At 40.1% G+C, this 121,896-nt stretch overlaps 2 protein-coding genes across 4 annotated transcripts; one reads left to right on the top strand and one right to left on the bottom strand.

The window, feature by feature from the left end:
* Positions 1-480: 480 nt before the first annotated feature.
* COLEC12 (collectin subfamily member 12) lies at positions 481-79,525 on the bottom strand. 3 transcript variants are annotated; one of them, XM_033154999.1, is made up of 10 exons: positions 79,326-79,525; positions 66,504-66,554; positions 12,168-12,290; positions 11,039-11,137; positions 9,310-10,356; positions 6,608-7,078; positions 5,921-6,057; positions 4,652-4,761; positions 1,720-1,865; positions 481-825 (listed from the first exon to the last, which is right to left on the bottom strand). In XM_033154999.1, exons 1-10 carry the CDS (start codon positions 79,330-79,332, stop codon positions 806-808), a joined length of 2,211 nt encoding a protein of 736 aa, XP_033010890.1. In that variant the 5' UTR covers positions 79,333-79,525; the 3' UTR covers positions 481-805. The 3 variants fall into 3 exon arrangements, 2 of the variants coding, with proteins under 2 accessions (XP_033010890.1, XP_033010892.1); XR_004427028.1 differs by lacking the exons at positions 4,652-4,761; positions 5,921-6,057; XM_033155001.1 differs by lacking the exons at positions 66,504-66,554; positions 79,326-79,525 and having other exon boundaries at positions 12,168-12,345.
* A 32,346-nt stretch (positions 79,526-111,871) lies between these two features.
* On the top strand, positions 111,872-121,056 carry CLUL1 (clusterin like 1). The gene is made up of 8 exons (XM_033154998.1): positions 111,872-111,974; positions 113,010-113,158; positions 114,848-115,015; positions 115,763-116,207; positions 116,889-117,026; positions 117,767-117,981; positions 119,334-119,518; positions 120,591-121,056. Exons 1-7 carry the CDS (start codon positions 111,872-111,874, stop codon positions 119,511-119,513), a joined length of 1,398 nt encoding a protein of 465 aa, XP_033010889.1. The 3' UTR covers positions 119,514-119,518; positions 120,591-121,056.
* Positions 121,057-121,896: the final 840 nt, after the last annotated feature.

Raw genomic sequence — 121,896 nt, 5'->3', positions numbered from 1 at the left:
CACTAGAATTCCCATCAGTCCCAGCCAGCACTGCTATGCCCCCAAACATGTGAAGGGCACCAGATTGGTGATGACTGCTAAAATACTGCAAATGACACCTACAGTCAACTTCAAAAGTTATTAAACTAGGGTAATTTATCCGGCATATATATTTATCGATAAAACTGTGTTTTAAACTGATGAGACTTATACCTGACAATCATTTCTAGTGAATTATAAGTAGTATCACTGCTATTTTCTTTGGCTTCTGTGTACTATATTTATATAAAAAGGCAGTTAAAAAGACCATTGTAGTAAGCAAATATTTTGTACAAAAATACAAAAATTTTAAAAGTATATTCTATATTACTGATCAGAATTGGCCTATATATATTTATATATAAAATTTATATATATTTATAAATGTATATTTATATAATTTGCCAGTATTTGGGATTTTAGCAAGTGGCTATTGTGTTTACACAGTAGGTTTGTATTCTCTTTTTCTTCCTGTGGAAAAGTCATGATTTGTAGTCAGCTTGGCATAGTCCATTGTTTTATAAATCTTCAGCATTTGCATGTTTTGTGGTTGAAGAGGATCTATAGCTGGTTTAGTCCAATTGTATTTCCAATTGATGCGTTTGTGCAACAAGTTGTAAAGCCCCTGAAAAATTAGAAGATAAGGCGGACGAATTGTGCTGATGAATTTTTTTCATCAATGTTCTCAGTGCTCCCCCTTTTGGTTGGGTGATGGTTCTGTCCCAGAGGATACTTCATCATTCAGGAAATCTCACTCATTTGTGTCTCTTATAAGGTTCACAGCCTATTACAATCCCAGAGCTTCAGCTAAAGCAGGAAAGGAAAAGCAATGGATTAGAATGCTATAAACATAATATCTGTTTTTAAAAAAACAATAGGCAAAGAACAGAATTCATCACCTCAGAAGAGGCTAATGGCATGCAAATTTGATTCAATTCTGCAAAAAAGTTACCCAAAAAATTATGATTTGTTTCTTGTACAAAGCAAACGTGTAAAGATTCCCAACACAAAAACAAAACAAAAAAACCTGTAAAAAATACAATTCATTGGACTTTATCCATTCAGGAGAGGCTGTTATGCCTGAAAATTTCATCTAATTCTTTCCAAAGGATAAAAAGTTACAAGTATTTTTAAATTTTTCAATAATAGTGAATGGGAAAGACAATTCAGTTTACTGAACTGAACAGCCTTCAAAGCACTTTATACTGAATCTGTGCCTTCTGGTATTGAAACTGAATCTTGTGGACGGTATATACCCCACGTTGTTGTGGCTAAAGCTATGCTTGTATTTCTGAATCCTGAACATGCATCAAGGTGTCCTTATGTGGTAACTTGGAAAGAGAAATCTATTGTATAGATTTTGCTTCATAAAGAGGTGGGTATATTTTTGGACACAAACTGTGCAAAATACATGGAGCTCATATTTCCAAAGTGTGGGAGGGGGACTAGAGGGGCTGTACAGTCTCTGGATTCCTGCCAGCACCTTAAAATCTCAATGGCTTGAACAATAGAAACTGAACTAGAAATAAGCTTTGATCTGTACATGACTGGGCTGAACTGCAATCCTCTTCTAAGGGCTTCCAACCAACTAGTTATACGCACAGAGGACTGGGTCCCTTATTTTTCCAGCTGTTTAAACTTGGCTTGGGGTTTGGCCCTTGTAGCAAATGAGAATTGATCCTAGTCAGGGTTCTAGCATACCTTTGTCCATCTCCTGCTCACAAATAAAACTATTAACATCTTCACAGTGAAAGTCGTTCCAAAGCCCAGCATGGATTAACCCAGCACAATCTTCCCCAGGTCCATGGCCATGTTTCCAGTTATCGGGTTGTCCAGCGCTCCAGTTTCTTTCAACAAAACAGAAAATAGATCATTCCGCAAAGAAATAGCAAACCATCATGTGATACTGGGACAGATGAGAATAATAAAAACAAAAACAAAATAATGACTGTCTGTTCTGAGCAGAAAACATACTCCTTATAACAAACAATGCATGACTCTTCCTGGAAATGGAAAACATCTGGGCTGCAGAGAAGAGAATCAATTCAACAAGCTGCTGAAGCTCAGAGCCCTAAAATTAGTCCAATGAACTTTGTTCTGATTTGGGGATGGACAAGGATGCATAAGAAGGGGATGGAGTAGTCATGGGGCAGCATTCAGCTGCTTCCTCTGCAGCTGCAGATAAGCTATTGTGACATAAGGATGTCTTCCTGCTGGATTTGCATATGCATCCCCAAATCAAAGCAAACTGGTAGTTTTTTGTTATCCAATACATGGAAAGAAGCAGAAAATAAGAGTTTTAAAATACCATAAACCCAAGGCATATTTACAGTTAACCAGCCAACACTTTGGCAAAGGTGGCTTTTCTGCATATGTTTCTTCAACCCTCTGTTGCACCTTTGGAAGAAAAATATACTGTTTGCGTAGCAAATTACATTTCAGATTGGAAATGAACAGAAATCCTAACAATTTTAAAAGTCCTTTAGCCTTTACAGAGTAAGTTAGTATTCCGCTGAAAATTTTACATGATGTGCCCAAAATCACTTGATTTATTAAATGGAATGTGCTGCCAATCTCAGGATTTTAAAGGATCATCTGTGTTGAAGAAACAGCTTATTAAGCGCAGGGCTGTGGTTGCTGGCTGAAGTGGATGGCACAGCACCCAAAACTAAATAATATAAGGAGTCAAGATCATGTTTGTCCAGCTCATGGAGTCTGAGTGACATTTTGGGAAGGCACCAAGTTTTCTAGGAAAAAACAATTACATTTAGCTGAAGTGACTGTTGGTCTTTAGATCACAAAGGAACATGCAAAACAACATAAGATAAACACTGGGGGAAAGTTCAGAGGTGCTGCATAAAAATTCACATGTGTCTATGCCTTTTGTGTTTGAAAGAGAGAGAAATAAAATGGCAATTTGGATTCAGATAAAATCACACCCTCCCAGATTTCAGACGATAAACAGCAAGTGCATTTCCCTAAATTGCACTCTATACTAAAAATGAAGACAGTTTCAATCTGTGGCTTAATACAAATTAGGAGCAGCTCTACATGCCTGGTTTTCTGCCTGTAGAACTGCAAGTTAGGTACAGTTTCAAACCTCTCATATTTAAACTGCATTCATATTTTGTATTTATGTGGCTTGGGCTGTATTATCATGTCCACTTCCTTATCTCCCATCCAATATGCAAGCAAACTCCCACTATACAGTCCTATATACTTTATCCCCACATATTACGACAGATTCTCAGAAATGTGAGCCCTTTGTATTAGAATCAAGCACAGCATATTTATTATTTATAAACTAAAATATGCTTTCCTCTGCCTTTCTATCCAGATATGGCACCTCAACATAGCTCACTGTTTTATAGATGTTAATATACTATTGCAGGGTAATTTAACTGCTTCTAGCACTCATGGTGGATAAATGTCTAATGCTTCAATACTGGAAGCAGCAGTCTGTTCCACCTGCCCCCCCCCCCAACATACAGTGGACAGAGGACATGACTCAACTGGCAGCAGATGAGAAGGTGACTTTCCAAAAACACAATAAAGATGGGAAGTTCTCTGATATATAGACTCTTCATACAAATCTATTTGCTTGGATGTCTAACCACTGGTTTGGTCTGGACTTGATTTATTCTAATTTTGTTTGTATTATTTGACTGTTTTTTTGTTTTTGTTTCTTTTTTGGAAATTCAATAAAAAGCTGTTAATAACAACAGAAAACATAATAGCCTGCTAACTTGACAGGGTTAAAGAGAAGTGGAAGGATACTATGTTCTAATATTTATGTAGGATTCATAGAAAGATACGAAGGGCTCAGGATGTGTTGAGAGACACAGAATGTGAATTTAGAGGTATCACCTTTGTTTACTTCACATGACCATTTGCTCTCAAAGATTGAACACTAGATCTTTTCTGAGAATTCAAAGATTTTACTTCATGTTGGGTTATGCTTGTTTTAGGAAGGTGATTTCAGTTAAGTAACTGGGGATTTCATCAGGATAAGACAGAACTAGCCAATTTTGTGTTACATCCTTAACAAAGTGCCAAATGGAAGACAAATTGTGACTGAAGGAGACAGGCATTATTTCACTTGGTGGGAATAACAGATTTCAGTTTCTAAATGAAACATTGAACACCCTGATTACAGTTTAAAAGGAGCTTGGCTCAGTTTGATCTTCTTGTAAGTTTCAATGAAATTAAGAGAGAATATTTTCCTCTAACATTATGGCCTCTCTTTATGGGCAGTTGTAATACAAATTATTTTTTTTAAAATGAAGAATGAGTCCAAGAAAAAAATATATTTGTGATTACTCTATCCCCAGTTTGCAATAAAATTCCATAACAAACTTGGCTTATTATGGTTCTATGATTCTTTTACTCAGTGATCCATCTTCTTTTTTGGCAAGAAAATAAAAACTTGTGAATACAACAGAGAGAAAGCCTGAGTATAGAAAAGCAAAAGATAACAACATTTCATGGTAAAGCATTTCTTCAGAAGGTTGCAGCAATCTTTCCCATCTGCAGTATCTTGTCTGCATGGTGACAAATAAAAATTCCAACAGCAAGAACAGTAGCAAAAAAGAAAAAAGAAAAAAAGAACAATTCATATCCTTCCTACACGTACATATATTCTGGTAAGGTTCCATCCAGCCATCGCCATTCATCTTCTTTCACTGAGTCCGTGAGGCCAATCCAGAAGCTGCCTTTTGCAACAACTTGTTTTTTAAGCCATTGCTGTGTACAGAAGAAAGTACTGGTTGCGTTATTCCATATCTCAAAACATGTAAAGTCTTTGGGCATAAAAGTCCCTCGAGTCCCTTTTATTCTAAGTTGACTACTCGTGGTTTTGAGCTCCATTGCTTATAACTTATTAACTATCAAATTATAGTTATCATAAATATTAATTAAACAGTGACAACTTTTGCTTCAGACAATTGCCTATTAGCAGGCACCCTTATAGAGTCGAGCTGCATGCCTTGCAAGCTCCATGGGTGATTCCCACCTCTCCCCCCCCCCGCCATTTCTTTTTAGTGAAGTATAGCCATGAGGAAGAGGACTGCCAGTTGGTAAAAAGCAGTAGGAAGGAAAAGGTAGGGTATGTTCAACACATTCTCTTTGTGCTGTTTTTCCCATCAACATCAACCTCCACACCCTCAGTCAAGCTAGTAGAGGGGTCGCCAACCTTTTTGTGCCTATGGGGACATTTGCAAACTGGATAAACTATTGTGGGCACCATGCACACACTGCAACCATGCTCGCATGCAGGCACACACCACAGCCACACACATGAATACCCACTCTCCCCTTCACCAGCAATTAGGTTGGATAAAAAGCCTTCAATTAGATACAAAAGAATGATCTTTTCAAGCCTAATTTCAAAGGTGGGAGGTTTGGGGGGAGCAGCACTGTGTGGGCACCAGAGAGGATCTTTGGGCACATATCACACTGGTGTCACACTGACAATCAACTGTCTAGAAAGCAAAAGGTATAATTTTCCCCTGTGGGGCCAATAATGCCATGGATAGGGCAGAATTTTGACTGGGGAAAATAGTATGATGGGAAAGAGTGATACCTCCTCACTCACTGATGCTGCTTTGAACAAATGGCAACATCAAATCAATTCAGTAATAGAAAAATTCAGGAGATGAAGCACAGTACCACGTAGCTTGGCCCTAAAAATAAACACTGTCAACACTTTTTAAGGAAGTTACTAGTACTCTTTATCAGCAACAGCCATGAAATTCCCTGCAATAGGCCCTTACTGAGTTTGGAGTTGGAACTTTTGGAAAACTGAAACTATGTAATAACCCCTGCTGTCCCCCACCAATATTTTGATATCCATGTTGCTGAGGTTCCACCTCTAGTTGTCAAGAGTATCAGATGCGGTTTATACCTGCTCCTCTTTACTGTTTATAAAAACCAAATGTGATGATTTTTCTTCACAGAAAGCCTTTGAGTCTTCAAAAATGGCTCTTTCCGATGAAAAGTAGTAACAATTGCCCGAAAAATTCTTCCAGTAAACAGGACAACCTGAAACATGGAACACTTTTGTTCAGCCAGTGAGCGATAGAAAATTGGGCCCCCATAAATACCTGAATTGATGTGATCAGTTCCTAAATGTCTGGACACCACTGTATTGTAGTACAGTGACATTCCACCATTTAGGATCCAATCAATTTGACAAACAATACCGACTCCAGAATATCATTTGAATGGCATTTCCATTCACAGAGCTGCAGTCATATCTTTCTAACAATCCAGACTTTAAATCTATTTTCTGACAAGTATAAAGGGCAAATCAGGTACCTCGGGTTACAGACGCTTCAGGTTACAGACTCCACAAACCCAGAAATACTACCTCGGGTTAAGAACTTTGCTTCAGGATGAGAACAGAAATCGGGCAGTGGCGGTGCAGCGGCAGCAGGAGGCCCCATTAGCTAAAGTGGTGCTTCAGGTTAAGAACGATTTCAGGTTAAGAACGGATCTCCGGAACGAATTAAGTATGTAACCAGAGGTACCACTGCAAGTCACTTTGAGACACAGACAGACTGGTAAAGATGTATGTGAGCAAAGAGCTTACCATTAGCCTCGCTTTGTAGTGCCACCGGTATTCCTGGACCTGGTGGGCCAGGAGGTCCAGGTAGGCCCTGTAGTCCACGCATTCCAGGTGCGCCAGGCAGACCAGGCAACCCACGTGGACCAGGTATTCCTGGCTCCCCAACAATTCCTTGTAGACCTTGTGGTCCAGGGGGGCCCTGTGGGCCAGGGGGGCCATCTTTGCCAGGTGGTCCAGGTAGTCCTGGTTCTCCACTAGGTCCTGGCAGACCAGTCTTCCCTGTTGAACCTCTCTGGCCTTTGGATCCAGGTGAACCTCTGGAACCTTTCCCGCCTTTTTCACCTGGTGGTCCGGCTGGTCCAATTGGTCCCTTTTCACCTTGAGGTCCTGGTGGTCCTGGTTCACCTTTTTCTCCTTTTTGTCCCTTGGGCCCAGTAAGGCCAGTAGGCCCTTGGGGCCCTCTGTCCCCCTTGGGACCTCTTGGGCCTGGAGGTCCTGAAATAATTTGAACATGAGGGGAAAGTTAATATGGCAGTTCTATATATTAAAATTAAATTACAGTAAAAATACTGGATTAATGCATCACAGTACCAAGGACTGTGTGTATGTATGTGGACAAAGAGACTGAAACAGGTTTAGGAGCATAAGATAAGCCCTGCTGGTAAGACCAAAGGCCTAACTAGTCCAGGATCCTGTTCTGACAGCGGACAACCAGATGCCTGGGACATGATAGCATATAGCCATCATGACTAGTAGCCATTAAATAGCCTCATCCTCAATGGATTTGTCTAATCCTCCTTAGAAGCCAAGTTGGTTTCCTTCAAGTATATCATGTAGTAATGAATTCTCTAATTCTATGCCGTGTGAAGATGTACCTCCTTTTGTCAGTCCTGAATCTCCCACCTTTCCGCTGCATTGGACAATCCCCAGTTCCATTACTAAAGAAGGAGGATAAAACTTACCTCTGTTAGCTTTGGGGCATATTTTTTTGAAGGTCTGTCTATGGTATAATTGCACACATACTGCATGCCGGGAAGTATGCCCAAGTTAACAAATGGATACATAGTTCATAGTATCCAATATGTCTATTGATATGGTACCTATCAAATTCTTGATAATCAGAACAAATGAAAAACCAGCAAAAAACTTATTTTAGTGGCTATTTCAGAATGTTCTGAACATAGCATTAACTATCTGTTACTGTTTTTGCTAAAACTGAATTGTTTGGGGACACTGCAACTAATATTTTCCATTCATTTCCACCTAAGCAGGAATTGGTATTTCAGGGCTGAAACACTCCTTAATTTATGTATTAAAAATTAACTCCTATAGAGAAAAGCCAGTGATTTGACTGAGATGGTAATTAATTTCAGAAAATTTCAATTCCAGGCAAATGCAAGAGGATAGGTAATTTTTTTGGGAATATTGAGCTGCAAATTAGGTTGGGAAGGTCAAGATCAACTGGTCAACATTAATTTATGAAAATACTTAGTTCTTCTTACATTTACTTCTGTGAGTGGAAACTAATCCACAAGTTATATTAAATTTTGAAATACTTGAAACAGTGGGTTTCCACATAATTGTGCTGCAAAATCCACCACAATAGCATATATATACTATATCTCATCTAGTGCCACATATCAATAGGTGCCTTTAATTCCTGCATTTAACGTGAAACGTAGTTCTACATTATCAAAGTATTAACTTTTTTTCAATGTCCTTTATGCATGTTTGGGCAAGCAGTCAGTAATGCCCGACTTTCCCTTCTGCTGCTTTTCATCTACTTTTTATTTGACTTTGTTCAGAAAATGTGCATTTAGCATTAATCACCCCCTGCCCCCAAGTACAGACATCCCGTTTCATTTGGGATTTTGTGTGTGTTTCTTGGTATTTCTTGGCATTGCACATCTTCCAACTTTTTGAAATCCTACAGTAGAACTTGAAGAGTGTTTAATTGATTATTTACCTTTAACCAACCACTTGGAGGAGAGGGCATAGAAATATATTGAGTTAAAATCACCTCAAAAATAAATATGCTTTGAATCCCCACTGATTAAAGTTTTAAGGCCTATCTCACACATTTGACCTCTCTTTGACATTTCACTTATTTAACAGATTGGGCATAAAATATTCAGCCATTTTCATGCATATGCAGTATTATTTCCTTTTCAGCTACTCAGACCAACAACAAACTTACAGAGAACACAGGCAGACATGCAGAAAGCAGAAACTGTCATTTATAAGAAGACATTTATACACTCTATGAAACAAACACCATGTATTCATTCTGTAGCCAAGTTAATCAAGGGGGTGATGTACAAGGTTCATAGTCAAGTACAATTTAGAATATGGTAGGCTATCAAACAAGCACATGCAGCCACATTACAGAATATATTGCAGAACCATTGGCCAAGTTAGTGTTAAGAAAAAGTAAGGACACTTCAGTAGTTCAGTCCCAGAAATTCAGATAGCACCAGACTGGAAAGTTCAAGATGTAGTACCCCAAAGAACAAGTGCTTCCTAAGCAATCCACAGAGGGACACAGAAATATTGTGGTTTTTGGCACAACAGTAATTGTACAGCCTGGGCTGAGTGAGCCGTGCTACCCACTTGCACTAGCACCCATGGCCATGATTTATGATGATATTAACACTGCAGGGAGAAACAAACATTACTAGTCAGTATCTTGGCACCATGTACAGTGGGTTATCTGAGACATTTCTCACCTTGTAGTATTGTGAAATTCTTAATGAGCTGGCCATGTTTAGAATCTACCAACTTCATTTCTTCCATTACTACAGATAAATTGGATACTTCAATATCTAATCTTGTCCTCATCACGTCCTGTTGCATCCTGAGAGCAGTCGCATCCAGGTGAATATTTGCTAATGTGTTGTTCATAAAAGTCAGCTCGTCTGTATGTTTACTAAGAGTATCTGTGCATGTTGTCCGGACATCGTTGAGGTTGCTAGTTAGTGTCCGCAAGTGATGAGCCGTGTAGCTAATATTACTAATGATGTTGACAATATCTTTCTCAAAGTTTTGAAATCGGTCTTCTTGCTGGCTAAACTTGGCAGATGTTCCATTTTCATATTCTTTATGGTGTTCTTGGAGCTCCTTCAAACTTTGTTCATTGGCTTGGGCAATAGTGGTGATGTTCTCCATCTGTCCACTGAATGAGCTAAGCTGACTACTCATATCCTCAAGTGTATCATTATTAGCTTTGGCCAAAGCTGAGTTATTGGCTGCTAATGTCTGCAAATTCTGCACTTTCTCTTTGAGCCAGTCTGTGTCCTTCCGTGCTTGGAGGGCAACCTGCTGAAGGTTTTGAAAGTCGCTTTTGATCCTTTGGATAGCTTGACTTGTATCATCCACAGATCTCTGCAAAGCACTAATAAGATCTCTTTGCTGAACTTGGGTCTGATTGAGATTGTTCAGATTCATGATGACTATGTTATGTGAGTGCATTTGACTTTGCAAACTTGTCTGAATGTTACTCGTGTCTTTCTGAAGGTCGTTGATGTAGCCATTGTAAGCTTGTAGAGTTTTGTTGACACTTAAAATCATGAAAGAGTTGCTATCCAAAACACCTTTCATTTGGCTCTGCCGCTCATCTAACATGTTCCCAGACTCCTGCAACTTCTCCAGTGTATCTTTGTTCTTTGCTGTTTTCTCTGAAATCTCATGAAGCTGTTGGCGGAGGGCGAGAATGTCAGCCTTGAAGCTTGAAAGCTCTGTGTTGGTGCTCACAGCTTTCTCCGCAGCTTGGTAATCTAAAAAAAAAGAGAGCAAAAAAATAATAATTCAGGGGGGATTTTTGTATCTTATTATTTAGCAGAGGAACTTTGCTTTAATAGAGTTTGCTTCTTTTTCAGAATTAATTCAATGGATGAAACAAACCAAAAATATTTTGGCATATGGCTGATTTTTAACTCTAGAAGAACAGAATGATGGCTCCTTTTCCTTTAAGACAACATAACCTGATAGTTCCTTTTTCTTTAAAATAAAACGCAATGGTGCACTTATGTGCCACTGGTACCATAAGAGGTCCCAATTTTCTCTAGAGTACATATGAATGAATCACATGAAGAACGGCATCGCCTGCAGAACTGCATTGCAAAATTCTTAGAAGTGCAAACTTTGAAGGATGGCTACGTTTCAATTTGTGAATTCTTTTGGAAAGTGCAAACTGGGTAAGGTTAATCTTTAAATGTGAACTGAATTTGATTTCTCCTTCATCCCTATGTGTGGGACAAGCTGGGTTTCTGCAAGAGATTAGGCACAAAATATTTCCTCCCTTCTGGGAATAGTTCCAACAATATAGGTTTCTTCATTGAAAAACCAACACTATTGCTCTTGAATAGGGCTTAAGTACTAATTAACTGACAAGGAAATCTGATCAGTCAATAAACTAAACAATAATTAACATACTGCTTTTGTTTGCATATGAATTACCCAATTTTTTCAGGTCACCCTCCACTGTTGTGAGTTTCTCAGCGTATCTTTTATGTGAATTTTCCATTCCTCCAGTAACATTGTCCATTTTTTCTACAACTGGAACAATAAAAACAGTATTTTAGCAGTAATTCAAAAGAACTCCATCATTAAACAGAGTTGGCATAAACTAATTAGAGAGCTTGACTTTCCCCATTTCAATTCTAGAGTCATGGCACCACCATGGGAAGCCTTGTCTCTGTTGCCAAATCCCCTGAAATGGCACCAAGAACAAAACAAGTTTTTAAAAGTTTTTATCCACCCCAAACATTTGATATTGTGTGGGGTTAAAAAAAAACAACCACACTTAAATATTGTTGACAATTTCATTCTCTTAGTGACCCGGCCAATTGCTACCAGAAGTTTCATGATCACAAAATTCCTTAGGACAAAATATCTCCAGGAATTACATTACAATATATTTGTTTTGGAATGAAGGCTCCATCCTCATGAAGGTTGGCAAAGACGGATGTAATATTCCATGATAGATTTCAACAGGATTTACCTGGATGGAGTTCCCAGTGGAATATATGTTAACCTCTTCCATACAAAGAATTTTGTTGTCTCCCGAAGTCTACATTCCTTTTCCAAAGCACACTTACATGAAAGTCAGTTCCCTGGTAATCAACATAGTCTAAGGCTGGAAATTCTGTATTTGGTAGTATTTCAAGGACTGTTTGTGTGCAGTTCACCATACATATGAAATAACGTGGCCTGGGACATATACATATATTCCTAATTTCTGTGATCCTTATCCGTAAAAAATAAAGGTCTGGATAGGTTAAGGATTGCATAAATTAAGTTCATGTGTGCGCAGATGGTACACATTCCCTAATAGCCTGCCATCCAGAATTTCATAAATTGCATAAACAGGCTCTTATTTACAAGTAAATATGTCTAGATCGGGATGAATGTATATTAATAAGTCTTTGAAAATAACAGTTCTAATACTGAAATATATATCAGAATAGCCTTTTTTGAAATCATATCATACTGAATCTGAAAAATCCTTTTATTTATAAATATTTCCTTTTATCCCTTTTTCTTGGATTCCTACTCAAAAGGCAGCTGTTATAGATGTAATATATACCTTTGTATCCAAGAATGGCTACTGTTATTGTTAACAAGGCACATAATATATACAACAGTATGATGGAAAACTTCAGTGCCCAGTTGCTTTTACACTTGGTGCATTGTGTTCCTTCTTGAATGCCTGCAAAAGAAAATGAAGATTTTAGATCTAACTCTACCTGTATGTCATTTTTCATGTTTCGGCCTTTTCACTCTGAATGCTTTTCAGGTGCTTTTCATTCTTATTCTGTTAAGCTTTTAAATTTTCAAGTCTGCGTCCTTGACCATGACAGTAAGCATTCTCAGGATACTTTCAATAAGATCTGGTGCTCTCTGGAGGTTTCCGTTAGAAAAAACAGCGGAACTGTGGAGCCATTTTTGCTCCATGAAGGCCCCAGTGCAGTGGCTCCCAAACCTTCTTGCCTAGGGACTACTTGAAGTTATTGAGGGTCTTGGCAGATGAAATAATGATTTTGCTGCCTGTTGTAACAATTATAATGCCCTATATTAGATGCTGTATGATATTTAAAATTTGTATTTTATTGACTCTGTTATTTCTTCTAGTTTTCTTACCAATTCAAAGAAATAAAAGACAATTAAAAATAAAAATAAAAATAATCTGATAGGTGTGCTATCTTCAACTACTCTTCAGCTACAGAAATGCTGTGGAACACTTGAACAAAGCTAGTGGACTACCAGTTGTGCACAGAACACAGTTTAAGTACCCTCACACTAGTGGAAAACCAGTGGGGTTCAGGCATAATGCTACCCTATTCTTTAGAATGAGCCAAGTTTCCTTACTGGACTTGGGCGTTCGCCTTTTCCTTGTGGTAAGGATGGGTTTGGAAACTTTCACTTTGTTATTTGTTTTTTATATTAACCACAGCTTGTCTTATCATCCAAATCCAAACAAACTGGTTAATTTTAACTATGATTACTAGAAACCAGGTAACTTAAAATTGAACTTTATGAAGCTAGCTTGTTTTCACTAACCACTATACACTATAGGGCTCTGGTGGCAAATCTAAACTGCATTTAATCTGAAACATAACTTGAACCTTCTGATCTCTTCCTTGCAGCAGGGAGCATTGGATAAATATGGGGGTTGCGAGGGAAGGCTAGGCTCATTCTTGCAATGCTAAAACTTAGCTTTAAATGTCATCTGAATACTGTACAGCTAACACAACTGCAGCATTTCAAAAAGCAGATATATTCATTTTTATAATATGTGCGTACACAAGGGTGCTTTTTAAAAAAAACTGATATTAAAAGAAACTTTTCTGCATGAAAAAAGAAGCATGCAAGAATCATCTTTGACATCTCATTAGACTAGTACCATATACATTGTTCTGTTTAGAGGTCATACATTAAGTCAGGCAGAACTGAGCTTAGTCTGCATCAGATTTTCATTTGTTATTACCGTTCCATGGTTTGCACTCTCTGTTATGCAATCTGAGCACATGGCTTTAATGTTGAGCTGCTCCCAGACTTTTGTCACTGGTTGAGCATACCAGAGAGTCGGGGTCACTTCCGGATGTTGCACATTTCTCATTGCTGACTTAAACAACGTTTAATAAATATCAGATGGGAGACAATGGGCCTCCTTTCACTTGACACACTTTTCTGTTTCCTGACTTATTATAATAAGAGCTCTGTTTTTTTCGTCACTGTTGGGAAGACATCTGGCTAAACAGACTGAAATTCAGTACAAAGGGATCCAGCTGGTCCACATGTTTTGGGGACCCCCTTTCTCCGGGAGCCAAGATGGTCACACAAAAACAAGCTAGAAAGACATCCTCCTGTTACTAGCCTTTGTAGTATTTGTTTTTCTAGTATTGCATTCCAGTGGCCAGGGACTTTGTTCCCATGTGGGGGGTCTCCATCTGCAGATTCTTTTGGAGCTGCAGATAAACAGTTTTACTCCTCAAGAATGAAAAAAAGCTACATTTTGCCCCTTTTTAGGAAGGAGAGGGATGATTTTCAAGGAGGCAGATTCCTTAATATATTAAATTTCATCTCATATGTCATTCTTTTGAATGTTAGTCTCATTGAGTTATTTCTATGAGCCTTGCTTTACTATCTTAGGTGAAAACATAATATCCTATCTTCAACATGAAGCAAAGCAAAGCGAAGCAACAAAGCTCTAAAGAGTCTGTTGAAATGAATTATCTGGATTGTTTATCAAGACAAGGCCCAAATGTAAACTCCGGTTCTGATCATCAGATTATCATTTAGCAGGGTGTGTGGGGAAAGAGTTTGGGGGCAGTTATGATGGTCTTCATCAGCTTAAAATAGATTTTATTGGCTCTAGAAAGTACTGACTATTAGGGCCAAAAAGGGTGGTGGGGTGTTAATTGATATTTTATTGAAAGATTTTCATTTATAAAGGAATAATGTGATAAAATAAAAATATGTGCAAAGGGGAGGGAAACTGTTGCCAGTGGGAACCTCATGAAATAGGCTAACATTAAATGCACCCATGCCTCTGAATTTCAATAGGATTTTTATTTGTCTTTTCCATCAGTGCCTCTGAAAATCATTGACCCAGTTTCTTAAAGCTCTGTACACATGAAGGGGCAGGAAAGATCTCGTTTGCAAAACCACCGATTCAACTGCTGTATCCCTTCATTAATCCTTTCTTCCATATCTGACATAATAAAGTGTCCCAAAAGGATGCCATTATTTTCTCTGGAAGAGTTTCATAAAAGGAAATACTTCTGGTTGTATGTACTGTACTGTATACAAACCTTTTCACTGAATGGAAGAAACCCCATTATCCAGTTTGACCATAATCTCTCACTTTTTTTTTTTTAATAACCCAGTCATTTTACTTATGACTTTGCTCTTGCTCATTGTAGGCCAGAGACACAGAATGAATAGATAAAAAGCCTAATTACACACTTCAGCAGCCTTAGCCATTTAATTGGATTTGATAGAAGAAATGTTTGGATTTGATATCCCGCTTTATCACTACCCGAAGGAGTCTCAAAGCAGCTAACGGTCTCCTTTCCCTTCCTCCCCCACAACAAACACTCTGTGAGGTCAGTGGGGCTGAGAGACTTCAAAGAAGTGTGACTAGCTCAAGGTCACCCAGCAGCAGCGTGTGGAGGAGTGGAGACGCGAACCCGGTTCCCCAGATTACGAGTCTACTGCTCTTAACCACTACACCACATTGGCTCATTAAATACAACATATCTTAATTGAAAGGACAGAAGAAAGAGACTCAACCACAACATGGGGGAATTTTAAAAACACACGCACACAAAGTGTCTGAATTCCATGTTAACCAAACATCATGGACTTCAAGACTGCTATAGTTCATTTTGAGGAAAAGCACAGATTTGTTACAGCAGGATGTCAAACCACAAAAATGTGCCAAGACAATTAAACTCCTAGGGCAGATAGCCTTTAAACTGCCAGTTTAAACGGCGAGGCTTGCAAAAACGCAATCTCACCAAAGGCTTCTAAACTCCAAAGTGGATTTTTAAGCACAAATATGGATATGGGGCAGAGCAATCCCAAATGGGGACAGGCCAGACAAGCCCATCAGAAGGATAACTCCACCAACCTATTCCCAACAGGGCTGGTCAGGAGGTTAGGACTGCACTGCTAATGCAACATTTAAAACAGGAAAAGTCATTTTAATTTGAGTAATATTCTCTAGACATGGCTGTGAATGTGGAATGGTGAAGATCACCAGTTGCCATCACCATCATAAAGAATTTGTGTGCTGTAACTTCTGAACATGAATTCCATGAGCACTATTCAGCCAAAGTTAAACACTTTTAAGGTCCACTGATGCCAGTGGGAGAATTACTCACATGATTGGCCGTCTCCCACTAAAATCATGTGACTTAAAATGGGCTTAACATTGTTTGGATGTCAACCAGAGCATTTGTTATGAAAACAGCAAGCAATGTGAAGGCAATGCCAGTCCTCCAGAGAGGCATACATATATTATTCACATGTGCAACATTCCTCACTCCCCATCCCCCCTGGTTGGACTATACAGTGGTACCTCAGGTTACATATGCTTCAGGTTACATACGCTTCAGGTTACAGACTCTGCTAACCCAGAAATAATGCTTCAGGTTAAGAACTTTGCTTCAGGATAAGAACAGAAATCATGCTCTGGCGGCGCAGCGGCAGTGGGAGGCCCCATTAGCTAAAGTGGTGCTTCAGGTTAAGAACAGTTTCAGGTTAAGAACGGATCTCTGGAACAAATTAAGTACGTAACCAGAGGTACCACTGTATAGCTCAGTAACCCCAGAATATCCTGCTTTTCCTTTGGATGTTTCTATTTTCATCAGAGAACTTTTGGAGGGTATGGAGTTATGTGACCCCCTGAGCCAAGGAGATGAGTAACTAGAAAACCTTTAGAAGACATCTGAAGGCACCCTTGTATAGGGAAGTTTTTAATGTTTTCTGTTTTATTATGTTTTTATACACATTGGAAGCTGCCCAGTGTGACTGGGGTAACCCAATCAGGTGGGTGGGGTATAAATAATAATAAAATTATTGTTATTATGGAATAGGATGTCCCTATTTTCATCAGAGAAATGTTGGAAGGTATGCATAATAAAGTTAAAACACTATAATAAAGAGAAAGAATTATATGGAAGGATATCGCCTGTGAATTTTTCATTCCAAATTGGATAGACAGGGCCATCTCTTAATAAATGTCTTGCTGATTGTTGCTTTGGTACATTAGTTTGTCATCCAGGAAGCATTCTAAAACGTTTTTTTTTTTACTTGGCAGCCACAGAGCTACTCTAGGCAGCTTAATATACTCCTTGACTGCCCTTTTTATAATGATCTTAGAAACAATTCCATCCATTGTAAGATCGCAGCAGCGTTGGACTAGATGACCCTTGGGACCCCTTCCATCTCTAAGATTCTATGATTCTATGATTCCTTGACGTTTCATGTGTCTCTATACTTTAACAAACTGCCTTGTCATTTGTTTTTTGACAGATCAGCTGGTAAAACTGTCAACATAATTGCCTTTTATAATCTATAAATTCCTCACAGCTTCTAGCTTTAAATATCTCACTTTCTAGCCCTGGAGGAAAATGTGCACTAAACATTTAGCTAAAATTTACCCTGGGTTCAAAACAATTAAACCTGTCTTCTGCTGATCTGAAAAACAAATAATTGATGTTTTCTGCTGCATTTCTATTTAATATAATAATCTACCTATTTCTAGAGGGGTAGTCATGTTGGTCTGTTGCGGCAAAAATAGCAGGGAGTCTTTATAGTCTTTATTTATACATTTTCAGCTATAAATACAGATAAACTGCCTAATTCAAAAGAACTCCTACTCCCCCCTCACTCCTTAGCATTCATGAGAGAGAGAGAACAACCCAGAAGGAAGCCATTTTAAATAGAAAACCAGTGTAGGTCCCCAGTCTGGATAGGGCGTCTATTGTGGGCCTTACTGATTTCTCTTCTACTGCAGAGAAACTCTTAGATCTCACTCTGTCCTTTAGGAGTTATTGCAACCTGTTTGAAACGGTTTTGCCCCAACAATCACACAATTGTTCTGCATTCAAAATATGCTGAAAGAAAATGACATATGATTTGTAGCCAGCCATATTATTCTCTTGCCTGGCAATGTGTTTTCAAAATAAATGTAAAATTAAATTTTACTGATTTATTTGCTGGTTCCTCATGAATATATTTAAAATGTTTAGGTCTAATTTCTATTTTGGTTCTTGGTTCAGTAGCTTTCCTACCTTAAATGTTTCCTAAAAACTGATGTCTCACTCAATTACTTCTAAAATCTGATGTGTTGATTCAATTACATGCCCCTCTTCTCAATTCACTAATGGGGGTTGGGGAACCCAGCAAGATTAATCTTTCCCCAAAGCTACAACTCAGCTTTGGTTATCAGAGAATTGATCCCCCACTGCTTCTTTACTAAACTCCATTTTATGTGTACTGAAACATTGTACAATGTCTCTTATCCCCATGGTAGTAACCCTCAGACTTCTTTGCATTTTTCTGCAGCATGTGGTTTGGCTTGCTCACACGAGCTACATCAGGGGTGAGGAACCTGTGCCCTTCCAGATATTGTTCCCATCCCCAACTCTCATCAGAATGGCCCAAACCAGGAATGCTGGGAGTCGTAGCACAACAACATCTGAAGGGGCACAAGTTCCCAACCCTGAGCTATGGGGATCCAGTGTACTTTAGGAAATTTAGAGGGCACCTCCACTTTCCTTGTCCCAGATGTGGAAGATTCATTTGATACATACCATATATACTTGAGTATAAGCCTAGTTTTTCAGCACACTTTTTGTGCTTTAAAAGCTGCCGTCGGCTTATACTCAAGTCAACCATTCCTTAAGAAGTGTACAAGAACGGCGGTTCTTTACTCTCCCCAGGCAGCTTGTTCCATTCCTGAACTGCTCACATAAATGCAAACTTTAGACCCCAGAAGGCAGAAAGCCTATCAGTTAAGGAAGTATTAAAACCCCACAGGTGCTCACTTTCCCTGGCTCCTGCTTAAACAGGACAGGATCCCAGCCTTCTCTGTATAACACAAGGGAACATTGCACTGTGAGTTAAACCACAGAGCCCTAGGGCTTGCTGATCAGAAGAATGGCGGTTCGAAACCCTGTGATGGGGTGAGCTCCACAGCAGCAAAGGAGGAAGAGGAAGGAGCAGCCCAAAGGGCTGCTTTGGGCTGCTCGTTCCTCCTCTACCACAGTGGCAAAGGTGAACCGGCTTATACTTGAGTCAATAAGCTTTCCCACATTTTTGTAGGGAAATTAGGTGCCTCGGCTTATATTTGGGTCGACTTATACTCGAGTATATAGGTAATTGGTTCCAAAGCTAGACTTCTGCAGTGCTGCAGGGTCTAAATAAGCACATGAGACAGCCCCAGAGTTGAGTTTGTTCATTGCTAGAGGAACAAACAGAAAGGCAGAGAAAAGAAGATGTCTATGCCTGCAACAGTGAATCCAGTAAGGATGCAATCACTATATAATGTAACTGTGCAATTGGGGGGGGGGGGGGGGGGCACACCACCCACTTTGCATGTAGCATCAATTTTGAGCAACAGTTGATCTCTGTTTTAAAAAAAAAAGACTCAGGTTTTGCAATGTGGTCAGTTTTTCAGTCTGAGTGTTCTTAAGTACAGTACAAACGTAGACAGAGCTGGCAGCAGCATTCAACATCAGGCTTCTGACATTTGCCCCAAACTAAGCCATTGCACCTGCTTTGGTCCCTGTCCCCCCCCCTTTGATTTATCAAATGGCAGTGGCAGAGAGCGACACAAGCCTGAAATGGTTTTTAAAGAATGGAGTGTGAGTGAATTAGTCACAGGTGCTCCTCCCTGCATCAGTTTCCTGGACAGTGGCTAGAATTTTTGCTGTTGGGCCCATAAGGTTATGATCATCTTATTTTTATGTGTTCAGGCATACAACATACATGTCCATGTCCACCAGTGTATTCTTGGAGTTCAGTGCATTCGTAGCACACTGCCAAGCCACCAAGAAGCAACTCACTCTTTATATAATGTGCCAAGAAGTCTGGTTTTTCATTTCCCATCATGTGAATCAGCACACTGTGGAACTTCATTGTGGTGCAGATGAAGTACGCAGAGCCTTCAGCCAGCAAAGCCAGAGATGTTTGCTTTAGAAGGAGTTAGTACAGAACATATTTAGAAAGGTTCCTTTTGGTAAAATCACACAAGCCTTTTAGAGTATACACACACATACATGCACAAGGGTGGATTTTCATACTTTTGCTTTTAAAGTGGCAGTGGGTATGGATCATTACTAAAATGCTTCAGTATAGTATAAAACAGAAAGAAAAGCTTTTATAGGTCACTGGAAAACTGTTTCTCATAATCTTTTGAGATAAGATCATAAATAAAGAACCCATTTAAATGCCTATGCAATTTTTGGTCTCGTATATCTGCAGGAAAGGGACACATTCTTCCCCTTCAAATTTGCTCTCCTTGTCCCTAAAGCTTACACTAATGCCAAAAGCAGTTATAATGGGAATTATATCATGCCTACCAAAATCAGATTCAACTAATGTCTAGTGTAGTTCCCCTTTCTTAGGTCCCCCCACTTTGAAAAGCACGCTTCACATCTGCTTGTTATCAGTAGCTATCTCACAGCATGCTCCTGAATCATTTTGCAAACTCAAAGCACATGCTTATGCCTGCTGAGGAACCAGCCATTACTGGGCTATTTACAGGACCTCTCTGACCTGAAGCACTCTACATGAAGTAGAAAACTGCCAAAAAGTTTGTCTCATGGGTTTCCCCCCACTATCAGATTTAATCACTTCACAGCTTTTTAACTAAGATGGCCCATTCTAGAGTGTCAAACTGTGCAATAAAGCTGTACCTCTGTCTTGAAACAGATTCATGAAGGGATCACTAAATGAAGCTCAGGAAGCCTGTCAGTCAACCCCGTGGCTTTCCATTTAGTCTCCCAAGCTTTTAAAAGCGAGTTTGCTTTCACAGTCTTATTATTTTACAGTTCTCTTGGGTACAGGAGTGGCAGGTGTCCCAAAAGTGTGTGTGTGTGTGTGTGTGTGTGTGTGGTGTGTGTGTGTTCACATAAACAGCCCCCTTGGTTCCATCCATAATTTCATCAAGAATAGACATCTCATCCAGCAGACAAACAATCTCACTTACTTTCAGTGCAAGCACTATATCAAAACCCTCAGGTATGTATCAGAGAATCCACTCAATGCAAATACAAACCACATTTGTGTGTGTAAACCCACTCTCAACAACAATGCCTATCCTCTCTCTCTCTCTCTCCTCCCCTCTTGGAAATGCTCACTTATTTACCGGTAGTTCAAATTCATCACACTGGAAATAATTGACCCACTACTGATTAACTGAAAAAGTTCAAACCTATTTGTAGACTATTACTCACTCTCATTGTAGAATATGCTTGTTTAACAAGAGATAAGACTACATGACCCCAGTAAACTATGATTATCATACACACACACACACCAGGTTAAATTAGTCATCCTGTTATTTCAGTCTTCACAAGTAACACAAAGACATTTATTTTCATCACAGGTGTTACTTTACCTATTGATAAATTCTGTCTCGCTCTCCCTTTTTAATCAATCTATATAGTAAAAATGGGTTGGAGGTATTCAGACTTAATTAGGTGAAATCAAAGGGACAAATGAGTCACGACTTAACTTTATGCAACTCGTTTTCAATGGGAACAAACTCTGGCTGTAACCCAATGACGTTACATAACCCTGTCCCCACCAAAAATGTTTTTCCATTAACATAAATCCCAAGTTCTGGAGATACCGTTAGTCTTTGGTTCTAAAGCAGCTGTTGTGGTAGGTGATATTAATGTGCTTTCCAGCTTGTAAGGAAGGGGTTCGGGAATCTTTCAGGCCAAAGGCTAGATGAGTGACCTGCCAAGAGCTGTGTGCCACGATTGGTGGAGCCAGAGAAGGAAGTAGGTGGAGCAATAGATGTGATTCTTCCATTTGTACAGGAGGCTACATTCCAACGACACCAACGTCTGAGGTTTCTACACTCACACCCATGTATCTCTAACTAACACCTATTCTATCCTCCATCCAGACAAACATGTTCATAATTCCAGTGCCAGTCAGGCAAAAGCACTCAGGAAGGGGACAGAACAGGGGCAGTGCAGGGCATGACCTGGGGAGCACATGAACTGCGGGAAATCCCAGGATCCAAATAGAGATGCCTGGAGAGCCACACTTGGTCACCAAGTCTGTTGTAGTGTTTGGTTTGTTTGACTGGGGTTGCACATCCCAAGCTTGCATATCACCATAGGTGAATCTGTGGTGGTCGATGAGCAAGTTGGGAACATATGTGCAATGAACTCCATAGCCAAGGACTCCTGGATCAAGAGTTGTCAAACAAGCAGATTGTCATTTACAAAATTACAGAATCTTAGGCTGCTTCCACACTAGGGTCCTTTAGAACTGCTGCAATATTGCTTTTCCACTGTCAGCCACAACTGGGATTAAAATGCTGGTTTTACTCAGAACTTGATATAGAATGAAATTCCCCATTAAAAAATCTGGCAGTTCCATTCCATGTGGAATCCTACTATGTTTACTCAGAAGTAAGTCATAGCAAATGCTCGGCTTCTTCCTGCAACTGTTTCTTCAATTAGTAGTTTCCTTCTCTCTCTCTCTCTCTCTCTCTCTCTCTCTCTCTCTCTCTCTCTCTCTCTCTCCCCCCCCTTTAAAGTGGCTTCTACCACTGTAATTAGTTTGCTTGTGTGGTCTAGAATTCTTGAACTGGCACTCAGAGCAAATGGGAATTTTTAAACTTTACTTTTATTCGTGCAATTGTGCTGTCAAAGGTAAGAAATAATAATTTAAAAATTATGAACAATTGTTCTGGCTGCAAAGAGGAGGAAAGGTCCCCCTCTTTCACACAGGAACCTAGGGAGTCAGACTATCTGGCTCAGTCCTGTGGTTGCTGACTGGCAGCACCTCTCCAGGGTTTCTACAAAGGGGTCCTTCTCAGCCCTTTCTGGAAAGGGCAGAGATTGAACCTGGGATCTTTTGCATGCAAAGTGGGTGCTCTACCACTGATCTATAAAACAGGAGTTGACTGTTGACTGATTCGGAAATGTGAGAAAACAGAAGGAAACAACTAAGCACAGAGGGAGAAGGATGTTTAAAAGAAAATAGTAAGGAGAAGCTATTCATTAAAAAGACAGTAGCTCTGAAACCCCAAAACAATGTTTTGTGAGTCCATGCTGGACAGATTGATGCTGTAATTAATTTTTAGGACCAAGGATTCTCTGTAGAAACGATGTGAATGCATCATGGCAATCCCAGATAAAGAACCTAGTGCAAAAACTAAGTTAAAAGTGGACCATTCCAGCAGTTTATCAACTCTGCTTGCAAATATGTATGCCTGAATTCCTCCTCTTTTGCTACCACTTTAATACCAAAGAGTATGTTTAGTTAATGCAGTGCTTTTGGCCTAGTCCATGCACATCAGGCACATTCCAACTTCAAAACAGCTGTTTCATCACTAGAAAATGCCATTTTGAAAACAAAACAAAACGCAACCTATTGAATAAACTAGTATTCAATCTGTGATGTATCTGTTCCTTTAAAAATGTTCTGTATTATGTGTATTCCTATATAGACATAGACATGGAGCACTTGGGCAGGGTCTGTGGTTTTCAATCAAGTATAGCTACAGAGCTGCAAATCAAGCTGCAGCAGGGTGAGCTCTGCATCAGCTGTGGGAAACCTTTGGTCCTCAATATGTTGCTAAACTACAACACCCATCAGCCCCAGTAAGCAACCTAAACATAAATAGCAGGTGTAGGAGGGTTCTGAATTGGATCCATGGTATTTGTGGGAAGTTAGGTCACCATAATTCTCCCCCTCCCCATATGGTCCCAATACAGATACCCCTTAAACTGCTATTTTCATTGCAACTGAAGCTTCCATTAGCACAAATGGGGGAATTTACTTCCAATGCATAAAGTATGGGGACACCAATCTAGGTCGAGACCACAGCAGAAGTGGAAAGAAAAGATTAAAGCCCCCTATACCCCAGGTCCTGATCTGGGTAAAGTTTCCCATGGCTACTATTTACTTTTAAAAGTGATTCATGCATATGGTATACAGTATTGCCTTGTTTGGCCTTTAGTATAGCTGGATGACAAAGGTCAGGCTGTGCTGGGAAGAATACCTGCCTTTTCTTTTCTTTTTTTCTTTTTTAGCTTTTAAACAAGTTGCTTCTTGCCATATTTAAAGAACTAGTGAGAACCATTGTATATTTCTAGTTTTTAAGTAGTCCATCCATGCTGGACTATTTGAAATCATTTTGCAGGTGCATTCCAGAATTGTTCTGCAATGGTTTGTTGAGATAAAGCAAGTAGATTGATTAGCAAGGCAGCCACTGGTTCTTTCAACTAGGGAAGTGGTTTGCAAGACTGAATGCAGAAGTCTAGCTTCTCTTGGAACAGGTATTGCTTTCTTTCTTTTTTAAATTTTTTAAAAAGATCTTTATTAATAGACATAATAATACATACAAAAAAAGAAAAACATACATTTCAGCAAATATACCTATATTATTTTAATCTTTGATATTTCTTCCCCCCTCCCCTCCTCCTTACTTCCCTCACCTTATTGTTCTTATATTACCTAATTCTTCTGTGTTGTTTAAACATCTTTAATAAACTCAATCTTTTATTATTATTATTCATTCCCCTTGCGATATACTGCTAATGTTAATTGGTAATAATTAATTTACCTTACCAAGCTTTTCCATATATATTTTGACACATTCCCATTCTTTATTAACCTTCTGGATGGAACCTCCTCTCACCGACTCGGTTAATTTTGCCATGCTCATGAATTCACAATTTTTTTTATCTCCAATCCGATAACTCTGGTACTGTTGTTGTTTTACATTTTTTTGCGATTAGTAATCTTGCTGCTGCTGTTCCATATAAAAATATATCCTTCTTGTTTTCAGGAATATGGATCTGTTAGTAATCCTAATAAATATGCTTCTGGTTTTTTTATGAATTGTGATTTTGAATCCCCCCCCCAATTCTTCGTGAATCCTTGTCCAAAACTGTTTTATTGGCCTACATCCCCACCAAATATGAATTAGGGTTCCCACTTCTGCATTACATCTCCAACATTTATTTGAATAATTTTTATATATTTTGGCCAATTTCACTGGTGTAATATACCATCGGTGGCACATTTTCATGATATTTTCCCTTATCAAATAACAAGCGGTAAAGTTTATATCTTGGGTCTATAATCTTTCCCAATTTTGTAGGTAAATTGTTTTACCCGGATCCTGTGACCATTTTATTGTTGATTCCTTTATGACTTCGTCTTTTAATTCCCACTCCATTAGTAGGTTGTACATTCTTGATATTATCTTTTTATTTGATTGTAATAATTCTTTTTGTCACTTTGAGATCTCCTGCTTGAATCCCTTCTTTTTGTCCTCTTTAAATAGGCTAAATTTACTATTTGATAATATTGAAGCCAACTACTGCAGTGCTCCTTAATCTCTTCATATGCTTTTAATTTTAATATACCTTGTTCTTTTATTACTAACACATTATAAGTTGGCCAGATCTTTCCCATATTCACTTTTTTTAATTCCTATAACCTCTGGTGGTGAAACCCACCCGGGTGTTTTTGGTTCAAGTAACCAACGATGACTTTCCCAAATTTTATATAAGGGTCTTCTAATTGTATGATTTAAGAAATCTTTATTAACAGACACTTTACCATATGCCAAATATGAATGCTAACCGAATTGGTTGAGGAACAGGTATTGCTTTCCTGTGAATATGCCATAGAGTCTGTAAAGCAAGTGACTCAGAAATTATGGCTTGTAGTAATGAAAAGGCTGACAAGCTTTACTTACCCAGAGAATGCAACCCACCACCCCTCCGAGTTAAGAAGTAACCACATCAGTTTATGCTTCTTCCCAACTGTCTCCATTCCTGTGGCTTTGATTGTTTGCTTGCAATGGCTCTTAAGAGTTTGCGAAAAGGTTGCAAAAGAAACAAAAGGCAAACTACAGCCGTGATTTGTTAGCCTGCTGTTTATAGTATACTATAAGGCAGTGCCTTCTATATACAGCATTGCGGAACTCTGAAATGCCCTTTTTGTATGAAGTGCTTTTGCACTGTTTTTTAAAGCCATTAAGAGTCTGGTAACAATTTATGTGTTGGGGTAAATAGTAGAGTTATAAACATAAGAGTCATGACCTTTTGTTTCGTCTCACATGATGGTATTTAAACAATGCTGTAGTACCAATTCATCCTGGGAGGTGGACTCTTTCTGAATAAAACCAAGTTCCTATCAGCTAATACCTGATGACTCCTCTTCCCCACTCAACTTAACACCATTCAGAACTTCAGAAATAGCTGGGACTGTGGATGGAAGGTTAATTCGTAAACAGGGAATCCCCGGACAGGGAAATTCTGCCAGTTGTGTTTTTGACTGTAGCATTGTGGCTAAGCAACCCTAAGAGGGCAAAGCAAACAAACAAAAACACAGTGAGGATGGTTAAAATTCAAATACCAGTTCAAAGCAAACAATACTGTGATTATATGCTTCTACAGCATATAATCATTACAGAATTTTGAAAATGGAGGTAAGTATTCTCTTCACAATAGCATGGAAGGATACAATGCAATTTATGCCACGAACATCTGCTTCTTCTCTGTGTTTTGTCGTTCCAGGACCCCCACCATTTTTGCTTCTTTGCAGGAAGGTTAAAACCTCACATAAGCACAATACATTCCTAAGATTCCAAAGGACTGCTTTAAATACAGTCTGTATGAATATACTTCACTGTATAACTTTTAACCCTTTTAGACCTACATCTGGCTCTGGGAGATTTGGGGCTCTTCAGCCCTCCCCTCTCATACCATCACTCCTGTGCCTTTTCTGGATTCAAAATCTCCATGGCTTATCTTATTCCATGTGAGTGGCCAGTCAGTGACTCCTGCAGATTCAGGTTGTGGATGTGATCCTTCTATGGCCCCACAGGATAGGCCCTGTCCTCACCTTCTTCAAAAGGAAGAGGCGTGGGAAGGGTTCATGCCCACCAGTGCCTCCTAAGAAAGTTCCCAGTCATTGGTGTCCAAGAGGTTGGGCATGAGGTTCTCTGAACTTTCTGCAGAAATAATAACCTTCCCATCTTCGACTGAGCTTGGGTACTGTAGCAAACACTGTCTATATGTCCCTGTTTCCAGACATTCTAAACCACATATGTGGTTTCCTGTTTTGCCCCTGACAACTGGGCCAGACTCACACTGAAATCATGCAGGAGTCTCTGCTGTTCCTGGTCTAGCATTCACAGATGTCTCTCAGTGGATTTCTACTGTATATTTCCATCCTTTGCCATGTGCTAGACGTCTGTTCTACGTTCTCTGTCTCCAGTCGTACTTTATTTATTTCATATAACTAGCCCCTAAGGCTATTTGTTGTGAATATGCTGCATTCTCCCCAATATTTTTTTTTATTAATTTTTGCATTGTGCATGCATATACCTGCATTTTATACACATGACATTGTGCCTGGCCTCATCTTCACAGTGTAGTCTTCGCCATTTGGTCACATCTACACCATGCATTAGAAGCACAAGTCTTCTACTACAGTTCCCAGGATTCTTTCATGAAAGTCATGTGCTTCGAATGTACTTTAACTGTGGGTGTGTTGCAGTAAGGTGTTAGGCCGATCTGTGTTGTCCAGATATGAATAGATGGTGTTGCTTAGTAACAGGGGACTTAAACAAATATTCAACAGCTGGAAAAAAATGGCAGCCTCTGTACTGGGAGAAACAGCAGCTTCAGGTTGAAGCAAAGGGAAGAGAAGGGGTTCATCAGGACTGTGCTGCAGGACAAAGATGTGTTCTTGTGTTTACAATTTGTGGTTTGCCTGCAGGAGACAAACCATGAGCCTGGGTTTGGGCAACACACTAAGTCAATCCGTAGGGTAGCTCACAGCAACACAGTAGCAGGACGACTGGGCAAGGATTATCGTGGCAACAATACGCTCTCCAAGACCTCTCACACATTCATGCTAAGCCATGGTTTGGCTTATATTACATGCGAAGCTGTTCTGTAAAAGCTCCCGTATAAGAGAAATAATTTGAGAATTATATAAATAAGCATGATAATTAAGTATGCTCTAAAACCTGAATATGACACCTTTATTGACAAAAATTAGAGCTTGTGCTTGCTTGTTCTGGAAATCCCTGGAAGGTTTCCCACTAGATTCTATGGAAACAAAATATGGCTTAAGGATGGATATTCTGTTTTGGATACATTACAGCCATATGGCTTTGCTAAGGAATGGGATCTGGTCCCACTTCAAATATTGAGCATACAGATTCTTTTCATCTGTTTAATGCATTTTCTCAGGGAAATACAGCCAAACACTCTCTTGACATGTTGGGAGGAATCATGATGATGTAGTCTGCGGATTGACTATTTATAGCTATTACAAAGCATAAATGGCAGGTATCTGTTTTAATATCACACACCGTCACCACGCTTTTATAAACAGGGGTGGGGAACCTGTGGCTCTGCAGATGTTGTTGGAGTACAACTTCCACACTCCCATGCTGGCTAGGGCTGATGGGGATAGAAGACCAACAAGAGCTGCTGCCTGCCAAAGTAGGCAATACTGAGCTAGATGGTCTGACTCAGTGTAAGGCAACTTTGCATGTTCCCAACATCAGTAGGGCTGCGGGTTCCCCATTTCTGTTTTAGAACTTCAAACCAGGTACCTATTGTTTTTACCAACTACTAGAAAAAGAAAACCTTACTGAAATCTGGATAGTATGATTAAAAAACTGACAGGAAATTGTTTGACTAACATTTACTCTGTTTTGGGGGCCCCACTTTACTGTACTAGCCTTCCTTTTGTAGCAATATTTCAAAACATGTCACTGGTTGAGAAAAGTAGCCATGTTCATATAAATGTACAGTATTTCCAGTTTACTGTAGAATAAACGCTACTCATGCACACATGTGCAATTTTTGCAGAGGCTCCCCACCACCACCACATATTACCATCACCAAAATGCCAGCTTATACTTCATTTTTCTTTTTTAACCATCAGGGCACTTTCTGATTTATGGCTCAGACCTCAGCTAGACAAAATGGCATGAAACCTGTGATACAATCTATCACTTTTTAAAGCTTAAAGCAGTTACAGACTCTCTCTCTCTCTCTCTCTCTCTCTCTCTCTCTCTCTCTCTCTGTGTGTGTGTGTGTGTGTTGTGAACAGGTTTAAGGCTGTGATCCTGGTGAGGGGGATTTTAACCCTTTCCCCCTGAATACTTTTTTTGATTGAAATCCACACCCAGAAACAGTGTGAGTGAGGAAGAACGTACAGTATTTCTATGGGACAAATATCAGCTGGGGATAGGCAGAATTTCAGTTGGAAATATTGTGGGCGTATTCATCCTTCTGCTTATCCCTTGCCTAGAAAGCATGGGTCCGAGAGGTTTTACTTGCTTTTTAGTGCAAAATCGGAGGAAATGTCAATCTGGAGAGCACCTGATTGACATTTGCTCCTATTCAGCAGTAGCCAGTGGGTTTTCCCCAGGGGCAAGAGTCAGGGCAAGTGGAAATGTGGATGAGCCCCAAGTGGGAAGGAAGGGTTAATCCCTCTGTACCAGCACAACAGCCTTAATTTGATTTTTCCCCCTCCCCCGCTTTGTTGCTTTAAATACTGAAAACCTCCAGGAGATTCTAATTATGGATCATCAGCATCATGTCTGATTCAATCCTTAGCTACAACGAAACTGCAGCATGTGTGTGCCTGTATAGATATATTTTGCAGCAATACGCCAAAATATCTTAAACACATGGAACTATTTCCTTCTAAAATGTTTAATACTGCACAAACAGTTTTGATTTAGAAATATCTCCTTTCCACCATTTCCTTATAACAAAAGTTCTTGCACTTCATAAATATATGAACAGTGACATTCCTGAATCTCAAAAAGGGCTGACTATAAGTTTAGGTTTGAATTATTTATGGTTGTTTGAAATTCAGGACTCGGTGGGGAGTTCAAATACTACAATTTCACATGTATGTGGCTGTCAAAAGGAGATGGATTTAATTCACAAGTCTAAACCAGAGGGCTGTCTGGATTTTCTGGTTTACATCTTAGAATAGCTTTTTTTTTAAAGAGGATAAAGGGAGATTTAATTAATATTCCTTTTACGGTTTAGTCGTGGGATGCTTCCAGACAGGTGTTTAGTGTGAGATTGGTGTTCCTCATGTGTGCACATTGATGGCATCAAAATGCCACCCTGTATTGGCTTATCGCCACTTAATCCAAATGTAGCTTTTCCAGAGAAAATCTAAATTTAAAACATCTGTTGCTAACAACCCATTTACAAATTAAGACCCCATTTGGAAGTACCTTTATGCACAAGCTTACAGCAACAGTAGAAAAGCACATTGCCCAATGAAATAATGAATTATGTGGATTAATGAATTGATATTAAGGCAACTATAGGACTTGAAATGAGTTTATGATGGTTGTTTTGCAGAAGGATCTGACTCATATTATTGATCCATCTTGTAGCTCAGGGGACCCCCCCCCCCACCTTTTGGAACAGAGCGGCAAATTTGGAAATCTAAGAAACGGTGGTAGGCATCACAGAATACTGAGTTCACAGAAGAACGACAGGTGATGTCCAGAACCTTCTTCCAAAACACAACAGGTGAAACAGCTGCATATATTGCTGTAACCTGCCATGGGACCTTAGGGTGAAGGATGGGTAAATACTACTACTACTACTAATAGCCCAATACAAATCAAACACACACAGATACCCCTCAAACAACCCGGACAAAACACTCCCCAACCAACCAACCAACAGAAAAGCTAGCAAAGAGCCCCCACATGGTGCCCAGAGGCATTCTAGGAAAGGGGAAATAAAGTTGATGGGTGACTGGGTGACTGCACTTCATTTTCCAGCCTGTCCAGCACCACCCATGCTTTAAAAAAGTGTAGAAGTCATCTACACATTTTATGTTCCATTTTATGTCAAAAACCATCCCAGAGACCAGATGAAATGCCTGTTCAGAACTGCATTAGAATCAGAAGGTCTACCTATGCAACTCCAGTAATGTCATAGATCTGAAATCATGGAAGAAGAGACAGTGATGTAGCTTCTTCTGGCAGTAGTCGCCCCTTTCTGCAACATATATGTTTATTTGGAATCACACATTTCCCAAGAATTATGAACTAAATCAAACCTGAACTGGAGCAGACCCAGTGCAAAAGAAAATTTGACTCTGGGCTGAGGTTTGAAGGTAAAGCGCTTGCCAAATAAATGTCAGTTATCTGACATGAAAGGGGTGATGGTGCATGCCTGCCTGGTGAAAAATGCTTAATGCTTTGCAATATAGTGCAGGCAAACTAGCCCTGACAAGAGGGAGAAAGTATGAGGTATAAACGTGATCGGCCCATTCCTACCAACATTGAAGCAGAAAATGGTTATTTCAGAACTGTGCCACTCTCAATGGAAACCACTATCCAATTTTACTGGCCAAATAAAAATAAAGGCTTTGAAGGTATCCAAATGGACTAATAGGAAAAGAGGTGGAAATATCTACAGTAATTGGAGAGGGGACAGTGTTCTAAATATGGTGAGAAGTTTTCACAGAGAAGTGAAAATAACAATCTGAACTGTTGACCTAATCTCTGCACTGGTCACCATCAAACAATTATTTACATTTATATAAATTTTCTAGAAACCACACAAAACATTTGTGAGTCTGTTAGTATGAACGTATGTGAATATATAATGAAGGCAGATATATGCAACAGACAATTCACTAAACAAGCTACTAAACATTTTTCCTGTACAGGTATCTGTTACTAACTACATTTGAGGCAGGTTGTAATCTTGATTACCGGTACTTATTTTGAATTAAATTATACAAGTGATGAAACAGGAAGATTTGTCAGTTGTTCAACCCCCCCCCCCCCCAGGTTTGTGTTTTTGGTTGTGCTTTTTGTTCACTTTACTGAGGATGTCTGTCTCTTTTATGTTTCTAGGGTCTTCAGCTTATACAGGGATAAACCAATAAACAGGCCAATTTAAGGCTCCAGGAGGGTGTCTTGTCTGCCAGCATCTACTTCACATTTTGAATGTGCACACATGCTGTTCTTTTCTCTAAAGCCAACACAACATTTACTGCTTTTGTGTTTAACTTAAAAAAAACAAAACTTTTTGTAGAACAAAATCTCACCCATCACTCATTTTATGGCATTTTAATTTTTTTATTTAAATATCAAGTTCAGGTATAAAAACTTAGAAAGTGGTCTCATATGGAAGTTTGTATACTAAGAACTCTTCCCAAAGTCATATTTGTTTATCTTAAGAGGCTATACTCAGAGAGGAAAAGGTTTGGAGCCACAGCTGACCATTACACTAAATATAGATAAGCCAACATTTTGTTTTCCCATTGTCATTTAATCCTCATGATAGTAAATATGTGGGATGCCTTTGTCTACTATTCTGTATCCAGCATTAAAAGAAACAAAATCCAATAAATAAAGTGAAATCACCTTTACTCTAACAATCTAAATCTATGTATCTATGCACTTTGGAATAAAGTGCATCCTACTGAGCCCAGTGACACGTGTTTCTCCAAAAGTGGGCATTAGATTGCCAAATGAAATACAATGCTATGTTTCTTCCTATAAGCATACAGTCTACCCACCCGCAACTTATAACAATACTTTCAGAGATACCACCCACCTAGTTAAACTACACCAAAAACAGGGTAGAGTCCATAATTACATTGTCTATATTATATATCTCCAAGTCTGATTTACTATTCCATTACTCACATAGCAAATCAATGAAGTAACAGACACCAGGTTGGATCTAGATTAATTTAATAGATCTTAGTTCCCAGTGAAATCAATAGGACTTGTCTTGACTAACTCCACTACTTTCAGCCAATTTAGTTTGGATCCAAATAATTAAAGGTGATTATGAAAAACAAGCATTCTGTTATGATGCTTCACAACTAAGGCATCATCTTCATCTCTGTAAAGTTAAACTACCAAAATCATTGAAATAGAGCAAATATATGTGTGTGTGTGTGTGTGTGTGTGTGTGTGTAACATATACAAATATTTATATGCCACAATAAATATTTTGGATGCAGAGAGTTGTATCCAATGTTTGTCCTACTCAGAGTAGACCCATTATTTTCATGCGTATCTTAGATCCATTAATTTCAATGGGTCTACTCTGAGTACGACTGACTTGGCCATAACCCAGAGAAATTGAGGCCTCCTTCTGTTTTAAGTAATTTTCATTACTTAAACTTACAGTTTAGGACCATTGCATCTTCCTGTCAGCCTACCTGAACTCTGAGTTCATTGTCAAAGACTCCACTCCAGGTGCCCCCACCAAATGAGGTATGAGGAATCGTGACTGAGGAGATAGTTTTCCTAGTGGTAAGACAATGGCCGCCTCTAGAATGGTTCCCGCCCCCTGCAGTATACTCCACAACATGTCACTGATGCAATAATAGTGCATTCGTAGTGGATTTATATTGATCCATCCACACACCATTCTACTTTGTTAATTCTTCTGCAATACATCCCCAGTGCCATCTAAAGCAGCACTATTTCAATATACGTAGCACAAAAAAGCAGGACACCTCCTCACTGCCCCAGGAACATTTCTGGAATGAATAGATTGTAGCAGGAAACTTTAAGACAGTGTTTTCCAACCACTGTTCTGCGGCACACTAGTGTGCCGCGAGATGTTGCCTGGTGTGCCGTGGGAAAATTACTTTATATATATAGTCAATATAGGCACAGAGTTAAATTTTTTAACATTTTCTAATGGTGGTGTGTCTCGTGATTTTTTTCATGAAACAAGTGTGCCTTTGCCCAAAAAAAGGTTGAAAAACACTGCTTTAAGATATACAGCCAGTGCTTTTTTTCTTTAAAAAAAATGTTTAGGGATACTCTCATTTTCCTACTCATATTGAAATACTGTCCCTCAATGAGGCCAAACTTAGATTCACAAAATGCTTCATGGTATGTGTACTCCCAAGTCCCCCCAGAAAAAGTACTGTATGCAGCCATTGCGAGTGAAGCAGTAGGGCTCCCTGGGAATCTTTGTAGGTGCAAATAGTATTTTAATTTTTTTTAAAAAAAAAGTATTAAAAATACAGTTTTTAAAAGCTGTAATTCATTTCTGAACATATTATCAGAAAGAGAATGTCAAAACAAATCTTTCAGACCACTGAGAAAATTAGAAAGCGTTTCAGGATTGTTGGGCCCATACCATTAGCCTGAAGTTTTCATACTATAACTTATTAGTAATAGCGGATGACCTGGAAAGAGAAGAGACACAATTTGCCTTTTGTGGGAAATATGCCAATTTATTACTCTAGACTGGAGTTTATGAAAGAGGGAAGAAAATTAGAATGGATATTTAATTCATGTTGGTGAATATGTTCCTTCTCTTTCCCCTAACAAGGTTCCTGCAAAATTATTTATACTTTCAGAATGAATGTACTTATTAAATAAGTGCATTTAAAGTATAATAGCCTGCCTGCTTGCCAAATATCTGTCTATAAGAGATAGTGCATTCCAGTGTACATTCAAGTACATTCCAGCATCAGAAGACTTGACAGTCCTATTCTTTAAATCACTTTCACTATTTGCAAAGAAGAAATAGAACCAAGGCACACATTCTCACACATATGGTATTGATTTGCAAGTAGGTTTATTTTAAAAAAATCATTTTAGTCAACATATACACATGCAAGAAAAACGGCATATTTCAAGTTTCGAGGTGGGGTGGGTTGGAGTATGAACCAACTAGAAATCTGAAAGAATGTCTTGGTTTAAGTAAAGGTGTCTAGGTAAAAGCCTATGTATTGATATCAAGGGTGCCTCTAATAAAGTGGAAGTAGCCCCATGTGAATGACAAGGAGGATATCTAAAAGGAAGAAAATCAAAAGTTTGAAATAAATGTGAGTACATAAGATACCATTGCTATAGGATTACTTCTATTATATAAAGATAGGCCCAAATGACTTCAAGCTGGCATTGTATGAATTTACCGGGTATATCATTACTTTTTAAAGCAAAGACTTAACGGGTGAAAAATCCACCACATGTTTGTATAACTGGTAAACTCAGAGTGAAATATAATGCAATCATAGAACATTCTTTAGCTGAGATTAACAGCCAACCCATGATAATATTTCACATGCATTTTTTAGAGAAAGAAGAAGCAGGGAGTGAAACATCCCAGGATCAGAACCACAGAGCATGGGAAGGCAGAGGTTAACGCTCCCCCCCACCTCATTGCAGTCCTGATGAAAATTGTCCCTCTGAGGCTGCTATTTACTCTAAGAAGGAAGCTGCCATTGGCACAAGATACACCCTTTCCATTGTGGAATTTAGGTTTCATGTTGTGAGTTCCATTTATAAAACATTACATCTGCACAGGAAGCAGCCTTATACCGAATCAGACCAATGGTCCATCTAGCTCAATATTGTCTACACTGACTGGCAGCAGCTCTTCAGGGTTTTAGACAGGCTCCTCTCCTAGTCCTACCTGGTGATTAAACCTGGGACCTTCTGCATGCACAGAAGGAGCATCCAAACCTAAGATTCACTAAAATTAGTGAGTTACCGGTAGGAATAGGTAGGTGTATAGAACTGTTATCCTGACTTTCATGTAATTACCCAAACCAGAGATTGGTGTGCAAATGGGCATTCAGATTTTGGGGGTGATCTGCCTTTAATGGAAAGCATATAACAGTAGATACTTATTTTTTTAAGTGAGATAGCTCTATCAGCCATGTGTGCACATTCAAATACCTCTACCCAGAACTGGATCATGATAAAATGGATCTTGAGTGACAGCTCTTAATTTTAATAATAATAATAATGATAATGATAATAATTTTATTATTCATTCCCACCCATCTGGCTGGGTTTCCCCACCCACTCTGGGTGGGGCTTTGAAGTACCGGTATTTGGTAGACCATCCCACATTATATACTTTTGTCCTCTTGCTCTGACCTATTATAAAATAGTGTTAGTAGTAGTTTTTTCTAGTTAGTTTTATAGAATTTTATCTCTGGATCAAATCAGCTTTTGATCTTTGGGAATTCCAAATTATCTCACATGGCTTGTTTTTGTACCACAATTGCCAATATCTCCAGTCAGCCCTTCATAAATCACATTATTCTTTCTTTTCTGCCAATATTCATATCAACACTGACCAGATCTTATTTTTTCCTTTAAAGGATGCAAATATATTAGCCATTTATTGCCCCCACATGGCTATGACATTCCAAGCTTTTATGTGCAGGAAGTATTGTGTTGACTTTGGCTTCCCTATAGGTTAAAAATCTTGTTTAAATGCTGCAGACTTTAAATGCTCTTTGAGATTATTCTGTGTTGTTTTATGGAAAAGCTTCTGCCTGATTGTTTACAGATGCTGTCTCCAAGGAAGCCAAAATAATTCTCCACTAATTTTGAAATTTCAGCCTTCATGTTTACTGTTTTATTGTGTTACCAAACAAAGTTGTTTTAAGTTTCTTAATTTGTATTCTACAAATGAAAGATGTCAGATCTGGTGGCATCATATATAACGCATGCTCACTTTGGCCAGCATCAAACATTAGAAGCATTTTTTGCTTGCTTACCCTTGCAATTTCCTTGCCTATGTGGCAATAATGACAGTTTTTCGCCTTGATAGAAGCATTTCCTGATCTGAAGTAGGTATGTAATGTGGGTTTATTTTATTTTTACCCAGTCTGAAATTCACACATGCTTTTACAAGGGTTTCTTTTTTTTTTTTGGTTAAAAAGACCTAAATCAGATTCAGATGCTCCTACCTTTGCATTTTTTCTATTCCTTGCAATTCTTCAAGACTTTTCCTATTACATCTTAGGAACTCTCACTGTTGCAGTGAGATTTTGCTGTACAATGTACTTCAGTTTCATAAGCTTAATGGGTCTTATCTTCGATATATTTACTCTCCCATATAAGAGCACACAGACTGTCATGATCCCTGTATTCAGTAGTGATACAGACACAGTTGGAGGCTGTAGGAGCAGCAGATTGGGAGCTGGGTCCAGTCCCAAAGCTGCATGCTCTGCTACCGGGGGCGGAGAGCAGGCAGGGGCATGGCTTGCAACCCCAGGGGGCGTGACACATGCCCAGAGGGCGTGATGCACATCCCAGGAGGGTGGCACGCTGCCCATGGGGGTGTGCCGTGCATCCTGGGGGTGTGACGGGCCACCCGCAGGGGCGTGGTGCGCCGCCTGTGGGGGCATGGTGCCCATTGCGCGTGGGGGCGTGCAGAGCATGTCCGGGGGGCCCACCGTGGTGTCACCCTACCGGAATAGTGGTGCTGGGGGCGATCTGCTCCCTCCGCACCCCCGTTCCTCCACCAGTGGCTGGGTCTGAATTGGGGCTCAGAGCTGACTATGGAATTTCATTGTACCTGAGGCAGTTCCCAGAGAAACTTCCCAGACCACCAAGCCCACAGGACCAGAGCCCAGAGCATCATGGGCATCTTGCCAGAAGTCCCCATATGATGTGTCTTGTGCCGTTGAACAAATCACACAAAATTCATTCTCTACCAATAAATCTACAACACTTAAAATATAAATCTGGGGACATTAAATGAAATCTGGGGACATTCTGGGGGCGGATTTTGTCCAGGGACAGATTTGTAAATCCAGGGACAGTCCCCGGGAAACTGGGACGTCTGGTAACCATAGATTAAACTGAATTAAACTTCACAAACACGACTGTTTGATTGTGATGCATGATAGACACGACAGAGACTATTTTCTGGATTTACACTACAGAAACAACCTGGTGGTACAGCAGAACAAAGTTATTTTTTATAAGGATATCCCCAGATTCTTTTTAGATAAAAGAGCTCCTTATAACGACCTGGTGACGGAGCTAAGAAGAAGAAAAATCTCCTTCAGTTGGGAATTTCCAGAAGGCCTGGCATTTACGTTTGAAGGGAAAAAGATAAGAATAAGGTCCTTGGCGGAAAAGCAAAAGTTTCTGGACAAGCATCTGGAATTCTTCAAAGGAACTCCATTGGACCCAGCACAGCTCTACAAGTTTCCAGAAGTATTCCCACCACCGCCGGGACTACCGGGACCAAGCCAAGATCCAGAACAAGACAAGAAAGGACAGGCAACTGGAGGAGAGGAATAAACAAAGAAATGGCGCTCAAGTTAATGACTTGGAATGTTCGGGGATTAAATCAGAGACCAAAGAGACGCAGAGTGTTTTATAGCATAGAAAAGAAGAATTTGGATATAATATGTTTACAGGAAACCCACATAGTCCGACGTCATAGAAGACTACTACAGAACAAAAAATTAGGCCAAGAGTTCATATCATCGGATAAGGTCAAGAAGAGAGGAGTAGTGATTTATGCAAAGGAGAAATATAGCCCAAGACAGCTATTTAAAGATGAAGAAGGGAGATACATCGCAATTGAAATCAACGTACAAGGCGAAAAAATTTTGATTCTGGGACTTTATGCACCAAATGATGGAAAGTCGATTTTCTACAAAAGAATACATGACTTGCTGCTGGATTATTTGGATTATAAGGTAGTTTGCCTTGGAGATTTTAATGGGGCAGTTTCCACATTAATGGACAGATCTCAAAGAACAAAATTAACAAATGATGGGAAACTCCCAAAGACTTTCTTTGAAATGGTGGACAATTTGAACTTGGTGGACTCTTGGAGATTAAAAAACCCCACAGAAACAGAGGCAACGTATTTCAGCGAATCCCAGCAGTCATGGTCGAGGATAGACTACATCTGGATCTCGAATGAATTGGCTCCAAAATTACAAAAGGCAGAAATCGGCCCTAAAACGCTTTCAGATCATAATCCGGTACAGGTAAACCTAAAAATGATTTCCAAGGATTCTTTTAGATGGAGAATGGATGACGCATTGATGAGAGATACCAAGCTAGTAGAAAGAGCGGCGAAAAAGATGAAAGAATATTTTCAAATAAATTGGACTTCAGAAGTGGAGAAAAGGATTGCCTGGGATGCAAGTAAAGCGGTAATGAGAGGATTCCTCATTAGTGAAAAGGCAAAAAAGAAGAAACAACAAAGTGCAGAAATGGAGAGATTGCTAAAATTAATCAAAGAAAAGGAAAAGGAACTAAGAGGACACCCCAGATGTGTCAAAATCCAAAAAGAAATCAAATACTTGCAATCCCAATATGCCAATATAATGAATCAGGACATTGAATGGAAAGTGAAAATGATGAAACAAAGAACATTTGAATCGGCCAATAAGTGTGGAAAACTACTAGCTTGGCAATTGAAGAAAAGACAAAAGGCAAATGTCATCAATAATTTGGTAGTAAATGGAAAAAATGTGGAGAAACCGGAGGAAATCAGACGGTGTTTTCAAAGATTCTACAAGCAACTGTACAAGGAGGAGAAGATAGATGAAGTAGAAATAGACCGATTTCTGGAAAAGAACGGATTGCAAAGGGTCCCAGAGGAAAAATTAGCTACTCTCAACCACCCAATATCGACGCAGGAAATAGAAGACGCAATAAACAATATGCAATTGGGGAAGGCTCCAGGACCGGATGGATTAACAGCAAAATACTATAAGATATTGAAAGACTGGCTATCGCAGCCGTTAAGAGAAGTTTGCAACAAAATACTAGAAGGAGATAGGGCACCAGAGACGTGGAAAGAAGCCTTTATCACACTGATCCCAAAACCAGATACAGATAAGACTTTAATGAAAAATTACCGTCCAATTTCCCTTTTGAATGTGGATTATAAAATTTTCGCAAATGTTTTGGCTACAAGGTTGAAAAGAGTGTTGAAAGATTATATACATAAAGACCAAGCAGGTTTCTTGCCAGGAAGACAAATAAGCAACAATACGAGAATTATTGTGGACATTTTAGAAAAACTGGAGAGAGACATAAATACAGATGCGGCACTACTGTTTGTGGATGCAGAGAAAGCTTTTGATAAAGTATCTTGGACATTTATGAAAAAGAATTTGGAAAAGATGGGAGTTGGAGAAAATTTTTTAAATGGCATTAGGGCCATTTATACAGAACAAAGAGCAAAAGTCATTGTAAACAGTGTGATATCGGAGGAGATCGAAGTAGAGAAAGGAACAAGACAAGGGTGCCCTATCTCCCCTTTACTTTTTATTACGGTCCTGGAAGTCCTTCTAAATATGATTCGGAAAGATAAACAGACAAAAGGAATTAAAGTGGGAGAGAAAGAATACAAATTACGCGCCTTCGCAGACGATTTGATGTTATCCCTGCAAGAACCAGAAAGCAGTGTCCCCAGAGCTTTGGAACTAATTGAACAATTTGGACTTGTAGCTGGCTTTAAATTAAATAAGCAGAAAACCAAGGTTTTAGGTAAAAATTTGAGTGCAGAACAGACCCAAAGAATACAAGAAGCCACAGGCCTCAACTTTGTTAAGTCTGTAAAATATCTAGGTATCAATCTCACAAACAAGAATCTGAACCTGTATAAGGATAATTACGAAAAACTGTGGATGGAGATAAAAAAAGATATGGAGATTTGGACAAGACTTAAACTGTCGTTAATGGGAAGAATAGCAGTGGTTAAAATGAATGTCCTACCAAGGATGCTGTTTTTATTCCAAGCCATACCAATTTTGGACAAACTAGACTGTTTTAAGAAATGGCAAAAGGACCTTTCGAAATTTATATGGCAGGGCAAAAAGCCAAGAATAAAATTTAAGATTCTAACAGACTCTAAAGAGAGAGGAGGCTTTGCCCTGCCGGACTTAAGGCTATATTTTGAAGCTGCGGCCTTTTGCTGGTTAAAGGATTGGTTTAAATTAGAGAACGTTGATGTGTTGGACTTGGAGGGACATGATAACATGTTTGGTTGGCATGCATACCTTTGGTATGACAAGGTTAAAATCCACAGAACTTTTAAGTCCCATATAGTTAGAAAATCCCTTTATCAGGTTTGGACTAGATACAAAGACCTGCTTGAGAGAAAGACTCCTAGATGGATCTCTCCAGTGGAGGCCAAGGCATATAAGAGACCGAATATGTCTGCAAACTGGCTAAGATATATGGACATATTGCAGCAGGAAGGGGACTCGTTTAAGCTAAAAAGCTATGATCAAGTAAAAAGTCAGGTCCCCGACTGGCTGCATTATCATCAGGTTTATGAAATATTTAAAATGGACAAAAAAGTTGGTTTTCAAGTAGAAAAATCAAAACTGGAAACAGAACTGATAGAATCAAACTTTAAAAACCTTTCCAAAATGTATAATCTTTTGCTAGAGTGGCATACAAAAGATGAATTGGTTAAATCGTCAATGATAGATTGGGCAAAAGATGTAGGACATAATATCATGATGGATGACTGGGAAAGATTGTGGCAGAAAGGTATCAAATTTACTGCTTGTCATGGTTTAAGAGAAAACATAATGAAAATGGTTTATAGATGGTATTTGACACCAGTTAAGATTGCTAAGATGAATACCAAAATGTCAGATGTATGTTGGAAATGTAAACATGCGAAAGGTACCTTTTTTCATATGTGGTGGTTGTGCCCAGCGGTAAGTGCTTTCTGGGATAAGATTTATAATGAGCTCAAGAAGGTAATGAAAGTTACCTTTTGTAAGAAACCAGAGGCATTTCTTCTGAGCATAACCAATGAAGAGATACCCAGTCAGGATAGAGTGTTTTTTATGTATGCCACAACAGCAGCTAGAATTCTATTGGCAAGAACATGGAAAGGTGAAGAGATACCAACGGTGGAGGAATGGCAGATGAAGATGATGGAATACATGGAACTCGCAGAACTGACTGCCAGAGTCCGGGACCAGAGGGAGGGGAAGGTGTCACAAGAGTGGAAAAAATTTAAAGACTATCTAGTTAAATCAGTTAAACTGAATATTTGAGCAGATTTAGTCAGAATATCGGCTTTGGTAGATATGTGTGAGATATAAATGGTAAGAGGAATTTTTGTTATGTGAAAGATGTATGTGTCAAAATATGTTAAGATAGGTTGCCAAGATAAGTTATATAGTTATAAAGATATTTGACTAAGTAAAAGTTAAGTATATTAAAATTTGGGCAAATGTTAATTGAACAATATATAAAGCTACCTTGAAGAAGTATTTGTTTTTTGAAGACAGGGGAGGGAACGGGGGAAGTCCCCAAACAGAGAAGTTAGAAACAAGAAATGTATAAAGATAGATAGTGGATAAGGTTTGTATATGTCTTTTTTTCATGTTTTTTATTGTTGCTATTGTTTTTATGTTGATTATGTTTATTGTTTATTATGTTTTGTGCTGATGTTGTATTTTGTTTTCTCTTTGTCTTATTGGAAAATAATAAAATCTTATAAAAAAAAAATAAACTTCACAAACACTGAGCCACAGCTCAGTTGTAGAGCACGTTTTGCATCCAAAATGTTCCCAGGTTCAGTCCTTGGAATCTCCGCTTATAAGGATCACTTGCCAAGTGATGTGAAAGAGACCCTGGGGCAGCCAGTCAGAGACTAAATACTGGGCTAGATGGGCAAAAATAGACTTGGGTGATTTAAGGCTGTTGTTTATAAAGTAAAACCAAGCATCACTTGGTTAGCCTGGGGCTCTATGTATCCTTGATGGTTTCAAATTAAATAGATTTCAACAAGTTGTGGTGATATAGACGTTGAAGGAGTATTAACCTGAATAGTAGCCTTTTATTCATAATAACTGAACAAATGGCCCAAACTAGGTCAGACAGGGTCAGAGAAGGATATTCTGTACACTGACTGGGAGAACTAAATATACATTCATGGCTGGACATAAATGACTGATTCCACCTGCTGTTGTTTTGCTATGCTGGTCTCAATAATTTATCTGAGGAGCCAAATCTCCTCCCCTCTTGTGGATAATACAAAGAAGAAATAAAATCGTGCTATGTGCATATCATCACATCATGCACATGTTAAATTGCCTCTTGATGTCATTTTGGCAGCTAGGAGAACCCTTTCTGCTTAGTTTCTTTATTGTACCTGTAGGAAACTTAAATCAATAATAATGGTCCATGACTAACATGCCTAGTATGTCAGCCAGAATAGTTCTCTATAGCTAGTGTTTCTGTTATGCATCAGCTTGAGTTATCTTCCTAACTTTGCCATCTACCCCTGTGCATTGTGGTAACTTATGAGACACATAATGTGTTTTGTTGCTAAGCACTGACAAGACATTGTTGGGATTGTATTTAATTAAACCCAGGTCATCTGGAACAGAAAATTTGGTTTTTCGCATCAAAATGACCTAAAAAGCAAAGCAGGATGGAATAAAAACAAGAAAGTTTATGTTAACAGGGAAAGGATACATGTGTAAATGTAAATGTGTAAAAAAGTGTAAATATTATCCTCCTCCTCACCAGCAAACTTCTATTTTATTTTAATTGAAAAGAAAAATACTTATTATATTTTTTGCAAAATAGCCTTCTATTACCAATGTATATAGAACAGGACCACTTAAAGGAGAAGAATACAAACAAAATAAAAAAACCTCAGCCAGAAACTGTTGCTGCTTCAGCACATATATTTATATCTAAAATCCATACCCCAAATTCACATCCCTGCTCTTGAAATAGCACACATCAAATGCAATACAGTACTGTATTACCTTTAGATGAAGAGAATAAATTGTATGAATCGGCCTAAAATCTCTGGCTGAGATGGTAGATTGTAAACCTGTATCTGAACTGAACCACTTCAGACTCACTTGAGTAAATGTTCCTCCGTACAAAAAATTCCCTCCACGCAAATGCTAGCATTTCTTGGAGAAGGGTTGAACACAGGAAGTTTGTATGTAGGAACCTTCAGTAATGTGACCAGCAATCTGAAGTGGTACACATCCAAACACAGGTTTACATAACTGGCTGCACAGTTATTTGTTAAATTCAGTAAAAACAAATCATAATTACATGCAAAATGTAATCTGGTGCAAAATGCTTTCTACCAAAACCTCCTGATTTTTAGCCAGCCAAGATGACATCCATCAATGCAGCCTCTTAAACTAAAAGAGAAACAGTTACATGTTGTTCCCAGCTGTGAATGCCCTACTGAGCAACGTCAAAAACCTTATTGGAAATTAAGTTATCACACACCCAACATTGCTGGGAATTTAATAAACTTCCTTGCTTAGAATGTTATGTGGAATGCTTCCAGGTGTCATAGGCTGCTTACACACAACATTTTGTTCTAGGATCAATGGAGACTGAGTACTTTGTTTTCTACATAGAATATAGAACTATGGGGGGGGAATGTAGCTGAAAATCTCTTCTTAAGAAACTGGTTCAATTCTGAAAATAAAGCTCACTATAGATTAATTCTGCATTACCCTGCAGTGACGTGTGTCCTTTTGAAAACAAATGTAAGTAGTCCTGGCAATGGAGAGTTTATTACTTTTGTGGGTGTGTATGTTCCAAGATCACAGCCACCACTACCTTCTTCATTTACTGGAAATGTTGTGGATAACCTAATAAAGGGGAAGTTTCTCAAACAGGTGTTGGGTAGCCACACCCGCCCTTGTGAATGGTAGGATCTACAATAAATCTAGATTGAAAGCAGCATGCTGAGGTCAAGCATATACAATTATGGATTGAGAAAAACTACATTTCTGTGCTATAAACAGGTTAGTATGCAAGCATAGAAGATCACTATGCATAACACTCAGGGCTGGCCAAAATCATTTTGCTGCTTTAAGCAAAGGACGAGGTGGCACATTCTTCCTTCCACATATTTCAATACCGGCAAAATAGGAATGTTCCGCCTCGTGCATCTCCCCACTGCTGCATCCTGCCCCACTTCCAGAACGCCCTCCCCTTTCACTGATACTCAGTGAGATAGGGATGTTCCACAAGGCCTCTTCAGCTGAATTTTAAAAATCTAAAATGGGAGTTGACAATCTTACATAGTTTCCATTGCTGTGCAGTTGCTGTGCTTGAAAGGGGGACATTAAGGAAATCAACCAATCAAACCCGAATTGCATGCCTTGCTTTCCATGAATAGATAACCCTGGCAGGTTCATTTGCCTCAGGAACCTCATCCTCCAAAGGTTGGTTATTCATATCCTGATTTTATGCCAAAATGAAGCAATGAAGCAGAAACACTGGAAGAAACATCAACTCAAAAACCTGCTTACATGTGAATATAATGATACTTTCAAAAACCAGTTGGTTCGTCTTCCATGCTGGTGCTGATGGAACCAGCAATGCCAGAGACAGAAAGGTGATCCTTACATTCTAACTTTCAAGCTAATGGGGCAACACCCAGGGCTTTTTTTCCAGACGGAATGTGCTGGAACTCTGTTCTAGCTCCTCACAGGTGGGCGCCATTGCCATTATAAGAGAACAAGAGAGGCGTTCATGGTGAGTTCTGGCACCTGTTTTTCTAGAAAAATAGCACAGGCAACACCCATCTTCTTCTTACATATGGATTCTTCATTTTGTTTTGACTTGAATTCAATACAATATCAGGGAACAGTATTGAGAGGTTTTTTTTTTCCTCCAGTTAAGTTTTCACAAAATTGGCAGCAGCCTGAAGCTACTAATGAGCTTGGAAGGTTACAAGTATCCCCAGAGGAGGGGCAGCGCTTTCTATGCCATATGCAGGTGAGGTGGCAATCTATCATCCTGTTATCATTGCCACATGTGCAGTACAGCTGTCCATCATTCTCCTGGCATTAATATATACACTTATTTAAAACACACACACTAGAAAATTATATCTATTACACAACACAAATAGCAAAACTATATTCACTTACCTGAGATTGAGAGTAAACTCCATTTAATTCAGCGGGGCTTATTTCATATTATATATGCATTGGACTGCACTATTAGCTCTTATATTTCCACAGGAAATAATGGGAGATCTGTCTGACTGCATCTCAAATCCAGATCTGTACAAAGCGGTGATTCCATTCAATTACAGTAATAGGAAACTAGCACTTCCTATTGTCTTGACTCATTGAACTAGGACTTAGAAAGGCATGCGAACTTGGACTTGTACAAAACAATCAGCTTGTTTAAAGAATGTGAGCCAGAAATATTTCTTATGGAAACAACCAGGAAATTGTTCTAGCAAACTAACAAGCTTCTAAGCTATATAACACAGATTTGCTGAATTTAATGAATCAAAAGAGTAACCCCTTGCCCTATTTTCTTCCTTTTGGAAGTAAAAACAGCAGTGAAGGTGCCAAGTAAGAAGAAGTTACTTCACTCTTTTAAATTGTGGTTTGTTCATATCAATATGGGGAAGACAGAAACTAAGCAAATTAGCTATTTCTGTGGAACTACCATGAACGTACTATTCTTAATGTGAAGACTTGAATTTTCATGATGTGATCTTAATTGAGAGATGGTGCAAAAGCAATGCATTTTCTGCTCACTGGAGGAACAATTACCACCATTTGATATGTCAGGGGTGAGAGCCTCAGGACCAGATGTTGACGTGGCCTCCAGGCTTCTCTATTTGGCCCTTGGAAATCTCTCTTGGCCACACCCCCTCTCCCCAGGCCACATCCTCACTGGCCCTGCTACACACACCCACACCCACACACCCCTGAGTGTTTTTGCCTGGTTGAAATGTGTTCTGGAAATCTGAAAATGTCTCTTCCTTGTCTGGATAGTAAGAGTGTGTGTGTGAATGAATGAATGTGTGTAGAAACTAGCCTGCTGTACATATGTGAAATTTGCATTTGTTGCTCCACCCATTTTTGCCCCTGACCCCCACTCTCCACTCACTGGCATGTGGCCCCTGGAAGGTTGCTCAGAAGAGAATACAGCCCTCAAGCTGAAGAAGCCCCTCCACCCCTGGTTTACAGTACTGTCTATGAACAAGACAGTACTGTACTTTACTTTACTTTAATGGACTCAGACCATTAAAGTAAAAAATCAGTGGCGTAGGTATTGCATCCATACCACATCCAGAAAAGTTGTCAAAATACTTTTTTAAATTAGTGACTATCCAAAAAGAACCTGTGTGTGTGTGTGTGTGTGTGTGTGTGTGTGTGTTTGTAAGGAAGCCTGTCTGAATCAAAGATACACCCTGATCTAGTAAGGATCACCCACAGGAATAGAAACAGACCTCCATATAAACTGCCTTTCTGTATCAGGTCCATATTCATGAAATGATTTTGCAAGCAATAAATACTTCCACACTGCAGCAGGCAGGTGCAGTCACTGCATTTTAATTGGTACAGTAATCTCTAGGCAGCACTGATCACCATCTCTGTGAAGATGGAAGAGACAATTACATAAAAGCAGGCTCTTCTTCCCCCCAGGTGATCAATCTCCCTCCTTCCCTTCCTCCTACCTACCCAGGCCCGTCTCATCCATTGGGGCTGGTGGCGCGGCGCACCAGGGCGCAATGGCCTGGAGGGCGCCTCCGCCCTCCAGCCCCGCTGGCAGCGCCTGCCGGCAGCACCCTCCGACTGCCCGACGAAGCAAGGGAGCTGGCCGGCCACGCCACGCCCTCTGGCTGCCCGGCAGAGCACAGGAGCGCAAGCCGGCCGGCCGCACCGCACCCTCCGGCTGCTCGCGGAGCGCGAGCCGCCCGCCATCGCCTCCCGTCCCGGAAGCGCTGGAAGGGCGCGCAGAGCCCCACGCCGCTCCAGCACCACGCCCCTCATTCCCCGCTCGCCCACCCCCCCTCCCAAGGGGCGGCAAGCGCGGGAGGGAGGCGGCGGAGAGGCCGCATGGCGGGGGCGCCGGAGGGATAGCCGCACCAGGGCGGCGGATCTCCTTAAGACGGCCCTGTACCTACCTACCTCTATTTTCAAAATAAAAGATACGAAAACAACACTAATAAAACTTGTTTGCAACACAAGATACATTTTTTAAAACAACAACAATGCTGTTTACATTAACATATAATTGTTCCTCAGGTAATCAGTATTGTTGGAAACTACAGATGTGAGCAAGGATGAATAAATGCATTATTCACATAATGTATTAAGTCCACCTCTGCACACAAGTATTTCTGGAAAACTGATGGTATGGAATTTGTTATTTGTTGCATTGAAATGCAAGAAACAGTAGTACAAACCAAGGAAAATCTTACATTTCCTGCACAAAATATATACAGTAGGCTGTATCCAACTAAGTTAACACTCAGGACAGATCCATTGAAATCAATGGACTGAAGTCTGTTAAGTTCATTTTTTCAATATATATTTTGCCTACCCTGAAGAGTGGGCATATAAGTTGCATGTCACTCCTAGAACTGCTGTCTTTTCTGGCACCGTTCTCATTTTGTGCAGAAGTCTCACAGAGGGCATGGTTCAAATACTTCCCCTGTGTTAAATATATGTACAGTTTACTGGAAATCTATTGGCTAGTCTTCACTGCTTAGTTCAAAGTGAAGCAATGTGAGTTCCAGACTTTCCAAGCAGTGTATTTCCAAGACCAAGAAATATGCTGACTAGCTGTGCTGTCTTTCAGTGGCGGTCAGCCCTGGCAGCTTAAGCAGCCTGAGAACACGTAGATCATTACAGAAAGCATCAAAGAGCTGCCAGATGTCCATCTCTCTACCAAGGAAGAATGAAAACAAACAAACAAAATTAACCCAGTGGGGAAGGTATAATCTTCCGGCACCCAACAAAAGATTTAGGAAGGGATCACTGCAAAGCCAGTCTTAAAGTAAATTATCACTTAAGTTTGTAAAAGTAAACAACTAGGGGAAACCATCAGCTACAAGACGAAAGGATGAGCTATAAACATCTCAGTTTTGTTCTAGTAGTACCACACAGCCAAAATCTATAGTTCCTACTATGAGCTTGCTAGGCACTACCATCAATAATTTTGTAATTAGTGATGTCTTTAGGATATATTGTTTTATTTACACGTATATACGATCTGAGCATAAGATGGAAATGCTCATGGCACTAACACTCCACAGATCTTGCTTTTCCATTAGGTTTTTAGTGGGGATCCTCAAAGCTTTGGATTCAGCACAGAGGAAGACAAGCCTTTATGCCTCATTTCCAGCTCCCAGCTTCAGCTTCAGCTAAAGACCAAAGACTAGCTCTTTGGTTTATTGTTCACCTGCATACTAGGTGATGTGGCCTCCAACCAGGTCAAGGTATGGGAAAGGCCTATCCCCTCTTGAAAAAGCATCATCTTCCAGCTGTCTTTATGGTAACACACCTGTTCTTATCCAACTTTTAAGACATGAAAATGGAAGGTGCTTACAGGCCTGGCTAACAGCAGTCCTTTCTACTTCAGTCTTCAAATACAAAGGCTTTGTTGGGACACAAAGATATCACCCAAACCAATTCCACAATCATTTTACAATATTTTTAAAGCTATATAATTTTCTTTGCCTAAGACACCAGAACATCTTAAACAAATCTGTTCTAATCTCTATCATTAAATTGTATGGTGGAAGGCAGTGAATGGGAAGCAGTAAGTCCTGTAGTAAACATCCATACTCAACCTTTCCTTGAAAACTTCCTGGAAAGAAGATTACAAGTTTCTTCTGCAGCTTGATCTAAAGCTAGCCTGTTTTTAACTGTACCATATGATCCTCCTCTCTCACACTGTTTTCCACATATGGTGAACAAATCCAGTTCTTTCTACCTGTCCTTGCAGGGTCTTTCATTTAGATTTTTAAAAAATCATTTATGCACATTTCTGAATCTTTTCCAAGTTGTTTGACATGTATTATTCCGCACAGTCCAAACAATATATTACCAGTGCTGTGTAACCTAATAATATTAATTCCTAAATCTTGGGACATAATACTTTTAATGTAATGAACTCTAGTTGTACATAGTGAAGAGTACTGGCCACAACACTGACCTCTGCAGAACCATGATGGATAGCTCTTTCTGTTATATTGTTGACCCATTTATTGCTATGCCTTGCATGGGTTTTTTCAACTATTGACTACACACCTTCTGGCAGGTTTCTTCCCCCCTTGAGATTCCTATAAGGATGTCCTGTGACCTTGCTGAATTCTGAGTGGAGCACAACTGCAGTCCTCTTGTTCACTAAATGTACTAGGGCAGAGGTTCCAAACTGTGTGCTGCGACACATTAGTGTGTCGGCTGCAGTGTGTAGGTGTGTCGCACGAATGCTCCCCATGCTCCTTTTGGGGCTGGAAAGGATTAGCTTAACCTCTGGTTTGCTAGTAAAACTGAATTACTGTGTCGCAAAATGATGCATGTCCAAAAAGTGTGTGACCAACTTGAAAAGTTTGGAAAGTTCTGTACTAGGGTATACCTGACCAGGACTAGGTTGTCTTAGTTTGATTGGACATAACATGCAATGTGTTTTAAACTGAGCAATGTTTTCTGTTTTATTCTTGTGTAGTTTTGGTCAGTTGGCTCAGTAGGTAGAGCATGAGACTCTTAATCTCAGGGTCATGGGTTTGAGCCCCATGTTGGGCAAAAAGAGGGTTGGACTAGATGACTCTTGTAGTCCCTTCCAACTCTACAATTCTATGATTCTGTGTACATAGGAATCTCTGGGCTAAGACTTACATTTGTTCTTTTAACATACAGAGGATGAGAGCATGAGGCAAGTGTCCATTTCATTCAATGCAACCTCTGACAGAACAGTTTAAAATGTAAATGAATAAAAATCTGCTTTGGGATTCTGAAAGTTAGCTAGGAATACGTGAAAGGGGGAGGTAATGCCAGCAATTCTTGGACTGCTGACACAGCCGTACTAGGATAACTCTCATTTGCTGTAGCTCAGAGGGATATTCAGTTACAGTGGAGAAATCATAACAAAGACAGGAAACAGATCAGCACTCTCTGGATTTAACACCCTCTCTAGGGACCCTGTTTCTAAACTGCAGATGTTTTTAACCTTGTCTTGAAATATGTCTGTATCACATACTCCAATCTGATGAAGTTAAGTACAGTATATAAACCAAAACAATTCAAGTCAGAGCAAAGAGAGAACTTTAATACATGCCAGTTGGAGCAGTTGAAGTTTTTAATATTTCTTTCTATGAATGAGTATTAGAAATAAGTATTTTGAGGAAATGTGTCCAAAACAATGGGAAGAGGTATGCTGCTATAATGAAAAACTCAGCTATATTTTGCTCAACAACAAATTGTTTTTCATCATTCCACAATAGGGGATTTTTAAATTTTGAAGCATCAGATGCCTTCACCAACCACAACTGTTTCTACAACAACAGTTGTTCCTGCTCTGGTGCACTTTGATCTCCATTTTTGCTGTTCTCAGCACTACACACATGAAACACAGGACCGAAAAATATAGCTGTCTTCATTTGGTTTTATTAAACCTGGTGCCAACAAAAACTGGAGGCTGGACTGTTTAAGTACTAGTGACTGAGTTAAATGCATCCTAGCAGACAGGATACAGGTCGCCTTTTATGTACTAGATTAACTCGACAGTTCTAAGAGTATATTGCTACATATAATTTTAACCAAGTTATATAAACATCAGATTCCATCAAACAATTTGCATACACAATTTGTATTCCACACAGGATTTCCACTGTGGTACAATAATTTAGGAGTAGACTCTACTTGTCTGTTAAAGCACTACTCACCATAAGTAAGGAAGCAGACTGTCTCAAGTTTTTAGTTTCTGAGTGATGAGGAGACCTCCCCAATAACCTGGAATTTTGCTAAACTGAAGACCTGTTCATACACATTCCTCAGTGTGTCATGGCTATGTGGTCTGATGACTGCTCTGCCACGTGCAAGAAATATTCCAAGTTATGTTATGCCTAAGGTAGTCAAAAAGTGGGGTTGATACAGCAGAACCCAGAATTTGTGCATGCTGATTTAGCTGTGTTATCACAGTCTTAGATCATTGAAGCAGACATGCTGCACAATTAACTTTGGATGACGTTTTAATGCTAAATTGGCACCTGCTAGTATTTGCAGTAGAACGTGGGTGACACTGTGGTCTAAACCACAGAGCCTAGGGCTTGCTAATCAGAAGATTGGTGTTTCGAATCCCCACGATGGGGTGAGCTCCCGTTGCTCGGTCCCTGCTCCTGCCAACCTAGCAGTTCGAAAGCACGTCAAAGTGCAAGTAGATAAATAGGTACCGCTCCGGCGGGAAGGTAAATGGCATTTCCGTGCACTGCTCTGGTGTTGGTGTTCCGTTGTGCCAGAAGCAGTTTAATCATGCTGGCCACATGACCCGGAAAAACTGTCTGCAGACAAACGCCAGCTCCCTCGGCCTGTAAAGCAAGATGAGCGCCGCAACCCCAGAGTCGTTCGCGACTGGACTTAACTGTCAGGGGTCCCTTTACTTTACCTAGTATTTCCAGTATGATACACTCCAAGATAGCAAAGAATATTTTAATTGCCAGCACTCCCACAAATATAGTTATGTGGTGGAGATAACACTTTGGACAACATACATCCAAGACTGATCGTGTGCTTATGTCAACCTCATCCACAAAGCATGAAGCACATTAGGGTGCTTAGAGACAATTCACTATAATGGGCAGCTACAGTGTGGGTAGCAGAGAGTTATGTTGCTGTCTTTCCCCCATGATATTTCCTGTGCTACCAGCTGCACAATACTGGAGTGCCAGACTGGGAACATGTGATGAAACTGACTGAGCCAAGTATCATGAAGTTCTCTTTAAAATGAAAAGCTTGATCCTTATGACATTATGCTGTCAAGTTCTTTCCCAACTGGGACATGAGTTTGTTTGTTTGAAATATCTGCAGATTTCATGGACTGATGGTGTTTGGAAACCCACCTATTCAAATCATGAGTACAAATATTTCTTCATGCTTTCCACAAGATATGAAAGATAATTTTTAAAAAACCTGTCACAGAAACCAAGGAGAAAATTCTGCTTTCATACTAAAAATGTAGGAAGTAGTAATCCAACTTATTTGTATGTTTTGGAATAAAATTCCATTTGACTTAATGCAATATAATGCTGTTGCTATGGCAAAAGGAGCACTAAAGAAATATGATATCATTTTTGTTGCAGCAATTTCCATTGGTAAAGGATGACCTCTGGTTTTTTGCCAATATTACAGCATGGTCTTTGAGTATGAACCAGATGCTGGTTAGAGGGCCAGAGAAATATTCCTACTTTACCAACTACAGAGATTTAAAAAAAACATGTGTTTATTAGTAGTATTTTCCATTATAATTGCATCTGTACAACCTGAAATTGCCTTATCTTTATTTATTGAAGTGCCTTTGTGGCATTCAAGATACAAGAAACTTTACTGTCATCCAAGGCCAATTGTGTTATGAAATATTCATCAACAAGTTGTGGAGCTCTGTTCCAAAATCATAAAAGCCATAATCCACTGCTCAAATGAAATGAATTGCATAAAAGCATAGAAGGGTCCTCATTCATTTCTCATTTACTGGTATTTCCGTGAGGTATGCCAGGGGGACTTTTCAGTGGATTTTGCCTATGTACTTTAATAGCATCCTTAAAGCACTGCATTGGCTGCCTGTGAGCTACCAATTCAAGGTGTTGGTACTGATGTACAAAACCTTGAATTTCCATGGGCTCAAGTATTTAAAAGATTGCCTTCCCCAGTATGTTCTGGCCCATACCCTACGTTCAGTGGGAGTGGCTCTGCTTGTGGTGCTGCCAATGTTGATGGCCCAGGGGTGATTACACAAGACAGGTCCTTCTTGGTAGCAGCACCCCAATTATGGAATCTCTTCCTTGGGGAGGAATCTCCTCACTGGTAGCCTTCAGGTGTCAGCAAAAGACATCCGTACATGTTCACCAGGATTTTTGGAAGGTAGATGCTCCCATCAGTTGTAATATGGATTGTAGTTTTTAGTTAGCCTCTTTCTCAGGGAGTTATAATGGGTTTTGACCATAAACGCTTTGGGCTGATTGTTGATATTATACAGTGGTACCTCTGGTTGTGAACGGGATCTGTTCTGGAGGTCCGGCCAGATCCCGAGGTTTTCACAACCTGAGGATCACTGTTATACACATGCGCGTGGCGGTAGACTGCTTCTGCGCATGCACGTGTGGCGGGAGACCGCTTCTGCGCATGCGTGTGTTGTGATACACTTCCAGGTTTGCCACTTTCACAACCTTAAGTTACATTCCTAATGGAGAGAAAGGGTGGCACAGAAATAATAGCAACAACATGCTTTTAGGATGGTGTACATTTCAAATGTTAGGCACATAAGGAAAGCAGAAAACAGAGCTTCCCAATCCCCTATTGCATATCATGGTCAGCTGAAGAACCAGAAAAGTACTAGAAAAAGGATATTAGTTTGACCTTGGAGAAACTAGTACAACCTGCCACTCTTCTCCATATCCACCTGTTGATCACTGACAGTTCTCAATGTTTGTTTGTTTGTTTTAATTAAGAGAGAAGCCCAGCAAAATAAATGTTTAGTCTATTTGTATGTATGAAGAAAGCTGAAATAGGATGCATTTCTGGGGATTTATATACATTTAAGAGTAAACAACAAAACAGAAGATTGGATGGCAATAGTGAGGATGCAGACTCTTTAACAAAGGCACTATGTATCATAGAAGATTCTCTCAACCACGTCTGTGTGAGAGGGAGACTGATAGTTATTAGGATTCTTTAATGAGTAGATTACATCAAGACAGGTTGAATTTTAGGAACAAAGACTCCTAAATGTACACACAATGTATTATTCCAGAATCAATGCTGACTGAGTATTTGCTTTCCCCCACATAGTTCACACACACAGTATTTTGCCCTTGAAAAGCACTTATTGAGAGATGGGTTTCATTCAGAAAATAAAAGCTCATTGCAAATTGATTCTGCATTACTGTGCAGTGTGCCCATTTGAAAACAGATGAAAACAAATGTAGGCAGTCCCAATAACACTGTGGGTGGGCATATACCAAGAATGTGCGGTAATCACTACTTCCTTCCTTATTTAGCTGGATCATGTGCAGGGAGGAAAAGGTGCGGATAACGTAATTAAGGTGAGTGTTTTCAAATGGGAATCAAGTAACCACACCCAACCTTTGTGGACAATAGGATCTAGAATCAATCTAGTTAGAAAGTTGCATACTGAAGATGAGCACAAATGATTTCTGATTGAGAAAAACTACATTTTACATGCAACCCAAGACTACAGTTCTATGCCTACTTATCCAGAAGTAGCTGTGCTCATTTTATGTCGTAACTGTGAACATGTTTCCTACCTCGGCAGGTGCCGTGCATGGCATAAGCAAGCCACAGTATAGCTTGCCGTGTCATGTGAACTCAGACTGTAGTTAGTTTCAAACAAACTATGAGCCATAAGCCAAGAACAGATCTGGGCCTATTTCTGGCTTGATGCTCACGGTTTGTTATTCAGGTTTGCACAACATAACAAACCATACTATGGCTTGTTTGTGCTGCTCACAGGGATAAGCTGGACCGGTGTGTGTCTATGTGTGGCCTGGAGGCAGGAGGCACATTCTTGACTAAATCATGATGTAAAATAAACAATGGCTGAGCTCAGTGTCACTCAGTTCAATGGACTTGCTTCTGAGCGGACATGGATTGGATTGCACTGTGGCTGTGCTGTGTCAGTGCTTCTGATCCCCACAGTGGAGGACTTTAAAATTGGGGGAGGAGAATCATTCAGGTGTATGAACAAATGTTTCACTCATAACTTATGGATATATGAAAGCACATACAAGTAACACACTAAAATCGTATCTACTTGGACTGTTCCATAGTCACGTGTATGCAAGAAAAATATAAAAAAATTAAAGTCTTTATCACTGACTTTTTTAAAAGGGGAGGGAGAAGGGGTATGCTTATAGAAGTGAGAAGAAACGGTGCCACTGGAAAAACACACACATGAGTCTTAAACACAGTGGCCAAAATCTGTTACATAACATGTTTTACTGAGCTTGTGTAGGCAGGCTGCCACATGTTTAAATGGGTGTTGCGTAATTTTGTGAAGGGCTTGTATCTTACTTTGACTAGCAGTTACATGTTTATAATGACCATTTGGGAAGTGACCAAGACAGGCCTGCCTCGTTCAGAATAGGGACAACTTTAACCCTAGAAGACAGCTAAAGAAGTAGCTGCTCGCTGCCTCAAAAGTCATGCCGTTTGACTGAAGAAGATATATTGTGCTTAACTCTGATTTTCCCCTTTCCCCCAAATTAGTCTGCTTTCTAGCAATTCAGGTGAACCCTTAAGCTCTGATTTAAAATTACACCCACAGGAATCTTACTCTGTCAGAACTGAACTCGCCATCAGGCTGGTGGCAGTCCAACCCATCATCCTCTTTTCAACAGAAGATGTTAATCAAAAACCTGGCAGCTCTATCAGGCAAACAAAGCATTTGTATGTGTGAAAACATTAGACAACACCTTAGATAGAGAATGGAAAAATAATAATCTGCTTTTTCATGTTAAAATGAGACATTAATGACACCTCATGTAGACAAGTCCAAATAATGAATTGTTCTGGAAGTTCCAATAATTCACTGAGCAAATTCAGCTTCACTGCCCATCCCCAACACTAAGGTTTTCTGGTAGAATCATTGGCATCAATCTAAGTATGGAAAATGGAAAATAAAACAGAAGCTATTGCTCAACAGTCTTCCATATTTTCTTTACCAAAGTCTCCCATTTCTTATATCTTTCATTACATGCTTAAGCATTCATCTAGAAAGCCACATGGGCTCAAAACAAACAAGAGAAAGTTTTGTTTCCTTGTTTTGATAGCTCATTGCAAAAGGGCGAATGACATTTTCAAAAGAGGCAAGACTAAATAAAATTACTATTCCTGCTGTTTCTTGGCTAGCATTTAGGATCTCTGCACTTTGGATAAAGGCTTGGTTACAGTTCCACTGTGCTGACAGAAAAGCAATATGGGGTTCCTTGAGCTCTGCCACAAGAATGAAGAATTTTCAGTAATTTACTTCTGCACTTTCTATAGCAGCTTTCCCCTACCTAGTATCTTCTACATCAGCAGTTGGGAATTTTAGTCCAAAACATCTGGAGGGCACCAGGTTGGGAAACTTGGTCTATACTATGGTAACATGCCTTAGGACTGTGATTTGAGGACAGCAGAATCATAGCAAATCTACAGTACTACACAGAATGTGTGTGTGTGTGTGTGTGTACCCCACACAATATCAGAGTATTTCAACTTTTTCAACATAGATAGTTTGTGACCACCACTCCAAGCTGTTATTTGTACCCAAAGATGCTGTTTGCCTTGTGGGGGAGGGGGTGTTATCAGCTAAAGAAAGTGATTTTCAGCAGAAAATTGCAAGGAATCCAGATTGGGTCCATCAAGGTGACTATTTCTTTAAAATAAGGTGGCCAGTTTAATCACGCTTTTTAAAAAAGTATTTTTTATTGATAATGTGTAATTTTAACATTCTTTGTGAATGGGGTGGATGTAATGTGTTTGTGTATAGTACTGCAGATACTATATATTAACCCAAAGGCAAAGCTAAAAAAATACTGTAACTATTTAAGATACTGTATACTGTATGTTTGTTGCACTTGGAAACAAACTTATAAAAGAAGCTGCATCCCACCTGCAGCATCATATTTTTGCAATTCAGTGATGACTGCAATAAAAAACAAAGCAACAAAACCAGCTATCTGAAACACACACACACACACATACACACACAGGATGCCAAACACACACACGTACTTCTTGAATGACTGAAAAAGAATGTTGTACTCCTATATTAAAATATATGTGTGTAAATATAAACTTTGGTCTAGTACATCGTTTTTATTTCTTTTCAACCCCTCCTGTGAAACCCATGGGGTCAAGAACCACTGGTTGGAAAACAGTGCGTGGTACACACAGCTGCCCCATTCTTCTTCAAGACCATGAGAATTATGCGCTTGATTCTGAACTCATCTTCATCCCCACCCCTGGCAAAGGTCATAAAGCCACAAAGTTATGTAAAGGAAACAACGGGAATGCAATGCACTTAATAATGATTGAGAGCTCTCCATTAAAGCTTTGACCATTATAAAGACAATCAGCACTATGACAGCAATATAGAGGATGCTATGAAGAGCATACCCCACTCTGGATTATCTCATAATGATGCATCAGATAATAAATGGGTGCTGGTTTTTATAGACACCCTCCAAGGAGCTAGCTGTTGTCTGCTAATGCTGCCGACAATTCTGCCATTTTAAATCCCAGACAGCTGTTTTGTCCATTCATTTACCCCATTTCAATACAGGCGCACCGGGGACTCTGCAGCTGGGCATGCAATGAGTGTAGCAGACCCTATTTTGAATTTCCATACATCAACATTCTACCCTTTTTTAACACATCAGGCGTTCTGCTTCTTGTGAACTGAACTGCTTCTCCCCATATTTACGCTGGTATCCCAACACACATATGTGGCGATCACACAGGGTCCCCGGTCGTTTGACGGACTATTGATCCCTGTGCCACCACGCGCTTCGCTGCCACCAACCAGGATCCCCTCCCTGGTAATAACTTTCACAGTCAGGGTGCAATTTTAAACAAAATAATAAGTGTTTATTTAAAAACTCCAACAACTTAAGATAATGGTTACAACCCTGCCTACGCTCACCACTATACCTCACCACCAACCCTCTCAATCAACAACCACCCACCAACCAACTCCCTCGATCAACTCTCTTCATCAACTCCCCGCTCTCTAACTCTAACTGACTCCCTCAGCTGCCCCTAGCTCCTCCCCCCTCTGTTTATTGGTTAGCCTAGGGCCAGCCACTTAACCCCTTACTTACTCCTTTTCCTATATGTATACCCTAGGAAGGGCAAACGCCACATACCTCCCCCCTTAAATAAGTTTGATTCAGGAGGGATAACTGCACAGAGTTATACTCCTGATCAAACTGCGTGACACCTTAATTCAAACAAACATTTTCTATGTTTACTAACCTTAACTCCTCATCTTATACTGGCTTAATAATTGTTTTTTTTTCACATTATATACAATAGATCATGCAATATTAAACCTTTAGTTAACTGCAAGAAAATTTGTAACTGTCCATTTTAATCTTTGCCTTCGGGTCTTCGTGATAAGGCATCTGCAACGATGTCCAGGATCCTTTCACGCTCCTTATTGTCCTTAACCGCCACAAGAAGTGTCTTTCTCTGGGCACCAGTCTTTTCTCTGCCACACGTGATTGGATGCAAGTTGGATGCAAGTTGACACAGTCCCACTCCGATCCCTGCAGTCGATGCGTCTGTAACTATTGTGGATTCCAAGCTGTGTAGAGTCTTTGTTTCTCAGGGTCAAAAGCTCTCTTGGGTCACCCTCTCTCTCCTTCAGGATCTCTGTTAAGTGTTGAAGCCTGAGGTCTTGTACAAACGTCTCCATGTCACCAAAAGCTGCATAAGAACTGGTTGTCTGGCTTTTGAATTCATTGGGAACTGCTTTCAGAAGTTTGTGGGTAGCTTCTTTTTTAGTCAGCTTGCTGAAGCTTTTTGGACAAACGTGTTTACTCAATGAAAGTAGACTAAAAAGCTCTGATTGCCTATTGCTGTTAGCAATCTCCCTAGCTGTCAGTCCATCTTTGGTCTGTATTGAATTATCAGTTCCCACTTCAAGCAATTTGAAGACTACTTTTTTATGTCTTTGACGTGGTGGCCACGTTAATGCTGTGTAACCACGTTCATCTTGGGCATTTATTTGTGTTGCATGAGCAGCAGGGTACCCAACTTCCCACCACACAATCTCTAGTGTAGGAAACACTTTCACTTTCATAAAAAGTTGATGGGACACCCTGGCAACTATAACTTTCAGTATGTTTTTCTTTCTATATTTCCAACTGATGAATGGTTTATCATAACTTTGAATAGTTGTTCTAACTGATCTCACAGATAGGTCTCCTTTTAAAACAACTCTGACTCCTCTTGAATGGGCGTAACCCATAAGCTCAGGGTCATATTTTCCACAAATCGCCACTGTGGTAATATGTGACCAGTCATAAACTTTCCAGGCCTGCCCCCCAATGTCAAATATAAAGACCTTGCATTCTAAATATGGGGCTTCCTGTTCCTCATCCCACAGGATCCCGGAAATAAAACTGTTTACTAGATCCATGTTTACTTTATATGGGCGCTGACGTCCTGCCATATCACTGCATGGAGCCCCTCGGAAAGGAACGTTGGCAATTGAACGAATACGGGCCTTAATTGAGCCTAGACAGGCATAATCATAGCCATACCATGGAACACTCATCACCATCTTCTTTGGATTAATGCCCATGTGAATGTATTTTTCATATTCCATTATGGTGTGGTTATATGGAGCATTGGCTCTGGCTTTGCATTGCAACCACACCTGACTCTGTTCATCGTACGGCATAACAAATATGAAATCACAAGACTTTGCAATCCCGGTGTCAGTGTGATGGACTACCCCTTTTGCTAGTCTTGGAGTATTACTGAAAATCCTTTTAAATTTTTGTAGGTTGTTTCTCATTTCTTCCTGCTGTGAATGGGTTAAGGTAGGGGCTAGCTTAACTTCTTGTATATTACATTCTTGCTCCCCTCTCCCCTCCCAGCATGATATTTCTGCTTCTTCTGGGTCCTCTCGGATAGCACAGGGAGCCCAGCTTTCAGTTTTCTGGTAAGGCTTAATCATGTTTACGTGAACTACCTTGCGCCCCTCATCCCCCTGCTGGATAAGGTAGTTTACATTATTTATTTTGGACACGATTTGGGATGGTTCCTCCCAGGCTAGTTGCATTTCATTCCCCTTTTTGGTTGCTCTAGGCAAGGGTTGTGCCAAGTCGAGTCCTAACCTCTGGCAAATGTCACAGGCTTGGCAATACATTCTAATTTGCTTCCCCATTCCTGGCCAATAGAAATTTTGTGCCACTCTTCGTTTGGTCCGAGTTATCCCCATATGTGCCCCAAAAATACTATTATGGGCTTGTTTTATGATTTCTTCTCTGTACATGTGAGGAACCACTAGTTGTCTGCGGTTTCCTCCTCCCCCTTTATAAGGTGTGCTAAGGGCTTCACGATATAACAGCCCCCCCTCTAAGCAGAACCTCTCTGGGCAATCAGGGGTTAATGGAACAGTAGATTTTGCTGCCTCAAAACAGCTGTTTAGTCCCATGTCATTCTTTTGTTCCTGAGAGAAACTAGTCTTTTGAGTATTTTTAAAAGGTATTAGGAAGCCTGGCTCACTCAAAGTTTCAACTTGAGGACTCTGAGTCCTGCCCTCATTGGCAACTGTTTCGCTTCCCTCAGTATCAGTTAACAGTTGGCCCCCCTTGGAGCGGGTAATCACAAACGCACTTTGCACATGCTCCAGGAGATCCCAACCGATAAGGACCGCAGTGGGGATTTCCTCTGAAATGGCCACTTGCCACTTCCCCTTCCAGTCATGTAACTTAATGTTTACCTCAGCCATTTGGAGTCTAACTGGCTCTTTGGCGATTCCTTTTATTTCTATAGTTTTTCCTGGAATTACTTTATCGGGACTGATTACCTCAGGATGAACAATTGTGATTTGGGATCCGGTATCTTTTAACCCTAGATATTTTTTGTTTTCAATCCAAATATTTTCTCCTGACTTTCTCAAGAGCAAATCATTCTGTTTAATCAAGTAACAGTGTATTACTGAGGCCTCAGGAATCTCCTCTGTCTCAGGCCTAGCTAAAGCTTCGGTTTCCGTGGCAACCTGCTTAGCCTCACCCTGCCCTACTGAGTGGATACAATAAGAGTGTTTTTGAGTGTTTGTGCTCCCAGATTTAACTTGTTCACCAGTCTTACATTCAAAGCTTCTGTGGCCCAGTTTGTTGCACGACCAGCACCTCATATCTCTTCCCCCAGCATAATTAGATTTATTTTCTTTTACCTCAGAGGTATGGGTGTTAGTTTGGCCCACGTCACTTGGGCTTTTTGACTGTGGTATGTTTCCCTTTTTTGTTGCCGGAGAAGAGCTTCCTTTAGCATATTGAAATTGGTTTCTGGGGTTCCCCCACAATTTCCCGCCAAATTTTGGACTATCAAATCCATGGTCCCTAATTTCATTAATTTGGTCAGCTATGGATGCTGCCTCCTGAATGGTTTTAGGACTTCTTTCCTTTACAAGATATTTCAGCTCCCCAGTTATGGTGGCATAAAATTGCTCCAACGCAATAACCTCTCTGATTTTTTGAATTGAATCCGCACCCTCCTGCTCTAACCATTTTTTGAGGTAATTTGTAATTTTTGCCCCCAACTGAGCATACGTTTCTTCTCTCAACTTTGTCACACTCCTGAATTTTTTTCTTAGTTGTTCTGAGGTAATTCCAAACCTCGTATAAATTAATTGTTTAAACATCTCAAAGTCTGTGGACTGTTCTTCTGTCATTTGGGCGTATATTTCTGCCAATACCCCACTAATTCTAGCCCTTAAGATCACCATTTTCTCCTCATCCTTCACTTGGAAATCTTTACAGGCTCTCTCAAATGATATCAGAAAAGCCTCTGGGCTATCTTTCTCCTTGAACTCAGGGAATCGCTTTAAATCCACCTTCCCTGGTGTTTGACTACCGGTGTTATTACTATTGTTTTGATTCTCCATTGCTGCTAATTCTAGTTTCCTCATTTCCAACTGAAATTGCATTCTTTCGCTCTCTTGCTGAGCTCTAATTCTTTCTTTTTCTAATTCAAATTTATATTGTTGTTCTAGTTTCCACTTTTCTAATTCTATAGAAACTTGTGGCTCTCTCGCCTCAGGTAAAATATTAGTGGCATCTTCTAAGCTCTGCTCTTCCCTCAGAGGATTCCCATTTTCCTCCCCCTCAGAGCTATCTTGAGCTGGTTCCCTCACAGGGTTCTTTGTCTTTTTAGGTGGCATATTGTGTGATTGAGAATTGACAGTTAAATTAACAAAATAAGAGAAATCTCCTCTCAGCACTGTTCCCCCTGGCTAGGTTTCTCCAGACTCGGGCCTCAAAGTTCTGCTATGGGTCTTCTCTCTACCCGTTAAGCTTACTTCCTCGGACCCCAAGTCAAAACCCCCTGCCAGAACAGATTTGTGAGCTCTCTTTTCTCCTTTTGTTATCTTAGCCTTGCAGCGTCCTTGGGTACCCACAACTACACCCCCGGGCTAGGTTATCACTTCACAGATTTACCCTTCCCTTCCAGGTGTATTGTTTAACCCCAGCTGCTTCTGCCAATTTTGTGGTGAACAGGCACAACGATCTCAATATCCCTCCATGGGCTTATTGATGTCTCATGCCGGCGTATTGATCTTGTCCCGCCGCTGCCGCCAGTTTTGTGGCGATCACACAGGGTCCCCGGTCGTTTGACGGACTATTGATCCCTGTGCCACCACGCGCTTCGCTGCCACCAACCAGGATCCCCTCCCTGGTAATAACTTTCACAGTCAGGGTGCAATTTTAAACAAAATAATAAGTGTTTATTTAAAAACTCCAACAACTTAAGATAATGGTTACAACCCTGCCTACGCTCACCACTATACCTCACCACCAACCCTCTCAATCAACAACCACCCACCAACCAACTCCCTCGATCAACTCTCTTCATCAACTCCCCGCTCTCTAACTCTAACTGACTCCCTCAGCTGCCCCTAGCTCCTCCCCCCTCTGTTTATTGGTTAGCCTAGGGCCAGCCACTTAACCCCTTACTTACTCCTTTTCCTATATGTATACCCTAGGAAGGGCAAACGCCACAACATATGCCTGTGTCAAGTTGCCACCACACTTCTTTCAGATCTGCTTCGCGTCAGAGATCAACACTGAATGGAAGGATGTTACCCTTTTCCGTTGTTTCATTCTACTTCTGAAGAAGACAGTATTTTCCCTCTCTCTCCCCCTTATTCATAGTTCAGACACCATTCCATCATTCCATGACAAGAATTGAGTCAAATTCTTTCACTTTCCTCCCAATATTTGCTTTTTGACATGAAACTGCTGCTTAAGGAGGGTGAAGGAAAATATTTCTCAGAACAGAGGGAATACCAAAATCAGATCTGCATAGCAAACAATGAATATTCAAGAACAAAAACTTACTGCAGCTTCTTGAATGTTTCCATACAGTTGTGCAGCAAAGAACAGCCATCAAAACATTTTTAAAAATAGTTTTTTCAACTTTCTAGATTCCCCCCCTCCTGAATTTATGGTAACACTACCTTTGATACCAGGGCTATAGGGGAATAATTAACAAAATGGTACGGTGGTGGTAGCTTTTTGCTATAGGGACATCTTTGCAATGGGTGAAAATATATGGGAACTATCTGTGGGGAAAGGGATAATGATGGTGATGATGATGCCTCTGCACTGGACACCCCCTCAAAGAACAACAATTTGTAACAACCAGGAAAATGGCATCATTATCATCACCATCAACATTGTGATGGGTGTAATTCTAGATTTCAAATGCAAAGCAATTATGTCTCATCAAAGCCAATGTTCCCTTATAATACACAAGGGAATTCTTGGAAGTACATGTATAATTCTATCTCTGACAAGTCATCTTCCACAATTTGTTCACTGGGTGTTTTTCAACAAAAAGTTCCTGGTTTAGGAAGGGGTTCATTCTGGTGGCAGCTTCCCAGAATACATATAAATCTCTGGTTCATTATCTGGAGCAGTTGCCTTCCTTCAAAGAAGCTACTCCCTGACTGATGTCTAACTAACAGTGATAAGAAAAGGTGCTTTGTCATTTATATCCTGTTAACACGGGAGACCAGAATAATGGAACATCTGAATCAGCAAACCGGTCACTCTTGGCGATTCCTTTGCACACCATAGTATACCTGGAATGGATGAACAGTGACATTCTGTCACTGAGGAGCTATTCCTAAGAACATAAAAATCACCAGGCTGGGTCAGGTCAGTGGTCCAGTTAACTCAGCATTCTTGCATCTGCTGACAGAGGTCAACCAGATGTCATGGGGAGTTTTTATAAGCAAGGGCATGCCAGGAAAATCAATCACTCATGTTGTTGTCTCACCCTCTTGCAGTCAGAGGTATATGGCACTGGCAAAAGGAGATTGTGCTTCAACAAATTTTCATAGATAGGAGTTACTGACACATTGCACTTATATGTATGTTCATACAATCTCTGTGTTTTAAGGAAGCTGCTTGGATTATTTTCATTGTCTTAAGCCTTGGATGGCACTGAACTTGTACACTTGCCATGAATGAGTAACTTTTATTTTATTTTATTTTATTTTCCTTCCGACTCGTGAATTCAACATGTCCCCTCAGTCATCTACTTTCCAAGCTAATTTAAATGCAGAAGATGATGAAAATTTAGACAAAGAACTTCTCCTAACCTTATGACTTTCCTCCACCGTTTAAATAAACACACACATACACAGCACACATTACAAGCTCATATTTCTCCAAGCACTTTCAAAGAAGGCCAGAGTCCACACTGGTTGTTATTTAATACTCTTTTGGCTCAATTTAGCGAGACTATGGTTTTGCCTGTTGCAGGGAATGGTAGCATAATCTGGCATTTCAAGTGAACTCAATAAGTTAGTGATCCCACGGACAGAGGATGTGGGATTGCATGTTTGTTGAGGGAGGGGGAATTCACTGTTTAGACTATTTTAAAAGGGCTTTCTTCCAAATATAAGATTGCCTTCAACCTCTAAGGAACATAGAATCCTAGAGTGAGGAGGCGTCCCTGAAGTGTATTTGAGGAGTGGGGGGATAAGGTAAAAATGCCTTTGCCCTCTCCTTGTTTTAGTTCAGTCTTTTAAATTCCTTCCTGCTGCCAACACTATAAAAGCTTCCCACTCTACTGTCTCTCTCGTTAGTAATATGATACTTCTGAAATCATCAGAAGAGATGATTTACTACAGTTTAAAGTGGGTCAATTCATGGGGGACAAAAGAAAACTTAAGATATTTGTACCTGTTCTGTCACATAATAGATCTTGAAAATGCCTCTCAGCTGCAATGCTTAATTATAACTTTGTTGTATTGCGGAGCAGTATTTTTAAACTATTCACAAGCCATTACATTTTCATACACTACAAAGCCACCACGCTGGAAGTCAATGGAAAGCCTTCCAATTTAAAACTCAAGGCTCCTCCAGTCTTGTTTATTGAACATTCATTCTGACTCGCTTACACAAAGCTTATGTGGTTATATTTTCAGCTGTTTCTGTACTATTTTAAAAACCGTTTTAGCTGCTTTTATGATAATCTGTAAATCACACTTGAGAGATATATAGATATAAGGTGATTAATTAATCAATTAATTCATTATCATCAGCTGCTGTAATGTAAATGGTCTTTAAGGTAAATTGGTAAGGGTACCAAGCACTCACAAACCACATGGGTAGAGGGCAAGGAGGAAATTCACCATTCTGCTCAGTGCTAGTCCACATGGGCTAACATGAGATGCACAGAGTTGGGAAGGCTATTGGTGTACCTGAACAGTGATGGTACTTCAGACTCACAACAGGAAACAATACTTTTATAATGCACTTTCTGTTTCATGCCTTCTCTTGTTGCTACTGTCACTATGAAGACCAATGTCAGGAAGTGACTTAAGCCATAGTATCAAGATGGCATGGCTCTCAGTTGCTAGCAAAGAACGATTCCTTCTGAGTTACAATGATTGGCAAAAAAAATAACATAAATAAGCAATTGATGAAAACAGTGCCCTATAATAATAAGTAAACTTTATACAACTAACACATCTTCTCCAAACGTATTCCAACACTTTCAACCTCCAGTCAAATATCTTGTCTCTTCCTTTTAAAGTTTGAATTGCATGTTAGTCGTAAACATTCGCAACACTTTTGTGCTATACCTGAAGACATTTTTCTTCTCAGTTTAAACGCTATGAAAATGTGAGGATTTAACTTACCAAACCTCTTATAGCCAAAGGACTGAACCTCCTCCTCTTCTGCAAAATCGTCTGTGTATACATATAAAAACAAAGGCAGAATTTTATATTAGTATGTAACAGTCACTGGCATATAATATAGTGTACGATAATATATGTTTGAACTAAACATTTGTAGACAATTCTGCTTAGAATTTGCACTTAAATGCAATCTTTGGCTCAGAGGGATCTGAAAAATATCAAGGGCATTTCCCCCCACCCCACCCCCTTGAAACATCTATCTTTAGTTGATACATAACTTTTGGAGCTCTGTTTGTCTGAATCAAAAGTACAAAACCATCTGGTCATGCTCAGCAGCTTGTGTGTGGAAATTATTGGGTGGTCCAGCACATAGTTTAATAGAACAGACTAAGTTCACTTACCAAACAATATCCAAGAAAGCAAGCTATACTTGGCTTGAAATACATCACTGCTAAACTACAATAAGGCAAACAAATACAGAGATTTAACTCCTGTCCTGTGTTAGAAGAGAAAAGAGGAATCTTTTATGAATGAGGATGAAGACCTCCTAGCGAGATGCTTTGAAGTTTCTGATCTTATGCTTCATGTGGTCTAGTTCTTCCATAGATAGAACGAGGCCTGTAATCAGCAGGCTTGCCAGGTTTTCATTTATCTGACATCATCATCAGTTGTTATTGGTTGCTAAGTGTCTAAACTTGCTGGGTTGGATCCAGATATTTATGTTTAGAGTAGACCCAATTAAATCAGTGGGACATAAATTGGTCATGACTAACTTAGGCCTCACTAATATCAGTGGATCTACTCCAAGAATGAAGAAGTTAGAATAATATAACACCAACAACTGACAAAATTAAAAACAAATAAAGAAGGCATAGAAAACAATTTTGTTGAAATCAAACGGTCCAAAAGGGGAAAGTTGTAAACAACACCTGTCAGTGGTTTTATGTAGCTGTTGAGATATACAACTGAACCCTGACATACTCTCTATGAAACTACTATGCCAAGTTACTGGGTACCCTGGCAGGTAAGAGAGAAAGTTCAAACACTTCATACACTCAAAGCCAGGTGTGTGTGTTTGTGTTTGCATGCATACTTACAAAAAATGTATGTCCAGAAATGGAACACATATTTCCTGCTCTAATATGGATTGGTTTTGTAGTGGGTTGGGGTTTATTTTGCTGCTGTCAATAAGGGTATTCAGTATCCTGGTAATATTAAGGGGCTTTGCTTCCAGTATTGCTGTCCAACAGGGGTGCCATCTTGTCCTTAGGATTGTGGATGCCTGCCACCACAACGTGGACATGAGGCGTCACATGCACACACTACATTGTGGCAGCTGCTGATGGTGGCTCCTCTTCCTCCTCCTATCTACAGCCAGTGAGGCACTCTTTTCTGCGGTGAGGGGCTCAGATTCAGAGGTAGAGACTCTGCCTCTGTGTCTGAGCCCCCCCCCCATAAAAGAGGGCCTCACTGGCTGGCTGCAGAGGATGGAGCTGAACTGCTTCTCTCTTGGAGGCAGCGCCGCTGCCACCTGCTGGCTTTTCTCATTGACTTTGTGGGTGCTCGGCCCCCACAATTTTATTATTGTGGGTGCCCAGGCACCCAGGGCCCCCTGGAGCTGGCTCCTATGTTCTCCATGCTCTCTGCTTCAGGTTGCTTGTTGGCTTGTAGGAAGAAGTGTAATTTCTAGTCAGGTATTTATTACCTTTTGTATTTTCTTGAGAACAACAGAAATTATTAAACTGCTTTGGACTTTACGAAATAAGGAAAGAAACAATTCCATTACCTATTACCGATGTGACACTATCCTTTCCTCACCCTTTTTCTTCCATCCCAAAGACCACTAGCACATGTCTTTAATGCAGAAGAAACATATCTGGCATTCATTATAACTTTAGCATTTGTGTTGACACATGGCACAAGACAGTTATTAACATGGAAAGTGCAGTTGTTCAGGGCATGCAGCTGTATTGGCTTCAGCTCTATTATTAATCAACACTAATTTGAATGACTAGACACAAAGAATGTGTGCCGTAAGTGAAATTCTTAATGGTGCTTTTACTACAGTAGATCTGCAAGGCAAAGTAGAGCTTGGCATGTAGGGTCTGGAAAGAGTTAAATAGCCAGCTATGCTTGTTTCTGAAAATCCACACCTCCACCCCCAAAACACTAGATGGTTTGTTTAAGCCAATTAATTACTCATGGTTTGCCCAACAGCATTGCCAGGAATTTATTTAGCTATCCTGGACCATTGCATTAATTATTTTTGCAACCTTATAAGAGTGTGACTTCTTTTTTAAAGCATAGTTTTTCTCTGCTTGGCAGTAAGACTCTGTAATGATTCATGCTAAATCTTTTGCTTACGACGTGCACTTGTGGTGCTTTTAAGACAAATACAGAAACGGAGCCATATATGTATGTCAGAATGTGTTTTTGCTTTCAAAACATGAATACATGGCTGTGTGCTATCTGAAAATGGCCTAGGCAACTCATGATCTATGCATAGCTGCCATGACCTTTTTCTTGATCCCAAAGATGTGTCTAAGAAACCTGGGAAGTTCAGCAGTTATCATTTGTGAATGAAAAAGAACCTCTGCCTCATACTTGCAGAAGTTGTGCCTAAATCTGTATCAGTCTTCCCAAACCTGGTATCTTCCAGACGTTTTGGACAATAACCCTCTTTCCTGACTATAGACTATGTTGGGTGGGATTAATAGGAACTGGAATCCAACAATTTCTGGGTTGTTGTATTAAAATGGAGAGAGGGGAGAGTCATGTACGCCACCTCAAGTTCCTTGGAGGAAAGATGGGATATAATGTAATAATAAAGAGTAAAATAAATAAATGTCTGGTGTCAAGATTACGGGCCAAATCCACTAAGAATCAAAAGCTGAGGCTCAGACTTTGTCATTCAAGGATCTTATTCAAGTTCAGTCAAGTTAAGGTGGTGGTTCAGTCAAGTTAAGATGATCTTATTCAAGTTCCGTCAAGTTAAGGTGGTGCAAGTGGCGGCTGCATATACTGTAAAAGTGTAACATCCTATTCAAAGGAACAGAGACAAGGTGACTGCTTACTAGTTCTGACTCTGGCCACTGAGATTTCTCTGGGAAACTCACAAACCGGACACAAATCGAACTAATTTATTGGGATCATTGTCCAGTTTAGACAAATGAGAACACACAATACTTGACAAACATTTTCTAATTCTAAATAAGCAGGCGGCATGAATGAGGAGTGTGGTGGAGTCTCCTTCTTTGGAGGGCTTTAAGCGGAGGCTTGACAGCCATCTGTCAGGAATGCTTTGATGGTGTTTCCTGCTTGGCAGGGGGTTGGACTGGATGGCCCTTGTGGTCTCTTCCAACTCTATGATTCTATGATTCTATGTAAACAAATATGAGACTAGCTAAATCAGATGCATGTTAAAAGAGCTTGGATCTGAACTGCAATGTGAAAAAATACTGCTGCAACTTTTGCAGTTACAGCAGAAATATTACGCACTAAAAGCAGGACATGACAGTGACAGTCACCTGTTGTTTATTTCCATTCAGAAGTATACTTCCCCTGAATGATCAACAAAGCCAAACTTCAAAATACCTAGGCAATGATACAAACTTTCCCCATTCACAACATGTTTGCATTACAAGGCAACCAGTAATTCTCCCCATATTCCTATTCTTCTCTGTCTTGGACTGAACCAGAGCTGTAGTGCCTGATGTGGCTCCTCTCTGCCTGACACTGGACTCCTCAAGCCACCTTCCCTCACTGCAAAGGTGCCAGAAGTCCCGGAAAACACAATTTTCTTAAGGCACATAAGTCTATTAGACAACATTTCTCAGGGTTTCTGGTATTGTAGAGGCAGCTGCTACAGCGTGCCAGACAACAGAGGGAGAGGCTGTTTGCTACAAGGTAAGTACTGGTAAGTGGGAAGAGAAGGGAGCTTGGAGGTAGAGTATGTGGGAAAGGATTCAGCCCCATTAAGTCCCCAAAAGATATAATTAGGAGTGCAACAGGGTCCAAATTCAGAATGGGGCTTAAAAACAACAAAACAATTATGCCTAGTTTCTACTGACAAAGCCTGTCCTCTGTGAATCTGACTAATCTTTTTCTGTTGTGGGGTCTAGAAAAAATAACATCTTGTGACAATTAAGTCCAGCAGTTACCAGTAATTATGTATTACATGAGACCCACAATCCATCGTGGCTAACCTTCCAGAGGCCTCATACCATGAGTGCGCATGGACATGCAAAAAGTGGAAAGGCCACCACAGACACACTCCCACTCATATGGGAGTCACACATCATTTTCATACACATCCACACATATCAAGCACCAAGCACCCACTCTTACACATAACCCACAACTATTCATTCATCCTACTCACACACATACCTCCCCGGCAATGAGGCTTGAAAAAAACCATTGCATCTTTTCCAAGAGGGGAGGGGCAATCTTTGTTAAAAGGGTTTGCCCCCTCTTTCTCCAGACCGTTAAGTCTATGAAGATCCCCCATTGCTTGGAAACAGCTTTTCATCGAAGCTAATAGGTGGCTTTTAAAAAGTCTAGTAGTCAAGCAAAGGAAATTTTGTTTTAATCATCCTAATTGCTGCATGAGATGTTGATGTAAGGACACCACAAACTGGCGGCGGGGTTCCAGGTGAGGCATTCCCTTTCTTAGATGAAACTGCTAGCCAAGGCCATGTAGGCCTCAGTTTCTAGATTCCCAGACCTGGAAGTCAGGTACACCTTCTTTTATGAAGCACTGGAATCCCAGCAATGGAATTTAGCCCTGGGCCTTTGGTTTATTAATCTTTGGCATGAATTCTTTGGTATAGAATATATCGCAAAGGAAACTCCAGTGAATCGTCCACACTCAGCAAATGCCTCTTGAGTGTGACATTTGTTCAGTATTCCAGTGACCAGAGTGGTGTAACGGTTAGAGGACTAGGGAACTCTGGATTCTAATCTCCATTCAGACATGTGGCTTATAGAGTGACTATGGGGCATTCCTGTTCTTTCAATCTAACCTACCTCACAGGCAGTGACTTACCAAATAGGCACAGTAGGCACCAGCCTATGGGCCTCAGGCCTTTTAGGGGGCCCGTGACAATGGGTAAAAATAATATTTATTTGATTTTGAAATAAAATTATAAAAAAGCATTAGGAGATAATTTGTGAGAGGGAGCCTAAGATTGCGACTGCCTTGGGGGTCTCCACAGGGTTTAATCTGGCACTGCTCAGAGAATTGTTGTGATGTTAAAATGTGAGTTTGGAGAAAAAGAGAACCATGTACACATGCAACGCATCTAATAAATACAAATACACATTGAGTTTACAGAACTGTTTAAAATCCCCATGAAATGATTGCTCAAACTCAGCCATGAAGTGAGTTAACTATAGGCATGTGCCACATTTACCTAACTACTGAATAAGCAGCTCTCATACCTCTGGGAGAAAGAAAACATTTCCAAGCAAGCTGGCTGGAACCCTATGACCCCTCATGTTACAAATTAAGGTCAGTACTCAGCATTAGGGATGCTCCAAGATTTCATTCAGTCGACATTTTAAAGAAACTGATCTGATTCACACTTCCCAGACTAATACGTTGGAACAAATTTATCCTTTACCAAAATTCCCATAAAACATATATTTGGGGTTGAAATGTATACAACTATGTATACAACCCATTTATAACACATACTGGTATAAAGATGAATCTTTGAGAAGAAATGAATGAAAACCAAGTTTAAAAAAAAAATGCAGATGGATGTGGAACTGGCATGGAGCAGATTGCCATTTAAGAAGGCAACAACTTCCATTCCCATCTTCCTTCATCATAATTACTGGTAGTGCTGTTTCCCTTCTACCACAATTCAGTTTCTACCAAATACCATTTATTCATCTCAATGTCTGCTATTTAATGTCATTTTACATAATTTATGTAAGTTGTGAATTTGACATAATTAATGACATAATTAATTCTACTCAATTCAATCAATGCAAAGGAAGCATAATTTAAATGGGGGGACGACCCATCATCAATTATGCGATATTTGCAGACTGGAAAACAAACAACAAACAAACAAACAAACAAACAATTGGTTTTCACTGGATTGATTTCTGTTCCAGTCATGGGCCTTCTGTTTTCATTTTTGTCAGAAGGAAATGACTTATGAATGAACAGTTAAGAGACTGACACAAACAGGAAATATAATGATCTGCCTATCTCTCCTTGGTATATATATAGTTGGCATCCTACTTGGTGAATGAAACTTGAGATCCTGAAGCATGACCCAGCATGGGACTTCCAAATTCCTTAATCCAGGGTTAACAACCCTCCTAGCATATCTAAATGGAAGTATTAGGTACCAGTCATCAAAAATTAACAGTAAACTCTAAATATAATTATTTATTTGGGGGTGGGGACACAGCTAATTATGGCTCAACACTTTATGGAAGTGGGCATTCAGATAGGAAGTGTTGACGAAGGTTGGTTACACTTATTTCCACTTTAAATACACACAGAGAGATCTGCAAGTACTGTAGCACCACACAAATCTGTAAAATGGTGTGATTTGTGCTTCGGTGTTATATTTTTAAACAGTACATTTGTCATGGGCCATGTGTGACCAAGAAAATCTGAGGCTGAAGCCAAACTTTCCTTACCCATATAGCTTTTTAACCTTCTCTGGCAGTCTGTCAGGCCCATGGGTTCCTTGAATCTCAGTATGATTTCAGTGGGACTGTTATAGGCTTACTGAAGTTTTATTAATGTCATTCTTGGCACACATGAGAGGGAGCTGCTGCACATGCCGTGTTAAATACAGGTACAAATAATAATCCAAACATGTTTTTGGTGAAGAGTATTCAGAATGTGAGAATCATTAAGCGCAAATGTGACCATTAATAATCTAACTGCAACCACCACTCACTGCTATATTGGGATTTCACCACAGGTATACAAGAGTGAGTTTTGAAACTAAGCATGACGCTTTTACAGTAAAAAATGATTTTGAAACAAAACTCACTTCTCTACCAAATCTCTGCAAGTTCCTATTTTGGTTACTAATGAAGAATTTGAATGGGCTATGCCAAGTTTCTGTTAACATTTGAACAGCTAACAGGGAGACACTAAAAACCTAGATTTACAGCATATTACTGATAAGAGACTGCACTTGATACTTAATGCTATAATAATGACTTTTAAAAATATGCAGTAAATCTATCCTGGGTGTTTACTAGATGTGTTTGCAGTGTATAGGAGAAAGTATTTTTGTGTTCTGATCCCTCAGTCCTAAAAAACAGATTCCAATCTCTGCCTGTTTTAATTTCAGCCAGTTCCATTTATTTATTTACTCAAAAGATCAATATCCTGCCCTTCTAATGCATTCACATAGCCATTCCATATTGCTTGCTTCACTTTAAAGAGCTGGATATTTTTGCACACAGATTTCACTTCTTGAACTGCATCCTGGCTTTTACAATGTTGAGTTTTCATAAACATTTTGTCCTTTTCATGCACCCATGTTTTGAAAACTCAAAACAATTTAATGCAGAAAAGTTAAAGTATCCTGAAAATTTAGATAGCTTGATGCAAGAATTTTGAAACATTGAGCTGCAGTTATTGATAGATTTAAGGACAAGATAAACTCAGCTCACACAACAGGGTTTTTCTGCTGCCTCCTCCCCACTGAAACCCACTGTGCCTTAGTCCAAAGAGCTACAACAGAATTCAGGACGCTTATGCACATTCAAGCGCCTTTTGGCTCAAACAGACAGAGGTGGATTTAGGGCAGCATGACTGGTTCTGCTGCATTAGGCACTGAGCCTAGAGAGCACTGCACAACTAGAGGGTATCACAACTGTGATGGTTGTACTGAACTGAGCAGAATGGAGGGCGAGAGGCTGGGTGTGTGTGTGCCAAATTTTGGCCTTGCACAGGGCACCGCTGAAATTTGAAAGACCAAAGTCCACCCCTGACACAGGGCATCTCCTAAATCATTCTATTCATCCTATCTGTGTCACTTTTGTTGCTATTGATTTAAGAATTGGTATATACTGTATTACTAACATGAGTTTGGCCAAACTGCGAGAGGCAGTGAAGGATAGGCGTGCCTGGCGTACTCTGGTCCATGGGGTCACGAAGAGTCGGACACGACTGAACGACTGAACAACAACAACAACAAAAATATACTGTATTGTTAGAATTCTCAGAGCAGTGAGAACTCCAGAATACCTGGATTATGTTTCCTTGGAATGAGGTCATTAGTAGCATTTTTGTAATATGTGGTTTCATTTGCACATGTATACAGGTTGAACATAAGGGAAGATGCGATGCAACAATATATATTGAAGTTGTCTACTTCCCATCAGTTTTCTAGGGGGCATAGCCACCACCATCCAAATGTTGTTAGCTTCCAGAGTGAAATAACCACCCTGGAGGTTCTGAAGGAAGGGTTAGGCAGCTACTTGTTGGATATGCTTAGGTGCAATATATACTGCTTTGCTCCAGGGTTGTGGAGCCAATCAGTACCAAAACGTCTAGTCTAGTTTAATTCCAGCAATCCATGCGTGTGCTCTAATGAGCATGCAGAGATGTTGCGACAGCAGGTGGGGATTCTTCCCATTCATTTCATGAGGAAGTTTCACATACACAAAGAGATATACAATGCAGGATCGTCCCTTATGAATGAAAATATGAGATGCTACAATGAGCCTACACCAATGATGGGCTTCAATGGGTAAATCCATTCCCATTACTCACAACTATATTCTCTTTTCCAATCCTCCCACCAAGAAACATGAATGCTTGTTTTGTTGCTATCTTGTTACATGATCCCATACTAGCATGTTTAAGATTGTGTTATTAACTACAATATGCTATTATATTACCTGCTAAAATGTTCCATTTGTAAGTCATTGGGGTAGGTCCAATGCAATTCAGCTTTCTGGATAATTTCCATAATAATTCTTGATCTTTAATGGATAAGAAATTGCAAATTTGCAATATTATGAATTGTAATCAAAGCACGGATAAACCATGTCCTTAATGCAAGGCAGAATTGTAACAAATACTTAGTAATTCAAGGAGAATGATTTTTCACTCATAAGAGAGAGAAAATCTTCTGGCTTTTTCCTTCTTTAAATTCAGTCTTACAGAAAGTAGGAATTTGGCAAGGAAATTGAGCTGCTTGTGTAGGAGGCATGCTATGTAATCCAAAACTAGAATACTTTTAATGGTGACTAGAGGGAGACTGGATCTTCTTGCCCAACTACGTGATGGTCTTTTTCAGTTCTTGTTTTAAAAGTTAATGTGGCAGATCTCTACAAAACAGAGAACTTCCAGATGCTGCCCTTGAAAAATGGATCTGAAACTGGAAATGGTACAGAATGTGGCAGCTAGAACGCTTCTGGAAGCTAAGCACTCAGGTCATATTACTTTTGCTACATAAAAAGGTAAAGGGACCCCTGACCATCAGGTCCAGTCGTGTCCAACTCTGGGGTTGCGGCGCTCATCTCGCTCTATAGGCCGAGGGAGCCAGCGTTTGTCCGCAGACAGCTTCCGGGTCATGTGGCCAGCATGACAAAGCCGCTTCTGGCGAACCAGAGCAGTGCACGGAAACGCCGTTTACCTTCCCGCTGGAGCGGTCCCTATTTATCTACTTGCACTTTGACGTGCTTTCGAACTGCTAGGTGGGCAGGAGCTGGGACCGAGCAACGGGAGTTCACCCCGTGGCAGGGATTCGAACCGCTGACCCTCTGATCTGCAAGCCCTAGGCTCTGTGGTCCCTCCTGAGGGTGGGTATTCTCCATGGCAGCCCCTAAGTTGTGGAATTCCCAGAGGTGAGTCTGGCTTCTTCACCATGCAGCTTCTGGTGAATGCTGAATATGTACTTCTTTACCCAAACACATGAGAAATGTGTTTTCAGGGCCACCCTATTCCTGTACGTACTGAATTTTTAATTTTATGCAATTTACAGTCTTATAAACTGCCTTATGAGAGCAGTGCAGCCTGAAAGGTACATCTTCAAATACCGGTAAATGTGCCGTATCTGATTAGTCCACTCACAGAAATGAATGGATTCAAGTTAGATCATATCCAAAACATATATTTAAAGCATGTTTAACACACATTCTAAGCACATGGCTTCCCCCAAAGAATTATGGGAACTGTAGTTACTTAAAGGTGTTGGGAATTATAGCTTGGTGAGGGATAAACTAGAACTCCCATGATTCTTTGGGGGAAGCCATGTGCTTTCAACGTCACATCTCATTTAAATTTATTGAGTATGACTTGGTTGGATACAGCCCAATATAAATAAAACAAAAGTTATATGCATTTCATAAATAATGTTTCACTTGTTCTAACTAACCCAACTTGTGGATATGGCCCAACCATCCTGTGTTGTAGCCTATCTAGTGCTTCACCTGTTAATCCAAATTATTTTGGCACACAATGTGAAAATTGCTTACAGTTGTCAGTCATGAGGACTAAGTTAAATCCTATTGCTTTTGATAGGTCTACTCTAAGAATGATGAAGATTGGATCCAACCCAATGTATTTTTGTGCAAATCACTCATGATGTAATTATTTAGATAATCTTCAGCTCCCTAAGGATGTTGGATGTTTACTGCACCAGCAGGTCAACTCTGCTGTTACTCATAAATAGAACACGTGATTATTCTAAACATAAAAGCTCAGAAGTTTTTATGAAGGAGGAGATTTAAACAAAAAAATGTGGAAAATCAAATGTGTGTGTTAAAGATGCAACAGGAGAGAGGGAAGGTGCTTTGGCACTGCTTATGATTTTCATATCTCTTGCATTACCAGTTCATTTGCCATTTTCATTGAAGGATGTTTCTCATTAACTCTGTAATTTAAAGATTTCATTTTACTGGCCTTCTTATGAGTTTCTGGAAAAACACTCCACAAAGTGATTGTGCAATTTCTTACAGAAAGAGAGTCATTATGACCCACCAAGAAGACTGAGAACATGCAACCCTCCTACATGAATAGAATCTCCATTAAAAGCATTAATATTTCAGGCATGTTTTCCACTTTTTCCGGATGAAAACTCTCACTAGAATTGCTATCCAATGCACATTGTCTTCGAAGTAGGTAACATTGAATTCAGTGGAGCTTACTTCCTGGCAAACATGCATAAACCTGGGCTATAGGTGTCACAGCAAGAAGGCAGAATCATGCATATGAGAACATTAAAACAATATTTTCCCTAAGATAGCTGCGGCTACCTCAAATCTCCATCATGTGGTAGCTTATCATATATGCAGCATGTCACGTGGACACAGTACCAGTCAAGGGAAAGATATGTTTTGTGTACAATGCAGTTAACACACTAAAATCCCCATGTGACCTAAATTATACCCAAATGCAAGAATCAATGAAAAACTTCTGTTGGGACCAGTGCACTTTTTAACATTTAGAATAATGAATGATGGGGTTACAGTCTGCTTTCATTCCCACGATGAACTTACCGGTAATTCCTCGCACTGTATGCCATCAACATCATAAGGTATTGAGCAAAAGTACATTGCTTCTCAGTTGTTTTTGCCACTACATCCATCCTAGTAGTGCCATGTGTTATCAGAAATAACATCATGGGTGGCTCTGCAGACCATTTGAATTGCTAACCATCTCCAATGTTCTGTACTTTACTCCCCACAAGATGACATTCAAAAGTTGTTTTCACATGTGTGTGGGCTCAGTGAAAGAAAATACTTTCTCCCATAGACTGCCTCTCTGGCAAGCTAAGTCAACGATCTCAGTACTCTTATTGGCCTCTGGAAAGAACTATCACAACGTTTACTGCCCTCTTGGCATCTAGAGTTAAACAGCACAAGCTAAGCAACAGGCTGATACTCAGCCACAGATTCCTTATATATATTTCTGTTGCCTTCTTAGATTTATTTCTGTGGCTAAAGAAAAACTATGCTTCACAACTACTTCCTAAACATTCCCAAACATCATTCTTTGATGCCTTATTCTCTGGAGTGCAAAGTCCTAAACTTATTCAGAGGTTCTCATTTTCCATTTTCATTGCCGAGTGCATTCTTATACACATCTACTCAGAAGTAAGTGCTACTGAGAGACCAATTGGATATGTTTCCAGGTACGTGGGTAGAGGACTGCAGCATAAATGATTTAAGTGACACTTAGTGGTCACAGGCTATAGAACGCAATCAATGCATGCATGCCAAAGTGTGATTTGTAAGTGAAGGCGGGTCTTTAAACCTCAGATTTTCAGCACATGCAACCTACAAACTAAATATTTTCCAGTCTTGAAAGGGGAGGGGGGAATGCCAAGTATATTTCACAAGCCAGTTAAGCCTCTGCTAGAACCTAATCATTGCCAGATGTCTAGAAGCAATACTAAGAACATCACGAAATGCTGGCAACCCCCCACCGCGCTCTCTGAAAAACTGCAGGGGGGGTGGTGGAAAGGGGGAATGAAAAAAAGATAGGTGGTTCAAGAAAAATGTGCTGGGGAAAGCAGAAATTGTTGTGTGGGTGAGTACTTCATTCTCCTGGATAGATTTTTCCAATCCAAAAAAAAATCCAAAAGGGGGACCTGTAAACAACTAGCAAGAAGCTGAGCTCAGACTTTTCTCGAGGAACAAATGGCAGCTTTCATCATTAATGGACTAGAGCATGGACCTGATGCAGCTCCAGTTTTACACACGCACACGCTTGCAAAAATATTTGCTCCTACAATAAGCACCACATGTTCGTTGCTGACAGACTCCTGCTCCCACAGCCCAGCTCCTTCCCCAACACTCTCTGAAAGAGCCATATGCCTTGCTTACCTTTCATGTTGGCAGGCAGGGCAGCCACATAGGAAACTTTCAGACGCTGGAGAAGTTTGTTCCTTGTTGCACAGAACTCCTTTATGAGACTCTCATGCCGGGCAGCCCCCTGGAGCTTCTGATCAGCGGGTGGATGGCGCTCTCTGGACTAGCAGCTTGAAGCACCAGCCTTTCCCCCCTCTAGTCTCTCAGCTGCCTCAAAGAATAGTTTCCAAGTCTCCCCACCGGCCTGAACTCACACGACCAGCCTCTGCCCCTCCTCTCCAATCTCTGCTCACTTTGGGAAACGACAGAAAGCTGCTGGCTCCACAGTTCTCCCCAGCAGTTCTCTCCCCCCACCCACCTTCACTCCAGTTTTCCCCGCCTCTTTCACGAGTTGGGCTGTAAATTGAGGCAAGGGGAGAGTCTGCAATAATAAACCCTCAGGCGAAGGTTCAATGAGGAGGAGAGAAGCTCTGGAGAAGGGCTGTTCCCTCACACTGTGAACCGCAGCCTCCCCTGACTTTCCAGGCTGTCCTGCAAAATCCCTGAACTCTCAGCCGCCCTCCCGTCACCACGACACGGTGTTGACTCTTCCACAGCGGGCTCCGAGGGAGGCCTGCTGATGGGAGGCGAAAAGTGGTGGTTTGGCGCCGGGCGGAGGTGTAAACTTTCTTGGCCCAACCGCTCTGAGAGGATGGACTTAAAAGCGAGGGGAAAGCCCAGCCACTTTCAGCTCTTCGCTGCTGATATAGGCTCGTTCCTTCCGTCCCATGAGGGTGGGGAGTATCGGTTCTTGTGAATTAGAAAATAATAATAATCGAGGCACATGTATCCTGAAGGTTGAAGGATCACCACAGAAGTAGCTAATGTCGCTTCAGCTTCGATTGAGTCCTCATTCGAAAATACAGCACAACTGGCTTAAAAAAAATGTTGAGGTGTTCCCCCCCCCCCAATGTTTATAAAACGATGTGAAATCCGTATTTTAGGCTCGATTTTTTAAATGTCAGTTTAAAATAAGAACAAAGGCACCAAACTCACTCATACACAAACCACATGGGATAAGTTAAGCTTCCTGCCTTAACTGGGTGGTGTATAGTGGCAAACATGCTCTGCAGTTTCACACATGCTGTAGTCAACATTCACAGTGTAAGTTTAAAGCACACAAATTCCTCCAAAGAATCCCGGGGGCCATAGTGTACCCCTCATAGAACTACAGTTCCCAGGATTATTTGGGAGAAGCCATGAGGTGATCCAGTAGACACCAAATATATGGAACATTTGACAAAGTCTCTCACGAAAGATTCTTGAATAGGTTTTCTAGTCATGGGATAAGAGGGGTAGCCTATGTGGTGCCCTCCAGATGCTACTGAACTATGATTCCCATAATCCCTGACCATTTGCCCTACTGGCTGGGGCAGATGGGAGCTGTAGTCCAACAACATTTGTGCCCTCGCCATGTTGGCTACCCCTAGGATCAGAGGTCAAAGTGGGGCAGTCATCCCCACCCCCTGGCCATGACTCTAGCTACACACTCTTAGTCTGAGCAATTTCAGTGCAGGCTGTGTTGCTTCTTCATTTGTAGAGGAGATCTATGATTGCATGGTGCAGTCTCCCTGGGACAGTACCATTTTAGGTTGCAAGCAACGTTGCCAGATCGGCAGCCCAGAAACCCTGTTTCTCCTCCAAGCGCTGAGTTGGAGTTGGCTGCTGATACTGAAAAGCAGCTGAAGTGGAGATGTCCTGTACATCCTTACCAGAAGAAATGCAAGGCTGCAAGTCAACAGAGGAGATAGATGTTTAAATATTGTTTTCAATGTGTATGCTGCTGCCTTCATAGAATCATAGAATCTTCATCTCCTTTGATTTGGGGCTGCTGACTGTGTCATTTTTAACGTAGATTCCTTGGTCATTTTGTGTGCTTACAGTGTGTGTGTGTGTGGTTTTTTATTCATAAACAAAGGAAACAAAAACAACAAATACCAACAGCTCCTCACAAATATGGCAAAACAAAAGATAAGGAAAGAGAGGTGGGGCATCAGCCTAATATATGTATACAATTCTATTCCGTGGGTACATACATCAGAAGTAATTATATTGCATTTTAATTCACGCATTCCAAATTTCCGAGGATGCTGCAGGCAGGTGCACTCATTATAGTTTTTACTGGGCATTACACAATGCACAAAAAACTCATTTCAAAACACATTAGATATGACAGGGCAATAGGGGGTGTCATAGAAACAACACCATAAAAAACATTGGAGAACCTTTGATAATTCTGGCACCTGAGAAGGGGACTCCCACCCCCCACCCCCATTACAATGTGTCAGAACTGGTGTAAAAAGAATAATAGTTGTTAAGAATAATTATATGTATTACTAAGGATTGTGAGAGCAGAGATCTAAAATATCTCCGGATGAAATATTTGTTGACAATATTTGCAATTGTTGATATGTGATTTTTAGGAAATTGAAAACAGTAATGCAGGCCTTGCTGAATTGTGCATTTATTATTATTATTTATTGAATTTATATACCTGGAGGTCTAATGGCGGTTTACAGAATAAACTATGTCTGCTGAAAAGAAAAATGGACATGGACATTGTTTTTTATTAAGCCTGTTTACATTCTTAAGCATATTAATTCATTTATGTTGTCAGTCTACATTCTAGAAAGAATGACTTAAAGGTGAATAAGTTTTTTTAAAAATAAATAAAGAAAATAACACAGTGTTAACAGGCCGATCCGCAACCCAATTATGACAGAATGTTTGGACGTAAGATGATTTACAGTTTGCTCCTATGTAAACTTGCACAGGATATGGCTGTATGTCATCTTCATCCCTGTTACCTAAGCAATAAATAGAACTGGGAAACCTGATAATGTGCAGCCTGATCCTATGTTTGTTTAGGCAGAAGGAAGCCCCACTGAATCCTATGGGACTTACTCTTAAGTTAGTGTCAGAATTTAGTCCTTCCCAGAAATTGATCCTGAGGTCTCCTCAAATGAACAAGGGGAGCAGGACCCTCCAGCATATCTCCACACTGCCAATGTCCCTGACCCACAGGGCTTTGAACAACGGTTGTTAAACAAGTTATGTGGGAGGAATGGTCCCCATCTGCGCAGATAACCAGTTTGAAGGGAGACTGTGCTACAGTCTCGGACTGTTTGTAGTGCATATGTTAGTTCCATCATTTGAACAAGCAGATACCATCACAGGAGCTGAGACAATTTCTGTGTGGTGGACTTACGCGTGCCAGATATGCTGATTCGGTTCCGCTTTACCCAGAAACGCCTCAGTCTGGAAGTTCTTTAACTAAACCTGCATAGATGCTGTACCTTCAAAGCACATTTGAAGGATCAAACAATTCTGGGCAGTGTAGTTTACCCCTCACAGAGTTACAAATCCCATAAATCCTTAATAAACTACAGTACCCAGAACTCTTTGTGGCAAAGAATAGGCTTCAATTGTGGTTTAAAAGCTATAGTGTGTGTACACTGCCTAAATCACAGTGATGTCCCCTTAGAAGTGGTTGACTGAAAAGTCAGCAACAAGCCTAAAAAATGCAGAATCAAATAAATACAAGATATGAAGAGCATTCCTTAAGAAGTGATGCTGTGTACAAAACCTGGATGTTTCTTTAGACGATGAAACACTTACTATATCTGAAAGACATTATAGTTCCTTTTATCTGCTATGGAATGTGGCCTCAATCAACAGCTAAGTTTGGACCTTAGATTATGTATAAGCTTGCCAAGATGGTAAGATCACTGCAAGAAAAGTAGATTTGTTACTCAAGCATCCTATTTTAATATTTGAGGATTCCAGTTGTAGTCATTAAGATTTACCATCCAGAAAGCAAGCATAACTATAAGCCTAGAGAAAATAAGTGTTGAAACACACTACTCCCTCCTAATTTGAAACTGGAGAGCATACAAAGGCTTTGTGAACTGTTTAAGCGTGATGCTGATCATACAGTATTTTGGTCAGTGCCTCTGTAATTCATGTAAATGACTGTTTATGAACGTACTGAGCCTTTGATGTTTTGCTTTCCTGGCTAGGATAACTGCTTTAGTAAGTGTTTCTAGTCTTCTTTGACCTTGATTGTTTTGGAGTAGTGGTGAGAGGGTGGGAGCTGATCAGGCTTCAGAAAGAACAGACATACCAGAAGAAGGTTGCATACACAACATATATTTAAAAAACACACACCAATAATCCTGGGAACTGTAGTTTGCCCTTTACAGCACAATTCCCTTTAAAACTACAGTACACCCTTTAAAAAACTACAGTTTCCAGTATTCTTAGTGGAAAGGAGTAATGTGTTTATATGCAGCCAAATAAGAAGAAGGGGAAGGAAGAAAGGAAGAAATCGCTAATATGTTGCTCAATCTATATTACAGTAGCAACTCTGCCTTGCTTGTTTTCTCTTAGGCTGTATTGGAACTACAGTATTTCCTTTTCTGCTCTGCACATTTTGGATATGTGTTGCTTAGACCAGAGATTTCCAACCTTTTTGGGTCCTTTTTTGACCAACTACGGCACCCCTGTGGTGCTCAGGAGCCCACATATGTCACCCCCTTGCCTGCAGAGCCAGCAACCCTTTTCTAACACCCTCTCTTGGGGAGTGTTCCTGAGTTTCCTCCCTTCTTGGGAGTCATCTGGGCAGCTGTAACTGCCACCCCTGGTCTCTGAGCTGCCCTCATCCTGCCCCAAAGAGAGGTGCCTCCTCACACTGCCCCACTGGGGCCTGAGAAGCATCCCTGGCCAGCCTCAGAGACACCATTCACCTGAGGAGCTTTTAGCTAGGGCTGCTGCAACAAACAGGTATGCAAACCTTGGAGAGGCAGAGACGCAAGAGGGCATCAGAAGAGGGAGGGAGGGAAATAAATTGTCGCCTGCAGCACCCTGGACTATCATTCAAGGCACCCCAGGGTGCCACGGCACACTGGTTGAAAACCACTGGCTTACACCATTTGCCACGCATCATCTCTCATTCCCAATATCCCAATTGCTCACCTGTTAATTCCTGGATGGATTTTGCTAGAGGGTGAGGTAGGAAGACATGGAGATGTGCATGTTAAAAGACAGAGCGAATGAAGAAACAAAACACACCCATCATTGCAATGGTCATAGTCAAGTTTTCAGAATGCCCAGCCCCACACATTTGTGTAGTAAGTATAGCAGGCTCCTCTTCTGACTGTTAGCATTGAAGGGTGGTGGTAGCATTGCACCAGTAGTGATTTCCAGATGTTTACAGTGCAGATTACATAGCTCAGATGTACATTACAGATGCCTCAAATTTGCCCTGACACATGGGAAACAACTATCCCAGATACTGTCATAGATTCCATTCATTGTGCCAGTAAGGGAAATTGGGGCCCCTGTCTGGTGCGTTACTATGTCCATTTCTGATAGTGACGCCCCCTCCCCAATCCCTTGATGGAATTCAGAAACCCAGATCTCTGGGAGACAACATTTCAGCTCTGTTACACAGCCTCCTTGCTTTGCCTGCTGCTATTCCATAGCTTAGTATGCAGAGAATAAGACTGCTACATGTGGGCAGTAAACCTGCATGCAGGTGTTCCAATGAACATATGGAACAACTAGTGCATGCACACACAGATTCCTCCATTTACTGCAATGTCACAAACTGTTCTGCATTCATGCTTATGTTTCATGCAGAAACAGAACTGTCCTGGCATTATTGTGAAAGGGGGGGGGCAATACTTGGTACCTCCATGTGTGCTTAGGGTCTCATGGTCAGGGTGTTGATCTCTCTTTCCTGCCACACAGTCCTTTTTCACATTGTAAAACAGCAGCCCTTAATTTATTAATGATAAATGATATTTTAGACATGGGGTGGAATTCAACATTATACATTACACTATTACAATAATTCCATCAGTGCGAGCTTTTTGTCTTGCTAGATAGAACAATCCCTTCCTCTCCTGGCTTTCACTAGTGCAACTGTTTAGTTGAATCCGGCCTGTAATTTTTAATTGTGACTGGTATCACTTTTTAATGTTTTTCCCCCTTCAAAATAGCAATGCATTAAGTGTGTGTTTGCTACGCATGTATTTAAGAATCACCTTCAGAACAGAATTGCTCAAGTTCATTCGTACATTTAGAAAGAAAAATTCTCAGTTTACACATTTGGAATCTCCTTTGTACTCAGGAGGACACTTTACATATTGGCTTGCAATTTTTGTTGTTCCACTGGAACATTATCTGTTAGTGTGTAGGTGGGTGGAGATGATCCTGGCAATAACTGGAGCCAGTCTTATGAACAGGAGCCAAGGGAACTCATCAAACTCTTCTTGTGAGGGATAATTTCCCCCTAACTCTGGGTAGGGGCATCTAGAGAAGAATTACCCTTTGTGTGCTTGCAGCTCACCCTGAGGTTAATGGCATGGAAAACTGTGGACATCTGCTACAGCTCCTCTATAAATAATGGAGTGGCACATGAAGTTAGAAGAAGCTAGTCAGAAAAGACAATTAATTGTGGAATCCATTGAAGAAGGGGAATCGGGAGAGTAGACATTCTAACAAGGCTTCAGTGTCTTTAAATTTGTTAATTGCCGCTGGCAAAAAAATGCATCACAATGCATTTGTGACCTGCAGTAGCTTAGATAACAAAACCAGCTCAGTATAATTAGGAACAGAGCCAGGTACGTATCTTGAAAAGCATTTTCCCTTGGCCGTTATACAGGTTTTATTTTCTTTGAGTAAGGACAAATTATGAGGGATGGAGCCACTTAGCTTCATCAGTTCTGATCCAGTTCAAGGCTTGGTTCCCCCATCACACACACACACACACACACACACACACACACACACACACACACTGTCTTTCCAGAGAGAAAACATGAAATATAATGTTGATTCAGCAGTTCTGGTACATGTGCAGGGACTCTGGCATGTGGATAGAATTATTTGTAAGCTGTGCTTCCCCATTCATTTGAGTGACAGCGATGCTGCTCTGCTGTTGCTGCTGCTGCTGCTGCTGCAGCAGCAGCAGCAGCAGCAGCAAATGTATCAGAGCAGCATTGGCCAACCTGGTGCCCTCCAGATCTTTTGGACTACAACTCCCATCAGGCCCAGCCAGCAAGTCCAAAACATCCAGAGGTGAAGGCTGTGTTGGTTCCCACCCTTGGACAAAAGATCTGGGCTATTCAGACTCTAAGATCACCAAATTTGCAGATGACACCAAACTGGCAGGGGTAGCCAATGCCACAGAAAATAGAATCAGGATTAACACATTGCAGAACTGGGGCCAAACGAAAAAAATAAATTTCAATAGGGAAAATTGTCAGGTTCTGCACTTAGGCAGGAATAACCAGCTTTAACAGAAGAATAGTATCCTGATCAAGGGAAGTAACAGTCCTACTCTATTCTGCCTTAGCCAGATTCACCACACCTGGAATACTGTGCCCAGTTCTGGGCATCACACTTTAAGAAGGATATTTGCCCCTGCATTGCTTTTAAATAGTGGAGTGGGACCAGTCAGCCACAAAGTTCTCAACCAAAGCGAGAAGTCTCTGCTTGCAAGTGAGCACTCCAATAAGTGGGGGCTGCTGCACAGACAGCAGAGCACCCTTGGTGTTTCTATTGAATATAACAATTGTGTGATTTTTCAATGCAACCTTATTGTTCTAGTAGGGCTGCCCTAAGCGATTCAGGACTCAATGCATCAAGAGGACAAATACTAAATCATCATAATCTCCAGGAAACATTGAAGAGTTACCCTATATGCATGCAATATATTTTGCAGTATTCATTTAGATTTTTATCTCATCCTTCAAATGCATTATCAGAACAGCTTACTGAAATGCTGAACTTATCATTAAAAGTAGTCCAATAAAATAAAAATATTTAAAAGTAGCATAAAAATCATGCAAGTAACACAGATCCAACTGTGTTTAAATGCCTGTGAGAATAAAAAAAATATTTGTCTGTCACCAGGAAGACATCAGTGTGGATGCCAATGAGAGCACTCAAAGCTCGGGTGCCACCACTGAAAATATTCTCTCTGCAATAGCTACACGCTGAACCTCAGATGTGGGGAAAGATGCAGATGATGGCCTCTGGTGAGGATTTGAAAGTATGGGCAAGCACACGTAGAGTAAGGTAGAGTGCCGAAGGTAATACATACTTCATCTGTGTTTGATTTAACATAGCATTTGCTTTCCCTCACTGCCCTTTCAAAAATAATGTATGTGGTGAACTATGGAACTTCTTCAAATTAGAAACATCAATTGCAAAGCTCTCTCTTTCAGGAACAAATGTCTGCTTTAAAGCTAAATCCTAAGCAGCAGTCCAAAAATAAGACCTTGGTGTATTTGATTTACAAACATATTTTTGTTATTAATATCTGCAAGCTTTCCAGCATACTCTGAAGTTTTGCTGTAATGTTATTCCTATTAAGTCACTGATTTCCACATGGCGAGCATGTTAGCTAAAAACACATTTGCCACTACAATGAAAACACAGAAAGACTGCAGTGCAGCAATATCCAGAATCTTAAAAAATCAATTATGCAGCGCAGCTTGTTTAAACCTGAAATTGTATGTGACTTAGCTAGAGCTCATCATATCCTAGGCAACATGTTTAGAACAGCTTTTTAACAGGAAACCGAAAAAGTGGCAAAAAGAAAACCAAATGCAGTTTTTTTTAAAGGGTTAACTTTGTTTGAGATATGTAGACATGGCTAATTTATCTGTTTGGCAAATAAATGTTTCATTGCTTTCAGATGAAAACTATCAACAATGAAATCATTCTTATTTTCAAAGAAGGGGGTTGGGGAAACATCCATAGCTGTCAACCTTCCCTTTTTTTTTGCGCAAATTCCCCTATCAGTACTATACTACTGATAGGGGAATTTCCTGCAAAAAAAGGGAAGGTTGACAGCTATGGAAACATCAGCCTCTGAGGTTGTTGGGCTGTAACTCCATTATCCCTGACCATGGGCCATGCTGGCTGGGGTTAATGGGAGCTAGAGTCATAGCTGTCAAGTTTCGGATTTGAAAATAAGGGATCGGCAGTCTCACCTATCCTGGGGACAGTCACATGTCAGCGGTGGGCGGAGCCAGAAGCAAAAGTGGGAGGAGCAGCAATGTAAACTCCAAGCAGGCTCGGGCTCGGAGCGGAGCAAAGAGGAGGGCAGCCAGCAAAGAGGAGGGCAGCCATGTGCTCCGCGTGATGGAGCCCCATCGTCTTCTTGTCTGATCCCATCAAAACAGGACAGGAAGCAGCAGCTGCTCAAAGGCAGCCAGGCTCCGCCCACCAGCTAACCCTATTGGCCGGCTGAGGGGCTTGGCGGCAATGGATAGGGGCTGATGCAGGGGGAGGAATACACCCCCCTGTAAGCATGGGAAACGGCTCCCACTTGCTTTGAGGGCTGAGGCTTTTCTCTCCAAGTAGGCGAGGTCTTCCCACCCAGTCCCTGGCCAGCAGGGGAGGAGCAGATTCCATTAAAAACGGGAAATTTAAGGGAAATAAAAAATAAGGGAGAGCAGCGGGAAACTGCTTGAAATAAGGGAGAATCCCGGGAAAACGGGATACTTGACAGCACTGGCTAGAGTTCAACATCATCTCAACAGCTACAGGTTCCCCACTACTCTAGAGTTTTCGAAGTATCATCTTCATCCAACTGTTCTTCAGCTGTGGTGCTAAGGGAGAGAGGAGTGTTGTTTCCAAGATCCAGACTTATGCACGGACTTCCCATAGTGATTGCTCTACAGTACTTCCATTCCACCCCCCCTTTGGAGGTGTCAGTGAGCAGTAGGAAGAGAATGGTGAACAGGTTGCAGGGGGTGAGGAACACCTGTGTCAAAGCCCCTTCAGCTATGAACAAGCCCTAAGAATGGCTGGTGCTGGTTATATACAGATAGTGGGCACATGCTTTCATCAGTACTGAGTAACTCATGAATGAGAACGAGAAACTGGAACCTAGTAAAAACATATGACTGCCATATGTATCGTTCCATTGATCACCACAGAGTTTGGCTCAACCTTTTAAATTATTTGAGTTTCTTTCTCTCTTCCCCACTCCCAGTTTTTGGGAGTGGAGAAACCAGAGCGCTGTTTGCTTGGCATGCAGAATGTTTTTTTTTGCGTTCAGCTGAATAGCTTGGATTACATATTATGATTTTAAAGTCACCTTTGGACCAATGAAAGCTGCTGCAGATACCCTGTGTTTGTGCTGTGAGTGCACATTTCCATTTTCAGCATAATGAAAGATATGGTAAATGCAAGACAGTGAATAGCCTTCTAGAGTCATCTTCAAAGGCAAAAAATATAACTAGTAATGAACAGGTACGCAATAATTTCTTTTGATCGTTCTCCTCTAATTGAGGGTTCATCATATATCAGACATGCCATAATCCTTAAAACGCACGGTGCAAGACATTTTGGGGGAAAGGAAAGAGTATGAAACAAGGTCAACAAATGTGTGCTATAGTTTTCCTAGAAAGTTCCACTTTCTTCTCACTCCCATCCAAGACTCACTCACTCTCTCTCTCTCTCTCTCTCTCTCTCTCTCTCTCTCTCTCTGTGTGTGTGTGTGTGTGAGAGAGAGAGAGAGAGAGAGAGCAGCATTTGGATCACAAAAATTGCCTCTTCCTGTTCAAGGGAGCCTCGTGTTTGGATACAATTTGATGTCCTTTTCAAATTACAGTATATGGTGGACTGCGATCATGGCAAATAAGCCAGAAGGTTCACTTAATAATTTTCAATTAAAAGAAAGCTTAGTGTTCCCATGGTGAATAAAAGCTCATGTATTACATAAAATAACAATAAAGTAATATTATATAGTTCCTAGATCTGCATTTTAAAAGTATCTGTTAGTAATTCCATGAATCTATTATTGGCAAGAGGAAGAAAATATATTGCTTAAAACAAACATTGGATTGAGAGCTACTGTAATGGTACCTCAGTGGTGTGTTAGGAATGTGTGATTAATTCTGCATCCGTTATTTCAACAGGAAGAATATCACAGATTTCCATATGGTTGCATGGCTATTTAAGGGCCCCCATAGCAATTCTGAATAACAGCAACTAAGTAGATTTATAAACTTTGTTTTTGAGAGCATTACTGGATATTTTAAAGACAGGAAATCCATGTCACTGAACTATCCTATATTTGACCTCTCCCCTGCACAGTCAGGGTTCTAAATCGCATGGGGAACCTCCCTGGGTATAGTTTTCATGGTGCAAACATTTGCTGTCCATTGTGTGTAGGATGCTGGGATGGCCCCGGCAAACATGCTTCCTGCTTCTCCCTTTCACAACTTAATTCAGAGAGAAATAGGGTTAGCGATAGGCAATTTATCATCCATGTGTCAGTGCCATCCAGCAGAGTCTACATAGCTGCACAGTTCTACCTTGCATTTCATATTCCTTTCCATAATAGTTTAATTGGGGGGGGGGGAATCCCATTCTCATCAGTGCTTTCCCTCTTTATCCAGGGGTCACCTTTGGGGGACATTGGGGACATCTGGAATTTTGAAAAAAAAAATAGTGAGGGGGCTAGTCACAAAATGGCTGGTCATGGGGATGTGGCATAACACAAAATGGCAAATGTAAGGGGTGTAAAAGAGGTCGACCCAGTCCAAATATTAACTGAGCAAGAGCAGTCTCTCATTCATTGTGGACTGAGGGGATATTTACTGAGACCTTTCATGGGTGCCAGAGGAGATACTGTTGAGTGGTGTCTTGGAGGGTGGTGACCCCTGTCTTAGCTGTTCATGATGTGGTTTGAGGAACAGACTTACTGGTGACAAAACTTGGCACTTTAAAAAAAAATCAATTGTACTGTTTTATTATTATTTTTATTTAGTCTTACCATGTTTACAGATTACAGGTGTGATAGGCAATTTGGCCAAGGGGCTTACAATCCTAAAGTAAATATACAGGTAAAAAAAGAAGAAGTCTGTTGTTAGCTGCACTGGAGCTTTGAGTGCTAAGTGTGGGATACTAACAGACTGAATGAATGAATGAACACACTGTTGCTGCATTTCTGATGAGACTCGTAGCTGAGAAGTTCACTGGAAAATTCAAATCTACAAGTAATGTTGAAGTTGTGTTTACAGGCATGGGTTCTATTACATTTTCTTTTTCAGTAACACACAAGAATCAAATATCAAAATTATACATTGAACTGTTAAAAGTTGCTACTGGTTCTATGCCTGGACTAGAAGTAACTTGGGGAACTGATAATGGAGACCCTTATGGGTGACTAAAAATGCAAAGTGAGTTTCTGCATATATATATATATAATGCCTTCAAGTTGCCACACAACATTGCAATCCGTACAATGTGCCCTGCGAATGGCAACTGCATTTACAAACAAAGGGACGTCCATGTGGAATCAGTTAAAATTTGCCTCTGCTGATTAACAAGCCACAGTTATAATTTTTAATCTAGCAAATAAACAAATTAAAGATTGTAGCCCTAGTAATCATATTAATATATGTTATACTTTTTACTTTTTGTGTAGCTGAACTGATTTAAAGAGTAAAACACTAAAATAAAAATTATTAGGGTCAATAGACACATAGCAGGAGAGCGGCTGTGCCAAGGACAGTTATTAGACTTCCTGACTCCTCATCCCAGCGGATAACCTTCTTCTTTCCCTTTCAAAATGTGGATGGTTTACTGGAAGAGAAAAATCTACAAACAAGACACATTCCTCTGTCATAGGGTTCCTTTGTTACTTGATATAGGAACTCTTTTAATTACTTAAATAACTTCACTGTATGTGGTGGGGTACGGTAAATTTGTTAGTAGCTTTTATTAACAGTCTGAGTATGCTGAGAGTATGGAAACACTCTGAAAATGCTAGGAAGGTAGCCCAAGAATATATTGAAGTTCTTTAATATTTAATTATCCCCCATTTATTGATTAAAAAAATAGATTACATATGGTTTTGGGATAGACAAATATTTGGTTTCCCTCAGTTTTTCAATTTCATGTTCTGTCCACTACTTTTTCTCACCAGTTTGTAATTTATTTTGTGGAAAGATCCTCACAAAAATCCTCAGCATCTCACTACCCATGTCTCCTAATATATAGAGTTTGGGGTTTTGTTTTGAGATTTTGAGATTTTGTCTTGCACCCTGAGTTCCCCGTGCCTCGCCCCTGCCTGTCGGTTAACTGCAGCAATACAGATGTACCTTGGATTTCAAACGCCTTGGCTCCCAAACAAATTGGCTCCCAAACGATCAAAACCTGGAAGTGAGTGTTACGGTTTTTGAACAATTTTTGGAAGTCAAGCATCCGGCCCAGCTTCCGATTGGCTGCAGGATGCTCCGAACAAATCGGCTCCCAAACGATTGAAACCCAGAAGTGAGTATTCCGGTTTTTGAATGAGTTTTGGAAGCCGAACATCCAGCCCAGCTTCCACAGCTTCCAATGCTCCTGCAGCCACTCGGAAGCCATGCCTTGGTTTTCAAACAGTTTCGCGAGTCGAACGGACTCCTGGAACGCATTCTGTTTGAGAACCAATGTACGACTGAACTGGGAATTGGGAAGCCAGGCGAGGAACATCATTCTGCCTCTGCCACTCTTCCAGCCACTGCTGCTGCCCCAGGAGAAACATAACAGTTTCCCAACATGCTTTCTGACATCAACTTTCCTGGCCGTGCCAGTAAATTGGTTCAGAAGGAAACAGCAGACAGACTCACAGATGGGAAACGTGAGTGCTTTCAGTCATCTGTATTCTACAGATCACATATGACTCCTGCGTTTTTTGTTGAAATAAGAATGCACAGAAAGTGTTTGGTTGTACTTTTGTAACATCTACCAAACAGGGTGGGGGCTTGTTTTGTTTTTAACTCATCACAGTTGCTATGGTTCACAAACACAATGGAATTTTTCAATAACTTTTTAGGGAAATCTCTTTCCCCAAAGTAACAAATAATATCACTGTTACAGCACAGCAAGCTTGGATTGGTTTTGTGATTATTTATTTGCAATTAGACAACAATGCTGGTTCTTAAAAAGACTAGTCAGCAAAACTGGCATAGCTGAGAAGCAGATTGTCGCGGGCCCTTCGCCCTGTACAGCCCACCCCCGGACGTTTTACGGTCTATGAGTGCTGCACCAACGACAAACAGTCCCCCAGCTGCAGCCCTTCAGACTACTGGCTGGATCCTGCTTACTTCATTCACCACAGACGAGGATATTGTGAACTAAAAAGATGTTTATTGCGTACAAAGCTTGTGGTTGCTGATAAATAAAAGGTTGTTCAATAAGCTTAAAACAGTTGTCCTATACCGGCCTAATACCTCTAGATGTTACCGGCCTAATACCTCTAATAGTAAACTAAATATCAATAACAACGCGTTTCACAATCTCTTTATCCTCTCTGCTAACATCCACCTAAGACTCTAAACTCCCAGCTCTATCTCTTGACTCACACTGCTCAACTCCAACTCTAACTCCCCGCACTTAACTCTAACTCCTCCTGCCCATACTTCAACTGCCTTACTGCCCACTGGGAGGGGTGTTTTATACCGAGGCTAAGCCCGCCCCTAAGGGTTCTAACTGTCAGAGAAGTTAACCCCTACCTGGCATGAGGCTAGTTCTCCACATACCTCCCTCCTTTTTAGGTTTGTATCAGAGGAGTTACTAGCCAAAGTATCCCTCTGATACAAACAACAGTTTAAAACATTACTATAAACATTACATTTATTAACTCTTACCTATATTACCTAACTATGGCATAATATTACCTCTGCAGTAAAAGTACATATAGTTGTGAACATTATATACAATAGTTCATGCAGCATTAGGTCTTTATTGCAAGAAAAACCGTAACTGTCCCTTTAACCTTTGTCTTTGGGTCTTCATTATAAGGCGTCGGCGATGATGTTTAGGATCCTTTCACGCTTCTTATCGTCCTTAACCGTCGCAAGAAGTATCTTTCTCGGGGCACCAGTCTTTTCTCTGCCAAACGTGCTGGGATGTAAGCTGTCTTCCCCGGCCAGATGACACCGTCCCATTCCGATCTCTGCACTCGAGGCGTCTGTAACGATTGTGGCTCCCAAGCTGGGTAGAGTCCTTGTTTCTCAGGGTCAAAAGCTCTCTTAGTTCAACCTCTCCCTCCTTCAGGATCTCTGTTAAATGTTTAAGCTCGCGGACTTGTACACACATCTTCAGGTCATCATAAGCTGCATATAAACTGGTTGTCTGGCTTTTAAATGCATTGGGAACTATTTGCAGAAGTTTGTGGATATCTTCTGTTTTAGTCAGCTTGCTGAAGCTTTCTAGGCAAGCATGATCTCTTAATGAAAGTAGGCTAACAAGCTCTGATTGCAGATTGCTCATAGCAATCTCCCTTGTTGTCAGTTCATCTTTGGTCTGTAGTGATTTATTAGTTCCCACTTCGAGCAATTTTAAGACTACTTTTTTATGCCTTTGACGTGGTAGCCCTGTTAATGCTGTGTAACTACATTCATTTTGGACATTTATTTGTGTTGCATGAGCAGCAGGGTACCCATCTTCCCACCACACAATCTCTAGTGTAGGGAACACTTTCATTTTCATAGAAATTCGATAGGCCCCCATGCCAGCTATAACGTCCAGTACGTCTTTCTTTCTATCTTTCCAACTGATGAATGGTTTATCGTAACTATGACTAGTTGTTTTAACTGATCTCACAGATAGGTCACTGGTCATATTGCAGGTAGACACTCCTTTACCAATATCGCAGGCTTTTTCAACAACGTGACTACTGTAGTCTAGATTGGGTTCATGGTTTAGGGACTTGATTGGGTTTATCATATTCACATGCATGACCCGCCTCCCTTCACCATGCTGAATTATATTGTTTATATCATTCATTTTTGAAATGATCTTACAAGGACCTTCCCATGTCAGTTGTAACTGGTCACTGTTTACTGGTCTGATTACTAAAATATCTTGTCCTGGCTCAAAAGATCTCTCATGTGCTTTTGTTTTATCTTGCCCATGTCCTTGTAATTGGCAAGTATGGCACGTTCGACAAAATAACTTTATTTGCTTGCCCATCCCAGGCCAAAAGAAATTTTGGGACACCCTTTGTTTGGTTCTGGTGATTCCCAAGTGACCTCCAAAGGTACTGCCATGTGCATGTTGTATTATCTTGGTTCTAAATTCAGTAGGTACTATTCGTTGCTTGTGGATTTCATTACCCCCTCTATTAGGCTTTAAAAGAATCTCTCTGTATAGCAACCCATTGTTGACTATAAACCGCTCCGGGCTTTCAGGGGTTAATACTGTATTCAAGGCTGTGGCTTGAAAATATTTCTGTAAATCTGTATCTAGTTTCTGCTTGGCTGCAAAACTAGCTGCTTGACTATTTGTAACTGGCATTATACTTGTATCTTGTGTCAGTTCAACAATTGTATCAGGCCTTTCCTCCTGAGGTAACTGTCGCAGTTTTTGTGCCCTAGTTATTACAAATGCACTCTGTACATGGTCAAGTAGATCCCACCCGATTAACATTGGAGCTGGGATTTCTGGCGAAACTGCTACTTGCCATTTTCCAGACCATTGTTTATATGTCAGATTAACTAATGCGACTGGCAAGATTTCTGGCTGTTTTGATATTCCTTTTAAACTGATTGTTTTGCCTTTAATAAAGTCTTCTGGCTTTAATAAATCAGGATGTACAATACTAATCTGAGACCCTGTGTCTTTTAAGCCTTTATATTGTTTACCATTCACCCAAATTTCTTCTCCTGTTTTGTGTAATAGCATGTCATCTTGTTGAATTATATAGCACCTCACAACTTGGGCCACTGGTAACTCATCAGCCTGTTCTCTAGACTGGGCCTCGGTTGCCGTGGCAACCATGTTGGCAGTTGGCTCTGTCTCCACAGTTTGGACACAATATGTCTGCTTCTGAGGGATATTATTTGCACTCTTAGTTCGGAATTCAGTTCTACAGTCCACCTGTCGATGGCCTTTTCTCCCACATTGCCAACAGATTAATTCAGGCCTTTTACCCTCACTATATTTATTTACTTTTCCCTCAGTCCCCCCCGTTGTCATAGGCGTGTTATGGGGAACATTAGCATTGGCGGGAAAAATTTTCTTGGCAGTTTCTGTGGTAAACTTTGTGGGCTGTTGCATTCTCTTAAACTTATTTGTTTCCCACTGTTTGTCCTTATATTTTGGGGCATCATAAGCGTGTTCTCGGATTTCATTTATTTCATCTGCCAGATTAGCAGCTTCCCGGATGGTTTTAGGTCGTCTTTCTTTAATTAAATACTTCAGATGGGTATTAATCGTGTCATAAAATTGTTCTAATGCGAACACCTCTTTTATTTTCGCCACAGAATCAGCACCCTCCTGTTCTAGCCACTTGTTTAAATAATTTGTAGTTTTAGCTCCTAGTTGAGCAAATGTTTCCTCACGCACTTTTGTTATTGTTCTAAATTTTTGTCTCAGTTGTTCTGCAGTAATTCCGAATCTGACATAAACCAACCGTTTAAATGCTTCAAAATCTTTAGATTGATCAGATGGCATTTGAGAATAAATCTCTGTTAATGTTCCACTAATACGCGCTCTCAGTATTTGCATTTTCTCCTCATCTTTTACTTCAAAATCCTCGCAAGCCCTCTCAAAAGAAATGATAAATGCTTCAGGGTCGTCTTTATCTTTGAAGTCAGGGAATCTTTTTAAATCCACCCTGCTAGGATTTTGTGTGGAACTATTGTTGTTGTTTCTATTTTCTACAGCTGATAATTCAAGTCTTTTCATTTCTAGTAAATATTCTCTTTCTTCCCGTTCTCTTTCTCTCTCAATAGCTAAGGTCATTTCTTTCTCTTTCAGTTCTCTCTCTTTTGCCTCAGCTTGGAACTTTAATTCTCTCTCTTTCAGTGCCATGGCCTCTCTTTCTCTCTCTCTCTCTCTCTCAATATTTAATTCTCTCTCTTTTGCTTCAGCTTGTAACTTTAAGGTCATTTCTTTCTCTTTCAGAGCCATTGCCTCTCTTTCTCTCTCTCTCTCAATATCTAGCTTTGCTAGTTCGATTTTCAAATTAAATTCCTTCTCAAGTTTCCATTTTTCAAATTCCTCTGAGGTTTTAAAACTCGTCCCCTCAGTAGGATTTTTGTTAACTGTTTCAGTACTGGTTTCCTCAATCTGGGAAACCCCATTTTCTTCTTCAGAGCTTTCTACTTGTGAGTCCCTAAGAGCTGTTTTAGTCTTTCTAGGTGGCATTTTCTATTTATTTGGTGGTATTATTTCTGTACTTAAATCAAGGATGTTTCAGTTAAACTATTTCTCCAGGCTTAGTTTCCACAGTTTAGGTCCAAAGTCACGCCTAAAGTTGCCTCAGTGCACTTTGTCCAGCGTACTTTTCCGACCTCTCACTATAAACCTTTCTGCCTGAAATAGTTTCAAACGCAAAGTATCTTTGTAATTCTCTCACAATCTCACAGTCTCAGGCGCTATCACACCACACCCTAGGGCCAGGTAATTCCTCTCTGAATTCCCCTTCTCCCTTTCCAGGTGTATGCGATCCCCTTCCTGACTAGATTGTAGAGTCTCACAGAAGTTTGCTTAAATCCTCTTTAAGCCTCACACTTCACACAATGCAGCAATACAGATGTACCTTGGATTTCAAACGCCTTGGCTCCCAAACAAATTGGCTCCCAAACGATCAAAACCTGGAAGTGAGTGTTACGGTTTTTGAACAATTTTTGGAAGTCAAGCATCCGGCCCAGCTTCCGATTGGCTGCAGGATGCTCCGAACAAATCGGCTCCCAAACGATTGAAACCCAGAAGTGAGTATTCCGGTTTTTGAATGAGTTTTGGAAGCCGAACATCCAGCCCAGCTTCCACAGCTTCCAATGCTCCTGCAGCCACTCGGAAGCCATGCCTTGGTTTTCAAACAGTTTCGCGAGTCGAACGGACTCCTGGAACGCATTCTGTTTGAGAACCAATGTACGACTGAACTGGGAATTGGGAAGCCAGGCGAGGAACATCATTCTGCCTCTGCCACTCTTCCAGCCACTGCTGCTGCCCCAGGAGAAACATAACAGTTTCCCAACATGCTTTCTGACATCAACTTTCCTGGCCGTGCCAGTAAATTGGTTCAGAAGGAAACAGCAGACAGACTCACAGATGGGAAACGTGAGTGCTTTCAGTCATCTGTATTCTACAGATCACATATGACTCCTGCGTTTTTTGTTGAAATAAGAATGCACAGAAAGTGTTTGGTTGTACTTTTGTAACATCTACCAAACAGGGTGGGGGCTTGTTTTGTTTTTAACTCATCACAGTTGCTATGGTTCACAAACACAATGGAATTTTTCAATAACTTTTTAGGGAAATCTCTTTCCCCAAAGTAACAAATAATATCACTGTTACAGCACAGCAAGCTTGGATTGGTTTTGTGATTATTTATTTGCAATTAGACAACAATGCTGGTTCTTAAAAAGACTAGTCAGCAAAACTGGCATAGCTGAGAAGCAGATTGTCGCGGGCCCTTCGCCCTGTACAGCCCACCCCCGGACGTTTTACGGTCTATGAGTGCTGCACCAACGACAAACAGTCCCCCAGCTGCAGCCCTTCAGACTACTGGCTGGATCCTGCTTACTTCATTCACCACAGACGAGGATATTGTGAACTAAAAAGATGTTTATTGCGTACAAAGCTTGTGGTTGCTGATAAATAAAAGGTTGTTCAATAAGCTTAAAACAGTTGTCCTATACCGGCCTAATACCTCTAGATGTTACCGGCCTAATACCTCTAATAGTAAACTAAATATCAATAACAACGCGTTTCACAATCTCTTTATCCTCTCTGCTAACATCCACCTAAGACTCTAAACTCCCAGCTCTATCTCTTGACTCACACTGCTCAACTCCAACTCTAACTCCCCGCACTTAACTCTAACTCCTCCTGCCCATACTTCAACTGCCTTACTGCCCACTGGGAGGGGTGTTTTATACCGAGGCTAAGCCCGCCCCTAAGGGTTCTAACTGTCAGAGAAGTTAACCCCTACCTGGCATGAGGCTAGTTCTCCACACAGATCAGCTCCGTGGAATGTGGTTTCCTCAAAACCCTCAGGATTGTGAAACATTACAGAAACAGCTAATGTATCTAGAGATTTGTTTTACATTTGTCTATGTTTTAAATGTCAGCGTCATTGTCCTGGTGGCCCCCATATTCAGGCTTAGAAAAATAAAAATACCATTGGTTCCCTAGATGAAGATCACTTATTTTTTCCATAAAATTCATCAGCGCATCTCACTAACTTTTAAAAAATAACCAGAGAAAATAATTGGTTTCCAGAAAGCAATATATTGAATATCGAAACTAAAGCCTGGCAGCTAATTTCCCCAAGTAATTCCATCTAGAAGCAGCTGTTTTTAATATACGACTAGGGAAGTGGCAATCGTTACTGTCAGTGGAATGAATGCAGTGCTGGAGTTAGGGCTAGGCCTTTGGGGTGGGGGGTGAAGTCTGAAGCTGAACAATCCAGCCCTCCCCAAAATGATCGCCCCGATCAGTGACACGTGAGACTGCAGCGACAAGCAGGTAAATGGCAGGTACTCACTAAAGTGAGATATGCACAAAGAGACACCACTGGGGGGGGTGCGAACCTCCCCCCCCCAGTGTGCTTGTGTTTTGTTTCTTGTTGCAATGTTTAAAATATATGATATTAATACATCATATAATTTGTGAAGATACCTTGTATGAACGAACACGATTTCATAAAATGTGAATGTTCCAAGGTACCTTCTGTTTTAACGCGGTTCTGATGTCACTGAATAAAAATCTATACTTGAACTAAACTTTCCTCCAGACCTACACAGGGTGACAGAAATATCTTCCCTACCCATAGTTTCATCAGTGGAAGTCTGGGAAATAGAACTGCCTTGTAAACAGCGCACAAAAGTTACTAGACTGCTTGCCTACACACCCAACGCTATATTAGGTTGCAGTCCTCTATACAAGTAGCAGCGAATAAGTCTCATCAAAGCCAATGGGACTTACTTCTAAGTAGACATACATAGAATTGTGCTGTTAGTCATTTAGGACTGAAAGCTTTAAAGCAAATAATGAACCAACTCATCTCCAGATATTGTCTAGTTAGAAGCAATTCTTATTTGTCACAGATGACCAAGCCACTGGGTATTTAGAAGCTTGATTTCACGTATATTCAAGTAGATGGCATCATTTTCTCTAATAGACAATGCTAGCATTTTTTAGATATGCTTTCCAATGGGTGACTTCACTGCCCTTAATGATTAAAATAACAAAAGAAAAGGGAACACATTCAAGTAAACTGAAGTACCTGATTTACTTTAGTAGCACTTGAGAAATGCTTGCCTGATGGAAGAGCCCTATTTTAAGCACACTTACATGCATTTGCATTTTATTAAATCTGTATACTGGAAGCCACAGTATGAATGTTCAGGATTAGCATGTTACGCTTTTTCTATATGGGAAGAACTTATACTTTGCCTTAAAAGTTTTCCTATATAGTCTACAAAATAATGGAATAATGTTTCTGCCATCACTATTAATAGAACTAGGTAAGACTGATTAGTCAAGCTTAACCTACTTGCTTTGATACCATCTTTCAACTCTGCTGCCTTCTAAAAACAGGCCTAAAGCTCGGTATTGAAAAATGTTGTTTAAAACTCTTTTTGACAGGCACGGGGAAGAAAACGTCTAGCTACACCAAAACCCTGAAGGTTTCAATGCATGAGGTTGATAACATCTGGTATGCTTTCCTCAAAAAATCATATGTAATTTCCCAGAAATTGATTAAAGTCTCAATGGTCATACTGTAGAACTAGAAGCAAAATAGAATGGATTTGTACATTTGTTTGTTGACAGATAATGACATAAATAAATAGAGGCAGATAAAAGAGGCACAGGAAGTGAGCATATATGAAATGACCAGCTGGAATGCTATGAAGCAAATATGTTTCAATAGTCTTTGACCTTGAGAAATCTGCATGGAATTCTAAGTTCTGAATGTCATTTCAGGCATTAAACAGAAATGGAAATGTTGGTGTTTATAAGATGTTTGAACCATTGTACATGTAAATCTATCTGTTTACTATGTTTTTGTGTTTCGTTTGCCATTGGCTCCTTCTTGATAGATGCTTTAGACTGATATTCTTAATTCTGCATTTTTCACTACCTCATCTTTCTTAGTTTTTGGACAAATAAACAAGGCAGTAGCAATTTATGAGACAATTAAAACCATGTGGTCATTTTCTTGTTCAAGACAGGATTTTATAATGCAGAACAGCATCCACAATTGGGTTTAACAAGGTGAAAGTTTCATGAAACAGTATTTATCTATAATAAAAACATTTGACATATTTCATTGTCTTTCTTTTTAGTTACAGGATATCAATTTAAGAATAAACTATAGTATGCACACTCATGGACATCTTAAAGTTTGTAATTGAACTGGTATAATGTTTCATCATTTTGTTTCTTTGTGGAGGCAAATGCATCAGTTGGAATCATATACATTAAACAGTTGAAGAGAAGGAATCTAAACTGTCAACATTTAAAATCTAGATCACATGCAGTTCATCAGTGTGGATATGCCACAGCACAAATTGCTTTAGATTACTGCTGTATCCTTAAATGTGTGAAATGTTAACAGGCAAGAGAGCAGTGGTGGATTATATAAAGGATATGAAACACATCCTTTATATTGCATCAAAATCTCATAAACCACACTGAAATCAATGGGCTTTGCATGCTCCTGGGTACTGTAATTGAAATATCAGATATGCAGCGGTCAGTTTCTAACAGCAAACATGTGGAGGCATGTCTCTATCTTATAACTTAAGATATTCCAGAAATGAACCCAGGTGTTTTAAAAATGGTTCTGGGGCTGAACCCTCAAAGTTTTGCAGTCACCTAGTAATTTTTGAAATTTGCATTGTGGGATTCTTCTCTTTTTTAAACTTTTCACTGACCCAGCACACATCACATTAAACCTTAGTTTCAGTCATACAATGGTTTAATGTGTGCAAGCAGCATGCTGGAGCACAACGCACTCCTGAAAAGTTCCTCTTGCTGCCGCCACAATGTTGTGGATAAAACAAGCCAGTCTAGCTTGTTGGTGTCATCTGAATGGACCTGGGTGCATGGTTTCTTTCTTTCCAAACAAATCAGTGTAGTAGTAATCAAAAAAAATTCTGGGCTTACCATTTGTGATTTGCTTGGGGAAAACAAATCATAAGCCCGGGTTCACACAATGACACTGAGTGCTGTGGGAGCTTTGAGGTGCGTGCCCATTAACTTTGCTTGTTCATGTTAAAAAAATAGTTTTATGTGTGACATATGAAGTTGGCAACTCTGTCGCTCATGGATTTGATCTGGATGTAATAGCTGTTGCTCATCTGTTGTTTTGTTAGTCAGGCTGCTTGTTTATTATCCAAGTTAATATATGGCAGCTAATGTTACATATAAATGTTGTTTAGATGGTAAAGGTAAAGGGACCCCTGACCATTAGGTCGTTGTGTCCGACGCTGGGGTTGCGGCGCTCATCTCACGTTAGTGGCTGAGGGAGCCAGCGTGCAGCTTCCGGGTCATGTGCCCAGCATGACAAAGCCGCTTTTGGCGAATCAGAGCAGCGCACAGAAACGCCATTTACCTTCCCACTGGAGCAGTACCTATTTATCTACTTGCACTTTGATGTGCTTTTGAACTGCTAGGTGGGCAGGAGCTGGGACCGAGCAACGAGAGCTCATCCCGTCATGGGAATTCAAGCCGCCAACCTTCTGATCAGCAAGCCCTAGGTTCTGTGGTTTAACCCACAGCGCCACCTGTGTCCTGTTTACATGGTAGTCTGCTGATAATTGGGAATCTCCTTGAGCTTTTTAATAAGATAACCTACTGAGTAGATTACTTTCTTCCAGTTGAATGGGGAGGGCAAAGAAATGGCAGAAAAATGCAATTGGCAGGTTATGAAAACATAAAAAGAGAATGAGGAGAGAAAGAAAGGGAAAGCGTGCAGGTGTCGAGTTTGCTAAACATACAACTTCTTGGTCTCCAGGCTATTTTTCCTTTAGATGCTCAGATTTGCCTGGTGATGAATGTAGTTGGTGGGGTCCAGTTTGATTCAGTGGGGTTTTCTAGGAGTTCCATTATGTTATAAAGATGTCAAATTATAACTATTATTACCTTTAAAAAAAATTATAACTATTATTCTCCTCCTCCTCCTCCTCTACCACCTTTACTGGCACAGGATTTAAGTCATCCATCATGGGATTATGTAGAACATGACACAGGAATCTTCTTTAAAGCAAAATAATCCTAATTCTTTGTCCCTCAAATGTTTATTTTTTTTTTTTGAAGAAGTGATATTTATCATTAATTTCAGCTTCTGCCTAGGCTATGCTTTTATGTTTGTTTATAAAGGTCCTGCTCTAATTAGGTTTCAACTAATGATTGCATTCTTAACTGTTTGTGATTTACTAACTCCAGACCCTGACTTGGTTAAGTAAGTATCTCCTGCTGTTAGGTAAATTCAAGGTGATATATTGCCATGAGAACTAACATGGCACAAGAAGGCAAAGGGGATAAAGGGTAGAGAAGATCTATATTCTTTCTTCCATTTAGCCAGGGGAAGGAAGCAAGGAATCTCTGTGTGAAAAGAATAGATATGCGGTTTTGAAAGCAGAAATAGAGACAACTTTGAGGTTTCCCTATTATTTATGACATTTACCGGTATATGCCACCCTTCCTCTGAAAGGAACCCAGATCAGCAAACAAATTAATAACAATACATCCAAAACTATCCAAAAGCAGTTCCAATACAAATGCAGACTGGGAAATATCTCGACTTAAAAGTCTTGTTGGAAGAGGAAGGTTTTCAGTAGGCACTGAAAAGACAACAGAGAACCATTCCCTACTTTGTTCAGAAACATTTCCTCATTTGCCTGTATTTGTAGCTTCCCACCATTGTCATGTTGTGGTTTAACAATTTAAAAAATTCGAAACCACTTTTAATTGCAAACAGCTATCTCAAGTCTGTGAACTAATTGAATTTGTTGTCCAGTCACAAGAGTCAGCTCCTGGTTTTAGATTTAAGCAAAGCAGATCTATCTACTAGGCTTGGCTGCTGTCTAGGGAAACTTTGTGCAGGGCCCACATTCTGGCAATGAAATGCATGGACTTGCACACAATAGCTGTTCAATTGTGTCTCAGCTCTGGATTATACATGTTTCTGTCAAGCTGCACAATAAAAAGGAAAGCTCAATGCATATGGTAGCAAATGTGGTGGCAGAATAGATAGCTGAGGGTCAGTGGCATGCAAGGCAAGCTGTGAAGGATGGTAGGTGAAGAGTAGACTGCCAGTCCCCAAGGATCAGCAGTCTCAGGAAGCAAAGAGTTGTTGCAGGAATGTGTGAGAAGGAGGTGTCAGTGAAGGAGAAACAACAGATGGAGAAGAGCTCCAGGATCAATAGGAAGATCTTGCCCCCTAAGGGTGGCTAAGCTTTTTTTAGGGCCTAATACCTTGAAGCAAAGCCCCCGGGGGTTGTGTGCTGAAGTACATGGGGCCACACACACAGGCATAAACACACATACCAACAGACAGACGCTGTTTGTCCATTCTCAAGTATCTCACCAAGTCTACAACACAGAATGCATCAGTGAAACTGTGTTAAAAGTTACACAATAATGTTAATGCAACCTACACAGATATGGGCTGCGATCCAGCGGTTCTGATGTGCATCAAAACACCTTGTATGCACTGTGAGGAAAGGTTTGCAGCAGGCACCGAAACACATCCCTCTCTGCTCCTCTGCAGATCTGCGATTCACAGGAGACAATTTGCCCCAATCTCTACTGATTTGGGCCCTGATCTGAAATGAGCACCGTTGGAAAGTGCTCAATGCTCTGGGAAGTACTAATGTCTTCCGCCCTGACCAGGAAGGGCACCCTGGAGGTCTCTCTTGAAAAATTCTTAGCTCTGCAGATGTGTTCATACAAAGACTATTGAGTGCTCAGATGGCACTCAGCAACATGGAAGCAGCCGTGGAACTGATACAATCATGCTGCTGTGGTCACGGCAGCAAAGACTCCCACTCTGCACTGTAAATCCAAGAAAGAAAAACGATGCTGATTCTTACACCACAGCCCTTAAGATCACCTTTGCATTGCAGAGCCCCAATGCAGTTTGCAAACTTTAGAAAAAATGTTGGGGAGGTTTTTGGATCTACAGAAAATCACTTGCCAGGGACAGGGGATGAATCAGACCCTCAGGCTGGGTGTTCACCACTCCTGAGCTAGAGCACCAAACTTATTGAATCCAGCTCTGTCCAAATGAGTTTCCAGCTTAGACCAACACTTCCCAGAGTTGAACGCCATGGCCTTAAAATGAGCTGGAGAAGGCATGATCCACCACACCCAAAACATTTCTAGCAAACCAGCTCATAAGAGTACAAGAGCACAACTCTGCCCCTGAACAATGGCAACAACAGTGACTTACTTCATGGGAACTTTGTGCGGATATATGAGAGGCATCTTATAAATCAGTTCATACGTTAAAAGGGTCTATGGAAATGATATAATAACTCCTCTTTAAATTGATATGTAAAACGATATATATTGGATCATGCTTCATTGCTTTTGAGGGCAGCATGACTCAAAGCAAAGTGGCAAATTACAATGGGAAAATGAATCCTAGCCAGTGAAAGTGAGATTTAGAGTCATGCCATCCCCTTTCCCCCTAATATCCTTCTAATTGTCCTTTATAAGAAACATATGGGGGCAGGCAAGACATCCCTCAAACACAATCTGTTTTGAATCTTAACATGACATTGGGCAAGCCTAGTAATGGGGATATTATGACAGGATTAATAGTTGGTTAGCTCCCTCTAAACATTGCCCTGAGCTATGCGTCATTGCCAGCAACCTCAGAATTCAAAAGCTTTAAGCTTGGAGGTTGGCACTACCATGCTTGTTTGTCTACAGCGGCCATTTTCTAAACGCTGAATGCAGAGGATTATTGATAATGCGGAGTCAAGGCATGACTGGTAAGCAAAAAATGGTGGCTGCTGGTAGCAACAGAGGTGGGAAGGTTGCAGTACAATGACAACTCAGCATATATTTTTTTAAAAGGTTATCAGTAGCTCCTGTACACCACTTCAGTTAAGGCATAGTTTAGGGGCGCTGGAAGTCCTACAACAAGTGGAAAGTCACAGGTGCCTTCTCTGCTCTTTCAGGTATATAACTCCACTAACTATGGGTGCTACTACTTACAGCAGTGGCATGCATTAGCCTTCCACGGAATATTTATTTCCCGGAACATATTCGAACTTTCTAACTTTCTCTCTGTTGATTCTCCACAGTAGTCCTTACCTATCCTCCCGGCAATTCAATGCTCCAATGATGAGTTCCATCTTTTCCCACCACAACCAGTGTTTATATGTAAGAACTTTGAAGCATTATGAAATTAGGTGCCAGCAATAAATGGGCAGCAAAGCAGTCAAATCCCTAGCTGTAAAAACACACATTAATAAGATATTTTTTTTTAAAGAAAAGACACTCTGCAAGTCACCATTCTAAATTGCAGCAACTTTTACTTCATACAGTTAAAACTGGAATTAACTTTATACTGGTTATAATTATTATCCAACAAAGGAACAAAGGGCTCCTTCCATTAGCCCAAGGAGCTCAGATCCAGGTGAGTCTCCTCTGAACAGGAGGAGGCAATTTTTACTGATTTCACCTTCTCTTGCTGGCCAACTGCAATGCTGTGCTGGAGGATCCCCAACTTTATGGAACGGATTTAGGAGCAGGGGCAGAGGGAATCAGCAAAAATCATATCTTCCCTCCCCATTTAATGGAATTGTGTTCCAGGCAGAAATCAGTAAAACGTAGATTGGGGGAGGGGGGGTTAGAATAAATAAAAAACCATCAGTTTCAGACAGAACTGTAACTGCTTCCTGAAGCCATTTCTGTTCAGCTGCAGCTATGAGTAGAGTGTGGTCATACAAAATATTTTGAAGAAGTGTTACCGGTACTTTTAAGCATCAGTCATAGGGGAATTCCCCCCCCCCTTGGGCTTTTGGAAATATGGCAATATTACAAACTTAGCCCAATACAAGGGATTTGGGGTGGTATCTGACTGAGCAGACACAGCATTACAGTGGTACCTCTGGTTACGTGCTTACAGTAATTCCTTCCGGAGGTCTGTTCTTAACCTGAAACCATTCTTAACATGAGGTACCACTTTGGCTAATGGGGCCTCCTGCTGCTGCTGCATCGCTGGCGCACAATTTCTGTTTTCATCCTAAGGTAAAGTTCTTAACCCGAGGTACTACCGGTACTTCCAGGTTAGCAGAGTCTGTAACCCGAAGTGTTTGTAACCTGAAGTGTTTGTAACCCGAGGTACCACTGTATTGTTGCAGTGAGGGGGGGGCACCTTCTGTCGCAGCCATCTGAGAAATGCTATGAGACGACAGGTACTATTTGAAACAGATAAAGTTCTTGGAGTGTATAGCACTCACAGGGTGAAATTCAATGTAGCGCTAAATGAGTGTTCTGTCAGTGTAAAGATTTCTGATTGCACAATTAATATTTGCCCTTCCTTCTCCTCTGTACACGCAATCAAATTTGTTCTAGGGGTTCCCCCAACCCTCTTAAGCAGATTTGGAGAACGTACAAAGCACACACAGGGGCAGGAGATAGAGGGAAAATCCAGTTGCCCAAGCAGGAATCCTTGCAGTAATAATACTGCCCAGAATTTGTTTGGCTGCATGTGTGTGGAGGTAGGGTATTGGAGGTAGGGTGTTGTGTGTGTGTGTGTGTGTGTGTGTGTGTGTGTTTGCTTCCTGCAGTAGTCTTTTGTATGGTCTGTAGAGCACATCTGTTTCTGGGAACCTACTTCTGCATGTAGAACATTATCACTGGATCAGAGGATGACACACACACAAAAGAATTTTCTTCATGTCAATTTAATTTACTTTTGGGCAACTCTGGGAAAAACTAACAAACAATAACAATAGAATGGTATAAGACATTAGTAGGAATTTTATTATTATAGGGTGCATGTCAAACCAAATTTCTTGAGACCGTTTTGTTAAGTTTTAAGAATATTGACATGAGATTTTTTTTAAAAAAATTGCAACACATATTCTCACTTTAGGGACTTCATGTAAGGTTATTGAATGTTTCCAATACCCTTTTAAAATTCTTTCAAACATCATTGTCTCCTAAAAGGGTATTTAGTATTTGTTAATTCCCACAAGGCATTTTCACACACTTCATAAGTGGCTCCCCACCCACCCACCCACAACACAACACACACCCTTTTTACTATGTTAACATCCGCAACGAAATGCAAGGAATTTGCAAACCTTTGTGCATTCCATGTCATATTACTTTGGACTGGAATGCTGTGTCACAACCTGGGTGGCTTACAGTAAAATGATGCATTTCTTCCCCCCTTAATGTTTGGAATCCACACATTTTCTAACAGATCATTTATTCTCAGTAATTCACATTTTATCATAGCAAATATTTTGTAACAGATGCTTTCCTTATACTGTGCTTGCTCACTGTCATAACACTGCTAGTTTATGAAGCAAGATTACTCCTGCTTCCTGGATGTAGCTGGGTTGCTTCCACACTGCTCATTTCCACTGGAATGGAAGCCAAGCTTCATGTAATGCTAAGGGCACAATCTCTCTTTCAGAAATAGTGTGTGAGTGTGATCTGGATTGGGACTCTAAAACAGGTGAGTAGGAGAACTCTAGCCTTTGCCCCCTACTGCTGCGGATTTGTATGAGGACCTAACTTTTCTGCCATTTGCTTCTGTGGGAGCTTTTTTTTTTTTGCAATGCAAATTGCATAGGTCTAAGATTTAAAGACGCAGGTGGCACTGTGGTCTAAACTACAGAGCCTAGGGATTGCCGATCAGGAGTCCGGCGGTTTGAATCCCCGCGACGGGGTGAGCTCCTGTTGCTCGGTCCCAGCTCTTGCCAACCTAGCAGTTCAAAAGCACGTCAAAGTGCAAGTAGATAAATAGGTACCGCTCCGGCGGGAAGGTAAACAGCGTTTCCGTGCACTGCTCTGGTTTCGGTGTTCCGTTGCACCAGAAGTGGCTTAGTCATGCTGGCCACATGACCCAGAAAACCTGTCTGCGGAACAGAGAAACACCGGCTCCCTCGGCCTGTAAAGCGAGATGAGCGCCGCAACTCCGGAGTCGTTTGGGACTGGACTTAACTGTCAGGGGTCCTTTACCTTTTAAAGATTTAAAGCTCCCCGATACCCCACTCCAAAACACTGACCAGAATCTCCCCTGCCCACACACACACCCCATTTCTTGGGGGGAAACCAGGATAACAGCAAAACACTTGATCAACATCACATGTAGTTTGGCCCTCTTTCACTCAGTTGTTATGGGGAATTCAGATGTCATCACTTACAAACTATGTTTTCTATATTGTACTCCAATCAAGACCTGGTTTGAGTCATTAATCTGGCTTGCTCAGTGGGTAGACAGGTCATTGAGACTGTTATTGATGCCCGCCCACCTGCATTGCTGTCTTGCCTTCATTTTTGTATTGCTTGAAGCTGGCCCTTATAATCACTCATAAGTTGAATCCACCCCGTACATTTAAAGAACATGGCTTCCTCCAAAGATTCCTGGGAACTGTAGTTTGTTAAGGACGCTGGGGATTGTAGCTCTGTGAGGGGTACTGTTTGGGGGAAGTTATGTACTTAAAATGTATGAGGTGAATGTAGCCTAAGCAAATGTGTTTTTGATTTATTTTAAATTGAAAATAAATATTTTTTTTAATAAAGATAAAATAAGCAAGTAAGCTCACATGGAAATGAACAGGCTGATAAAACATATTTGGGATAATTTTGTAATAAAGGTCTAAATTCAAAGACTTGGTCAAAGGGGAAAAGGCAGACATTCCCCTGGGTATGCCCCAAGGCCTTGGGTTTATCTAAAGTAAATTGTTAGACCCCTGGCAAAAATCTTGTACTGTCGGGCTGTCCGAAAACAGAACAACATATAAAGCACACCATTAAATTGTTCCAGAGTTATAAGAAACAGGCCAGGTTAAAAACAGTTGAATTATACATTTCAAAAGGCCTAAAAAGAAGGGCTGTTGCAATATTTTGGCTTTTATCTCTGGCTTCAAGAGGCAGGAAGCCATTGAGAATTACATCTAGCTTGCTCTACCCAAGAAAACAGTAAATCCACTTTCCCAGTTGTGTCTTATGCTCCCTCTAGTGTTTATTTTTGGATGTAAGCGCAGGCAGGCTGGAGAGGAAAATCCTGGAGTCTAATCACAACATGTCCCATTAATAGGATTAAGTACCTTGTCGTTAGATAAGTAGTACATGGCAGAATCTGTGACACTCATGGAAATTAGAACAACACCCTGTCTTGTTCTTCCCTGAAGCTTGAAAGAGGTTTGCAAGAAGACTCATCAGCATTTGTGGTAAATATCACATCTTGTTGGTTCTATTACTAAACAGCATCTTTTTCCCCCACAAAATGTGCTGGCTGCCTGCTATTGCTGGGCCTACAAATATTTGTAAATACTTTTGTAGGTCTGATTGTAACTGATTTTATTAGTTTTATTAGTTTTATATCACTACACCTTCTGAAAAAATTAAAATAAAAACCTAGGCACAATTACTTGAAAAGAAAAGGAGAAGAAACTAATACAAAACTTTTATTTTTTCCCTTAGTAAAACAAGAGTTGTGTGGTATATATTAATGATATATTGCAAAAAGTAAAATATTTTACCAAATGTAAAAGGGAACATAAAGACTTGGGTAGGCATGATCCAGCCAAAGTCAAGCAGTTTAAATTCACCCTTGATATCAGTGGGAAAATTAAGCATGTATATTTCCTGAACTGGAATGAGTGGGACTGAAAGGTGTTTAATTAGACTCCAGAGCATATAGTGGAGAAGGTGGGAGAAAAATATATATGAGTTTTTGTCATTAACTTCAATAGGAAGTTGATTACACTGGATACATTTTCATTGATACTGATACCCAACACATATTATATGTTCTGCATTATTTTAAATAACACCGAAAACAGCTTTAGGCCATGGAAAAGCTAGTTATTTTCAGGAGAGTTTATGAATCCCATTTTAACATGTATATTATTTGCAAAAGCATCTCTGCTTAGCAAAATGGGAATCCTTTTGGTTTTGATATTTACACTTCCTTAAGCAGCTAAAGAATGGAAAAGGCTTTCATTAAAAGTTAATATATATTATGGAGAGGAAAGAGGAGACACTTTGATACAAAATGTCAGGTTTAACATCATTTGAAACATTGCCACAATGTTGTTGCACTGTGTGTTTCTATTATAAGATACTGTTTCATACTAAATCATTTTACCTACTGGCAGAAGCGGTCTTAAAACTGGGCCATTCTTTGAAGATTTTTTTTTTTTTTACAAAATGCTGGGGGGAAATATATATTATCATCACAGTAAGAAAATACTAAATGCATATTTCTAAATTAATCCTCCTATCTGTCTGAGAGGTATCTGAAAACCAACTCATTAACCTATTGTATTGTTCTCCTTCCTAATGCAGAAAACATGAAGCCTTTACTGTTCTTAATAATGTACTTCTTATGTCTGAGGGGACACCAGTGTGCACCTACTGTGGAGGGAGACATAAATTTTGTGGAAAACTTGAAAGGTATGATGTACATGTTAAACCTCTGGGCTGGCCACTATATTTCTGAACAGACAAGTGAATAAAGAAGCCTCATTTGAACCTGGGAACTTGCTACCTCTTTACTAGGGAGATATTCTTAAGATCACTGAACACAGATTAGCTATCTTACCTTTAACCCTGTTTTACTGCCCTGCTGTAATAAATGTAAGCATTCTAGTCCATGCTGTTAATTGCAAATATAGCACCACAATGTGTTAACCATTCTACATTAATTGACATGGACCACCAAGATATAGTCTTCTGTATATGGATTATAAGATGATCCGTATCACTTCTAGATCAAATAAATAGGGCAATAATACTATTCTGTGCATGTTGACTCAGAAGTAAACTCCATTGAGTTCAATGGGACTTGGCTTTCCTGTCAATGTGAACTGACTAGAGCCTAAATTAATGGGAAATCAGCAAAACTCTTGGTGGTCATAAGCCCTCTGCATGGAATTAGTTACCTCAGTTATCAAACTGATCGTTTCAAAGCCTGATTTGAAAAGGACCAAGTCATTTAAAAAAAAAATCGACAGAGAATCTGCAGTGATATTAACATATTCTGTTCAGTGACTAACTGTACAGTAATTCTGTACAGTAACAAGTTAGCCTGGCTGAATTGCTCGTGAAATCTGTTGGCTTTTTGCCATTGGGAATAATGCCAAGATGCCTACATTATTTTGACAAAATGTGTTGACACTTGTATGAAATTATAGTTTATATGATGAGCATTCTGTAAGTTTATTTGAAAATTAAGGTTCAGTAAGTTAAAACATATGATTGCTGAAAAGCATGAACTGCATATTATCAACCGGAGATTGTAGTCCAGATTATCTGCTTGTGTATACATTGAGGACAGAAGCAGAAAGACCCATTATTATTATTATTATTATTATTATTATTATTATTATTATTCTAAGTAGCATGTGTTAATTGTAATTTGGCAGCTAGGCCACAATTTAATTGATTGTTCATTAAAATTATTACTAATAATACGCCATTTCCCCTCAGTTTTATCTGAAGTTGGAGAGAAATATGTAGATGAAGAGGTAAAGAATGCACTGATTGGCATTAAACAGATGAAAATTATGATGGAAAGAAATGAAGTCAAACACACTGATCTGATGAAAACTTTAAAGAAGAGCAGTGAAGAAAAAGAGGTGAATTTAGTCATCACAATTTTAGACCTGGAGTGACTCAAATGTATGACATAACTGTTTTCAATGATGGGACAAAGGGTACGCCACTTTTTTGAATGCTGTTTTTGTCACTTAATTGGAGGTGTGATTAGACGGGAATCTTTCTAAATCAGATAACTGAAGCTTGGAAAATAAGCATTCCACGTCACAACACATGGGCCTTTAAAGGAATGCCGCACTCTAGTGTTCAGAACATCACCTTGGAGAACCTCTACATAGAATAAGTTGCACATGAGTTGCTCAAAGAAATAAACATTTTAGCTACATGATAACTACATCTTTTGCTGCACATGAGAAGAAAAAAAAATGTTTTTCATGTGCCCAAACCATTGTAAGTCAGTGCTTGTTTATTAGGGTGTTTAGGAATGTTGAATAAATGCAGAACTTTATTATTAAAAACAATATTGTTCAAAATTCCTCATGCCTTAATCCCTTTACAAGGAAGCATGCAAGTTTTCTAGAAAATCATCTCCGAACGATTATAAATTGCCAGGAGTGCCTAGTATCTATTTTGGAATAAAAACAACAGATGAGTGCCATATGGTTTGAAGCTGAGGTTTGCTTACCTAACTGTTCATACAGCTGTGGTTAAGAAGTAATCACTCTCTAGAATTGGAACACAACCATGCTAAGGGCACCCCTAGTAGGACCATGGAAATGGAGGGAAGGAGATTTCAGAGTCTTCAGGAAGACTAACAACAAGAACAACAAATGCTTTGGACTCCGGGAGTTAATGTGCCTTACCATGTTCATCTTCTGAGACACAAACAAGTCTCTACTGTCAGCTATACTCTTCTGCTATCAAATCCAGGAGGAGCTGGAGAGCTGTTCCTATAGTATCACTGCTCAAAGGAGCAGCTGAGGTTGTGATTTGCCCCTGGTGCCAGCTCTATCGAGAAGAGCTGTCAATCAGTGGTAGAACATGTGCTTTACATGATTCCTGTTCATTCCCCAGCATCTCCAAGTAGAGCTGGGAAAGATTCCTGCCTGAAGACCTGTTGCCAATCAGGGTTGCAGATAACTCTTGAGTTAAATGAACCAGTGACCTGACTCATATGCCAGTTTCACGTGCTCATATGGCATGGTGATGGTGGCCTTGGGGTTAATGGAGGGGGGGATAAAAGGAGGGGAAATAGCCTTGCTTTTGCAATGCTCCACAGGTCATTGTGTTGCAAGGTCCCACCTGATTTATATGCTTGTTAGGAAGGCACATAGGAAGCTGCCTTATCCAGAGTCAAACCAATAGTTCATCTTTCTCAATATTGTGGACGCTGACTAGCAAAGGCTCTCCAGGGTTTCAGGAAGGAGGATCTCCCACCCTTACCTGGAAATGCCAGGCATTGAACCTGAGATCTTCTGAATGCAAGGCAGATGTTCTACCACTGAGCTATGGCCCTTCCCATGATCTAGCTGTTGACTGAAGCAAGAAAAAAATATGACTGGCACTATCCTTGAACATGGAAGTGCAGAGATCTTAACTTGAGGATTATTAAGCACAAACATTTAATGTGGATTAGTGTTTCAGCATGGGACACAGCAATTCTGTAGAAATAATGCATAACTGAGCTAAGGCCGAATTTCAAAATGCCGACGTGTATTCTGAATTAAGTAACTTTGTGATCCATAAGTTATAACCAATTCCTTAATTAGGAAGCTCTAAGACTTATGAATGAAGTCAAAGAAAGACTGGAAGACGAAGAGCAAATATGCCAGGGGTCTTTGAAGAATTTATGGGACGAGTGCCAATCTTGTCTAGAAAGTAACTGCATGAGATTTTATACCACCTGCCGCCATGGCTTCTCCACATTTACAAGTAAGGTAAGAAGCATGTGAGGGGAAGCAGCATAACTGTATATAGTATGTATTCTACTAAAAACCAGGGCTGTGTGCGTGCCATCTTCTTGAGAACCCACAGAGAAAAAAGGAGTAGAGTTGAAATCTCAACTTTCTCCAGCTTTATTTTTATTTTATTCAGCATCTTCAAAAGTCAGAGGTGGAGCTTTGCTCTTTGTTTTGGTGAGCAGAAGCAGATTAAAATATAAGCAAGATGCATGCAAATTTTGCCTGGGTTCATAAATTATACAAGCCACACAGCTTTTCTTGGTGTAGAATTTGACCAGAGTATTGACCAGAGGGTTTGACAGTGCCGAAACAGCTCCTTCAGGCCGTAATCCTAAACACAAGGAGAGTAAAATTAGTTGGGCAGTGGGACTTGCTTCCAAATAAACATAGGATTGTGTTGCATATCCCACGAACTGCCACCTACCCTAAACTGGATCAGAAGTTTCAGTAATGATACTCATTGTCCAAGTAAGACACTGGTCCTTGGTTAGTTTGAAACATAATACTTGCTTTTGTGCATTTCATTTTAAGGTTAAATGAATACAGCTGCCATGACATATTAGAGTATGGTGTCTCAGCATAATTCAGTTAATATGGAAATTTTGCATTTCAAAAAGTTAGGGGTTTCCATGCATGTGCTTTCAAAACATTCCTTTGCACCAATTACCAAAGGATGAGAATTGGACAATTTGCTGACAGGAACTATTTTCTCTCCACATACAGGTTGAAGATTTTTTCAAGAAATTGACTCCATTATCGCTTCCTGTTTATGAGCTTCAGGAGCAAGATCTCCCATTTAATAAAAAACCTGAAGAAGAGGATGCCCAGCTAGCACAAATGGAACACTTGTTCAACCAGCTGTTATCTGACATGGGCACAATCTTTGAAAAAAGCTTTGTTTTTTTCAAACAGATGCAAAAAGAATTTGATCAGTCTTTCCAGATGTATTTCATGTCTGATCCAGACTTGACGGAGCCCTACTTTTTGCCAGCTTTTTCTGAGGTAACTGTAAGAAACCCTACTCCCCCTAAAGACTGGGAGGCACCAGGCTTCCTCCAACTAGTTTTTGACTTCAGCAAAACTGTCCTGGAAGGTGTTGGTGAAGTGATTACTGAGGTATTTGAAGAATACCGAGAGACTGCAAGAGACATGGCAGAACAACTTAAAGGCAAGTTGTAAAACTCTCATTTTAGTATCAGTAGCATTGAACCTTTATTGTAGTTTTATGCATTTTTAGGAGCATATCTATTCAGGCTGGTGTAAATCACTGTAATGCTATTGTAATATGTTTTATATTATTACTGTTATTATTATTATTATTATTATTATTATTATTATTATTATTATTATTATTTGCATTTACATCCCGCCTTTTTTGCCAAGGGGCTCAAGGTGGTGCACATCATTCTTTCCCTCATTATTTAATCCCAACAGCTGCCGTATGAGGTAGGTTAGGCTTAGAGTTAGTGACAGGCCCAAGATCATGGCCAAGTGGGGTTTGGATCCTGGTCTCCCAGTTCTTAGTCCAACACTCTAACCACTACACCACACTGGCTATCCAAAAAGCAATAATTGTATTCACTGGATTGATTTCCATTCTGGACAGGGGATGAACAAACCTGATTTCCCATCCACCTCATTTTAGGTTACTGACAGTTCCACATGCAAACACCATCAGACTGCCACTATTGGCCTCATAAACATGTCTGCTGCTTTTAAGTTGGTTTGATGTTTAAACCTACTTTGATGTTTAAACCACTCAAGATCATATTTTACTTAATTAGATCTATGTTATCGTTAATGTAGTGTACCATGTGTATTGTTAACATCGTATGCATGTTTACTCTAGATTCTGATGGAAGTGGAATGTTCTCTAAGAACATGGCAGACCACGAGAGAACTCCGTGCAATAAGCTGCGTCAGAATTCATCGGGATGCCCTCAATTTCATGAGAGATGCCAAAAATGTCAGGATCATTTTATGCGAGGTAAATAACGGCCCTGTTCATCACCAACTATAGTACTGTCAATTTCTGTTTTGCAAAATAATAATAACTATTTAGATTTAATTGCTGATGAAATGGTTTTGAGAAGCCACAAAAACTGAGTCAAATGATCCAGTAAAACAAAAGGACAAAACAAAATATATTGTAGTAGGTGTTTTTACTTGCTATAGTAAGACCAGGGTTAATTAAAACTACATACACGTCCAAAACTATATACTGATAAGCCCACAACAGAATCCAGCTGCATAGACACTGTTCTACCACTTAAGAGTTTTTATAACAATTCTGAGAATAGGTACTTCTATAGATTGATATACTTATATTCTCACAATACCTCATGAAAACAGCCAAAGCTTACTGTGACTATAATAGATGTTGCTTTGTTCTGTTTTTAATGGTATATTTTTGTTTTGGGGTGTATTGTAAGTTGCTTGGAGACTTTAGGGTAACAAACAACTAGCAAGCTATCATCATAAATCTCAATAAAGGCTCAACGAGACTTGCTCCCAAGCAAATATTTATAGGATTGCTGGATAGCTACTCTAAGTTGCAGTCCTAACCAACTTACCTAGAAGTAAGCCCCACTGAATTCAATAGAATTTATTTCTAAGTAAACATACTTAAGTGAAAGAGAATCTATTACACTTTAAAAAATATATATGAATGTTTAAGAATGTTTCTTAAATTTCTTAAGGAAGTTCTCTACATTTTGATTTCTATAGTTTGCCCCGATGTTCCTGAACTACATACAAAGTATGATGATGCCTTTAAGCTGGTGAACATCTCTGGTGAGCAATACCAACAGATTCTCCAAATGGTCAAACGTCACACAGAAGACACAGCCTACCTGTTGAATAAAATGAAAGAAAGATTTGGATGGGTGTCCGAACTTTCCAACATGACTATTGGACCAGAAAACATTTTCAATATAGTAAAGGTAAATGCCAGACATGAAAATGCCACTGCACAATGATCTCTCTGTTCTATTTCACTGATATTTATTGCTTCAGTACTGCCTAGGGAAAATGTGTGTGTGTTATTTTTGTTCTTTAAAATACTAAGCTCTTGCGGAGGTAGATTTTAAGTATACTTGATAATCCCTTGATGATCTGAAACTCCAGAGCTTAGACACTAGCCTACTCTAAATCCTTTTAGTGTGATGATGGTTAACTGACCTGTATCCTCATCTGACAGCAATGAAATGGCACAAACAGGTTTGAATTTCTGTAAATTACTTTTCAAGAAGAGAGTTTTGCTAGCGTTTGACAGGCGTCTTCTTTAGATCAATATAACAAAGACATAGCTCAGGGCAAAGGGAATGTTATAATCCTTCAGGCACATAGGGTACAAGTCATGCAGTGCTTCCAGTAATTTTCCAAAAGGTGTTTCTAATTCCCACCCCCCCAGATCTCTCTCGCACCGAAAATTATAATGGAAAGATAAATTATGCAATAATGCATACAATTTACAAAGTACCCCAGGGTGACGTAAGAAGGGGGAAAAACAGTTGTTAAGAAGTTTGTTTTGTAATCCATGGATGAGGAATTGGCATCAGCAAGACCAGGGGACTAGGAGGTATTGCTTCTTGTTATGCCCATCTGGGAGCTCAGTGCAGAACCAGCGTATGCTGGAGGGCTCAGGAGGTACAATTGCTGTAGTCTCTGGAAATTCATATTTCTCTCTGCAGGACTCCTGGATGCTTGGGTACCAATTTGGAGACCCTGTACCTTAATTGGGCTCTTGGAACAGACAGGGTTTCTGCTGCTAAAAATGGTTTAACGCTGTATTCTACTGTTTATATTGATGCATTTTAATTAATAAGGGTATTTATATACTGCTTAATAATAAAATATAATAAAATGCATTGTATTGTATTTTATACTTTATTTTACTCTTTTATTTTTGCAAGCCCCCCCCCCCGAACATATGTTGATGGGTGGCTCCATCAATATGGCAAATGAAATAAAGAAAAGAAATAACTGAAATGTGGACAATATTTTATCAAATATCATTGAAACTATGCCCCAAATTGCCAGCTTTTTTCTGTGCCTCTGCATCCCTAATAGCAACCATCAAACAGTTAGAAATGTATTTCCCATCATCAAAATAACAATGATGATGATAATAAAAAACAAAACCAAATCAAACAATACAATTTTAGATTGTATTTGGTAAATAAACTAATTTAAGAGCGGCTTTTTTATTCCTCCCCTTAAAACTGAGAAGTTTAAAAAATAATGGTGTGTCTTGAGGTGCCATATTTTCACACGTCACTTTGTTCTCCATCAGGTGTCATCAAGTGTCAAAGGAGGTGAAGCTGCCAGTCCAAATGAAACTGTCGTAGATGTGAATATTTTGACTTCGCCTACTTTCACTGTCAAGGTTCCCCAAGACCTGGACACTGAGAGTTCAGAATTCATTGAATATGTAGCAGGGAAGGCTTTACAGCTTTACAAAAAGAATTTCTAGGCAAGGCAAGTTGATTGTCTTTACATTAAAAAAGCAACAATGGTTATAATTTGTAAATTTTGTTTTATAGACAGGCTTTTGTTACTGAGAATGGGAGGTTGAAAGCAATCATTTACCACAGGTGCACTTGTTGTGGCAAAAGTTTCCTTAACACTTGACAGGAGGAGATAACTAAGCAAGTCCAGCATTAGGGAACACACTGGTAGTTTGGTCATCTGAATGGCTTCTACGCCAGAGTTTATTGAAATACAGCCCCTCTTTATGTTCCACCCACTGCTTTTTTAGTTACCAATGGATATACGCTCACATAATGGATTCTCTATTTGTGTGGTTATGTGTGTGTGGGCAGGGGGGGATAGGGGGAGAAGGCAGACAAAATGAGTTTAGCAGCATGGGACTAGTGGATCTTGCCTGTGTGAGTAGAATCCATTACAGGATGGTATGGCATAATAAATAAAAAGAAAGAGCTCATTCTCAAGCCTGAATCTCGGGAAGATGGTGACAAAACCAAAGGTTGTTAGATTTTCTAAGTCCAAAGGCCTGATGTGTTCCTACTACAGTGGTACCTCTAGCTACGGACTTGTTGTTGTTCAGTCGTGTCCGACTCTTCGTGACCCCATGGACCAGAGCATGCCAGGCACGCCTATCCTTCACTGCCTCCCACAGTTTGGCCAAACTCATGTTAGTAGCTTCAAGAACACTGTCCAACCATCTCATCCTCTGTCGTCCCCTTCTCCTTGTGCCCTCCATCTTTCCCAACATCAGGGTCTTTTCCAGGGAGTCTTCTCTTCTCATGAGGTGGCCAAAGTACTGGAGCCTCAACTTCAGGATCTGTCCTTCTAGTGAGCACTCAGGGCCGATTTCCTTGAGAATGGATAGGTTTGATCTTCTTGCAGTCCATGGGACTCTCAAGAGTCTCCTCCAGCACCATAATTCAAAAGCATCAATTCTTCGGCGATCAGCCTTCTTGATTATTATTATTATTATTATTTATTTAAAACATTTAATGATTTTTTAAGGTTTGTTATGAAACTTTATTCGTTGTTAAGTAATACTATTTGTTTTTTATCTCCCTAGAGAGGAAGAAGTGAACAGTGATACCTACTTTGAATCCAACATGTTCTCCTTTAGCAAAGTACACCAAAAGTCATCATGCAGAAAAAACCTGCAGATGATAAAATGTTTAATAAATGTGTTGAATATCAGTATGAATGTATCTCTTATGATTTCTCTCTGCATTCAATTGTTGAGAGCAAATCTAAAAAGATATAGCTGGTGAATACTGAAAATGTTTCTCCTTAGCATTTGGATTATGTGTCAAAAGAGAGGGGTAAGAAATACATGCATAGATTTCAGTTGTATTCTGTCCAGTAATGTAGACGTTGGCAGAAGTATTTTTAAAGTATGCAAAAGTCCTGAATATGTAGTTCCACTTATTAATGATTTAGATCAGTTTTGCATGTGTGCTCTGGTTAAGGAACCTGCTCTATTTGCTCCCCACACTATACCATAATGGCACGTATCCAAAACATGGTATCAAGTTTTTACATTGTAATGGCAATGAAAGAACAGGCTGTGGTCCTCTACTTGACAAGGTTCACTGTGTAGAGGGTGAAATCGCAGAGAGCAAACCTGAAGTGCACATACAAAGCCATGAATATTCATGTTTTTCATTCATTTTAAAAATATACTTATTCTTTATATTCTTACTTCCCAAATAAACAAAAAATGCATCAACCTCTTATTTGTAGTTTGAATAATTTTAGAAATAGAACCAATTCACTCATTGTGGGACCAAGTCATATTTTATGAGGACAATCAAAACGTCACAAATTAAGTGTGTAGCTTTTGACTTCTTTATTAGGCTGGTCTAATAAATGTATTGTTCTAACAGGGATTTTGGTAATTTTCTTATAGACCAGCAAAGATCCTTTCTATATTTTGTTTTCTTGGGCAAATCAAGGCAATTTCCTATTAAATGAAGAGCAAGTGACTTTATGCAAAATTAATACAGCATTGTACAGTATTCTTTGTGATATTCAAATAGTTGGACATTGCTGGAACAAGATTCTGAGTTTTACTCAGCAGTGCATCTTATCTGACTGTTCATACATTAGAAGAATGCAGGTGCAGTCAATTTTGCACTTGCATTGTAAAAATGTAACATGGGAAACCAGCTGTACTCCATACTGAGTGTTATCCAATGTAATCTAAAGGTATATTTCCTGATATCAGAATATTCCCGATTTCAAAAACTGATTAAGAATCACCATCGTTCATATAAACTTGAATTTATAGTGTGTAAGAGAAAAACCAGTTATAGCCACACTACACATTTAAACCATACTTACACCACTTTAACAGTCATGGCTTCCACCAAATA

Source organism: Lacerta agilis, chromosome 7 (genome assembly GCF_009819535.1).
Source record: "Lacerta agilis isolate rLacAgi1 chromosome 7, rLacAgi1.pri, whole genome shotgun sequence".
In the NCBI taxonomy this organism is placed as follows: domain Eukaryota; kingdom Metazoa; phylum Chordata; class Lepidosauria; order Squamata; family Lacertidae; genus Lacerta; species Lacerta agilis.
Note: the sequence above shows the minus strand (reverse complement) of the source record. Positions and strands in the feature narration are given on the sequence as shown.

What these genes read in the sequence shown, in the direction of transcription:
- COLEC12 (XM_033154999.1), bottom strand. An exon ending in GAATTTCACAATACTACAAG is followed by an intron (nt 7,079 to 9,309) that starts GTGAGAAATGTC and finishes AAATTATTTCAG; the next exon opens with GACCTCCAGGCCCAAGAGGT. An exon ending in ACTACAAAGCGAGGCTAATG is followed by an intron (nt 6,058 to 6,607) that starts GTAAGCTCTTTG and finishes TCCATGTTTCAG; the next exon opens with GTTGTCCTGTTTACTGGAAG.
- CLUL1 (XM_033154998.1), top strand. Translation starts at nt 111,872, where the DNA reads ATGAAGCCTTTACTGTTCTTAATAATGTACTTCTTATGTCTGAGGGGA. An exon ending in CATGGCAGAACAACTTAAAG is followed by an intron (nt 116,208 to 116,888) that starts GCAAGTTGTAAA and finishes TGTTTACTCTAG; the next exon opens with ATTCTGATGGAAGTGGAATG. An exon ending in ACATTTTCAATATAGTAAAG is followed by an intron (nt 117,982 to 119,333) that starts GTAAATGCCAGA and finishes GTTCTCCATCAG; the next exon opens with GTGTCATCAAGTGTCAAAGG.